This window comes from Myxocyprinus asiaticus, chromosome 29 (genome assembly GCF_019703515.2).
Source record: "Myxocyprinus asiaticus isolate MX2 ecotype Aquarium Trade chromosome 29, UBuf_Myxa_2, whole genome shotgun sequence".
Classification (NCBI taxonomy): Eukaryota; Metazoa; Chordata; class Actinopteri; order Cypriniformes; family Catostomidae; genus Myxocyprinus; species Myxocyprinus asiaticus.
The window spans coordinates 38,518,624-38,647,930 of record NC_059372.1 but is presented as its reverse complement, the minus strand read 5'-3'; the positions used below and the strand labels follow the sequence as shown (position 1 = coordinate 38,647,930).

Sequence of the window (129,307 nt, the reverse complement as noted above, 5' to 3'; positions counted from 1 at the left end):
CTGCTGCTTTAGGGGGGTGTACGCTATTCCCAAAAATAGTACAGAGCAAATGGCGTAACTGAAGATACCTAAAAAACTGAGATCTGGGGATCCCAAAATATTGAACCAGATTTTCAAAGGATCTCATCACACCGCTCTCATAAAGATCACCAAGTGAATTAACCCCCCTCGCAATCCACTCTGACGAACAAAAAGGGGACTTATTAATGCATAGTTTGGGGTTTAGACATAGGCTTGAGGCAACATTTAGATAAATATCTGAATTAAACACTCTGGACACTTTTGTCCATACTGAGTGCAAATGTGAAATAACGGGGTGTGATTTAACTTCTCTATTTAGTTTGATGGAAAGGCTTTGCAATAGCAAAATAGGGGCAAGAAGTTCATGTTCAATACAGAACCAGGGAGGGGCTCTTTCAGGTGAAAGCAACCAATGAGCCAAATGTCTGAGACCAAATGCATAATAATAAAACAAAATCTTGGGTAGGCCTAGCCCACCTTTGTCAATTGGCCTATGTAACTTATTGAAATGTAGTCTGGGGCGCTTACCACTCCAAATGAAAGACTTTGCTTTGCTCTCAAATTGCTTGAAATAAGAGAGGGAGACATCTACCAGGAGAGACTGTAGCAAGTAGTTACATTTTGTAATACAGTTCAGTTTAATAACATTAACCTTCCCAATCATTGATAAGTGTAATGAAGCCCACCTGTCTACATCGCTCAAAAACCGTTTTATTAAAGGGTCAAAATTAACTCTGACTAAATCAGACAAATTTGTTGGGAATGAAATGCCCAAATACTTAATGCCCTGTTTGGGCCACCGGAAGGTGCCTGGCTGGAAGGCCGTTACTGGACAGTACATTGTCTAAGCCAAAGCTTTGGATTTAGACCAGTTGACTTTGTATCCTGAGAATTTGGAAAAGGAATGAATAATTCTGTGGAGGCAAGGCATAGATTTAGTAGGTTCAGAGACAAATAATAATATATCTTCTGCGTAAAGCAGACGCTTATGCGCCATGCCTCCCGCCGTCACCCCTGGAAAATCATCCTCCTTTCTTATCATGGCTGTTAATGGTTCCAGGGCAACACAGAACAATAATGGGGAAAGAGGGCAACCCTGATGGGTGCCCCTATCCAGAGTAAAATAATCTGAAATTAATCCATTTATTTGTACTGCCGCTACAGGGTGTCTATAAAGTAACTTGATCCAACCAATAAACGTATTCCCGAACCCATATATTTCCAAAATCTTAAAAAGATAATCCCATTCTACCATATCAAATGCCTTTTCAGCATCAAGTGAGATGGCAGCGACCGGAGTCTGATCATTCGCCACTGACCACATGATATTGATGAAACGCCTAATATTATCAGAAGAGCTACGACCCCGAATAAACCCACCTGATCTATATGTATAAGACATGTCATAACTTTACTTAATCAGTTAGCCAAAATTTTAGCCAAAATTTTTACATCTAGCTGGATCAGGGAAATTGGATGGTAACTTTTACACTCGTTTGGATCTTTGTCTTTTTTAAGAATCAGACTGATCCGGGCTTGTGTCATGGTTGGCGGAAGCTTTCCATTCTTTAATGATTCAGTATAAACTTCTAACAAAAGTGAAGCCAGTTCTGTAGCATAGGATCTAAAAAATTCAGCAGCAAAACCATCTGGCCCCGGAGCCTTGCCTGTAGGTAAGGAGTTAATTACCTCGTGAAGTTCCTCCAAGGTTATCTCAGAATCAAGAGAGTTTTTTTGCTCATTCGTCAGTTTAGGGAGTTCTGATGGTTCCACAAAGTTTCTAATATCTTCATCAGTAGACGAAGATGTGGAACTATAGAGATCAAGATAGAATTCTTAAAAGACATTATTAATATCAATGGACGAGGTAAATATTTCATCACCAGCGGATTTCACTGAGGGAATGGAAGAAAAAGATTCTCTCTGCTTTCTATATCTAGCCACAAGCTTCCCTGCTTTGTCCTCTGACTCAAAGTATGACTGTCTTGCCCTGAACAACCAAAACTCCACTTTCCACGACAAAATAGTATTATATCTATATTGCAATCGGGTCAATTCTCTGAGACCATTAGACGACATTCGGCGCTTCAGCTCTGCCTCGGCACTTTCCTTCCAACTCCACGAGTTCTCGTGCTTTGGATTTTTTGGTGAATGAGGCATACAGTATGATCTGACCACAAAGAACCACCTTAAGTGCCTCCCAAGCCATGCCCACAGAAGATACTGAGGACCAGTTGGTCTCCATATAAACATTGATTTCAGTCTTTAACATTTGTTGGAAATCAGTATTTTGCAAAAGGGATACATTAAAGCGGCAACTATATGATTTCTTTTTCTCTGTATATGCCAACATCTCTAAACTCACCAAGGCATGATCTGAGACTAAAATGTTTCCAATTGAGCAATCCACAACAGATGAAATGAGGGACTTAGATATAAAAAAATAAAAAATAAAAAAAATAAAAACTATTCTAGAGTAAATCTTATGAACTGGTGAAAAAAAATGTATAATCCCTACTAGATGGGTTCAAAAGTTGCCAGATATCTGGAAGACCAAGATTTTTACAGATCCTGTGAAGCATCAGTGTTGCTCTAGGGGGCTTACGCACTTTTGCTTCACTATGATCAAGGACTGAGTCCATCAAAAGATTAAAGTCTCCTCCCAATATTATGTCATGAGAGATGCCAGCAGCTTGCAACATCCCATCAAGATCTATAAAAAAGCCCTGATCATCAACGATAGGTGTGTAAATATTAGCCAAAATCAACCTTTGCCCCTGAATTTCTCCTAAAACAACAATGACTCTTCCTAGTTTATCTTTAATCTGTTTGAGACATTTGAATTGTAGATGCTTATTTATCATTGTAATGATTCCTCTGCTCTTACTTGAACCAGCACTAAAGAAAACATGTCCACCCCATATCTTACCAAATTTTTCAGCTTCCTGCGGGGAAAGATGTGTTTCTTGAAGAAACACAATATCATATTTCTTATGTTAAAGAAAAGAAATAACCTTCCTTCTTTTTATAGGGTGCCCCAACCCATTCACATTCCATGTGGAGAGAGACAACTTCATATTAACATTTGACATATTGATATAATAAAAAATAAAAAAATGTGTGTGTCATAAACAAGATTACACAGACCACATTCCCCATTAATGCAACAATCAAACCCCAAACTTACCCCCGAACAAAACAAGCAGAAAAAAGAAAAACGTGCGCATTAACCCTGCACACGACAGCACCAACCAGCGACAATCCCTCTAAACTCAAAGAGTCCATGTACACATGCGAGAACCCCCGCAACAACTTTGCCATCAGATTATTCAAGTCCGGTGTTTCTGCACAAATTTTGTGAGGCAAAATTACATAACAGAAAATTCTTTGTAAAACAGACCCCAACCAACAGGCAGAATAACAGAAAAAATATGTAGATTCATTCACAGAACTGTCTCGAAGGTGTGTTCCTCCACAAAATAAACTCCAGCTGATATAAAACTGTTCAGTTTCCTCGGGCAGACAAACAATTATTCAGTGAGCCGGCTGTTATGAGTGCAGCAGATGAGGTAATCATTCTACTAGGAGGCATAAGCACAAAGAACGAACAGATTTAACCACAACTGTCCCGAAGTAGTGTAATTCCACAAAACAAGCTCTAGCCGCTAGGCGGAGCCAGCACGAAAAACAAAACCAGCCACCCGGTTCCTCGGATGATCAAGAGCCAAACTAACTCGGAGGCCGTGAAAAAAAAAAAAAAACACTATAACTTACTTAGCCCGTCAACTTTATAAAAGACGTCCTTTATGTGAGCATGTAGATATTTTGCGGTCATCCATAGTGTCCATTCTCGGTCTGGCCGGGAACTTCAGTGTAAAAAAAAAAAAATAATCTTCCGTCAATGCAAAAGTTTCTTGGAGTCATGCCATAAAACAATCTCCAGCTGCTAGGCGGTGCCAGCGCAAAAAGAAACAAAAATGGCACCCAGCTTTCTCAGATAATAGAGTTTCCCAACCGCAAGGCAGTCCACTAATATAAGAAAAATCAAATGGCTTACTCCAATGTATTTATGAAGGAGAGTGCCTGTTTTGGACATGTAAATACTTTGTGACCATTCTTCGTTTCTATTCTCAGTTTGGCCGGGAACATCAGTGCAAAAGTGATCTTCTGTTGATGTAAGAGTTTCTTGCATTCCCTGAACCAATCGCATTTCTCTCTTGTCGAATTCGCAAGATCCGGGAACAAGAAAATATTATGGTTCCCTTTACTCCTCGCCTGGTGCATCACGAGAACTTTATCAGATGATTTCAGAAATTTGGCCAGAATCGATCGGGGCCTGTCTCCCTCAGCAGATCTTTGAGCCGGGACTCCGTGAGCTCGCTCGATTTCCAGCTTGTGGCCTGTTATGTCGAGCAGACTCGGGAAGAGCTCGTCCAGGAATTTCACCATATCTCTGCCCTCTTCATGCTCAGGAATTCCAACAATTCGTATGTTATTCCTTCGGCTCATATTTTCGAAATATTCCAGTTTTTCCTAAATTAATTCCAAATCTGTTTTGGACGCGGGCAGATTAGCAGATATTTCCCTTTCCGATGACTCAAGATAATTGATTTGTTTTTCAACTTCTGTCACTCTTGTAAACAACTCAGAGAATTTTGTTTCCATCGCTGTAATCGATCGACATATGACGTACCCCCCAGTTGTCAGAACTCAAAGTACAATCCTCACATCACGTGGTACATTCAGCACACCACTCTATGTGACCTGCAAAAGGTGATTACTCAATCAAAAAATGAACTCATATTTCAAATGTAAATAAATCCATCAATGAATAAATAATTGTCATCAAAACAAAAGGTTTTTTTTTATCATTCCTTAGACCAAGACAGTCAAAATGCAAAGACATCTTGTCAAATGACAGTGTACTCTGAAAGTGTGATTGTTACCCACTTTGTAATATTGTCCAATTGCCAACATTGTATATGTAGGCAGCTGAATAGTATTGATGTCAAAAAGTCATGGCACACACTATACTTTCAACAAAACATTTATTCAAACATTTCTCATCATTGTAAGTACACACTTTACAGCCAACCGAAAATACGTAAAGAAAGCTTGTACAGAAAAAAATATATACAACAGCTAAATTATCAGGAACTACAATGTGCAAGAAAAAATAAAATATCCTGCAAGTTCATCAACCTCATGGGTCTTCCAGTCTCTCCTCTCTGTCTGGCCACAACATTATCTACATCACACCTGATATCTTCCCTTGCAATGCAATGAGGAAAAAAATCTTTTGGCATGACGCAGCCACCCCCTACAACAATCTGCTGTGATATCCTCACAACCAGCATCCATTGCACCCAGTAAGGACAAATGGTCGTGAGGACGGTGATCATAGACCTTCCATCTCCATGCAGAAAAGAACTCCTTAATGGGATTTAGGAATGGGGAATGTGGTGGGAGAAACTCCATCAAAAAACGTGGGTTGGCCACAAACCATTCCCTGACTATTTGAATGATAGAAACTTACATTGTCCCAACTATAACATACATTGGCAAGTCAATTCTTACCAACCCCCTCTCGTTCTCAGGAACGAGATCCCTGTAAAGAGTTTCCAGGAAATTGAGGAGACGTTGTGTGTTATAGGGCCCAATGATGGGAATGTGGCTGAGTACACCATTCCCACATATGGCAGCACACATTGCAATGTTCCCTCCACGCTGGCTTGGCACATCAACAGTGGCTCGGTGACCAATAATATTATGGCCACGTCCCCTGACTGAATCCTGCCTCATCAACATACACAAAAATGTGTGGGGATTCATCAGCCTCCAGCTCCATCACTCTCTATAAAAGATAGTAAAGCAATTTAGGATATAATTTACACATCCCACATTGTGTAACATATTCTGCATATACAAATTGTACTTGTCAGTACTGAAAGACAAGGAGATTACAGTATTGTGTTTTGTACAATGATGAATTCTTACCTGTACATACTGGTACCTCAGCTCCTTCACTCTCTCACCATTCCTCTCAAAAGGTACCTTGTAGAGTTGCTTCACTGCAGTCTGATTTATCTTCAGCACTCTTATCAGTTGTGGGGAGGCTGACGGTGTTGACATTTTGAAAGATGCCATCATCTTGCGCTTTGAATATATTTTAGTCTAATAGCATTGTTTGCTACGACCATATTACAAATTTCAAGTTCTTGTTGAGCAGTGAAAACTGATCTTCTGCCACCACCAGTGTGAAGGAATATTGCAGTACAAGATTACACACCTGTTTTCTCTCCTGAATGTCTGGACTATTGACAACACCTGGACCGGCCCAGATTAGGCCGTACTCTCCGACCAGCCTCTGTCATACTTAGACCATGGTTGATGACATGGTCTATAAATCTCATTTGAGATTTCTCTGTGCCTTTGCCTTCCTCTGGCTCTTCCTCATCCTCTGTGCCCCCCTCTCCCTCTTCCTCTCCCCCTCGCCATACCACTCCTCACTCTAATGCCCCTTCATCTTGCACGAGCAGGCTCTTGCCCCTGTCTGTCTCCTGTCTGCTCCATATTCCACAGCTGTGAAATTCAGTCTTACCCTTGCAGTATAAATGTGTTTGAGAACTGATAGGTTATGAGTTTCACCTGTCAGCTAAACTGGACAGCATTTGCGTTTGTTTGCTCTAAATTGTGAGGAAATTGAATTGTTCCCCATCTAGCCTAAGTCTATCCATCTTACAACTATTACAACAATACCACATAACTATTATGTATCTAATATATGTGTGACAGTTTATTGTGATTGTTGGAACATGTGTATAGTTGCATTTGAGTGTAATATCATTCAATAGCAAATGAATGCAAACTATTTTGATCTGCAAGGCTTACTCAATGCATTTTGCGCCAAAGCAATTATAAATGACTATAGTCATGTGAACAAATGACATAATGTTCATATAGTTAGTCATATAGTTTGACGAAATTTAATAGTCATTCAATGATTGTGCCAAAGCGATTGAGAAAAACTGTAAAGCAAATTCAGTTGTAATGTAGTGCCTATTTTCTATTACATAATATTGAAGCTAACCTTCACAATACTTCATGTCTACCCTGATATTTTGACATAAAACATAAACCAATCTGCAATGGGCACACTAGCAAGATTTTTCCATACTTTAACATGCTGTACGGTCAAATAGAAGCCCTTTATGACTCGTTTACCACTTGAAGAAAACCTTTACTATTTTATTGTGTTATTTATGTGTTATTATTTATTACTATTTGTGTGTGGGATTTTGTTTGTGTGTGTGTGTGCAAAAAAGAACAAGGCATATAAATATATTCATAAAATAATAATTAAATAATGTAAAAACTTCCTGATTTAGGTAGAATAATGACCCTGATAATGGACAGAGAACATGTGAACATACAGCAGACCAAAGTTGTGCAAACAGAAGTTATAAACATTCACACAGTGGTTTGTCCGAGACCACATCATTTCCATTCCAATCCCAACTGTCTGAAGTGAGACATGATCAGTCCGTCAGAAAGTAGATTATTATTATAATTGTTGTTGTTGTAGAAAACAAAGGCAGAAAAATATTTTTTTTCTTTCTGTAACAGATGAAACACTCTTGAAATCCATCAGCAACAATCTCAGATCACATTAGTTGAGTTGTCCAATGTTTTTCTTTATGCAAAATGACCAAACAATTTTGAAACTAGTTCTGATTAAGTTCACATGTATGACAAAATGAATTACTGAGACATTTGCACTACTAGTAATCTTTATTGACTAGTTCTGTACATTAAGTATATGTGTAAGTACATGATGTAATAAACCAGCTTAGCTAGAAACAAATGCAAATATTTGACCATGTCAGGCATTAGTTCAAAGCGTTGACGTGTGATGTTTTATCGAGTTGATTGTGCCATCGTGTGGCCATTGATTGAATTGTTTACAAAATTGCAGCGATAATTTAATAATGTTACATCGTGCGCTTACAAATAAAACAATAACATCGGTGAATGAAACAGATTCAATTAAATACATAAAAATGTAACAAGTAAAATGTTGATGTTCTTCAATGCACATAACAGCCTTTTTATCCGGACACTTTTAAAGCCACGCCCTCTTTCCCAATAACTGCCAATCAAAAGATGCTGACACATGACTGTCACGGTCTGCTGTCATTTTTGGGATTTGTAGTTCCAGGCCATGGTTGGAGACATTCGCTATCATCACGTCGCCCTGTTAACGGACTACTAAACGAAACTAGCGGACTACTGGAGCGCAGGGAGAACTGAAAGCTTGACATCACGGCGGCTGGCACTTCGTGCGTCTGAAAGTACGGATTTGAACTGACGTATTATCTTTTCCACCTGGGAGCTGACAAAAGTTGACAACTTTCCAAATGCAGTCGGAATCGGGAATCGTGCCCGACTTTGAGGTCGGCGAGGAATTTCACGAAGAGCCTAAAACGTATTACGAGTTGAAGAGTCAGCCGCTACAGAACAGGTCGGTGAATTGAGCGGAGCGCGTCTCCTATTACTGCATTTGACAGCTGTGACGCGAACTGTATTTTCTGTATTGTATGCTTTTAAAAGTGTGGTATGCTCAGAAAAACTTCTTTAGACGAGTACGCTGCATTGACGCGACGCAGCAAACTAGAACGCTTCTATTATAATAAACGAAGCGGCCGCCTGCAGTGTACGCAGACGCAGTTGTGTGTCGCGTCGCGTCGCTTGCAGCGTACATGGGTGGCACAGTTAGACAACGCCTTATACAACATCATCATCAAATATTTACTCATATATGTATGTATGATCTGTTGAAAAGTTTAATAAACTTTGGTAACTATAACCATAATAACTATCATGGATATGGCATTACACATTATGGAAGTCCATTCATTAATATATGAAAATACAAGGATAAAATTAACTAATTATATGTTTCTATAATGTAATAAGCTGTTGTTGCCTGCAGAGTGTTTCATTTGAGATATTTCATAACAGACCATGTGTGAATTTGTAAGAATAGCTCATAATAAATTAAAGGGGCGTGGCCTGGATAGCTCAGCGTGTATTGACGCTGACTACCACCCCTTGAGTCGCGAGTTCGAATCCAGGACGTGCTGAGTGACTCCAGCCAGGTCTTCTAAGCAACCAAATTGGCCCGGTTGCTAGGGAGGGTAGAGTCACATGGGGTAATCTCCTCGTTGCGATTAGGGGTTCTCGCTCTCAATGGGGCACGTGGTAAGTTATGCGTGGATCGTGGAGAGTAGCATGAGCCTCCACATGCTGTGAGTCTCCGCGGCGTCATGCACAACGAGCCATGTGATAAGATGTGCGGATTGACTGTCTCAAAAGCGGAGGCAACTGAGACTTGTCCTCCGCCACCCGGATTGAGGTGAGTAACCGCGTCACCACGAGGACCTACTAAGTAGTGGAAATTGGGCATTCCAAATTGGGAGAAAAGGGGAAAAATAAATGTAAAAAAAAATTAAAGGGGCAATATTTACCCCCCTGAATTTGATTTTCAGGGGCATTTTATATAGATATGAGGGCTTTTTTTTTCTAACCATATAAAACAAAATGTCTAATCAATTTATTAATACAGATTCTCAAGATTGAGCATTTATTACCTCTTACCCTGAAAATTAAATCAACATCAACTCATCAATATTTGATGTGATATACATATATATCACTATGACTATAATAGAATATTAAGAACTATATCAGAAGTTACAAATAAAAGAAATAAATAGAGGAATTCATTGCAGGGGCATTTTTTGAACCCACATTTTGAATTCTGGGGGCATTTTTTTTCCCTTTTTGGGGCATTTTTGCCCAAAGCCCCCATAATTTCCAACCCTGCTCCCAATTATATATAATTTTCTTTTATACATTTAATAGCATGGTTAAGTTGCTATTTTGCCTTTAGGTCTATCTAAATGAACATGATATATTTATAATATACATTATAAAAATCATCATATATTACACAAAGTATATAGACTATGATTATGCTGTAGTGACGTAGTACTAAACATTGCACTGAGCAGACACACAACCACAACGGAGGGAATCCCATTACAAATTCATTTTTAATTTACTGTATATCAAACAAATGCAAAGAATCGTAAAATCATCCAAATGATTTGTAATTACTTTAATCCATCAGCACAAAGAGTGTTTTTCATGACAGAGTTGCATGAAGTTTCATTGGCAGACGGAGAGATCTTAATTTAGATGAGGCTGACAGCTCTGGCCGCCATGAGGTGAAAATTAACAACATAAATTTAGAAGCACAGCCAATACCTCAGATTCTATGGGTGGATTTTAGGGGCTATTTTGCTTTTTTTGCAGAGATATTGAGTGCAATAAATGGCATGTTGGATGCAAAATTTTACAGTGAAGTTCATTTATAATTGTTAATTTATAATTTAGCTGCTGTGTTCTAGTTTAATATTGGATTGGTCTTTTTTATGATTTTGGCTATATGTTTGTTTATGAATTTTCCATGGTTCCCTACAGTCATTTAAATCCAGTTACTGTCATCAATCAGTCAAACATTGTCGCAGTCATCTGTTGGGTAAGTTTGTTTGTGAGTGGATTAGGGTCAAGACTGTAATGTCACCCTAACGCTCCTCCATCCAAACCAGAAGTGTCATGATGCAGACTGAAGCCATACAATACACCCATAGTGATGTTCTGCTAATGTTGGTCTATTTTTAGCTTGTCTTAGTTTTAAAGATCTGATGAAATCAGTATTGGTGTTTTGTGACATTTAGTTAGATTTAGGGCATGCTATTGTGCTCCTTAAAGTTTTTACATTTTAGCAGAAAAATAATGACTGTACAGTTTAAAATGTACAGTCTTTCTTTTCTGGGAAAAGACTTATACACAAATTTTTGTCCAATTAAATGCTCTTTACAATAAGAATGTCCTTTTCCCTTAAATTGTAAATACCACCTGCCTCCTACTAGATATAGTAAGTAGCAAAGTAGTTGGTGTGTCTTTGGTTGGGCTTACGTTCATACTTTATTTCCTTTCCCAACCTTGTTGCCAAGAATGTGGCTGGAATTTATTCATTTTAAAAGTCATCACTGTCCATGGTACAAACTGTACAGGGTTAAAACAACAAATGGTCCCACTTTATATTAGGTGTCTTTGACTACCATGTACTAACATTAAAATACAGACAATTCAATACAGTGCATTTATTCTCACAAGATTCACATTTGCTGCTATTGGGGTTGAGGCACGGGTAGATTTAGTGATAGGTTTAGGAGTAGGGGTTAGGGGTGGAGGTTAGAGTTTAGGGTTGGGTTATGTGTGAGGTTAGATTTAGGGGTAGTTTTTAGGGTAGGGTTAGGTTTAGGGTAAAGATGTCGCTACATTTGCTGATTTTTCCAATGATTTTCAGGTGTTAGCCTCATTAACATAATCACCGGCCAGGTAGAGGGATGCATAGCACCAATTAGCACCTCTCGGGGGTGGGGGGTGGGTGTTAATCACTTATCCGTCGGGACTCCCTACTGAGTTAATAGTTCAAGCACTGGAAAAACATCTGTTTTGTTCTAAAAAATATCATTCTGTCACTGAAAAAAACTGACAAGATGACAAGCTGATCAGAACTTTTTTTTATCACAAACACTGGATAATGCAGAAATAACGCAAAAACAATTAATGACGGATAAAAATAACCTTGACGGACATTTTACAGTTTTGGTGCATTTTAAAATATAACCTTGTGAAAGCCAACTGAACCATGAAGAAACTGCAACATTGCAACTATTTTAGCTCCTGTTTCGAAACAATCAAGCAAGCTACAGGTCTGAAAATGCCCCAGATCACTCTATTGCAATTGCAGTTTTACTCATGTTGTTATTTTGTCAGAGAGATAGTTGCCGTCTGTCACCATTTTTTATTTTCTCCCCTTTTCTCCCCAATTTGGAATGCCCAATTCCCAATGCACTCTAAGTCCTTGTGGTGGCATAGTGACTCGCCTCAATCCGGGTGGCGGAGGATGAATCTAAGTTGCCTCCGTGTCTGAGACCGTCAATCCGTGCATCTTATCACGTGTCTTGTTGAGCGCATTACTGCGGAGATCTAGCGCGTGTGGAGGCTTCACGCTATTCTCCGCAGCATACACACACATCTCACCACGCGCCCCACCAAGAGCAAAAACCGCATTTTAGCGACCACGAGGAGGTTAACCCAATGTGACTCTACCCACCCTAGCAACCGGGCCAATTGGTTTTTTAGGAAGCCTGACTGGAGTCACTCAGCACGTCCTGGATTCAAACTTGCAACTCCAGGTGTGGTAGTCAGCGTCTTTACTTGCTGAGCCATGTGAGTAATGCATTTATACAATGGCATCTGAAACTGAAAACTATTGTGTTTGAATGATGCTGCATCCACACCACTAGTTGTCAGTGTAAGTCCAAGACGACTTAAACAATAAATTACTGAGTGGCGTGAGCACACCTTTAAATGGAAGTACATCAACACAGGAAATTATTCCACGGCATCTTTAAGGAGAATGCTTATAAGCTAACCTAGAACAATTCATTATTTATTTATTTATTGTTATTGAACAAAACTTTGATTTTTGATGTTTAGTTTTGAGATAATGTGCATTAATTTGAATGCAATCCAGTATAATCAGGGTGAGCGATATATGCCCTTGATCTGTAAGACCCCTGGCATTAATCTAGGACCCTGTTGTTGCCAGTTCTGACATGTGTCAAGATAACAGAGGGAGTTTTGTGTTCTTGATATTGATCTGGCACCAGAGCCAGAGACTGAGCAGCAGAAACAGGTGTTTGCAGTCCAGCACCATTCTGACCGGTGGAAGAACATCCATATATCCTTGATTCACTCTCTGGATCAATTCCAACACTCCTCACAACTGCTTTTGTCCCTCCTCTGTATTCCATGAAACTACCTTTTTTCATTCATGAACTATTTTTGATCGCAATAAGGTGGTCAATAGAAACTTCTCTTTGCATAAGGGCAGATATTGATGATTATTGTCTTGCGATTGTTTTACTGCAAAATAACAGATAAGGATGTGCAAGGTGGATTTATTCTTTCATAGCTTTGTCAAATACAAGGCCACTGCGGTTGGGAATTGACGCAAGACACCGGAATGGTGGAGTGTATTTTTAGGCAGTCATCAGCGCAACTCCTTAGTCAGATTTCAAGAGTTCCTGTTTTTTTTTTTTTTGTGAACCTCCCAAAATTCCCCAAAAAAGGTTTAGTCTTGAGTCTTTAAACGTGCATTCATATTAACCACATATTAATTGCTGTGCAATGTTTTTATTCACAATCCAGTTTCCCTGATAAAAAATATTTTTAAAAATGTATTTGTTGCAGTAGCATATTTCAGTATCTGACTCAGTTGTTCTCAATTGTCAGCTTTCGGGTATTATCCGGGATGCCCCATATTTTGGACGAATTCACGCCATCCCATATGTCATGCCTATTGTCAAAACGTCCCTTATTGAGTCCTGAAAAGCATGCAAATTTATATGTGAGCTGAAAGTGTCATAGAAGCACCACAAAATGCATTTTTCATGTCACAATTTAGTTTTTTATGACACTATCGGTTTAGGTTTTGGTTTAAGGTTTACAGTAGGGAGGTCAGTTGTGTTGGTTTAAATCTTGATAGAGCATTAACCTTAAAAACCTCATATGTTTGAGAAAAAATTTGACTCTCTTTTAGTGCCACTCAGTGGTGAATGATGCTGCATCCAAACCGCTAGGTTTCGGTGTAAGTCCAAGATGACACAAAGACAAAAGTTACTGAGTGCACCTTTAACATTAAACTTGAAAACCTTAGCAAGCATGAATGCATTCAAACCATGGTGACCAGATTTCTGAGTCAGTTTAAAGATATGTAAAACATTCCACAAAATACAGGAAATAGACAAGAGTTAGCTGTAGTCCAAAGGAAACCGCCAACTGGGTGTAGTAAATAAGATGGGATCCAGTGTGGGCTCCTCAGTAGTGCAACTGGAGTGCAGTTATGAAATCGATGTTGTGTCATCTGGGTTATGGGACACGGAAAACAAATGAGACTTTCTGTCAGTGCAGAAACCTGAGCTACAGCCAGTAGCATGATGTAAACAAAATCATTTTACAAAGTGTACAAACTGTTTCACAGTTCGAGTGTTGCTATATAGTATATCTTATCTGTTATTATTTTTAATTTACAGGAAATTGTTTTAGTCTGCTGTGTTGGGGAGTAACTCAAAGTAGTGACACTACTAACTTCTAACTTAACAAAATTTTCCAAATCTTGCGACAGCAACTCATCAGATTTTCCAGTAATTTGCTACTTCATGCAACAAGCAGCTGTGTAGTGAGCCGTATTGCACATGCCGCTTTACAAGATCCTCTCCTGAAATGTCTCTCTCTCTTTCTCATACATAGTGTGGAAAGAGATATGATTCATTTTGACTCAGTTTCAAAAAATTATTCACCAATGAATTTGTGTCCCTTTACAAAAGTACCTGTGTGAAATGTTTTGTCCTCTTTTGGTTAGTGAAATGTTTATATAAATTCTGATGTTCTTTTTTTCAATCCTGTTATATAAATTAATGTTATATCTTTCTGGTTTATTAGCATTTTTTTATTTATTTATTTTTTTTTATAGTAAGAAATCTTTAAAAAATTGTAAATGACCAGAGTTGGCTGGTACAAAAACATAACGTTTTTGACTTTTTTTTACAAACTATGGAACAATGTTAAGATTTTTCCTTAAACCTCCAGTTGTCTTAAGAAACTGCACCCTCCTTTTGTCCTTCAGGTCATTTTGACCCGTATTGAAAACCATTCAAAATGGATTAGTGTACAACGGCACTAAAGAGCTTGTTAATAAAACGCTTCGTTCTCCATGGTGTGAAATGGACCCTCCGCTAAGAACCTTGCTGCTGTTTATAGTGTTGCTGATGCCGTCAAGCTTTTCAACCCGCATCTTTACCTCCGCAAACACGGAGAGAAAAGCAAATGCTGTATTGAGTAAATTGAGTAAATTTCCTTAGGAATTATTAAATAAATGACACCTTAGTCAACTGTGCATTTATATCTTGTAGGCTATAAAGTTGCCAAAAAGGTTTGCAGTGTCCAGTGGAGGAGTTTGCTCCAAAAAATAAAATAAATAAATAAATAAATAAAATGCTGATGTTTGATTACAGAAGCCTTTTTTTATTTTATTTATTTATTTATTTTTTTACTTGGATTGAAAACGATGCATAGAAAATAAAACGGATAAATTATTTTAAAATGTATTTATTGATTGAGAAAATGTTTTCATTGCAATTAGAGGTTGACTGATAGTGGATTTTGCAGATACCGATAGCTAAGGTGGTTGGATTGGCCAATTATCAATAGTTTTCAAAATCGATTTGTAATAAAAACAAATTATAAATAATTAAAAAATTCTTCCTTTACTATGGTGGGCAAAGAAAAAGAGTCCAAAATGAATAAAATCCCAGATGCAGTTTTTTGTTCAACCAAAATCCCAATAATAACCAGAAAAAAATCAGATTTGGTGCATAATGTGGGACTTTTAACTATAAACAAGCCCGAAACACACCAGGGACTCTTATTTTGAAATTACAAAATTATGAAAAAAATATCGCCAAAAATCGACATAGATTTAGCAGATAACTGATAGTTCCAAAAAAGCAACTTTGGTGCAGATTAATCGGTAAAACCGATATATCAGTCTGTCTCTTATTGTAATGGACATGACAGGCTTACTATTTGGCTACCTTGGACATCATTTTAAATAAAAAAAGAAACTAATTATTTTTCAGACGTTTTTGAATCACTTTTCATCAAAAAGATTTTGGGCATATCGCCCACCCCTAGTTCTTCCCATACGGTTCAAAAACATTGGGATTTGGAATGAGATCAGGGAAACACATTAAAAGTTACTGACATACATTAGTCATTTGTATTGGATAGCCTAAATAAATATCGAATGTGTTTACTTATGTATAATAAGTGGGTCTTCTTGAAAAGGTGTTGGAGAGAAGGCTATAGCTAAAATGTGATGCCTGTATTTTGTTGATTTGAAATTCTGTTTGTTGATTGCTTGGTCTGTTTTCATATGGGCCAACTTGTACGATATCATAACATTTTGCCATCTCGTACAAATAATCACCTTGTCATGGGACTGTGTTGGTATGGTAGTTGCCAACAAAAATGATTGATTAATTATTATTATTATTATTATAACCTTTATTTTACCAGGTAAATACCTTTGAGAGACCTGGCCAAAATTGCTGCATAAAACAAATAAACAATAAAAGACAACAACATAAAACAAGGGACAATCGTTACAGGCATAGATGACACTGACCTAAATTCTAGTATAAAAAATCTTGAACATGTCTCCTAAAATCACTTAAAGGCACCATGCAATGCAGTCTCAAAGTTTGCTGAAGAGTGTTCCAAGATGAGGGAGCAGCAAAAGCGAAGGCCTTCTTTCCAAATTTTGTTTTCACTTTAGGCACCAAAGCAGGTAATAAATCTTCCTATTGTTAACTATCATGTAAATTAATTTAATGTAAATTAATACATTCTAATGCTCAATAGCAGAAGCCTGAAAATAAATGATGATGTATCAGTGAATCAATACACAGCAATACTGCAAACTAGATAAAATCTCCCTTGAGTTTCGTTTACTCTCCCAAACAGTTCCCTCCTTGTCGCCTCATTCTGGAAGTGTGTGTCAGTGTTTCCAGCATGGCTGATAAAAGTTGAGTGTTGAACGAGTGAAGAAAACGACAGACACGAGGAGTTTGAGTCATGGCGGTATCACTGCACATACAGTAGGACATAAAGGCAGTGTTAATGCACACAGTGTGGACTGTACAGCAGTCAGTTACTGGAATAAAGAAGACCTGTGGTAAATGACATAAGTGAAGAGGTAGGAGTTTAGTCTTTTTGTATATCGTGTTAAACATTTGGAGAGTCAAGATGAATATTATCCTGTTATCCCTGTTTTTAGAGATGCTAAATAGCAAACCATTTTATGACCCATTTTCATGTTTGGTTTGTTGTGCACTAAACTCTGTACATTTGAATTTAATGTTCTTTGCAAAAATGTCTCTAAGTTTTACTGTGGTGATAGACCAATATATATCATCCATTTTGTTTTGCTAATTTCAGGTTACTGCCGGATAATCATGCCAAGTTGGCCCTTTAACAGAACAGTTTTTTCTTCCATGTATCAATTCCAAAATCTACCAACAGCTTCATCAATGGATGATAAACATCCATTGAGCAGAATGAATTTCTGTGTCAGTCATTTGTAAAACCATTCTTACGCAAATTGATTTTCTAGTATTGCATTGAATTGAATGTGATAATCCACGTAAGAATGGTCTTATGAATGATTTATGCAGAAATTCATTCTGCGTGTGTTTAATGAATGAGTCCCAATGTTTATTGAATTTTCATTTAATATTGTGGAAAATATGTGTTTGTTTCATTTCAGCAATTTTGTGTACATCTCATGTACAACATGTGACAATACTCGGAAATATGGTATACCACGATTAACATGCACGGTTATGTTATAGTGAACACTTCAAAATACAGTGAAAAAAATCTAGATAACTAGAGAACCCAAACTGCACCGTAACTTCCATCCACGAGTCAAGATTCACTGAAAGTGCCAAATGCAATTGATTTTTTTGCTTTGGCGAGTTAATAAAATGTTATGGGCAGTGACCGGTAACAGATTATTAAAATTTTTTGTAAATGAAATTATGCAAAATATAGTTTCATTATTTATGGATGGTAAATGTTATTAAAACTTAATATTTTAATAGTATTTATGGAGATTGAGAATGTAAACAAAAACAACATGTATAAAATGTAGGAAAGCTTCAGACCCTTTATATCCCTAAAGTCTGGAAATATTTCTATACTAAATAATTGTCATACATAAACAAGGAGAGAGAGATGCTGGTGGAACCCAAATGCAGTACTTTAAAGATGAAGGTCGAAAACTACAAACTTAGAGATTCCACAATTTATATAAACAAAAGAGGTTAGCATCAACCATAAGAATACTAAACACCTAGCTTTGAGAACAAAAGGATGAAGATTGTTTTATGCTGCCATAAATGAGACTAGACCACTCATAACTGAACATGAAGGGTATAAATAAAAAGGTACAAATGATGGGTAGCACAAAAGAGCTGAACACAATGATGAGGGAAGACAGGTGAGGATGATAACGGGGCATCTTGGGAAATGTAGTGAAGGTGATTACAACATAATAGTATCTTATGTACCCCCCCCCCCCAAAAAAAAGGGGCAGCTCCTGATGCCCAAATTAAGAGGATGACATTGTGGAAGAGATCTCAGGCGGACGGCCGGGGCACCATGGGAAGTCTGTCAGATGGTCAAGAGACCATGGAGGAGCTGGCGGATGGTCAGCAGGCCAAGGAGGAGTGGGCAGACGATCAGGAGGCCAGGGAGGAGCATGCGGATGATCAGGAGGCCAGGGAGGTGGCCACAGGGCAGGGAAAGGGTCAGGAGGCCTGGGAGGTGGCAACAGGGTAGGGACAGTGTCTGGAGGTTTGGGAGGCGGCTCCAGGCAGTGAGAATTCTCAGGAAATGAGGACTCTTGGGGAGGAGGTGGAACCAGAAGTAGATCCGGAGGTGGATCCAGAGGCAGAGTGGGCAGAGCCGCAGGGTTTTGAGTCTCGGGAGGAAGATCCGGAGGTAGAGTGGGCGGAGCCGCAGGAGGAGCTGGAATTTGAGTTCCAGTAGGAGGAGCTGGAGGCGGAGCAGATGGAGTCTTGGAAGACTCAAAGGGCAGAGTTGTCGTGGTCAGGAGTGCTGGCAGCGAGGCCACTGGCCATGACAGGGGAATGACCTTCGTGGTCGTGAGCATGGGCAGTGACAGAGGAACGACCTCCGTGGTCGTGAGCGTGGGCAGTGATAGTGGAATGACCTCCGTGGTCGTGAGCACAGGCAGTGACAGGGGAACGACCTCCGTGGTCGTGAGCATGGGCAGTGACAGGGGAACGACCTCCGTGATCGTGAGCACGGGCAGTGACAGGGGAACGACCTCTGTGGTCATGAGCACGGGCAGTGACGGGAGTAGGAGCCCTTCTCTTCCTTTTCCGGACGGCCGTGAGCTCAGCTGTGGGAGACTCGGAGGCTCGCTTGACGAAGGAAGTCTCCAGGACCACCGAGGATTGGGGAGAAAGTGGTCTCCATTGAAGAGAGCTCAGAGACCACTGGAACCATAGAATCATTGCATGAAAGCTGGCTCTGGGACGGACGAGGCTTGTAACATTGGCTCTGGGATGGACACAACTTCAGGAACTAGCTCACTGGCCGTGACAGGCCTGGAGGATGGAGCCGTGGAAGGCCTGGAGGATGGAGCCGTGGAAGGCCTGGAGGATGGAGCCGTGGATGGCCTGGAGGATGGTGCCGTGGAAGGCTTGGAGGATGGAGCCGTGGACACCAGTATGCGACATGGGCTGTGGTGGCAGGCTCGGAAGATATTTTTCTGTATGCATGGAATATCAGGATGAACTAGTCTTGAAGACCATGTCAGTAGGCAAGTTTCATGGCCATTCCTTGCGTCACGACTCATATGTATGAGAATGTTAAGACAGAAGCTGCATCGTAAATCACACTTTTGTACGTCATTTTGTAGTTTTAAGCCCAAAGTAGTCTTTGGTTTTGACATGAATGCTTTGCGTGTGCGTATGTCGAACACAAGGCTTTCAAAGTATAATCCGTTTGACTGTGGACATGCACAGGCAGTTGGTGCATGCGTGCTATGACTGCTGTGAGATACTGGACTATTTCTCTTCAAGAGTTTAGACCCATAAAGATGTCTTAATATTCCTTCAGAATTGAGTAATAGAAATGCTGGTATCTCCAGACCTCCTCACCAGAGGTTGCGCTAGAAAAAATCTTTGAGTTGTAAAATTTCCGTCATGGTCTAATTTTATCCTTCATAATTTGGTAAGTACTACATTCATGGGAAATGTTTAGCATCCATTATAATGGCATATACAATGCATGGCAGTGTTCAGGCTTAAATAATGGCTATATTTCTTTTCCTCCCCAAGCAAGTCTGGTGAAACCAATGGGTTCTTGGGTGGAATTCTACCTGTTAATCAACCGCTGCGCTAAGACAAGATTTTAAACTTTGCCGGTTACGTGTGACTTTTAAAAGAAAGAAATGTCTGATTGGAATATTTGAAAATGCGCAAACATTACATACAAAGTTCACAGAACTTTTTCAGTGTGCTTGATATCACAGAACTCACATTTCTGAAGCTCTAATGCAAGTACTGCTCTAAAATAACTGACAATTCTGCTCTAAACGTCATGTTTGAGCTTGTATTAAATGCAAGTAAAAGAACCCACATAATGTCTTCACTGTAAACCATAGATATTCCTTTATAATAACTTTTTATTAACATTAAAAGACATTATTACATTCTATAAAGCTTAAAATATTATTAAAACTGCAGCGCTGCCTATTTCCACCATTGAAATCTGCAGCTCGAAAGAACCCAGAAGTGCGGTTTCCTGCGGTGTGACGTCAGAGTAATTTAATCTATAAATATTTTCAGGTCCTACTGTGGCGAAGGCTGGCATACTGGGGTAACAGGTGCAATACTATGGCAAAGGCGCTAGCGTGTTAGCGTTAGTATTAGCCCATGTAAACATTACAAATTACTAATATATTAACAAACCATACATTTTCGTACTCATCTATATATTCATGACATCTTTCATCAGACACAGAGTTTATACGTATAGATCCGAATGAGGAAGTCTGTTCATGTGGTCTCTAATGTGATACACTTTTTTTCTTCATGTCCATATTTGGATAATTTCTGCACTGCAGCAACCTCTAGCTTCATGGTTGAATGGATAACATACTATATTTAACAGACGACCACGGATTTCAAGATTATACGAGACACGTATCATATCGTATGCAGTAAATGTAAACATATATAAACAAAGTGACGGAGTGCCTGCTGTGTGCAGTGAGCATCAACAGTTTAACAAGATTTCATGTTTAACATGAATTTAAGTTCATTTGAAATTTTCATACATTTAACTTTTATACTTTTGATTTGCTTTTGTTTGGTTCTTTGTAAATTTGTTGAATCTCAAACCATTATGTTATTGTTATTATGTACAAGTATGCTGAGCCTTAAGTAAACTGTGCAGATATTTTCATTTTGCTTTAAAGGAATTGTGTAAGTTTGCAAAGCTTAAATTCAAATGCCTTGCTTTGGTCTACACTCTGGAAGTGTTCTGTTAATTCTCAAAACTATAATTACTAAGACTAAAACTGAAACTAAAATGAAATAGAAATGTGTTTACAAAATAAAAACTAAAACTAACAAAATCATTAATTAAACTAACTAAAACTAAACTGAAATGTATAGCAAATTTGAAAACAATATAAAATAAAAATTGATTTGAAATTGCAAAACTATAATAACATTGGTGTGTTCACACTGAAAATGCAACAAAAAGAAGAGTAATACAAATACACAGATGAACTTCTTTAACCGAAATAACAGAATGGGGAATTTTGGACTGAGTTTGGCTAAGACGCTAAAGCTAACGGCAAAACACCGCGTTTGTTTGAAACGTCACTTCCGTCAGGTGAAAAATAGCTAATGCTTCCATGTAATAAAACCCGTTAGTGTTCCATTTAAGACAGTACTACACTTTGAAAATTCATACACAAAATCGGCGAGTGCATAGTGTTTAGAGTGTCATTTGGGAAGCTAGAGATATTTTAAGCATCTCTAAATCAGTTCTTTTGAACTGTCCTTTTCAGTGAATCAGTTCAAAACTTTAGTTATTTTGTATTATTAATATTGCTGTTTATTACTATGTTTTGTTATTAATGCATATACATTAGTTGAAAATGATTAAATATCATTCTTCATTACATACCATGCTCATTTTGTGAAAAACATTCTGGAAAACATCCCTTGGTGGTTATTAACTAGATTTGTACTGTATTTTTTTTTTTTTTTAAACAATTTGACTCTACTCAGCAACAGTTGCTGTTTGGTTGAAATGATGGTTCCTTTGATTGAAAAAACAACCCACCCTTTTAAACTACTTTAAAGCAAATAAATTTAAATGTATTGAATATTGATGTATAATGAATAGAGTAAAAAAATGTCATACAGTGCACCTAATAGCAGGATTTTTTTTTCTGAAATTGTTTTGTTCCCTTGCAATAATTTTTCAGTTTCCTTGCAATAATTTGCGTTCCCTCGCAACAAGTTTTGCGTTCCCTCATAATAGTTTGCATTAACTTGCGATATGTTTCCATTCCCTCGCTATAGTTTGCATTCCCGCGCGATAAGTTTTGCGTTCCCTCGTAATAGTTTGTTCCCTCGCAATAAGTTTTGCGTTCCCTCACAATACGTTTTCCATTCCCTCACAATGGTTTTGCATTCCTTCGCAATAAATTTTGCGTTCCCGTGCAATAGATTGCATTCCCCCGCAAAACCTATTGCAAGGGAACGCAAACTATTTGCATTGTTGTCATTATATTAAAACTAAATCAGAAAAAATATCTCGCCCTGTCCTCTGAGGGGCTCCGTTATATTGCCCAGTACTAAGCATCATACCTTATAAACTTTTAAACTTTTAAAATGTACCTTTATCCTAACCATCATACGTTTACCTTACCATCATAAATAGCCAAAACACTACTTGTATGTTTAATTTTTTGTGTAATTGTTATTATAAATATACTTATAATCCATTCAATACTGAAAATTATTAATAAAAAATCATTTAAAATAATAGAAAATTGACTATTTTACCCAAAATGTGTGCTATTTATATTTATGCTCATTAGAGTACTGGGTTATTCCTGTTGTGTCACCTGTATTGAAATCAATTTTGAGTCAAGTCTTGCTGCCTATGAAGAGCATACCAAATCGGTCACTTAAAAGGCTCCATTTTAGTTAGGACGCTGCCTTAGAAGGCAGCTGCCTATGCAGGCAGGAGACAGCTCCCTAGATTTTTGAACAGACTTTGTGTGTCTGTGTGTGTGCGTGCTAAAACTGCAGACCTGTCGAGCTGTGAAAGTGTGCTAGTCTATTAAACATGCTTTGTAATAATTAACACAATGTGGTTGGCCAGTAGAGAGTAAGTGAGCAATAGAGAGAGAAAGTGTGCGGAAAGTTGGTGTCTACACCTGTCCCCCCTCCCTTCCACATTACCTGTAATGACCTCCCTCCCTGAGAGAAGGTGACTGTGAAGGTGAAACATTAGTGACAGAAACTAGTGCCCTCTAGTGTACAGTGCATTATATGTTCTGCACAAATCTACTTCATTAAAGAACTCTGAAATATGACAAGACTGCAGCTTTTTCATGTGCATTTACATGGCATTCTAAAAGATTGTTTTATTATTAGTTTGTTGATTTCATAATAGGCTACTTTCAGTCCGTATTTCAGTTTTGGCATATTGAGATCTTAGTGGTGCATCTCGCAAAAAACACATCTTGGTCACATTTCTCCCAGATTTATTTGCTTTATGCAAAATATATTTTCTTAATTCTATTATTTGATTATGGAATAAAATGTGACCTGGGTATGTTTTTGACAGGTTTCATGAGATTCACCCTTATACTCTCCGTGTAGCTGCTGTTGTATTTTTAGCTATGTGCTGTTAAACGTGTGCAGCAATGTTGTGTGTTTACCGCTCTGGGCTCATGTGTGACCGCACACTGCGTCCCTCCTCATGTACCCCCTACACGGGGATTGGCTGTGCTGCCTCCACTGCTGGCACACTCCCAGCGCTGCCGAACCAGCGTGACTCCTGGAGCTGTCCAAGGGCGTGCAGTAAACCTTCAGCACAGGAAATAAAGATGGAGGCTCTGAGTGTCCAAGTACAAAGACCCTGTGCTTTTCATTTCAACCGCTTGTGAGTATCTGTGGAGGAGTGACGCTGGACTGTGTGTGTTGAGTTTGTGTGTGTGTATGTGTGTGTATGGGGTGAGAGGGGACAGTGTGTTTGTTTGGGTGAGCAATAAATAAAAAAACCTGCCGAGACTATAAATATCCCATATGCCCGGTAACTTAAGGTTAGAATCAGTGTGAGGTGAGAGTCATACTGCCCTTGATAGCATTGCAGAATATCAGCTGACATCTGTATCACTTGAGCTTTTGTCTTATTTTGTTTTTGAGGATGACAGTTCAGCAGTTTTAAATGTAAATATTTTGTCTTTATTTGCTGTTGTCATTGGCAATTCATCAGTTGATATATACATATATATATATAAAAATATACATTTGTTATGTTTTGTGATTGAGAATTCAGCAGTTTTTAAATAGTTTTGTTCTGGTTTTTTTGTAAGAATTCAGCAGTTCTTTATGCAAATTTGTTTTGTGTTTTGTTTCGTTTTGCTTTGGGTTGTGTTTTGTTTTGTTTCATTGGATGGTTTTGTTTGGTTTTGTTTCGTTCAATGTAGCAGTTCTGAATGCAAATTTGATTTCAACAGGAGGAGTCACGTGACGCCATACGAGGAGCGGACGTGTGATCGGCGAGCTCTGCACACCTTGCTAGTTTTAATACTATTTGTGTCATAAACTGATGAGATTCGATACACCCTGATTCGTCACTGTTCTAGGAAGACAGTATGTCAAAGAAATCAAAATCATCGGGCAGTGGAGACAATAAAAGACACTTACGTGCTCGGGTTGGGACCCCTCAGCAGCAGGCCGGGGGCCCCGTACTCAGTTCGGACGGTGAACTGGGGGAGGTCCGTCGTGGGTTGATGGGTGTGTCGGCGGTGCTGACGGGGGTCATTGCAGATTTGGAGGATCTGGCTGTGGTGCGTCGATCGATTGCTTCCATGGGGGCGGGGTTCTCTGGGATGGTTGCGGGGGTTGCGGACGTTGGGGGACAGATTGGTTGTCTGGGGTCTTCGGAGAGGGAATTGGCTGCTGGCCCGCTGGCGACTGTGGGACATTTGGAGCATGTCTGTGAGGAACTGGAGGATTTGGAGAGTCGTGGTCGGTGGGGCAGCGTCCGAGTTGTTGGAGTTCCTGAGCATGGGGAAGGCCGAGATGTGGTGGGGTTCCTGGACGAGCTCTTCCCGGGTCTGCTCTGCGTGGTGGGCCTTGGGCTGGAGGTTGGGCGGGCTCACGGGATCCTGGCTCGGGGATCCGCGGAGGGGGACGGGCCCTGATCAATTCTGGCTGGGTTTCTGGGGTCGTCCGATGGGGATCTCGTGTTGCGTGGGGCAGGGAGTAGGGGAGGGCTTTCTTGGAGGAGCCGCAGCATTTTCTTGTTCCAAGACTTTGCGAATTTGACGAGAGAAACGTGAACGATTCAGGGAATGCAAGAATATCTTACATCAATGGAAGGTCGCTTTTGCTCTGATGTTTCCGGCCAAACTGAGAATAGATACTAAGGATGGCCATAGAGAATTTACATGCCCACAGAGTGAGTAAGCCATTTGGTGATTTTCATGTTGCTGCCTAGTGGATCTGACTCACTAAAAATACACTCGACTGTCAGAGGAAGCTGAGCGCCTTTTTCGTTTCGTTTTGTGCTGGTTCCACCTAGCGGCTGGAGTTTGTTTTGTGTAGTATCATTTCTTCGGGACAGCTTGTGGATGAATCTGCTCGTTTTGGGTGCTTATGCCTCCTGTTGGCTGGAGTTGGTTTTGTGCAATATTTGTACAAAACAATCTGTGGAGAGAGTTTTAAAATTTCTGTCATGGTCTGTTTTTATTCGTCATACTTGCGTTCGTTTCAGTTTTAGGGCAACATTTAGGGGGATATAGCATCTGTTATAATTGTATATACACGATAGTGGATATGTGAGATATATTTTTCAACTCCCCTAGTGAGTCTGGTGAAACCAAGGACTGTCAATCAACCACAGTGCTAAAACAAGTTTTTTAAACTTTGCTACATGTGGCTTTAAAGCGCATTTACAAGGACAAGACTTCTTCAGCATGTCTGCTATCAAAATGCAAGCAGTGACAGTGTGACATAGATGAGAAGGACATAGTCTAGATATAAAGATGAATAATACAGCTAGCCAACTCTACTGAAATAACTCTGAATTCTGCACTAAACGTCATGTTTGCGCTCCTGTCAGAAACGGCATGCATGAATTTTCCTCACTTTTTAATCATGTTCATTTTGTGCTCTTTATTATCATACAGTAACTGGCAGCAGCAACACACTGTCATTATGATTGATGTATGCAGTCATGAAATCACACAGCCTCCCTTCGACATCTGAATCTGTCAAATGTCGGACAGCATTTGTAATAATTATACATATATATATATTTATACAAGTCTTATATCGACATAACCTGAAAGGCTGCTCAGCAAGGAAGAAGCCAGTGCTCCAAAACTGCCATATAAAAGCCAGACTACGGTTTGCAAGTGCACATGGGGACAAAGATCTTACTTTTTGGAGAAATGTCCTCTGGTCTAATTAAACAAAAATTTAACTGTTTTGCCATAATGACCATCATTATGTTTGGAGGAAAAAGGGTGAGGGTTGCAAGCTGAAGAACCTCATCCCAACCGTGAAGCATGGGGGTGGCAGCATCATGTTGTGGTGGTGCTTTGCTGCAAGGAGGGACTGGTGCACTTCACAAAATAGATGGCATCATGAGAAAGGAAAATTATGTGGATATATTGAAGCAACATCTCAAGACATCAGCCATGAAGTTAAAGCTCAGTTGCAAATGGGTCTTCCAAATGGACAATGACCCCAAGCATACCTCCAAAGTTGTGGCAAAATGGCTTAAGGACAACTAAGTCAAGGTATTGTAGTGGCCATTATATTATATGTATTTGACTAAGGTGTATGTAAACTTCTGACTTCAACTGTGTGTGTATATATAAATATATATATATATATATATATATATATATATATATATATATATATATATATATATATATATATACATTTATTTTTTTTTAATCGGCAGATGAGTTTTCAGATAATGCAGCCTCTGGCCTTGCCAGTCTTCTTTTTTATTTCTAAATCGCAAGCTACAAGGAATGAAAGCAATGTCCTCCTCTGGCTTCATGTCTTATAATGATAAATAGCGCAACAATTTGTGCGATTGCTTTGGAATTCGCCAGGTCGTTAAGTTGTGTCGTGTACCACTGCATCTGTGTGATTATCAGATAAACTGACTCGTAACGTGTGCTGGGGCTCACGACCTCCCGAGTGTCAGAACTTGCACCGTGTACGCCTGGCTATAGGGGTGTGGACACACAGGACTGTACACTTATTGTTTTTCCTGACACACATGCACACATTATAGCAGAGATTGTCTACACATGCCACATACACACACACAGGAATGAAAATGGAAAATTACCCCAAGCACTGCACACACACACACACACACACACACACACACACGCACGCACACACTCATTATTTTTTTTAATGACAGCAGAAAATGTGCTTGGAGTGGCTAGTTTAACACTAGAGATCTGCTTGTCATGATAAGGACTATATCGTAGAAATGTCGTTGGGTTTGGTTTGGTGTGCAAGCTGATTTTGAAAAGTACAACTCGTAAGCAAACAGAGATATGATCAAACTTTATCTTCTAGTTTCCAGCTGAGAAAATGTTAGATTATATACTCAAGCCCTATATACAGTGGCAAGAAAAAGTATGTGAACCCTTTGGAAATAGCTGGTTTTCTGCATTAATTGGTCATAAAATGTGATCTCATCTTCATCAAAGTCACAAGTATAGACAAACACAATGTGATTAAGCTAACAATACACAAACAATTATAATCTTTCATGTCTTTATTGAACACATCCCATTTAACATTCACAGTGCTGTGGAAAAAGTATGTGAACCCTTGGATTTAATAACTGGTCGATCCTTCTTTGGCAGCAATAACCTCAAACAGGCATTTCCGGTAGCTACGGATTAGACCTGCACAATGTTCGGAAGGAATTTTGAACCATTCTTCCTTACAGAACTGCTTCAGCTCAGCCATATTCTTAGGATGTCTGGTGTGATTGACTCTCTTGAGGTCATTTCACAACATCTCTATTGGGTTAAGGTCTAGGCTCTGACTGGGACACTCCAAAAGGTGGATTTTATTTTTTTTAAGCCATTCTGTAGTGGATTTAGTTTGATGTTTAGGGTCATTGTTCTGCTGCATCACCCAACTTCTACTGAGCTTCAGCTGGTGCACAGCCACCCTGACATTATCCTGTAGGATATCTTGATATACTTGGGAATTCATTTCTCCCTAGATGGTGGCAAGCGGTCCAGGCCACGAAGCAGCAAATTAGCCCCAAATCATGATGCTCCCTCCACCGTTGGGATGATGTTTTCATGTTGGTATGCGGTGCCCTTTTTATGCCATATGTAGTGCTGCTTGTTCTTCCCAAACAATTCAGCCTTAGTTTCATCAGTCCACAAAACATTTTCCCAGTAGTGTTGTGGAGTGTCAAAGTGGTCTTTGGCAAACTTCAGGCACGCAGCAATGGACACCATGCCTGTTAAATGTTTTCCATATTGTAGACTCATGAACAGAGATGTTAACCAGTTCTAGTGATTCCTTCAAATTTTTTTTTTCTTTTTTTTTTTTTTTACCTCATTGAGCATTCTGCAGTGTGCCCTTTGAGTCATCTTGGCTGGACAGCCATGTCTAGGGAGAGTAGCCACAGTACTAAATCATCTCCATTTATAGACAATTTGTCTAACTGTGGACAGATGAATATCTAACCTCTTCGAGATAACTTTGTAACCCTTTCCATCTTTATGCAAAGCAACAATTCTTGATCGTAGGTCTTCTGAGATCTCTTTTGTGAGGCATGGTCCACGTCAGCAGATGCTTCTTGTGAATAGCAAACTCAAAATGTTTGAGTGCTTTTTATAAGTCAAAGTAGCTCTAACCCACACCTCCAATCTTGTTTCATTAATTGGATGCCAGGTTTGCCAACTCCTGACTCTTAATTATCTTTTGTTGACATCATTAGCCTGGAGGTTAACATACTTTTTACAACCTACACTGTGAATGTTTGAATTACATTTTCAGAATGTACAAGAACAAAACAATAATTTGTGTGTTATTAGTTAAAACAGATTGTGTTTGTTCATTAATGTAACAGATTAAGATCAAACCAGGTTTTAAAACAAATTTATACATAAATACAGGTAATTCCAAAGGGTTCACATATTATCTTGCCACTGTATAAACCTTATGGTTAGATACTGGTGTAGGGAACATAAACCTATTAGTGCATTATACTGTATAAGTAAATTTACTTGTGTTCTCAGATCTGTTTATTGTCATTCTTGATTACAAAAATAACAACATTAGTATTTGGACAGTTGACATGCTACTGTATATACACCATCTGAAACAATTTTACATAGCATTTTTCTAATTCATTAGTATTAGTGGTGCTTTTGTATTAGATGTGTATTATTGCTGAGGCTTAGGGTTTGGAACAAACCCCTTACTTATAAGTATTAAACGTGTCTTTGGTGCATTACTTGTCCCACACTTTTGTGCTATGGACATGAATGATACTTCAAATCATTTGGCTAATTGAGGAGAGGTGTTCTAGTACTTTTCTAAGCAATTAGACTTACAATTTTCACATGGATGATAAAATGAGCAAAGAAATACTATTGAGTTAAAATGAAGAAGAGACCTGAGCATCTAGACCAGAAAGTCAAAGAAAATTGGTGATGGCTATTTTGACTTGGGCCAGTAAGCAACCATCTAGCAACCCCCTTGGTCCAGCATGTGCCAATCATTGCTGCAGTTTGTCCAAGTTATGATTCAATAGTGCCTGACGATCCATGATCATTTTTTAAAATAAGGAACCATGATGCATCAAAGACACGCAAGTTAGCTACTGCTGACCCAGAATCAATGTCTCTGCATTTCTTCTTTCTATCCCCTCTTCTTCTTTTTCTTTCACAGTTTTTCATGTAATACACGAATTGTAACTGATAGATAAGTATAAAGATTTTAAAGACTGTAGTGAGGGTAGACGCCATATTTAATTATTTGTGAATGAAAATGAGCCTTTGAGGGATAGAAGTAAAATCTGTTTAATAAGTTGTACTAATGTGTGTCGTTCGGCTGATGAGTTATTGAAAATATATCTTTTCAAAAAAAAAAAAAACTTCTAGTGGAGAAAAATATTCCAATGTGTTGTGAAAATTAGACCTAAGACTTTAAAGTAATGTTCCGGGTTCAGTGCAAGTTATGCTCAATCGACAGCATTTATTGCATAATGTAGATTACCACAGAAAATAATTTTGACTCGCCCCTCGTTTATAAAAAAAAATAAATACAAATCAATGGAAGTGAATGGGGCCAGTCTATAAACAATAAAATATACACTGTTTTAAACGTATAGCCACAAGATGTAAACATTATTTGTGTTAACATGATTTTTAGTGATCAAATTTCTGTTCTACATGATTTTAGTGTGATAAAATTTTGTACAGGTTTAACTGCCATTTCATCGTCATGGCAACGAAGTTGTAATATCGGAAATAACTTTACACAGATAAAGTTAGTAATCGATTTTATCACATTAAAATCATGTTAACACGTATAATGTTTACGTGTTGTGTCTATACTTCTTATGGATTGGCCCCATTCACTTCCATTGTAAGTGCCTTACTGTAATTGTGTTTTTTGCCTTTATTTTAATAAATGCTGGATGTCTATCTGTACGTCTGTCCCTCACAGCTTCATTTTCATTTGTGTGACATGAAATATAGCATCTTCTCTAAATTTATGGTATTAGTTTCCTGTTTGCAGTACAAATCAACCATAAAACACACAGTAACCAATGCACAGGAATATTATTTTAGCCATGTTTTCTGAACAGTACACACTTAACGAAGAAACATGTTTAAATTCAAGATTCAATTACTACTGTTACTTCTACTTAAAGTTGTTTCAGCTTTGATGAACAATAGCCTTTTGATATTTCAGTCAGAAACCAAACTGGAAAGATGTAGACAATGAGATTACATGTGTTTAAACCACAATGCTAAGCGAATGCTGTAGACGTGCATTCGACAGGGCCAGACTGGCTAATTAGAGCGATTACTGCACAGCTGGATTGGCTGGCTGCTCGGCAGGAGACGCATCAAAAGGATCAGCCGTTGATGAAGGCCTAATCTCGACAGCTTCTGCACGAGCTGATCGGTGGTGTTTCTGGTCGGGAAAGCGCACCGTTTGGAGCTAACAGTTCCCCTATTGAATGCTGAAGAGAACTGAAAGTGGACGAGGGAACGTTGTGTAAGTTCCTCTGCATTTGGAGCTACCACAGGAGCATTCGGATCTTTGCGGTACTCTGATCGCTGGGTGGAAACGGATGGCAAAATAGTGGGAGGAAAACTCTGTGTGTGAGATAGACAATGTAAACAGCCACATGAGCTGCATGATCAAAACATCAGCTGATGTAGAGGAAGTGAAGGTCATCAAACTCATAGGTTGAATTTCTTGCATTAAATGGGTTTTAACCTTCAGATATTGTTTTTTGGCTGTGAGACTGAGATATGTTTGAATCTTAGACAGCTATACAATAATGTGTTTTTCTATTGTAACATTTATATTTTATTTTAAGTTATACTATACTATACTATATATATATATATATATATATATATATATATATAATCATATGATGTGTAGCATTATATTAGCCTGTATCATATTAAGAAATATGAATTTTTTCATAGCCTTTTGTTTGCACATTTTTTGAAGGAGATGTGGGAAAACATGCTTTTAAATGAAATGCTGAAAATGAACATCTGATAATCTGATTAATGTATTATTCGAAACTAATAATCAAAATAGATGTTGTATTGTTGTCAATTGTAGTTATGATTCATTATGTTAAATCATTGTCATGAGGGTCCAGCTCAGTTCTGTGATCAATACATACACATCAACTACTCACTGCTTATTAACTTTACAGTTGTTGGTTTGTTATAACCATATCTGTAGATAAGGCAATTAAACCATTGAAAGTATTTGTGAAAATATGTATGAATAGTGTAAATACGTGTCCACTTAAATGAACTTTGTTGGAGCCATGACTTAGCGGTCAGTGGGCATGCTTCAACATATTGATTCATGGTACGACTTGTGTCATTTGCCAGTCCAATTTCCCCCTGTTTTCTGCACACTTTTTTGTCTGGTCTACTTTACCATGAATACAAATTGTAAAATTTTCTAGGGCTGCAACTAATGATTATTTTGATAATCAATTAATCTTTGATTGTTTCTTCAATTAATCGATTAATCGGATTAATAACTACATTTCCTGTATTTTATTAAAATGTTCTTTTTTTTAAGAAACAGAAATGATAAATGGCATAAGGATTTGGTTTGGTTTACTGTACTGAACGATTCTATACTCTCACAAAACTTAGAACAAAGCTTGAAACATGAATAGTTATGTTTGATTTTTATTATTATTATTACTTTCAAGATATATGCAAAACAGTTCCTTTCTTTTACTTGTAAAACTTAAAAAGTACTGTTTTATTAAGGAGTAAAATGATTCATCAGGGTTGGAGTGGGACAAAAAAATCAGCCCAGCAGAGGGCAATTGTGACACCAGATTAGAAATATTAATAATTCTGCCCAGCTGAAAAATACATAATTATGTTACATATGCTTGTTCACTGTCACTGATTACATACATTTTAAGTATTTTTAATTAATATTGTAAGTTTTAAAACCATACTGTCACTTATTACATTTTTCTAAAGTATTATTTTCAAAAATACATTTTTAAGGGTAGTGCATGTTTATCCAGTAAAATAATATTTGCCATATTTACCGGTGAAATCAGACATTACATTTGACATTATCAGGAGGACTGTCAAATATCAGGACCCTTAGCATTATTATATATTATATTCAGTATTATATACAGTTTAATATAGTACAGTCATTTGCAAATGCAGTGCAGATTCACTCTTGTGCTGAAAAGTCTCATCCTGGCGCTCATTACATGCGGTTACATGGTGAGAAACAATCTAAAACACTTCAAAAACTGGCACATATGACCACAACCATGAAAGCTGCATGATTGATTACATTGAAACTGAAAGTGCGGTATGATATTGCACGAGTTTAATCAAAATGATGGTGCTCCATTACAATCGGTTTGATTGACGCGGGTGCGCGCGCTCATTTGCTCAGTGAAGTTTAATGGACAATCACATGTGGTAAAAACAGTTTTGCGAAATACCCACTGGACGTCTTGGGGTGTTTTTTTTTCCACTTCAATTTGTCTGCGTCATTTTTCAGATGAGTTTCGTCATGCAATACATTTTCACTGAGCTGTAAAGTGACGTCACTGACTGAGCTTCTCCGTGCTCGCCGTATAAATCCAACTCATCGATAATTAAATTCGTTGTCGATTATTTTCATTATCGATGATTATCGATTTTATCGATTAGTTGTTGCAGCCTTAACATTTTTATTTTCATTTTCAGAAGAAAATTAGATTTTTGCTGGCTATGCAGATGCTAAGGTGATCTTAGTGGTTGCTATGGCTATCAGGCAGTGTTGTGGAGTAGTAAACTAAAAGTAGCGAAGTTAACTACGTTTCAGTTGCATGACAGTAGCTCAGCTATTTTTACAATAGTGTAGCTTTTCCAGTAACAAGCTACATTTTCAAACGAGTAGCAGTGTAGCATCACAAAATGCTACATTTGTCACATTGTATTGTGAATGCAGCAGTCTGATTCCATTTAGTGAGTCAATTCTTTTGAATGGTTCATGCAAATCAATTAGTTTACATTAATGATTCACTGATTCACTTGAGCCCCACACAGCCTTAAAGGGACTTTGCTAAAAGTAATTGTTTTCCTTTTTTAAGTGAAATATTTGGTTAATTGCTGCTGGTTATCACTATATTTCGATCCAGTTTTATAAAATAGGGTGTTTCCTAGTTATATTATTGTATATTAAGGATAAATGGTACATTTATGTTCAATTGAATGTTTTCACACTATTGTCAGGTGTATTCTGTTGATTCATGTCTTTTATTTTGAAATTCTAGTTCGTGTTTCATGTCATGTGTTCCTGTTTCCCTAGTCATGTGATTTCTGTTTTCCCTCCATGTTCATGTGTCATGTTTTCATTGGTTTATTGTTTAATTATCTTGTTATCAGTTCTGTTTGTTCATTGGTTTATGTTCTCCCATGTCTTGTATTTAAGCCCTCATGTTTGCATTGTCTGTTTGTCGAGTATTGAATGTTATCGTATGTGTTTGTCAAGCCATGGCCAAGCCATGGCCAAGCCAAGCCAAGCCAAGCCAAGCCAAGCCAAGCCAAGTCAAGTCTGGTTATAGTCAAGTTTCATGTTATGATTGCTTCATGTTTGTAGTCAGGTTAATGGTTTTCACGGTCTCTAAATAAACTGCACTTGGGTTCTTCATCTTCACGTCCTTGTCATCGTCATCATTGTCAGCAGTTCCAGCTTACGTTACAACTATTTGTTTAGCCTTTATGAAAATTATCCATGGTCTTACTATAGTAATACTGTAGTAACCATGCTTTTTCGGCAGAAACCATTGTTTTTGAGACAGTTAACCATTGTTTTATTACAGTAGTACTGTAGTATCAATAATAGTAATCATGGTTTTCTATGATAGTAACCATGACTGTAGTAACAATGGTTAATTTTGTGCTTGCTATGGCTTTACTACCAATACCATGGTACCATAGTGTAATAAAACCATGGTTAATTTGGTAAGTGAATGTCACCTTAATAAAATATATTACTATCAGGTGACATTATTGAATTATTTTCTTCTTTAAATAGCAATGAAGTTAGCGACTTTTAGTTAGTAGCTTGTAGTGTAGTGAACTACGTTTTAAAAAAAGTAGCTCGACAGTAGTTTTAACTGCTTTAACCCCGTAAAGCCTGACATATGAAAGAATTGTCTGAAAATTCTAATATAATAGTAAATAAATTGTATCATATTTGATACATTAGGCTTTAAAGGTCATTATAGAGGCCCAGCAATTCAATTTTGTGTAAGACATTTTTTACTTAGTTTTTCTTAGCCTATACATGCTACAGTGGTATATCTTGGGGTATTATCAGAGGACTCCCTGGGCTTTTCAGAGATACCAAATATTTGAGAGTTTGGCCATGACAACTTCCTCTCTTTGGTCTATAAATAAGGATTGAAATGTATTACAGTTCAATTCAGCACATCAAATACAATATGAATAAAATATTCTTTTTTCAATAATGATTTTATCATATGTATTTTATGAACCAAACACTATATTGACAATTAAAAAGGGAAACTGTAAAACGTTTTTCACTGGGTCTCAGGAACTTATGGTAAGATGACATCATAATAGTTTGTAATGTAAAATAATGAGATCTTTATGAGAGAGCAGGCTGCATATATGAAAATACATAGAAATATTAGTTCATACTTTAAATATATCTTATAAAATGTATATGTCAGGATTTTCAAAGCTCTGTAATTTATATATATATATGTATATATAAATAAATTGTATCATATTTGATTAATTTCAAAGGGTTTTTAAATAAAATAATTTACAAAATTTTAATCAAGCACAAATTGCTTATATTCAGCAAATACTCATTTCAAAATATCAATAACAATATAATCATTACTGTCACTTTTACTTTATTAAAATAAGCAAAGATTTCACATAAAAAACGAGTGCATGCATTCTTTTTGGAAAAAATGTAAAAATATTTTTCCATCAAGAAATGCTCAGAAAGTCCTCCAGGTGGCTGCAGACATCTAGTACATTGCAGACAACAGGATTTTCAGTAAAATTTTTATTATGTTAATGATGCACAGGCTTTAGAAAATAGCGTATCAAATTTGATACAGGTGGCGTTGTAGGGTTAAGTTTTGAGTAGCTTTCAAAGTAGCTTTCAGTTTTAAAGTAGCTTCCCCAACATTGCTATCAGGTTGCTATGGTGTCCTGGTTGTTTGCTGTGGTGTTTCTAGCTGGTTGCCAAGATGTTCTGTGTGTTTGATACAGTAGGTGGTTGCTTACTGGCCAAAAAAGCCCACCCCCAAGTCTCGATGATATTCTGGTGTCTACGTATGGCTTGGGTCCCTCCTTCAAACAAAATCTAAGTAAAATTTTTACCTGTTTTATCATCCACCTGGCATTAATCATAAGTTTTATCTCTAAGAAAAGTAAAAGCACACATCTCCTCAACAAGCTGTATGATTTGATGTATCATTCATGTCCGTAGCACAAGCAGTGCGGAACAAGTTACAGTCCAAAGTGTAATACCTATGGCTTGAACAAACCACTAACCTTAAATATGAACAATAGTAATAATGATGCTTGCCTCTGAGTTTGTCCTAAAAGCCTCCATGTTACCAAATCAACTCTAACCCTGTGGTCATGATCATGATGCTTCCTAATGAACTATTGAGATCTCGAAATAATTCAATTACCCAGGACAAACACTTTTCCATGACAGAGCCCCACTTTCTTGCCTTGGTCAATGCTCTAGCTCTAATCTCTCTCCCTTTCCCTTTTTCTATCTATCTGTCTGACTACAGTAATCCATCTGAGCAGCAGCATGGCTCGTCTAAGCCCCCGCGGGGAATGTCGGCCATGACCTCTCGTATCCTGCTCCGGCAGCAGCTGATGCGTGAGCAGCTCCAAGAGCAGGAGCGGCGTGAGCAGCAGAGAGGGCAGAATGCAGCGTACGGCCAGCACTCCATCACCCAGAGCCCGGCCATCAACGTCAGCACGCCCACTGGCCTGCCCAGTGCCACACAGGTGCCCATGGAAGTGCTGAAGGTAACACAGCCACATCAGAAACATCTTGACAATGACAGTACTTTCTGGATTTGTTGCATGTTGTGATCATACTAGAGGTGCTTAAAGGGATGATGCTCTACTTTCCATTTCATGGCAGCATAAAAAGCTTAGAATAAGATATATATATATATATATATATAAAAGTTATATAAGGTTGATATGAAGGTTTTAAAGTTTGACCAATGGAAGGCAGGGGGATATTGGAGAGATCTGTTTAGAAAAAGTAGTTATTTTTGCAATTCCGTTTAGTGAAATAACACTCTTCAGCTTTAAGGTTAAAGGTGAATTCTAGGAACTGAATTTAAAAGTACTCACTCTTAAAAATAAAGGTGCACTTTAGGTTTAGTTAAGAACCCTCTTCGTATCCAGAACCATTTCTCTGTATGAGGTGGCTATATGGTTCTTTGTATATCAGTAAAGTTCATGTTGTTACGTTATACTGTAGGTTCCTCTGATCAGTGTATTAAAGCATCAGTATATGGATGGTTTTCAAAAGAACTGTTCTTTTGAATGTTCTTTGTTAAACTTAAAAACGTTCTCTAATGACATCACACCAGTTCTAATGCTGCGTTCCATTCAACTTGGAAAGTCGGAATTTCCAACTTCCTACTAGAAAAAGTGCAATAGAATGCCTTTTGAAGTCATATTTCAACTTGGAAACTCGTGCAGAAATCTTCAACTTCAATTTCGCCGAGATGCAGGTGCGTCTCGTCACGCAAACGTGTAGGAGATTTACAGATTTAAAGGGTGGTCACACTACATTTCTCTCTTTACTTCCATCCAGAATTCCATTTAAAGAACATGCATGTAATTACATCTGTAGTAACACAGTTAACCTTACCCCTAAACCTAACCCTACCCCAATCCTTACCCTAAACCCTAACCCAAACCCCTACTCCTAAACCTACCCATACCTCAACCTCCATAGCTTCAAATGTGATTTTTTGGAGAATTTTACAGAAAAACATGTAGTTACTCAGTAAAAACATTGTATTCTGAGTATATATTGCTAGTAATGTTAGTGCACCTAATTTAAAGTGGGACCATAAAACCTGTCTAGCAAATGTTTGCAGAGACAGGTGTGTAAAGCATGGTAAATACTCTCTTTTACAAATCGTACACCTGTACAATACATGCTAGCATTGCTGCATCGTTTGACAATTTGGTTGCTGGGAAACGTCTCGAGTGACAACTGAACAGATAAGTGAACTAAGGTAACATAACATTGCAGTATTTTTTTTTTCTTATACGTCATCGTTTGAGCATCTGGCTATGGAATGCATTTATGGTCAGAGATTGGAGATGTCAAGTCGCAATATCCCACAACCGACTTTGAATGAAACACAGCATAATTGTGACCTTCATTTTTATTGCATTTGCAAGTATGCAAATGCAGACGTGAATGGCTGGCCAATGCATTGCAAGCATGCAGTCCCTTTGTACATGCTTAACATGCGTTTTTGCGTTCCTGTGGCACAGATAGATTCTTATAAATCTGTTTGCTTTGCCTCAAAAGTTGTTGACCTTAAAAAGAAAACGGACCATAGAAGACAGTTTACATGAATGTCCTCTATAGGATTTCTTGCTGCCACACTGTCAATGCAACAGTAATAGTGTTGTGTTGCAAATTGCTGTCTGACACATTTTGGAACTCGACAACTTAATACGTACTTGTGTATATTTCGGGCCTTATAAAGTTCCAATGTTATCAATCTGTTAAACCCTTTTGGTTCTAATTGTAACATTTAGGAGGTATTTACACTTGGTCATTTTATGCCTTTTTACATATCAGATATGGTAGCTATCCGATCATGAAAACACCAAGTGTGATTGCTGCATTTAATATACTTGAGACGTATAGCAATTCAAAACCACTTCATGGAACACTAGCTGCCATATGGGGCAAAGACAGTGTTTAACAGAGATTACCTAAAATGTATAGTAACAAAATAATCATTGAAATCATTATAAGCGTTCGATCCCATTGTACTTAAAATGCTTTCTTGCTTTATTGTGGCAGTAAAACACTTCAGTAATCAAGAGTGCAGTAGAGTTATCTTCAGATGCCTTGCATCACGTATTTGCATAGAATATAAAGTTCTAGTGGTATCAAGCTGTAAAACCCTTTTGATTCTAATTAGAACCTTTTAAACTTGATCACTTTATGCCTTTTTGCATATCAAATACCTGTCCAATCAGGAAAAGACCAAGTGTGAATGCCGCATTGACACACTTGAACATTCAAACTATCTCAGGAAACACTAGTTACCATGGTCAATTTGTAGGTGAACCCTGAAGTCTAATTCGCCATGGGTTCCCTCTGGATTTCCCTATGGGTTTATATAAAAGAGTTTTTGAACTTATAAGTTAAATAAGGTCTGTGGTAGACATTACTTGATGATATGTGGACGTTTTGTTCTACATAAATATCACACTTTCATACATCAAACGTGAATTTTGAAGCGTGTGATTAAAAGAAAATGTAATCGATTACTCGTAAATTAAAATGTCAATTAAAAAAACTTGACATTTATATTTAGTTTTATTCTCAAACGTTAACAATAACGTTTTCAAAATAAGCTAACTTAAACTATGCTTTTCTTTTTGGAAAAAAAAATGAAATGAACAATAACAATAATGATAATTATTATTATTATTTTTAAATAACAGTAAAAAACATTTGCACTCACCTGGAGCTTACATAGAAACCAGTACTGACGGCATTAGTTTAATACTCATACTGAGTATAAACTCTAAGTCTACATAAAAACTATCACATTTTTATCATTTCACATGTAATTATTCAGAAAAACAAGTGGTGAAAGTTGACTTTTTATTAAATGCACTTTGCCCGTGTTCAGATATTTAACGAACACACCAGTCTGATAAGTTTCCGAGTTTCTTGTACTGCTTTGCATTTCCTTTCCATCATAAAAACAGATCTTTGTTCGTTGGTATACATGACTCCAACAAGAACTGAATACCAAAATTCAATAAGAATCAAAATATTTCTAGTATTTCCACACATTCACAGTGCCCCCCAGTGGACTTAATTGTAACTGCGAGATTTGGTGAAAGATCCAGAGGGTCTCGATTAGTCGATTACTTGTGCACATTCCTAGAACTCATAGCAAAATCGCACTGCCAGTCATTAGCATCGTTATGGAAGTGAACTCCATTTTATTAGCATAAAGCGCAGGAATATTAGATCGTATTTATATCTATTATATGTATTTATATCTAGAGACACATTTATGTGGTCAAGTATAAATGGAATGTCTTAACCCAATCCAATAGTAATTCGATTGATCATGATGCATGAAATTACTGTGTATGTGTAAATAGGCCTTTAGTTGCAATAGTGTAGAAAGGACTTTGAATTGGACTTTCTCACAGTAAAAGCACACCAATCTCACTGTGAATTCGGCGACAGCAGGTCGAAAGTTCTGCTACTGAAATCGGTCTGTGCTTACCGAAATTCAAATCACTGCCCCCAGTGGCAGAAGATAAAAGTATTGTTGAACATATGGACATGTGCAAGCTTACATTTTTTCACAGAGTGGCACCAAAAGCAAGTTGTTTTTAGTTGTAAATTATAAAATACAGTGAAGAGGAATAGATATTTTGTTAATCATATGCCGTAACCCCAACCCCAACCCTAAACCTATCCATCAGTGGAGTAAACATTTATTTTTAGAGATAAAATTCTTAGAGGGAAAATTATTTTCATGTTTTGACTGTGCTGGCATATAAATTTTTTTCTTGTGTGTTGACCGCTCACTTCAACTTGAACTTGAGTCTTTATCTTCTCAAGCATGTCTGATTATGATACTGTCTGTGCGGGAGGGGAGGGAATGGAGTGGGTATGGGACAGTGAAGTGTGTTAAAACGCATATGGGGATTATCTTTCCCAAGAGAATTCCTCTTTAATGCATGCTGTGCTTCCAGCCTCTTGGAATTAGCCATCTTTAATCCTATTTGCTTAGCTACATTCAAAATCTTTTCATAGCTTTGATTCCTCGTTAGTCTGTGGAACTAGAAACTGTTACTGATTTTCAGTGCTATTGTGCACAGACTGTGATAATTACGACAAAATCGCCTTCACCCCAAAGGACGCATGCTGCTAATTTAACTCGGTAAGAGCTGTTTTGTTAAATCTGATAAAATCTTTTTTTCAAGCAAACAGGATTTTTATGGTATCACTGTCTTTAATCGAGTCGCTGGCATGGGAGCCAAGTGCATTAATTGTAGCATCATTCTATTAACAGAATGATGGTACATACTGTATGTGCACTGATCACTTTACTATAGTGATTTTCCATGAATATGTTCTCATGCTTAGTATTTGTTTCGTTTTAAGTAATTTAGTAATTAAATATGTTTGGCAATGTTGTGATTTTAGCGCTTAACTCACTTTTACACATGTTCAGAATGTTCTAGTGCCGAAATCAAGTTCATGAACTTTCTTATGCTTGTACATTCAGTTGTTTATCCTATGATTTAAAAACTGTGTTTGTTTTACTATTTTCAAAATAATTATTAAAACTTAAATATTTTTTAAGTTACTTACAACTGTGTAAAACTAGACTTTGTAAGCCAATCTCCAAATATATGATAAATCTTAGTTTTCAGTTTCATAGTGGGTTTGTAATCTGACATTTAAACCAAATTCTTAAAATGTTGTTTTACGTATTTGTTATGTGTTATTGGCTTGTTGTAATGTTTCTCCTTTGTGCATACATTGTTGAAACACCTTAGGGATATTTACTGTATTTAATTATCTGGTATAAATTGATTTTCACACTTCAGTTTTTATCAGATTTGTGAAATGTGCTATATTTACATGTGACACTCACCTGCCAACAGAATCACATTATCCAAATACTATGTAATTATTTTTATTTTTTTCAACAAAAGAAAGAGGGTGCTTTTGATATTTTTTTTTTGCTGTGGGTCTACTATAAATTCTCTAATGCTACTGATATTTCATAAACACTGATTTCCAAAGTTCAGTCCACATTTATTGAATAACATGACAATATCGAAAGAAAAAGGAAAGGTTTCTCAAAAAGGACATACAGTTTTAAAGTATGTTGTAGAATGTTGGTGAAACCTCATGGAATCATTGTAGTCATGTTTGAAAAACACGTCTGATCTTAAGGTGCTTATATCAAAGGAAAAATATGGCATGGCATGTACTCCATAACCTTAACGTAGTATTTATGTTCAGTCAGTCATTACTTATGCTAAGCTGATGATGTGCTGGTCATTGAACCCCCTGAACGGCTGTCAACAATTAATACATGCTGCCTTCCATCATAACACACATTTCAGATATTATACAACAAACACACTAAGTTTTACTGTTTATTTGGTTTCAGCTAAGATATGTACAATTTCATCCAGTACAGTGCATTGGTATTAAAAGATACAGGGATGCCATAAGTGTATAATGTTTGAGTTATTAATTATAGGCCTAATGGAGCAATATAGACGGTTGTTAATATGTTTATAGATAACAGCTGAAGTATTCGAAAAATGGTTCCCTTTTGATTTCTTTTCATTGATAATTGAGTAGAGGAGACCGTTTTGGAGATTAATGGTTAGAATTCCTTTCTCAATTTAGTTTTTGATTTATTGATATGATCTTGAACACCAAAATTTATATTTATATACTTGTTTGTTTACATTTTAGGCACAACAACAACATATAGGCCTGTTGTCATTTTAAATATACACAGATGAACCAAAACATTATGACCACTCACAGGTGAAGCAAATAACATTGATCATCTTCTAACAAGACCACATATAAAGGTCTGGGTAGATTAGATGGTAAGTGAACAATCAGTTCTCGTAGTCAACGTGTTGAATGCAGGAGAAATGGGCAGGAGTAAAGACCTGAGCGACTTTGACAAGGGCCAGATTGTTATGGCCAGACGACTGGGTCAGAGCTTCTCTGAAATGGCAAGGCTTGTGGGGTGCTCCCGGTCAGCATGGTGAATACCCACTGACAGTGGTCCGAGGAGGGACAAACCACAAACCAGCAAAAGGGTATTAGGCACCCAAGGCTCATCGATGTCCAAACTGAGAGAAGGTCTACTGTGGCACAAGTCACAGAAAAGTTTAATGATGGTTACGGTAGGAATGTGTCACAACACATAGCCGCAGACCGGTCAGAGTGCCCATGATGACCCCTGTCCACTGAAAAAGCACCTACAATGGGCACGTGAGCATCGGAACTGAACCTTGGAGCAGTGGAAGAAGGTCGTCTGGTCTGATGAGTCCCGTTTTCTTTTACATCATGTGGATGGCCGTGTACGTGTGCGCCGTTTACCTGGGGAAGTGATGGCAACAGGATGCACTGTGGGAAGACGACAAGCCGGTGGAGGGAGTGTGATTCTCTAGGTAATATTCTGCTGGGAAACCCTGGGTCCGGCCATTCATGTGAACGTCAATTTGACACATGCCACCTACCTAAACATCTTTGCAGACCAGGTACACCTCTTCATGGGAATGGTATTCCCTGATGACCTCTTTCAGCGGGACAGTGCGCCCTGCTACACTGCACACATTGTTCGGGAATGGATTGAGAAACATGATGAAGAGTTCAAGGTGTTGCCCTGGTCTCCATATTCCCCAGATCTCAATCCGATTGAGTATCCGTGGAATGTGCTGGACCAACAAGTCCGATCCACGGCGGCTCCACTTCACATCTTACAGAACCTGAAGGATCTGCTGCTAATGTCTTGGTGCCAGATACCACAGGACTCCTTCAGGGGTCTTGTAGAGTCCATGCCTCAGCGGGTCAGCGCTGTTTTGGCAGCACGTGGATGACCAACAGCATATTAGGTAGGTGGTAATAATGTTTTGGTTGATCAGTGTATATCAGAATTAGGTAAGATTGCTCTCACGATAAATTTGACATTTATGACACATTAAATAAAAATATAAGATGAAGTTGTCAGTTCTCATACTTAAACACAAATAAATAATAATATATCTATACAGATAATCAGAAAGAAAGAAGCTTATATAGGTCAAGTATATAGTAAATGATAAGTACAACTGATTGTGATGGTTGAAACTTTTTACAAGAATGTCTTTGATCTGATCATACTGTATTTTGATACATTTAAACCTTTTGAAATGTTGCCCGTGGAAAGGTGTAGTTTTAGAAATTCCAGTTATATAAGAGGTGATGAAATCTTTTCCATTTTTTTTTTCAAAAGCAAACGATCAAAAGAAAGAAGAAGAGAAAAAAGAAAGTCCCAGAGCTTTCAGACTGGCCGTCTCTGACTAGCTTAGCTGCCCCTTTCTTAAAACTATGCAAAATTAGCTTAGGTGTACCAGGCAGAGCTGCTGGACCTTAAAAGTGAAAACATTAAGCTTAGATGAGTTTGTCTAAAGACTGATTGGCCCCTAATTAGCCAAGTGACCTTTGATCTTTTTAGGAATAAGTACAGGATCAGGTTTAGGAGGGAGACAAAGGCAGGAACAGTCTTAGCGCACACTGAACGCTAATTCAGCAAAGAATGCTTGTAATTAGGAGCGCCGATTTCTTTCCACGTCATATTTAACGGCGGGAAGAAGGAAAACAGTCTGAAGAAAAAAATAATAATGTAGGAACAAATCCAAGAGATCAGTTTCACTATTGGTTATTCACAGTGTTGGCCAAGCTACTCAAAAAAGTGTAGCAAGCTAAGCTACAAACTACTCAACAGAAAAATTAGTTAAGCTAAGCTAAAAGCTACACTTCAGAAAAAGTAGCTAGTTACACTACAAGCTACATGCCAAAAGTAGCTTGCTACAGATAAGCTACTTCATGTTTCTTCAACCGCAGATGCTCAGAGCATACTGTCAAAGACAAAGCATCTAAAAGACTTATACACATGATGTTTATCAAAGCCTATACAGTATATTACAGTTTAGTGCAATACAGTATACAAGTATACAGTATGGTGCAATATGTACTGTATGTGCACGTAAAAAAAAAAATTTAGACATGCTACTTATACAAACCCATGTGTTCAACATTTAAAGTCACTATTTTTACATTTTATTTGTGTGTGTGTGTGCGCACGCGTGCGTGTGTGTGTGTGTGTGTGAGAGAGAGAGAGAGAGAGAGAGAGAGAGAGCACTGGGCAATAATAATGTGATTTCTGATGGTATCAGATGGTAATACCATGGTACTGTGATATACAGTTACCACATTTATGTAACATTCTGTATTTACATGGTGCTTCAAGGTAATTAAAAAAATACCATGGTACTTCGCTACTTCACACAAGTGTTCTGTGTCATTCAGATTGAATCGCGAACTGATTTAGACTGCTTTCCTATCATGTGTGACCAGTTCATTTGAAAGAACTGACTCAGATGAATGATTCATTTGTGATCGGATATCTTTAGTTTTGTTTCAGAACTGGCGATAGTAAATACTGGATACAAGGCATGATGTAGTGGTGTAGCTTTTCTCAACGATACGCTGCTACCTAGTCAAAAATACAGCTTCGCTACTGAAAAGCTACTTGATTTAAAAACTAGTGAAGCTACCACCTCGCTACTCAGAAATGTAGTTAAGCTAATAGCTTCGCTATTTGTAGCGAAGCTACTGCCCATCACTTTATTCACACACAATATGCCAAAGAAAAGAAAAACAAAACAGACAAAAAAACTGTTAAACGACACAATGGCTTGTGGACTTGTCTCCTAACACCCTTTCAATGAAAGGAAGGCATAACTGTACAGCATCTAGTTCTCGCACCCATGCCGAAGCAGCTCTCATGGGGACAGACTGCCCTCACTGTGAGGACATGAGTCTCAAGACGCTCCGCTCTAGGGTTGCCCTCATTCTGATTCCGCCTCCCGCACCCTTCCGACCGCCTCCTCTGTGTTAAGTCTCGACGGACCACATGAGGAAGCATGGCAGTGCCGCGAGGTAGAGATGGAAGAACCCGAGGAGGATCTCATGCCGGCGCAAGCCCACAAGCCCCTCGATCTTCCCACGCAGCATCTTCGCCAGTGCAGTACGCATGTGACGACCTCTGGCCCTCTATGAATGAGCACGGTGTTGTCGTATTCGGCAGGTCTGACGATGATAGTGATGCCGTGTCCCTCGCAGCATCAGAGAATGGTCCATGGAGGATGTTGCTGCCCCTTCCCCCAGCGAGGGTGAGGGGCGCGCACTGGCCATTGATACAAGTTACTCCGTGTCATTTCACGGGTGGTTGAGGGGCTCAGCTTTGAGTGGCCGCCTCCTGTCAAGCCAGAAAATTCTCGTCTGAATGAATGATTCCTGCACACTGTCCGCCATCGGTCCGTGGTTCGGAAAGCAGTGTTGTTCCTCCCTGTGGTTCACATGGAGCTTACTGAGAACTGGCGCGCGCCCTACTCTGCGCATGCCCAGATCGGAGGGGCTGCCGTACTAAGGCATATTTTAGCATCTTTGTACTCTGACGCAAATAGCGCTGTCTGTCCCCAGCGGGAAGAATCCCCCTGGAAGTATAGCATTTATAGGAATCTAGAGCTCCTGCCTTTTTCTGTTATGTTTCAACTCGCCCTTCCCCGCTATTCTCACCGGGAATGAGTTTTTGTTGCAATGCTTCCTTGCAATGCTTGAATAGCGCGCGTACCTCGTAGCGACTGCTTGATACGCGCTGAAGGCTGAAAAAGCTCTTTCTTCCTCTCCAACCAAACTCACTCGCCGTGATAACAAATAATATTTGATTAGTGTCAAATATAAAGTCCCATTATGTGCACGCATGGCGGGCGCTCACGGGCATGTCTGATTGGGTGCTAAAAACGATCGAACACGGGTATTCGATCCAGTTCACTCGCAGACCACCTCGCTTCAACAGCGTTTTGTCCTCGACAGTTCCATCATGGGACATGTCTGTATTACGTGCTGAAATTCACAGTCTCGCAAATGATGCGATAGAGATTGTTCCGAGCTGCCATGCCCGCAAAGGGTTTTACAGCTGCTACCTTTTCTTTCAAAAGAAAGGCGGCGGGCTTCAGCCGATTTTAGATCTGGGACACTTGAACAGCATGCTTGCAAAATACCCATTCAAATGTTAACTCGGAAACAGATCTTATTGCACATCTGCCCACATGACTGGTTTGCATCAATAGATCTAAAGGACGCATACTTTCATATCCGAATTGTACCGCATCACAGGCTATTCATGAGATTCACGTTCGAAGGGATGACATATCAATTCAAAATCCTTCCCTTCGGATTGTCTCTGGCCCCGCGCACATTCATGAAATGTGTCGATGCAGTGCTCACCCCTTTGAAGATGAACGCCGTGCGCATTCTGAATTACCTCGACGATTGGCTATTACTGGCCTGATCACCATTTTGCAAGCTAGAGCGCCATCTATGAGACGCTCTATGCACTAAAATGCTGTGCGTTTCCAGATTGGTGCTCTTCATGCAACAAAGACCTAGTGAATTGCTCCATAACGGAGATCCTTACATTCCTTCATGAGTGGTTGGACGCAGGTCTTACTCCGTCAACGCTTAAGGTCTATGTAGCAACCATATCGGTATGTCACGCCCCAGAGGCTGGTTTTTCTATAGGCGTACATGATCTGATCACAAAGTTCCTTAGGGGAGCGAGACGCTTGAACCCCCCTTGCCCTGCTATGGTTCTAACATGGGACTTAAATCTGGTGCTGAGGGTGCTCACGAGCCCCCCGTTTGAATCATTGGAGTCTGATGAGTTGTGTGTGCTCTCTTCAAAGACTGCACTGCTGTTGGGTCTGGCCTCAGTAAAACAGGTTGGTAATATACAGGCGGTGTCGGTTGACAGTTCATGTCTGGAATTTGGTCCGGGGCTTTCAAGCCACCATCAAACCCAAAAAAAAGGCTATGTGCCTAAGGTGCTTTCCACACCCTTGAGGGCTCCGATAATGCACCTACAAGCTTTCTCTTCTCCACTGTCTAATTCGGATGAATTATTATGCCGGCATTGCACACATATGTGGAGCACACTCGCCAGTTTAGACTGTCAGATCAGCTCTTCGTTTGTTATGGAGGATGCACAAAAGGCATGTCCATCTCCAAATAAAGGCTCTCTTACTGGATTGTTGATGCGATCGCCTTCGCTTATGAGCCACAGGGCATTAGATGCCCTATTGGCATAAAGGCGCATTCAACTAGAGGCATGGCTTCCTCATGGGCTTGGACAAACGGTATATCCCTACAGGATATATGCTTTGCAGCAGGATGGTCTTCGCAGAACATGTTTGTGAGGTTTCATAACCTAAACGTGGCGTCCATCACTTCACTAGTCCTCTCTGTCTAGAGAGCTACTATTACTCCGCCCAGTGGGTGAGCCAGAGCTCCTTATTTGGGCAGGCTACCTGTTATAATTTTAATATAGCCGCTTGGGTAGGCCACTATCCAATTTCCACCCACTAGAAGTCACAAGCACTTCCAATAGAATAAAACCTCCCTCCCTACCTCTGGTTATGAAGGGGTTAATTATTCTGTGTGTATTATATGTGTGTATATAGATCCTCAGATTAAGATTAACTTTCCATCTGGTTTTCACCATGTTGGGTTATTCATTTTCAGACACACTTGAAGACATATAAGTCACCGCCCGAAGGGCCGTGACCTCATATACACATTCTTCTAAGTATTTCTACCCTGGTACATTTAGGGTATGATGCTACATAGTGAGGCGTGATGGGACTCCGTTCCCCATATCGTTCAAATGCAATGTCGAGTGAACTGAATTGATAGGGAACATCTCCAGTTACTCACCTAACCTCGGTTCCCTGAGATGAGGGAACGAGACATTGCAAAATTTGGCCGCACATCAGAGTTTTGAGGAACGAGCGACGCGTTCTTGTCCCTCAGTCAGAAATTCTGAAGAAATTATGTTTGAGCACTCGCTAATATAGGGCAAATGCACGCCTAAAGGGGTGGAGCTCAAACCTCATTGCCAATCACAAGATTGACGTTATGATACAAGGGCTTCAACTAGTTTGTGGAAAAGGGATTTTCCCCATAGTGTTCAAATGCAATGTCTTGTTCCCTTCATCTAAGGGAACTGAGGTTACTTGATTAACCGGAGACAATTTCTAAGCCAAGATGGGACTTATGATAGAAATTGTCTCCGGTTAATAACACGTCACTGTCAGTGAAGCGCTATTGTGGTGTGTGTGTCAGTGTAATGACACATAACAAAGCCCTTTTAACCTGTCTTATTGCTGGTTTATGCTGTATTAACGGTAAATGTGTTAATCGTGATTAAGAATAATTAATGCTTTAAACTTTTTTATTTAATCGCATGCGTTAACGTGTTATTTCTGACCGCTTATATGTGTTTATTTAATAAACATATGTTTATTTTATAACCGTACAAACATATTTACCTACTTATTATTATACATTTTTCATTTTCAGGCTGGTCTGTATAATTGAAATCTTTGTGAGAGCACACACACACACACACACACACACACACACACACACACACAAACACACACATGTTGGTGCGGCTATCTTTATGAGGACTCTCCATAGACATAATGATTTTTATACTGTACAAACTATAGATTCTATCCCCTAACCCTACCCCTAAACCTAACCCTCACAAAAAACTTTCTGCATTTTTACATTTTCAATAAAACATCGTTTAGTATGTTTTTTAAGTGATTTGAATTATGGGGACACTAGAAATGTCCTCATAAACCACATTTATAGCATAATACCCTTGTAATTACCAGTTTGTAACCTAAAATGTTTTCCTCGTAAACCACTTAAACCTGCCCACACACACACACACAGACATATTGTTCTTCACATTTCTACGTACAAAAAACTACAAATAACTTTTACCCATCTAAATTTCATTCATAAACTAATTTGTCATGAAAAAAGGTGTGAGACAAATTTTTACATCATTTACTGATTAACATTCACTTTCGCTACTTTTGGACACCTGCAGCATTATTTTCACAAAAAGTTTTGAAAAGACAACAGAGGATTTGTTAATAATTGTAGATCTGAACAGTTGTCCATGTAAAAAGGTTTGCATTTTAGAAGCTATCCATATGTTGATGTACATATAATTTTTAATCCAAACTTGAAATACCATGCATACACTTTATGTATGATTTCCTACAAATGCTAATGAAGCTTAACTAAAAACACCCCTAAATCAATTTTCTTAAACTATTTGGAAAAAGAAAAGAAAAAAAGATATATTACTGAAACCAATGATACTCTTGCCTTTGTCAAGTGAAACATTTTTTTATACGCAGCTGTTTGATGCAAGATGATTGTTCAATACTGTACAAGTGCACAATGTGTTTCATTCTTTAAGTCTCAGCATTGAGAAGGACATTGACAGTATTTGGCCAGGGGTGCCCGTGGAGTGTCTAAAGATAGCCACACAAGTCAAGCAAAGAGGGGACGAAAAGACAAATCTTTGTTAGTTGCCTTTTGCTTTCTTTATGTAAATGTCAACTTCTAGCCTCAGGACCCCATCGAATGTTGCTAAACTCTAGATTTGGCACTTGAGCAAGCACAAAATCTCTTATTAAATTATTATTTTTTGACTTATATTAAAGGGTCAGTTCACCCAAAAATGTTTGTCATCGTTAACTTAACTCACCCCAGTGATGTCAAAGAGAAAAAAAGAGAAGTCCTTTGAATGTGCTTTGCTTAATGCTGGCCTTGGGGCAGAATGTTTATTGCTTATGTTTAATCAAAGTCAAAGAAAACTCATGTTGTCTGGTTGAAACTTTGACTTCCTTGGTTATCTATGCCCCCCATCCCCACCCTCAGGCCATGCCCAAAATTTCTTCTCTGTCATTTCAAGAGAAAAGAGGGGAAGTCTGCCTGTATACCTACTTTTATCCTACTATATATCACAGATTGTTTCAGTAAAATATTATTGAATTAGAATAAGTGAAAGATTGCTTATTGATCTAACACATTGCATGATCTCTGTTTATGAGATAACATTAAGCATTTTTATTTTTTCACTTATAGCAAATCATTGAGTGATATTGCCACTACCTTTGGTTTGAATCTATTTTAGGTAAGCATTGGTATTATTGCTCTGTTATTATGGACCCTTTTCACACTTCCACATTCACGAAGCGGAAGTCGTATTAGTTGGGTAAACTATGGCAGCAGTCGGGAAGAATAGTAAGAATCAGTGCCACCACAGTGTTCCTTTTTTCACAAATTATTTTGTGTGTGTGTGTGTTTTCATGAATTTCCAAAAGATGCTAAACTTTGTACGAGCTCGGTGAGTAACTTTGTTATTAAACGAGGAAGCACTTTCGTCTGTGGACAGTATTTTCAAGATGAGGACTTACAGCAGTCGCTCACAGGTGAAATTGTGAAACGCTTTGAAATCTGAGCTGTACGGTATCAGTGTATGGTATCAGTGGAATGATTACACATTACAACCGACATGAGAGTGTGTGTTTGACAGGGTTAGCGGATGGAGCGGGACATGGGTCTCTCCACTCCTTCACATCTTGCGTCGCCCCCCATGAGGTATTAATTTCACCAAATACAAATCACAGATTTGTTAACTGTACCCTCTTTTTTGCATTTTTGCAACTTACGGTGACAGGGTTTGTAGATCATTCCTTTAATACATAAATATGTGCATGCTGATTTAACGCACAACCTCTTAATAATAATTTTTATCGACTTACCTTTGTATTAGTGCAGATAACTCTCAAATAACTTGTAACCTTTGTTGAGTTTAGACTTTACCATTGATGGAGGATGCGGTCAATGTCTCCTAACGAAAATGCAGGCAATTTTAAGGGCTGTGAAAACACATACACCTCGGCAGCGGACATAGTTGCATTTACCCAACTATGACGACTTCCGCTTCTCGAACGTGGATGTGTGAAATGGGTTCATTGTTCTACAAACCACTCAGACTCCCTTAGCAACCTCATAGTACTGCCCTAGCAACAACCCAGAACTAATCCTTTAACAACACCAATGCTCTACAAACCAGACCAGCTTAGCATCCTCATAGAAATACCCTAGCAACCGCCCAGAACACCTTAAAAGCCATATACCAATGCGGTATAAACATCTGGGGGGTTCCCTTCCCCTATTCACCCCAGAATCTATGCCCCTGCCTATACACTACAGACCAGATCATCTTAGCAACCTCATAGAAACTCCCTGGAAACCACTCAAAACACCTTAACAACCACATACCAAAGTGCTACAAACAGACCAGCTTAGCATCCTCATAGAAATGCCCTAGCAACTGCCCAGAACACCTTAACAACCACATACCAATGTGCTACAAACCACTCAGACTACCATGGCAACCTCAGCCAATCTAGTTAAAAATATAGTTGTGTTGATATTTTTTAAGTGTTTATTTTCTGGGTTACCCTTCTGGGTTTTGTGATACACACAGTACTTTTCTTATAAAGCAGTCAGAAGTAAATTGCAAGTGAATTTTAGTGGGTTCCCTTTTAGCAATCAGAGTTACAATTTCTGCTTGGTAGACTTACATTGAGGGGCTTTACATGCACTTCTTACACTGATTGCTTATGAAGCTGACAACGTGTAAGGTCATGTAAAGGCCTTAAACATTTTTCTAACCATTTATCTAGTCTCTTCGTGCAGTAGAGATCCTAAAAATGTCAACCTTCAAACTTCAAGGTTTTCTAGTTTTTAACATTTTATCTTTGGGTTAAACATTTGGGTTAGCTATGTGTACTTGTTGCGTTCCTCCGAGAATTGTTAGAAATCTAGGTGACAATTTAGCTGTCAAAGTTCATGCATGCGTTTCATCAGCCATTTTCACATTTATAATGGTAAAAACTAAATAATTCCAATATGTCCTGAATTAGGCAAAAGTTGTCTGAATAGGATGGAGGTGGGAGATTTTTGTTGCTGGGAGCCAGAGTCAGTCTGAAAGACTCCATTGTTTTAAGTTGACGCTGACGTCAAAGTTGCTACATAAAAGCATCAAGTCATATTTGAAATAGAACAGCACAACATCAATAGTGTTTGTTGTGTCTTGTGCTAATCGGTCAACATGCAAAACTAATCGGTTTGTCACCCTCTTTTTTGGCAGATCCAACTGCATTCTTGTTTGGTTAAGTCAGTTTACTAGATAGTTAAGAAGGTGAAGCAGAGTAGGTTGGGTTCCTTTCTCACAGTGTTCATTCAAGTGCTTTGTGTTATAAATATGCTGGAGATTGTTGAATATCATAATTATCAGGTGAGAGTTTAAGTATTTTTAATGCTCATAGTATTGTAGGTTTATTATCTCTTTATTAAATTGTTTGCTGTTGATTGACCAAAGTAATTGGAACAATTATTGTGTTTGTTAACAGCAATGTTTCCGTATTTGTACACACACATTGATGGATAATACAGAGAATTGTGCTCTGTCAAATGCAAGAAAACAAATAATAATAATTATACATTTATACATACATTATACATCTTTAATTATATATGTCAGTAACAGAGGACCTGGCAAGAAATTGTATTTAGATACATGTAAAACAATTATAATCTCTTGTGTACTGTATGTCATGGTGTAAATTGTGAGCTGATCATGACAAGTTAAATGAGTGTAAAGGTCATTTTGTTCATATGGCTCATAGGGAGGGACTCATGAAAGATGAATAATTGTGCTATGAATAGAATGGTAGTCTATTTTGGTTTTAAATTACTGTAATTATTACTACTTTGAAAAAGGAACTGTGATTACTTATTTATTGTAAGTCTTGTAATGTATAAATTGACATCTGTGTTTTACTTAGGAAGATTTCAGGTTTTCGTCCTTAATACGCTTTTGTGTGTACAACTGCTTTATTACACCACTGTTTAAGCATCTTACATAGAAACAGCCCAAGCCTCCGTTACTGGTTCGGTTATTAGAGAAAGAGAGAGATCAACTTTTTTATGATTTATGATCACGCAGATTCTTTTAACAAATTTCATCATAAAATACAATATTATGACCACATATAGCTTTAGCACCACGAATGTAGAATGTAAACAGTACAAATTACACTTAATCTTCGGCTTCTAATGTGGATAGAATGCATGCTTTTTAGCTTTGTCTTTTCTATAATGCATACAGTATAATAAACATATACAAATACAAGAGGAGACTGGAAAATATAGACAAACCATACATTGCTGTAATCATTTATTTATTTACTGCATATTCTATCAGTCAAAACAATATTATATCCTTATATACCTTATAAAGGTTATAAGGATAATATTGCAATGGCATGGTATGCGGAACTCCTTGTCACGTGGCCTGTGAAGTATGCATGAATTAATAAATTCTACCTCTAATGTCCATATTTGGCATGACAAATTATAAATTTCTCCGTTCTTACACAATTTTAATAAAAAAGTGCTTTAATACTTAATAACATAATTTGAAGAAATTATCTAAAGAAATGTTAAGTAAACAAATGAGAATCCATGAATATTTCTCTAATTGTGCACACTTTTATACCAAATGTTCTATTGGATGATGTACACTGACACCTGCAAGAGATAAATTAATGGGAGTTTACACTATTAAATAGATATGTGCGTCTTTATAATGGTTTAATTTTCATAACTGTTGTTTTGATGTTTTAATGTGTTGACATAAATTAAGAAATTACTCTTGCTGTAACATTAATATTACTCTTGCTGTTTTAAAACTGTTGCAAAATATTGAAGCTGGAGTGCACCTTTCTAAGTCGAAATCCCATTTTTTACCCATTATGATGGTTAATGTGAACATTAGCTGAAACTCCTGACTTGTATCTGCATGATTTAATGCATTGCACTGCTGACACACAATTGGCTGATTAGATAATAGCATGAATAAGTAGGTGTATATGTATTCAAACCTTCGCTGCCTTGCGGCTATACCTACTCATGGGAAAGGCTAGGGGATTCAGCCCTGACAACAAATCCCTAAGTTGGTCTGACATTGTACCAGTGTCCTTCTGGCAACACCTACGACACCGCTGGTGCCAAGTTATATTGGCATCCATCATTCCCTTGGATCCACCAGCTGGGGGGGAGGGTCTGCTGCATGGGCAACAGCTGATTCTCCATAGTAATCTGCCCAGGCTTCATACCTCCACTGGAGAGGACACTTGATCGACGTCGCAAGGCATCGGCACAACACAGGAAGTGGCAGTTACCGGTGATAAACTCATCCATTTGGCATAAGAAATGAGTGCCAGGGGTCACTTCCGATGGTGGGAGAGTTCATCGCATCTCATTGGACAGCTACCGCCAGCCCCCAGCCACTAAGGTGCTGTCCCGCCATGGCCTTCCTGCTTCACTGGGTGCATGGAGCTTAGAGAACCAACTCGACAAATAGGCCACAAGCATCACACCAGGCAAGACTCAAAAAAGAAAGAAGACTCCAGCTCTTCGATTCGCAAGCTGGAACATCAGGACCATGTGTCCTGGACTCACTGCCGACCTGCAGCAGATCAACGACGCACACAAGACTGTCATCATTGACAGGGAACTCTTCAGACTGAAAGTCGACATTGCCTACCTACAGGAGACCTGACTGACCGACAGTGGCACCATCAAGGAAGCAAGCTACACCTTCTATATGCAAGGGAAGTCCTCGGACGAACCAAGGCAGCACGGTGTCGGCTTCGCTGTGAAGAACACACTCATCGCCTTCAAGCCTCCCTCATCAGGCACCGAGAGGATCCTTGCCCTCCACCTGTCAACATCCTCTGGCCCAGCCAACATCAGCGTGTATGCCCCAACCCTCTGTTCTATCCCGGAGGAGAAAGACCAGTTGGATGAGGCCCTGGATGAAGCGATATCCAAAATCCCCAGCACAGAAGGACTTACCTTCTCTGAGACTTAATTGCTAGAGTGGGAGCTGACTGTGAGGCCTGGCCCACTCACGGCAGGGGCAAGATCAACTAAAATGTTTAGCGTCTGCTCGAGATGTGCTGCTTCCACGGTCTGTACGTGTTAAACACCTTCTTCACGTGCAAGGAGATTCACCAGATGTAATGGAGACACCTGTGCTCCCGCCACTGGCACCAGCTAGACCTTATCATCACCTGATGGGCGGAACTTGCCAGTGTCATCCTCACCCACAGTTACCACAGTGCCGACTGCAACACAGACCACTCCCTCGTGGCCAGCAAGGTGCGAGTAGCACCGAATTAACTGCCTTGGCAACATTAATGTATTAGCATCTGCTGCGCAAGAAATCCAGAGAAGACACAGCAATTCATCGGCAACTTGCAGGAAGCTCTCACTGAGGAGACACCTGAAAAAAACACATTTGACTCTAGATGGTCCCACCTCTGAGACGCTGTGTACAACTCAGCCATCACTGCCTACGGAAAGAAGGAGCATAAAAATGCAGACTGGTATGAGGCCCATTGGGAGGAAATGGAACCCATGACTGAGGTGAAGAGGAAAGCCCTCCTGGCTTACAAGCCATTGCCTAGCCTGAGTGCACTTGAGGCCCTCAGGACTGCTAGGAAAAATGCCCAGCAGACTGCCCACCACTGCACCAACACCTATTGGCTAAACCTCTGCAGTACTCTCCAGGCAGCTACTGACACTGGAGATGTAAGAGGAATGTACGAGGGCATCAAAAAGACGACAGGCCCCTCAACCATGAAGACCGCCCCCCTCAAGTCCAAGTCGGGCAGCTGCAGCGCTGGTTTGAGCACTACCTCGAGCTGTACTCAACCCAAAAACCTCGTCACACACCGCCCTGGACACCATCCCAGATCTGCCAGTCATGGAGGAGCTAGATGCCCACACCCACTCTGGAAGAGCTTAGCAAAGCCATTGACTGCCTCGCTTGTGGGAAGGCCCCTGGGAGAGATGGCATCCTGCCAGAAGTCCTGAAGAGCAGGAAACTTGCGCTGCTTCAGCCACTGCACAAACTCCTCTGCCTCTGCTGGGAACAGGGCCACAACCCCAGGACATACGAGATGCCAACATTGTTACTTTGTATAACAACAAAGGAGGCAATAATTACCGGGTCATCTCCCTCCTCAGCATCGTCGAGAAGGCATTCGCCCATGTCGCCCTGGTGTGCCTGTAGACCCTAGTCTTCCGAGTATATCCAGAGTCCCACTGTGGCTTCAGAGCTGACCGGTCATCTGTAGACATGATGTTTTCACTATGCCAGCTGCAGGAAAATTGTCGAGAGCAGTAGACGCCCCTCTACATTGCCTTCATTGATCTGATGAAGGCGTTTGGCCAGGTCAGCAGGAGCGGACTGTTCAGGCTACTGCAGAAGATTGGCTGCCCTACACAACTGATAGCCGTTGTCACCTTGTTCCACGAGAACGTGCACAGCATGGTCTGCTTTAACGGTGCAACATCGGAGGCCTTCCCAGTTGGCAGTGGAGTCAATCAAGGCTGTGTCCTCGTACCGATTCTCTTCTGTATTTTCTTCTCCATGCTCCTCCAATACGCCTTCAGGGACTGCGGTGAGGGAGTCTACATTCACACCAGGGATGGCGGCAAGCTGTTCAATATCTCCCATCTCCACGCTAAGACTAAAGTCACAGAGGTACTCATCCATGAGTTGCTATTTGCCGACAATGCTGCCTTGATGTCACATACGGAAGACGGTCTGCAGCAGCTTGCCAACCGCCACTCCCGTGCCTGCAAGGAGTTTGGACTAACCATCAGTCTGAAGAAAACCAACATCATGGCCCAGGATGTAGACCCCCCCTCAATCATCATCGTCATTGATGGGTACAACCTGGAAGTTATTGAGAACTTTACCTACCTCAGGTCCATCACCTCCAGTTCACTCTCCATCGATACAGAGGTGAATGGCAGGATCGCCAAGGCAGCAGCAGCCATGGCCAGACTGAAACAGAGGGTCTGGAACAACCCAAATCTCACAGAAAATACCAAACTTCTCATCTATTAGGCCTGCGTGCTCAGTACACTCCTCTACAGCAGCGAGACATGGACCACTTTGTGAAACATGAGAGCAAACTCAACAGCTTCCATCTGAGGTGCCTGCAGTGCATTCTACACATTCAGTGGCAGGACAAAGTACAGGACAAAGGTCATCACCCAACTGGAAGCTACACCATCATCTCCTGAAGACAGAAGGATGCCTAATACACACGTGTTCCTAATAAAGTGCTCAGTGAGTGTATATTATTCACTGTAAAAATGTTTTGTGAGGTAACCTATAAAATATACTTCACATGGTAACATCAAAATTAACTGGTTTTATTTTATTCAGTAATGTTATTTAATCTGACTAAATTTACCTGAAAAATTAGGCTACACCAACAAAAGTATATATATGTGTATATATATATATATATATATATATATATATATATATTATGGATTAGAGCAAGTAGAAATAGATAATTGAGGTAACAATTGCAGGTTACCAGTTTTGCACTGTAGGATATAATAAGGTTTTTTGGTTTCGTATGTGGAAAGTGAAAAAACTTGGTACAATAAAGATTTCAGCAAAATAAGGTTGTGTTGTTTGTGTGTTTATTTGTATGGAGTGAGCGGTGCTTATACTGCAAGTATAATGTGATGACTTTAGAAAAAAAACAAAAAAACATTAACATGAGAAAAGATATGTTTTTTGAAATGTTCTCTTTTTGCCCCTGTGCTCCTAAAATGCACTTACATTGCAGCGGAGCAAGCTTTTAAGGGACATTTCTCTGTCATCATTTACTCACCCTGATGTCATTCCAAACCCTTTAGACTTTCTTTCTTCTTTGGAACACAAAAGATGTTTTACAGTATGGATGTGGACCAGGAACAGCCGTTGTAACCATTCACTTTCATTGTATGGAAAAGGGCAGCTTTGGACATGACAGATTTTTAATTTTTGCATGTAATATCCCTTTAATCTGAAAAAAATAAAATAAAATCTTTAAATAGTAAACTTTTTAAAATCTAAAACTACACATTGTCATTAGCCATTAGTGTACCATCTATAAACCCCCTGACCCCCCCACCCCCTCTCTCTCTCTCTCTCTCTCTCTCTCTCTCTCTCTCTCTCAAGGTTCAAACTCATCTTGAAAACCCCACTAAGTATCATATCCAGCAGGCTCAGCGGCAGCAGGTGAAGGAGTATCTCTCCACCACTCTGGGAGGAAAGCTTGGATCGCAGGTGTTGAGCTTACCGTGCCCCAGCCAGACCACTGATCACAGGGGAATGCCTCCGGGGCCGGGCAACAGCGCCCCCAACAGTCCCATGGCCTTACTGACCCTAAACTCCAACTGCGAGAAAGAGGTAACAACCCTGTTTCACTACTGTATTAAGAATACTAATATATTTCCATTATATTCCGAAAAATCATCTGTAGACATCATAGTTACATCTTTAATTGCTCCAGATTTTGTCACAATTCTTTGCTGCTTTAATTTTATTATTATTGTATATTTTAAAATTAGTATAGACAAGGAATACAGAAAAAATAAGAAATATTTTGCATAAAGAATATGAAGTCTGTTTTTAGATTTATTTATTTTTTGCATTGTAGCATTATTATCATAAAAATTAAAGGGATAATTCACCCAAAATAAATATTCTCTCATCATTTACTCACCCTCATGCCATCCCAGATGTGTGACTTTCTTTCTTCAGCAGAATACAAACAAAGATTTTAGAAGTATATCTCAGCTCTGTAGGTCCATACAATGCAAGTGGATGGTGACCAGACTTTTGAAGGTCCGAAAAGCACATAAAGGCAAAATAAACGTAATCCATAACTCCAGTGGTTAAATCCTTATCTTCTGAAGCAATATGATAAGTGTGGGTGAGAAACAGATCAATATTTAAGTCCTTATGTGTATGTATAACACACCAGAAGTGAAAGTGGAGATTGATAGTAAAAAAGGACGTAAATATTGATCTGTTTCTCACCCACATCTATCATATCACTTCAGAAGATATAGATTTAACCACTGGAGTATTATGGATTACTTGTATGCTGTCTTTATCTCCTTTTTGGAACTTAAAAATTCTGGTCACCATTCACTTGCATTGTATGGACCAACAGAGATGAGATATTCTTCTAAAAATCTTTGTTTGTGTTCAGCAGAAGAAAGAAAGTCATACACATCTGGGATGGCATGAGGGTGAGATCATTTTCATTTTTGGGTGAAATATCCCAGTACATTTTCCTCCCAAATTCTCATTACTGTAATGCAAATATATTATATTATATAATAATATATATCATTTAAATTCTAAAGTATTTATACATCACTGTAGGATTTTTGTACTGCTTTTAAGTTGTTCTGATTTGAATTTTTAATAAATATTGTGTCCGGACGGGATGATTTTCATTAATGTATTACAGTAATGAGAATCTAATTTGAATCAGCATTGATAATTACAAATAAACTCAAAAGTTAAAATGTTATCTGTTACAGCAACAATTAGGAGGGAAAATGTGCTTTATTGTTACAAAAATAATGCCACAATGCAAATATCTTTATTGTCCTAAAATAGGCTTTATTTTCTTTACGCAAAAGAGTATTTCTCCCTTTTTTATTTTGTGGTAAAAATGTGGCCTGGACACGTTCTTTGTGAAATTCACTCTATAACATTACAAACAAATCTGTTGCGAATTCTTTATCATGTGTCAACATTTGTAAATGAAGTATAAATAGGCATCACTTTGTGAAGATGTTATTTTAGAGTTCATTACCTGCTAATCATAAAAACTGACTCGAGTAGAGGAGCAAAACTAACAGCCTCACTGTTTGCGGCTCTGTGAATATCTCGCTATAACAGCTGCCGTAGATTGCGTCATCGCTCACAGTGTGATAGAGAGGAGAGAGTCGTGCTGAAATAAGTGTTAATACCTGATTAAAGAGAGTCTGCTGTTGAACTGCATAGTTTTCTTAATGATTTTCATGATAAGAAGTGGGTTGATTTGAACGGTTTCTTTATTTCACCACACTAGAGCACTTTAATTCACTATACGAGGCTTATACGTAATATACTTTAACTATTAAGTGCTGTTTGACTGATTGCTTTTGATCTTTGTCAGATGGACGATGTCATTGATGACATAATTAGTTTAGAATCAAGTTACAATGAGGATCTCATTAGATTCCCCTTGGACCCTGGGCTTCAGATGTCAAACACGGTATGGATCGTTTTACTTTCTTTGCACTACTACACTTATTTTTACTCACTAGTTCAGCTCTTGTATAGTGGACCCAAAATGTTTTTGACACGTAAGCCACATGTCTTTAATCACCCGATCTTTTGGAGTATTGACTGAATAGTTCACCCCAAAAATATAATTTTTGTCAGCAGCAACTTTTAATCACACTCATGTAATGACAAACCTGTATGTTTTTTTGTTCTTTCATGAAACACAAAAGGAAGAATTTTGAAGAGTGTTCAAAAAAAAAAAAAACTGCTGTTTTCCATACAGTGGAAGTGGATGGAGACTGGAGCTTTAAAGCTCCAAAAAGGACAAAAAAGGCATTATGAAAGTGGTCCATGAGCTCATTGAGTATATCGCAAGCCTTCTAAAGCCACCTGATAGCTGTGTATGTGAAACAGACTGAAATTTACATTATATGAGCTGAAAAGCTTCCGCCGTGACTCTCAAATCTCATTTGCGCTAGCGCATATTCAAACTTGTCACCTCTCGATGCATTAGGATTGACTTTAATAATGTCAAACGACACTGCAGCTTGCGTCTCATGACAAATCATCACAAATATGCCAAGAGAAAATTTTCAGTGAATAGACTACATTTTGGTCTGTTCTGCACGAGTCATATGGACTACTTTTATGGTACTTTTATGATGCTTGTCCTTATTGGTGCTTTCATTGTATTGAAAAGATCTGCATGAATATTCTTCAAAACCTCTTTTGTGTTCCTTGGAAGAATGTTTTGCTCACATTTGCGAAAACAAATTATAATATGCAACAGCAAATTTGAACACATTTGCCGATGTGCATTAAGTGTTGTTTCCACCTATGAGGAGTGTTGCAACAAAGAACATGTAAAATTAGTCTGATGTCCTTTGCCAAATCTTGAGCGCTCGAACTTTTGCCATAGACGTGTTGTCACTGTAATTTCCCGTGTTGATCATGCTATTCAAATTAGTGGTTGATGGATATGTGTTTTTCCAGTGGTCTATTTCTTAAACCATTACTTTTTATTAGGGCTGTCGATTTAATGCGTTAATGCAGTGCGATTAATTATATAAAAAATTATGCATTAAAAAATAATTAATCATGTCCCTGGACCGTAATAAGGAATATTCCTTCCATATGAGCATTTCAAGCATGGAGTACCACCTGTTTTCTCCAGGGGGCAGTAAGTGAAACTTCAGCTGTATAGGCAACGCGCAGCTTATACAGAGAACAAACCGCACTTACTGAGAGCAGACAACACTAGATAAGAACACATTCTTGTGTACAAACACATCTTGATGGAGCGCAAATCCGAAGACAGGGATCTGAAGACGTGTTTTTCTAAGTTTCAAACTTCATTTAACTTGACAAAGAGACTTAAAAATTGTATATTTATGACGCAATGCAACCGAGATGCTCCAAAATCGCCTGTCTGACACAGGTGTACATTGACGCGTCCTTAGACAAGCCCTTATAATAAATCTCGGACTCATTGACGAATTCAATTGCAAAATGGATTGCTGTGAACTGTAGACCAATAATTGGCTTACTGTACGTTCAGTAATATAGAAATAAACAATATATTGCATTCTAAAGCCACTTTTTGTATTGGCCTTTTTAATGCTTAACTTAACTTGTGTGCCAAAATAATGTAATGCATTTTAATTATCTGTATTATTATGTTTTATTATATATATAATTATTTAATAATTATATATTGAATTATTGTTATAATAATGAAAAAATATGCTTTCTCAGCAAATATGTATGCGATTAATTGTGATTAATTCGATTAATTAATCGACATACCATTTAATTAATTCGATTAAATATTTTAATCGATTGACAGCACTACTATTTATATAAAAATTATTATAAATCGAAGTATTATTGTTTTTAATTGCATAGCAGGAAATAAGGAAATGCATACAGTATTCTGTGGCGGTGAGGGGCAAGGAAATTACGAAGGGGCTGCAGCACAATGATTTATTTTTTATTTTTTATGAGTGTTTATGGTAATAAAAATTAGGGCTGTTATCCACTAAAATGTTTAATCGTATTAATTACCTGATATGCTGATTAATTAATCCAAATAATCGCAATTAATCAAATATATAAATATTTGCTGAGAAAGCCCCTCAAATAACAATAATAAAATATATAATTATTAAATAATTATAAATTGTTATATTTACATAAATACAAATATAAAATATTTTATAAATATAATAATTCAGATAATTTAAATGCATTATATTATTGTGGCAGATGAGTAAATCATTGATTAGACAATACAAAAAGTGGTTTATAAATATGGCAATATATTGTTTATTTCCATAATATTAAACATGAGCCTATCATTGGCTTACAGTTCACAGCAACCCATTTCAAGACCCCTGCATTCGGACTTGCACTCATTCCAGCTGTGTTTAAACACAAGAACGCGTTCTCATCTTGTGTTGTTTCTAGTGTCAAGGAAGCATGAATGTGCATTCCATTCAGAGGTTATCATCCCTATGCCCTATTCTGTACGAAGGCTTTACCATCCACTGTTAGAGCTTTGGAGGGCTGAAAGTTGGGCTCAAAAATAACGTTTATTCAGAACTCATCTTTTAAGTCAATTTTATTGGAAATTCTGTTTAAAGCGATCTTACAGCATGGCTATCATGATTGTTCTCCCTTCGAAGTGCCCTTCGGAGGCTGATTTATCCCGTTCGGAATGCAGTTTGAACTTTGTTCTCTGTACAGCTGTATGCTGCTTATACAGCTGGAGTTTTGCTTACTGCCCCTGGCTGAAAACAGGTGGTACTACAAGCTTGAATTGCACCGATGGTAGGAATATTCCTTATTACGGTCCCGGGACATGATTAATTGCGTTATTTTTAACTTAACAAATTAAATCGACAGCCCTCATCAGTCGTAAATATTAAATAGTAATACATAATTTTAAAAATAACAATAAAACAATTGCAACCATACTCTATGGTGTGCTAATAAATGTTCATTTGTGCTAATAACACTGTGTCTTTAACACTTAAGAAAGTAAGTGTGCAGTCCTGTTTTAAGGACTGGATTCAAAGTGGAGTTGAATGCAATGAGACAATGTTGATATTGTGTGCACAGCATGTATCTTGTGTTTTTAGATCCCTGTCTCAGCTAACCTCATGGACATGTACAGTAACCCAGGGATACCACCTCCTGGAATCTCTGTCAGTAACTCCTGCCCTGCTAACCTGCCCAATATTAAAAGGGAATTCTCTGGTGAGTGCCATTGTGACTACATTGAGTCTAACCATGTTTGATTTGATAAAAGCTGCTTTTTTGGGCATGAAAGTTTTAATGCTGTTTTGTTTAGCAACAAAGACCCTCCAGGCCTTTTGACAATGTATTGTGGTTTACCTTTTAAAGTCAGTAGAAATTTCATGTGGAAGATGCTAAGAGTGAGAAATGTAAAGAAATATGATCATATGCCACATAGTTACTCCATCTCCAGCCATGATGCACATGATGGACAAACCCAGCTCCTGTGGCAAGTTTGAGAACTATCAAAGGCCTGAAGGGTTTCCTGTGGGTACGTGGAAATATTTCATACATTGTCTGCATGTCAGGGTCTTCTCTGAATCATAGCAATGACAATTTTGTGGGTTTCATTTGCACATTCACAAACCTATACTGGTGCATCAGATGTGCAACAATTATTATAGTTTTGTTCAGAATAGAAGACTTGCTTACTGTGTTCCGTGCAGTGTGCTTTGTTGCATACTGCAAATCTGGGCAAAACTAGTAGGTCATTCATGCATGCCTTGCATTCAGAAAATGTACTTACTGTGCACAGTATACATACTATATACAGCAGCAATAGTAAGAGTAGTATGTTAGTATGCTATTCCGAACATAACCAAAAAGAAAATTGTTGGTTACAAAGAATTGTTTAGGGAGAGCAAATATGCATACTTGCTTAACAACAACTTAACACTGACCTTTAGTGATTATACTATGAAAGACAGCTGCAATGACATTTCAGGGGTGCCAAGAGACTTTTCATGTTCTCAAATTAACAATAAAGCCATCTGTGAAATAAATGTTGTGCTGTCAACTTCTCCTCTCACCATGCTTTGTCTTTTTTTAGAGGCAGAAGTGCGCGCTTTCGCAAAGGAAAGGCAAAAAAAGGACAACCATAACTTAAGTGAGTTTTTTATGTTGATGTTGACTATCCCACCGTCAATATGGGCCCATAGTCAGTTCATTGAGCATCTGATGCATATTGCAAACAAAACTGGAAAGTCCTTTCTTTTAATCTGGCAAGCTTTATGTAATTTCTGCCAGTAAGGGCACATAAGGTTTTTATCAGTCTGCTGAAGTTATGTTTACAAGGTAATGCATTGAAACAGCAAGAATTCGTGAAATTATCACTGAATTTGACAAAGTTTGCCAGTTTAGTGCCATCAAATCTTTGAAAGATATTCATGGCCCTATTTTAAGAGCACTATCGCTAAGCGCAGTGCTATCCCATAAGCCATACATGCAAAGTCAGTGAGCATGGCCATGAAGTTATGCTTTCGTACAAGCATGCACTAAATCTAGGCGCAAGAGGATTTGGCGAAATTGCAGGTGCAAAGCGCAAATGGGCTGGGTCAAGTGCAATTTAATTCTGAGGTTCTTCTCCTGCACCATCTGCATCCTATTATATAGTCCATTCCCTGTCAAGCACCAGTGATATAAACAAGGCAGCACATTCATAAGAAGTTGGTAGTGTTAATTGACTGTATGCAATGAATTAGAAGAATAGAAATAAGGACTTATGTTCGTGCATTAACCACGTCCCTATTGAATGTCAGGCATTTCTATGACAGTGACACGCTCATTTTATACGTATGGAAAATGTGGTTCTCATCAGGATTTGGATTTACGCTCCATTAAATTATAGAGAGAATGTAAGTATTATAAATAATTTTCATCTACTGACAAAAATCATGGCTAGTATTAACAGTGATTTTATCGGAACACACTTCACTTCTACCGGTCGTTTTTGATTTTGAAAAATGAAATTAATTTATTGAAACAATTAAACCAAAAATATTTCTAAATCAAATTACACTTCAAATGAAACAAAAAATATAATCAAAATAACAAAGTGGTCAGAAAAATCATACTAAATACAAAATCTTTTCTCCAACTTCTCTCCAACTCTCCAACTTCTTGTTTGGATATGAACTTTACTCATATGCAGGAAATGAGTTTAGACTTCGCGCTGAAAACGTCTTAGCGAAATTACCTTTTTCTCATGAAAATAGCTAATTGTGCTTTGCACCACTTCATTTACATACTTGCATTACATTTCATTGTGTTATAGTCTATTTCAGATAAACCCGCCCCTTATGTAAAAACAAAACAAACTGGTTGATCGCTTTACATGTTGGTCAGACGGTCCCTTCCATGTGGGCGGTTCTTGGCAAGAATAAGCTGCAATGTGGACCAGACTTTATGCCATTTAGTCAAAGGTCTGGCTACACAAGTCTAAATATTATATGGCCCTCGAATATCATATGGATTTGTAATGTAATATTATTTTCTTCCTCTGTATCAGTTGAGAGGAGACGAAGATTCAACATCAACGATCGAATCAAAGAACTGGGAACTCTGATTCCAAAATCAAATGACCCGTAAGGACAGAAATGTTCAGTACATACTGAGCTACACGTGAACCATATGAATACATGCTATTATCACCACAGATGCTAATGCTGTTAATAGAGCTGCTGTTGTCAGCTGAGGATGGTTGTGTTATTCCTCAGGGATATGCGCTGGAACAAGGGTACTATTCTGAAGGCCTCTGTGGACTACATCAGGAAACTTCAGAGAGAGCAACAACGTGCCAAAGAGCTGGAGAACCGACAGAAGAAGCTGGAACATGCCAACCGCCACCTGATGCTTAGGATACAGGTCAGCTCAGACTTTGCCAACAATATTGCAAATAACAATCAATAAAATACCAATGTAAAGGCCTTTAATTGTAGAGACATTAAATGAGCGCACTAACTAAATGTAACATGTAAACTTTTGATTGAAGAAGTGATAGACCAATATTTTGGCCAGGCTGATTAATCAAAAGTGCCATTTGTGCCATTTTGAGATTATTGGCATTGGCTTATAACTGTACCCACTTTGCAGATTAGCAGAAGTGTAAATTTCAGGTTTCACATTTGGGAATATTGAATTGAATTTTAGGATTTTGTATACATCTCATATGCTATCTTTTTAAAATTGTACATTATCATATCATACGTATATATTTTCATAACAGTAGCCACCCTGCTTTCTACTCAGTGGCATCAGCGATTGTTGTTGAACGAAAACCCATATCAGTTGACCACTATAGAGCGCAACAGTCTGGTTCCGGAAGTAAAAATCCCTTTCATTTTCTCCATAAACTAATTTATTTTAAACAGTAACTTACAAATATTTCATAACAGACCTACAGTGAGCTCTGAGGTTGTTAATCGATGGTATATTTAATTGCTAAATTTGTGCTGAATAACTATATTACCCATGATCCTGCAGAAAAAGATCCACCAATCAGAGAATCGCAGCTAACAAAGCATGCCAAAAGAGCTCTGCAGGGACCGCCCACTTCCATTGAAGCTCTGTGAATGATGCAGTCGAGTCGGTCTCCCTACACGTTTTACGTACTTATTTGTATATATATATATGAATATTTTGAAATAAATTAGAATGTATTGTTTACACTTTTATGAAGGATTTTATGAAATCTCTTAGGGAAAAAAAAAAAGGAAAAATTCTTCCGGAACCAAGCAGCTGAAAACATGAGCAGGCACTGTTGCACTCTATACCTAGAAAAAAGTTTCATGTAATAGAAATAGTCATCATCAAATTTTTGTTTGGTATTCTTATTGGTTAATGTTAACCAATATCCAAATAGCTATGTAGACATTGTTTTAAGCTACTGAGCAAGTTTACATGCACATTCTTACACTGATTATGCTTAATAAGCTGACAATGTGTGTGGTCATGTAAATGGCTTAAATGGCTCTCCTTTATCTGGATAAGGTCATAAATGGTTTAAGCACAAACCGATTGGCACAGGTAGATTTTTGACCATTATCTTGATTTTGCGTTGCGTGTAAACACGTGCGCAAGTGTTGTGTGCATGCCTGTTTACGCGTTGATGTCAAAAGCAGAGAATAATTTTTTGGCAGTTTTTAGATTTTTGGCAGTTATCAGCATGTTGGTGTGCATGTAGACACACTGATTGTTGCAGGTAATGAAGCCTTTCTGAAATTGTGTCAATAGTAAACATTGTGTCAATGTTACATTTTGGTCTAACCCTTTAAGCAACAGGTTATGCAATGTTGTAGTCAGCCATTAACAGGAGACCTCTTCTCTCTTTTTAATGCTCCACATTAATCCAGGAGCTGGAAATGCAGGCCCGTGCCCATGGACTGGCCGTCACCTCCTCTACACTCTGCCCATCAGAGCTAGCAGCCCAGGCCATCAAACAGGAGCCGGTTCTGGGAGGCTGCACCCAGGATATGTACCCCCACGCGCACCCCTCCTGCCCAGACATGGGCCGCTCAAGCACCCTCGACCTTAACAATGGCACAGTCACCTTTAATGACGCCCATGGTCTGGGCTCTACCACTGATGCAGAGGCTTACGGTCTGGTCCCTAAGGCACACGGCACCAAATTTGACGACATCCTGATGGACGACACATTATCGGCTGTAGCAACAAACGACTCGCTGCTCACCTCCGTCTCACCTGGAGCCTCAAACGAAAGTAGCCGGAAAAATAGCGTGAGCATGGAAGAAAATGAGCATGTTTGTTAGCCCTCGTTTGGCTGGCTATTGGTTGCAGTTTTCCAATAATTCGATTGACTGCCAAATAGGAAGCACAGCTTGTTTTATCAAGTGCAAAGTAATATTATTTTTTATGTTTACACTAATTTTATTTTATTGTATTCTAACCTTATCCCAGTTTGGCGTTCCTGAAGTTTTTATCATGTTACAATAATTCAGCTGTGCATAATATCAAAATAATCAAGGTCAGTATCAGAAAAAAGATTGATTTGTGTACTTTGCATAGGTGTATTTAGAATATAACTGAATCAACTTTGGGATAATGTAAAAGTGCACTTGAATGGTCGTTTTTCTCTGGTTGTACAGTAGCGTCTTGACGCATAGTTTAGAAAAATCTCTCTCTTTTATATCCCTTGCAAAGGAATGATTTAAGCATAATACTTGCCATTTAAATTGTTTTTGGTGTTTTTCAACAAGCCAGCTGCCCAGTAAGCACATACAAATTCTTTTCTGCGAATAAATTAGTGTCACTATTCTCTCAATTCATTAAAAACTAATTGCGCCAGCTGATAGCATTGTTTATTTGCATACGCTGTTTGCGTTGTTTTTGCACTTTGGTGATTCACTAAAGCAATTATGAATACTAAAGCGGTGTTCGACTGCACCATGCATCTTAATAAATGTTGGTTATAACTAGGGCTGAAACGATAAGTCGACGTTATCGACAACATCGACAATAAAAAATTGTCAACAGAAATTTTTGTTGTCAAATAGTCGTTTGATGTCATTTAACATAACATGAGATCATATGAAACTCTAATGATGACGCGTGAGAGCAGCACTGTAGTTCGCGCCTGACTGAGGAGAGGAAGAATTACACAGCTCACAGTCCAGATGCACTCTAAACTTTCCAAACAGCTTCAGGTGATGTAGATCGCAAAGTATGAGGGAATTATAATGCAAAAATACAAAATAAGTAAATACAGAAGCACTCTCATTGTGAAATAAAGCAGAGCTTAAGCAAAGCTTGCATGTCAGTGCGTCTAAAAAGCAAACAATCTGGCGTTATATCTTTAATGCATTCTTTATTAAAGTTCAGATAATAAGGAAATAGGCCATAAACAAACTTGGGGAAAATGGCATTTCTCTGTGCGGTCAGCGCCATTCCTATGAGTCGTGTGAAGAGGGAGAGATTGAAACTGCACCCGGCTGAGGCACACTGTGGCACGGGGATGCTCGTACCTTGTGCGCGTTTGCTGCAGCTAGATTATAACGTGATGGCTTGCGACGTATTGAATCATAATATACTGTATGTGTCATGGTGTGTATCTTATTGTGAAGAAAATCGGCGATACGCAACTCTATTAAGAAGAGAGAGTTCTTTTTTGTGAGTTAAAGATGGATCGAAGTGAACATAAATGTGAGAGAGGGTAGTCTTAGCACATTATACACTGCAACAAAATATGTTTTTGATTTGTTTTTGTTTTGGCTTGTTTTCCATAAAATATATGTAAAACTCCTTTAAAACAACGTACATTTACTTCAGCAGCTATACAGCAGAAGAAAAAATTGTTATTGGAGAATTTTGAATGCAGTATTTAATATTGAAATATTTTAAATATCTAAAAATAGCCTACTTAAAACAAGATACATTTATCTGAGAAGCAGCATGCTTGCTTTTAGAGAATAGATCTTGTATATGAGTATATTTTTTCTTTTCTGCACTGGAAGAAGTATGAAGAAGTGAAGAAATACACTTATATACAAAATACACTTATTTTTAAGATACATTCTCTTAAAGCAAGTCTAAATATCTAATATGTTGCTTCTCAAGTAAATGTATCTGGTTTTAAGGATTTTTAGATCATTTAAATGGAAAACAAGACAAAAACTGTTGATTACAATAGTGAATTTTTTTACTGAATGAAACTTATAAAAAAAGAACGTTTTTTTCCCCCTTGTAATTCAGTGAATATCATTTAGAGGTATTTTTAAAAGATGATTTTGTCCTCGTTAATGTTAGTAAGCACATTTAATATAACCTTTTAAGTTGGGGCACAAGCTGAATAGTCGGTTAAGGGCTAATGATTAATTGTTGCAATAATCGACTGAATAGTCGTATAATCGTTCTAATAATCGTTAGATTCGTCGATTATCAAAATAATCGTTAGTTGCAGCCCTAGTTATAACGCTCTTTTCCACAATTTGATCATCATTTGATAAATTACATTTAAAAAAATTCAATTTACCTCCTGCTTTCCAAGGGAGGTAATACCGCGACGTTAATCGCACAAGTCAATTAGTGCAGACTTATGTGAATGAGGTGCATTTTTTTAAATTTACATGGTCAGGAGATGTGTTTTTACTGAAAATATTGACAAAGATTTAATTTAAATACGCATGATGCAGAGAGTGCCTGGTTAAAATGAATTGCAGGTGGTATGTCAATAAGGTGCAAGGTTTTGTGCTGAAATATTGCATGCTAAATTTGTGCCAATGTTTAGTGAATTCGTCCCTCAGTGTTATTTTTTTTTTTTCTGTTTTAAGGTCCACGATAATTTCATTAAGCTCCATTGATTCACACCACTGTGGGTATTTTGGAATGATGGGAATCAGGTCATTTCATGTCACTGGAATAATCTCCACAATATCCAATTTAAATTCAAATGTGCCAAGATCTGTAAGCAATATCCAGCTAGAAACCAACAGAGAATTCTCTGCAAAACTTTGACAGTTTGACAAGCATTAAGGGTGATAATAGTTTCTGAAAACAAACATAGGCAGTTGTTTTTAATGGTCTGTTTTATGGTTAGTTGCCATATCTGTCATTTAATACATTTTAAGAATTACCCACACAAAATGTCATGTAAATGAACATGATTTGTTGTGGTTACTGTATATGCAGTGCCTTTATAGTTATACACTGCTTGTAGCATATATTATGATTTCGAATATACCCAGAGGATGCATTTTAACACAATGCATCTCACAATGCAGTGCAAAGCATGAAATAATCCATATGAATGTGAACTTGCTTAGTATTTCAGACTTCAGACTCATCTCCACTGAAAAAAATTTTTTTTCAGGGGCTATGTATCTCCTAGTGTTTGAGACTGTTTAGGAAAATTAAGAAAATTAGGAGGAAGATGTAGGATTTAAAAAAAAATGTTTTGTACTGGTCAAAAACACTGGATGAACGCCTTTACCTTCAGAAACTAAACTAAAAAATAGTATGTACAAAATGTAAAACAAAATGTTTTTATATATTCTAACATTTGTTTGGGTTTTTGAAATGCTTGGTGTAAAATGACTTTGTTATAATAAGCTGTACTGTTACTGTATATTTTTACTGTTTCAAAATGCTCAGCTGTGGCGCTGATAAATGCCTTTGAGAAGTATCCGATTTGTGCCACTATAATGGCCATGTAGGTGCAACTACTGTATTATGTTTTGTTTCATAGAACTATGCAGAGGTAACTTTCAGTTCAGAAATCAACCCTTTTCTTTGAAAGAAGAAATCATTTGATAAATTACATTTGAAAAAATTCAGTTTACCACCTGCTTTCCACGGGAGGTAATAGCGCAACGTTAATTGTGCCAGTCAGTTAGTGCAGACTTATGTGAATAAGGTTAATAATAAACAAGTTATAGTGAAAGCTGAGTCATACCATAGTTAAGTGCCTTACATTACAAACCTGTTACTTAAAGGAATAGTTCACTCACAATTAAAATTCTATCAACATTTACTCACATGCTTGTTGTTAATGCAAAAACATTATGCAACGAAACTTGAAAATCATATGGTTTTTGAGTGACATTAGGCATAATGATGACATAATTTTCATTTTTGGGTGAATTATATCATAATGTGCTATCTGGTTAAAAACAGCTTAGCTTTCCTGGATTAGATGACTTCATCAGAAATGATACAGTACGTTGTCCAGCGTCATGGAATGCTAAACTAATCGTATTAGGATTCAGATCGCTGCAACCACAGGTGGAAGTCATCCAAATATGGGCAGGGAGGATCGTTCACTCTAATTACATATGGCCACCAGGAGATGGCACCAAGTACATGACAGATTTAATGATGGCTCAAATGACATAGAATGGAACTGAATGAGATCTCATTACTCATGAATTCTATCTTTAAAAGAAATTTATTTTCTTCTATTTATGTGATCTTAGATTGTGTCTTAGACAGTGGCATCAAACTGGTGTAAAATTTCTTCCCTTAAGGGAAGTAGTGGGGAACGATCTTGAAGGGTTTGACTAAAGACTTGATCTGACTTCAAATGTATTCTCGCTTAAACCTGTATTGTCTTGAAGCACTTCATGGCTTTCAAGAATAGTGTATTTACTTAAACTCCACCTACTAGCATGAAACTACTGAAAGTTGACTTTAATGTCATTTGTATGTAATGTTATACAGTGTTGACTGATAAAATGTTGCCAAATTCCAAGTGAAGTCTGAATATGCAGTAAAACTATTATTTATGTATGTTGTGCATTTATTGCACAACTGGCTGTTGCAATTGTTATTTTCTTAGCAATAATTCAGACAATCAGGTAAAGCATAAGGCTCCTATATGAATGCATGAGTATCAGTGATGTCCACTGAAAGGTGCCTTTAAAACAAGCTTCCATGGAACTTCAACCAAACATCTTTTAATGACATTAAGTTTTTTTGTATTTTTTTTGCTATAGCTAAAGATGTTTTTTGTTTTGTTATTATGTTTTTGAAGCTTAACCAAACATTATTTAAGGAAGGACTTAAAATAGCTATTAATGTGGCTTTTTGGTTGAATTTCCTTATGAAGGATTTTGTATGAATTCAGTACTGGAAGCCGACCCAACTTTTCACCTGTTGAAGTCACCTTTCACTCAAAATGTTGTTTTGAAATTGAAACTTTTAAGTAGTTGGTCACTAGTGTGGCCATTTCAAGCTTGACAAGTGTACTGGGATTGAAAGTGTTACAAACATTAAAGTTATATTTAGTGGTTTTCACAATTTCTGGCATTTTTTTAATTTTTAATTTTTATTTTTTATCAGAGATGTTTTACTCTCAAATGTTTGTTGATGTTTATTAAGAATTACAGTCAGGTGTAATATTGAAGTGGGGCAGCATTATGTTTCCTTGATGTTGTCCAAGCGCTCAGCTCTATTTTCTTCACACCATTTCTTGAATGCTCGGCAAAGGATGATCTCTTCTATGTCATTGAAGATTCCTGTAGGGGCAAATTGAGACAAAGTGCAGGAAATTTCATAGTGTCTAAAATTTGCTTTGAACACGTAATGGTGCACTGGTAACACTTTACAATAAGGTTTCATTTGTTAACGTTAGTTAACAACATTAATTAACATGAACTAACAATGAACAATACTTTCATAGCATTTATTAATCTTGGTTAATGTTAATTTCAACATATAGTTTAAAATAAAAGTTTTAAAATGTAAAGTTTTAAAATCAAAATGTTTATATATTTACAGCTTAATGTACTATGCACTATGATCTAACATGAACTAACAATGAACAATTGTAGTTTTATTAACTAATATTAACAAAGATTAATAAATGCTGTTAAAAACAGTGTTCATTGTAAGTTCTTGATACCTAATGCAGTAACTAATAATGTTAACAAATGTAACCTTATTGTAAAGCACCCTTTAAGCTCAAGAAAAATAATAACTATCAAAATATGAATAACTACAGTCTTGACCAACACAAAATAGGTATAATTTTAAAGCTTAGAAGCTCAACTTTACAATGCATGTAGGCATTATGACCAAAACTGAACAAGTGCTTTGAAATGTCCCGAAAAATCAGAAGTGTTCTTCATTATTGTAATTGGTAAAAACATTAAACTAATAAAATAGCCATGTGTCATAAGTTGTTAGAAAGCTCTCAAAAAGTAGAATACAACCAGCTTGTTTGTTTTACTGACAGACAAAAATATAGCGAGTAATAGCTATGTATATGTCTTTGACATATATGATACATGTAAACAGGTGTTGCTTACAGTATATGCAGCATTTTCGCTTATAACTTAACGAATCTTTAAAATGAGTCCACACACAATGTAATATGCATAAATCATTAGATAATCCACACGAAGCATGATGTGCTATCTGGCTAAAAACACGTTAGCCTTCCTCGATGAGAGTACTTTGTCCAGCATCATGGAATGCTAAACTAATCGTATTAGGATTCAGATCGCTGCAACCAGAGGTGGAAGTCATCCAAATATGGGCAGAGAGGATCGTTCATTACATGACACAGACTCAATTATGGCTCAAATGACACAGAATCAGCAGGTGTCTGATTGTTCTGCACCAAGCAAAGTTTCAGCACATAATGCTTCCCCCCCCCCACCCCCCCATCTGCTGTTGTGTACTGAGGGGCTGCTGTGCCGTGTTAAAACGGTATATGTTTACTGTTTCAATATTGTTACGAATGTTGCCTATATGCTTACATAAGAACAGCTTATTGCAACAGTACTTGCTAGGAGAAGAAATTATAAAGATAGTGAGTGATTTCGGGTTTGGGTCGGGTTCGGGCTTATAATCTTACGGTATCATTCGGGCCGGGTCACACGGTCTCGGGTACGGGTCCGGGTTTCATTTAAAGGCCTGTGCAGTTCTCTACCTCCCGATACACATTACAAATACAATACCGATTTAATACATGCAAATGCTGATTTAATACATTATGATGAAATTTGAAAATCTGTGGGATTGTTTCAATCTCTTTTGCACGGTTCACTTTACTTTTGCCCAGTAGGATACCTCATACAGTAGAAGCCCTGAGAAATGTGGTCAGAAATTTACAATTGTCTTGTCTTGGCATATATCAGCGCCACGGCTTAGTTTACAATTTAGATGACATGCTTCTTCAAAAATCAAACTGTAAAAAATCCTATGAATGCACATATAAAAAATATCAATACACAAATTTAAAGTAGGCCTATCAATGCAATATTTTGAGAAAAATAGTCACAATGTTGAAGTGCTATGATTGTGTCGGCACAGCCTTGTACAACAGTGGTCTTGGACATTATACTGACACCTATTGAAACAGAAATATCTTTTGGCAGGCATATTTCTTCTCATAATCTATTTACTCCTCAACTATAAATGTCCAAAAAAAAGGAATAAATAAAGTGAGCAGTATTCATTTGGTCACGTGATCTCAACATGGCGGCCTCCATAATGTGCAGTCCACCTAATTTAATCGACATTTTTGGGCAATAATACAGAGTAAAGTTCAAAAAGTGAAGATTTTTAAATCCCATTGTCTATACTACATACTTGCTTTGCCCAGTCCCATTGGTAGAGGCATTCTCAGAAGTCCACCGGAGTGCTTGAGTCGTTCAGTAAGGGATTTCTGTACCAGCTCCAGAGTGCAGTCTGAATGCCACACAGGAAGCTCAAGACTCCACATACAGACTATGATGCGTCTTTTCTCCTCCTCTGTCAGAAAACCCCTCTCATGAGCCACATAGACCATGAAAGCCATGTCTATGTTAACCGCCTCTCCATGTAGAAGTGCAGGAAGAATTTTCTGTATCAAAGAAAGAGCTTCAGAAACTCCAGTCAGAGTTAGTCAAGACTTGGAGAAAATCAGCTTTGAGAAACTATGTGCAAATGTTTAAGAAATGATCTGGGTTAAACACAAGTGAAAGTCAACGGACAGCATCTTTCACTGCTGTCAGTTACCAACAAGATATTCCATATTCCACCAATTATTCATAAATAATACTATATGTATTTATAATCTTATGATAAACAGAAAGATTTTTAAAAATCTTTTTTTTGTTATTGTCCTAACTTTGTAAACATGTAATTCTGGTTCTGATCACTCTACCTCACTTTGAAAAGTCTTATTTCATTCCACTAGATGGCAGAAAGCACTAGAATTTTTTTCTCTAACACATTGCATCACAATATACAGATCTGAAACGTAGGTGGCGCTCTAATGCATTTTAGCCCTCAAAGATGTGTTCGTCCATAGACATTTAGTCTAATTTTCAGTTCATGCACCACCCTCGTTATTTAATTGAATATCTCGGCCTCTGAGTGGACTAGAATTTCAATCTGTCATTAGAAAGCTGAGATCCTCCCCTTTGTGATGATATAAAACATTTAATCATCAATAGTCAGCATATATTTCTGATGATTTGTTTAGCATGCTTTTCCTGCTGGATGGCATATTTTGTTCTGGACATCTAAGATATAAAGCAGATATAAAGTTTTTAGCTATTTTGTGTTTATAGCAGCAGTTATCGGAGCATAAAAGAGACATTTGTATTTGATGACTTACAGAAATCACATTTCACTTTTAGGGCAACAAAAGATGCTATGTGAAGGACTTTTATTTTCATATAAACATTTCTACCCCATTACCTCTAGGGGGGTGCTGATTTTCAACGCAAATGTTGAGGCCTTATTTTGTAATTTTAAGTAACATAAATGCAGAAGTTATAAATTATATAAATTCAAATTCTAAGCTTTCAAATGATACCTCATATGCCTTATGTATACAGAAACTTTTTAAGTGTTAAACAGAGTTTAAGGGGTTTTAAGTCTTACGAACAAAATATTTTTTGAAAAATGTATCTAAATAGTAGTGTTAACGGTGAGACTACTTTATTAACTTCTGGTTGGATTAACTTCTGGTTATTACCGACTTCATTCCTGTGGTTGATTTTTCTGTGTAAACAGTCCCTTTCTGGTATACTTCCGTGAATTATGCTGAAATAACTGGGTTACTGACTTTACATGGTCATGACAGGAGTTGAAATATTGTATATTACTTTGCAAAAACAAGGTTTGGAAGTGTAATTTAACATTTATTCTGGTGCAATGACTTGCCCCATTGATTTCTGTTGAAAGTGCATTAATGTAAAAAAATATTTTTGATTTCTTGTGGTAATCGACAACAATGACACAAATGCTGGCAGTAGAGCTGAAGTTATATTAAAGGTGCACTCAGTAATTTTTTTCCTCATTTAAAAAGTTTTACCTCTAAAGAAATTAATAGTAATTTTGAAACATATGTATAAAATCATGATCACTCATGAGATGAAGAGTTCAGTCATATCAGTAACCTTATAAAAGCTCTTTTATTCTACATGGAGCAGGGGCGCTTCATGGGGGCAGCCATGTTAGAGTCACATGACCACCTGAATACTACTCGCTTAATCTTAGTAACTGTGCTGTTACTGAACACTTTCATTCATTCATTAAATTAGTCCTGGTTGACTGTGCATAGTGAATCTTTACAATGGCATCAGTAAATGAAAACTGCTGTTTGAATGATGCAAAATCCAGGCCACTAGATGTCAGTGTAAGACAGACTTCGACATACTTCAAAAAACTTCTGAGTGCACCTTTAAACACAGAAAAGTCCTAATCTTAGAACCATTTCAAGCTCTGGACTGATGATATGGCCAAAGTCCACCAGCCTGTCCAGGTCATCTTCCCACAGGTTTGGGGCAAGTTCCTCCAGCATGGTTTCTATAGCCAGTCTGGTGGACACACTGGCGGCATCTGTATGCGCTTTGGTTCCTTCTGTGGTTTGAAAACTGGTGTCCAACAAATATCTGCCCTCCTTCTCCAAAAGTTCAAACAGTCCTTTGTGTTTCATCAGCGCCATCTGTAGGAGATCATTAGCATTGGTGAAACAAGACCTAAATTAGGCAATATATTCAGATCTCTCCCTTAAACAGCACTTTTTTTTTTAAAGGACTGACATTTTTTTGCTGTCAATGACAAAATAAAAACAAAATACAAAATAGCTTACTTTATTTTATTTATTTTTTTAAGTTGATTAATGTCCATTCAAGGTAAACATTTAATCAGTATGTATGTGTGTTCCATGTGACTCGAATCAATGACTGTGACAGTACTCTATCATTTGAGCTACTGGAACTCAACTCAATTTCACCCTAATTCTTAGATGATTAACATGGATCATAAATTGTGTTTTTTACTTTACTGTTGAGGTGTTATTGACTGACCAAAAGAAAAAAAAAAAAAAGAAAAAAAAATATATATATATATATATATATATATATATATATATATATATATATATATATATATATATGTAAAGGTGAAGTCTGAATAATTTCCAAAGGCATTGAACACCTTGTAAATTAACTTGACTAATTAAATGAATAGTTCACCCAAAAAAAACAAAAAAAAAATCTGTCATAACTGAGTTGCCCTCATGTCATTCCAAACCCGCATGACTTTCTTATGCAGAACATATAAGATAATTTTTAAAGAATATTCAGAGCCACTGTGTGCAACGGACATCAACATTTTAAATGAAAAAAGACTCGTCAATGTCTGGTTGTTTCTAAACAAAAAAATAACGTATGCCTTCAGAACATTTAAAATATGATGCATGAGTCGCATGGACTACTTCCATGATCCTTTTGAGAGCAGTCTTTGTTCTAAACTCCTATTAGTTTCAGCCTTGAGACTTGAACCAAAGCAGCCTTTGTTCTATCTATCTATCTATCTATCTATCTATTTATCAGTCCCCATCTTCCCCCACAGTTTCCACAGACAGCAGCAGTACTAGGGTTAGGCTTCGGGGCTTAAGCCCCGTATGTTTTCAGTAAAGTCCTGAATGCTTTTATCATCTTGTAGTGATGTCAAAAGTACTAGTGCTTCAGTATCAGATTGATACTAAATATAAATATATTTCAATATTAAGTAGGCTAATATATAGAGATGTCATAAAATATCAATATATCAATAATTGATCGACAAATTGTATCTATATATTTTTGAAGCATCAATATATTATTTTATTTAGAAGCCTAATTTGCATGCTTTCCAACTCACTCAGTTGGCCTATGTTTAACAGTCTGGCGTAATAGCATTGGGAGACCACAAGAGGGTGATATAACATTTAATGAAGCCAGTTGTGGTCACTCACACACACACACACACACACACACACACACACACACACACACACACAGAGGATGAGCTGATGCGGTGCAGCAGATGGCAGTCCAAAGGTACAAAGGTTTTTGTACTTCTTCAAGAATGAACTGTTGTAGATGCGCAAACTGAACGATTACAAATAGTGATGTTTATTATGCAATTTCTCTGTATGTAGCATTGAACAGGTGTTTCATTCAAGCTGTCAAACCAGAAAATGACATCCTTGTAACTGAAAATACATTGTGTAGGCTCTATGAAAGATGCATGTTCACAACAGTGATTGTTAGAGTAAATAATCTTTTTCTTTTGATAATGATGAATTGTGTCTAATTTAATTGTCATCCAATAGACATGTCTGAGTTCCTTTAATTTACCCTGATGCTCACACTTTACCGAAGTTGTGTTGAGAAAGATAAAGACAACTGTGCAACGAGCAGCCTAGTTTATATATATGGAAAAACATCCCGATATATATCAATATTGGTATTCATCGGAAAAATCTTCAAAGCGTGAAAAAGGCATCAATCCCAAGCCTACTAATATACACATACAGGTGCATCTCAATAAATTAGAATGTCGTGGAAAAGTTCATTTATTTCAGTAATTCAACTCAAATTGTGAAACTCGTGTATTAAATAAATTCAATGCACACAGACTGAAGTAGTTTAAGTCTTTGGTTCTTTTAATTGTGATGATTTTGGCTCACATTTAACAAAAACCCACCAATTCACTGTCTCAAAAAATTAGAATACATCATAAGACCAATAAAAAAAAACATTTTTAGTGAATTGTTGGCCTTCTGTAAAGTATGTTCATTTACTGTATATGTACTCAATACTTGGTAGGGGCTCCTTTTGCTTTAATTACTGCCTCAATTCGGCGTGGCATGGAGGTGATCAGTTTGTGGCACTGCTGAGGTGGCATGGAAGCCCAGGTTTCTTTGACAGTGGCCTTCAGCTCATCTGCATTTTTTGGTCTCTTGTTTCTCATTTTCCTCTTGACAATACCCCATAGATTCTCTATGGGGTTCAGGTCTGGTGAGTTTGCTGGCCAGTCAAGCACACCAACACCATGGTCATTTAACCAACTTTTGGTGCTTTTGGCAGTGTGGGCAGGTGCCAAATCCTGCTGGAAAATGAAATCAGCATCTTTAAAAAGCTGGTCAGCAGAAGGAAGCATGAAGTGCTCCAGAATTTCTTGGTAAATGGGTGCAGTGACTTTGGTTTTCAAAAAACACAATGGACCAACACCAGCAGATGACATTGCACCCCAAATCATCACAGACTGTGGAAACTTAACACTGGACTTCAAGCAAATTGGGATATGAGCTTCTCCACCCTTCCTCCAGACTCTAGGACCTTGGTTTCCAAATTAAATACAAAACTTGCTCTCATCTGAAAAGAGGACTTTGGACCACTGGGCAACAGTCCAGTTCTTCTTCTCCTTAGCCCAGGTAAGATGCCTCTGATGTTGTCTGTGGTTCAGGAGTGGCTTAACAAGAGGAATACGACAACTGTAGCCAAATTCCTTGACACGTCTGTGTGTGGTGGCTCTTGATGCCTTGACCCCAGCCTCAGTCCATTCCTTGTGAAGTTCACCCAAATTCTTGAATCGATTTTGCTTGACAATCCTCATAAGGCTGCGGTTCTCTCGGTTGGTTGTGCATCTTTTTCTTCCACACTTTTTCCTTCCACTCAACTTTCTGTTAACATGCTTGGATACAGCACTCTGTGAACAGCCAGCTTCTTTGGCAATGAATGTTTGTGGCTTACCCTCCTTGTGAAGGGTGTCAATGATTGTCTTCTGGACAACTGTCAGATCAGCAGTCTTCCCCATGATTGTGTAGCCTAGTGAACCAAACTGAGAGACCATTTTGAAGGCTCAGGAAATCTTTGCAGGTGTTTTGAGTTAATTAGCTGATTGGCATGTCACCATATTCTAATTTTATGAGATAGTGAATTGGTGGGTTATTGTTAAATGTGAGCCAAAATCATCACAATTAAAAGAACCAAAGACTTAAACTACTTCAGTATGTGTGCATTGAATTTATTTAATACACGAGTTTCACAATTTGAGTTGAATTACTGAAATAAATGAACTTTTCCACGACATTCTAATTTATTGAGATGCACCTGTATGTACAATAAGTTAAAGGGATAGTTCACCCAAAAATGAAAATTCTCTCATTATTTACTCACCCTCATGCCATCCCAGATGTGTATGACTTTCTTTATTAGCTGAACACAAATTAAGATTTTTATAAGAATACATCAGCTCTGTAGGTCCTCACAATGCAAGTGAATGGGTGCCAAAGTTTGGACGCTCCAAAAAGCAAATAAAGGCAGCATAAAAGTAATCCATTTCAGCTTAAAAATTTTGGAATCCATTCACTTGCATTGTATGGACCAACAGAACTGATATATTCTTCTAAAAATCTTCATTTGCATACTGCTCAAGAAAGAAACTCATACACATCTGGGATGGCATAAGGGTGAGTAAATGATGAGAGAATTGTAATTTTTGGGTGAACTTTTCCTATAATGATACTAGACTTTCTAAAGTATAATACCAAATACAAACGCAATCATGCACTGTCATGTTTGTGGCTGCTTTTCAGGCACTCATGCGTACTGTATGTGTATGCATACAAGAAGGGCGCTCACAACTCACGATAGAGGCTGTGTGTGAATGGTCAAAACATCTGTCTTGGTCAGTTTTTGGTTCATCCAGATGCAGTGTGTAACAAATATTTAAATATACAACCCTGAAAACAAAGAATAATGCAGTATATACAGAATTTACAAACTTAAAGTTACAAGCACTGGGTAGCACTGTCGACTCACAGCAAGAAGGTCCCCGGTTTGAGTCCCGGCTCACCCAGGGCATTTCTGTGTGGAGTTTCCATGTTCTCCCCATGTTCGTGTGGGTTTCCTCTGGGTGCTCCAGTTTCTCCCACAGTCCAAAAACATGCAGGTTAAGTGAACTGGAGTCTCTAAATTGCCCATAGGTGTGATTGAGAGTGTGAATGTCTGCGTGTGTTAGCCTTGTGATGGGCTGGCCACCTGTCTAGGGTGATTCCCTGCCTTCAGCCCGAGACAGCTGGGATAGGCTCCAGCACTACCCATGACCCTACATAGGACAAGCGGCTATTGAAGATGGATGGATGGATCAACACTAATTTCATAATCACCTATTTTTGCCTATTTACAGGCTGCTATATTCTAAACTAACTTAAAACATCTGACGAATCAATAATAGGCTTCTAAACTGTCAATTGTCCAGAATGTGTGTCGAAGTACGGAATGCAAAATGGTGGCAAAAATGACAAAAATGATGTTTTTTTAAACCACATTTTTAAGTATAGTGTTAAAAGCATGCAACTTCTGATCTTTGAACGTTAAAATAAGGGTTAGGGTTAATGGCAGAAAGAAAAGTTTGTGGAAGTTTTTAGTTTTAGTTTAGTAATATTTTAAAAGATATACTATATAAACGACACTCCACAGATGTAACATTTTTTACATTAATTTTAAAGTGTGTTATACTCCAATATTTCATCAAAGGATGGACCCATATGTATTCACAAAGGTCTGGGTGGAATGGAATTTTGGTAAAATACAAGATATTTTCACGGTGTAAAAATGAACAACATGCATAAAATGGTTGCTGATATGCAAGAACGAATATGACAGAAATGGCAAGCACTAACAATTAGCTGTATTTAGAAAAATGAATAAAACCTGTCATTCACTACAGAAAACGTATTCTCCTCCGCCATGTTGAAAGTTTACGTCTCCTCGAAATTGGGAAACTTTTTAGTCATAATTACGACTTGAGGGGTCTTTCATGTGCAACTTCTGAGTGGGAAACTCGCAATTATGATAATTCCGATAGCATTTGAAGGCAGCATAAGCCCTGAATATCCATTGACCCTAGAACCGAGAACAAGAATGCACTCTTCCCCTACACCAGCTCAGTGCTTATGTCTGTGTTCTCAAAAGCATTGATGATGCCTGTGCAGGGCACTTCGAAGGGGGCACAATCCATGCTGTAGGGCCGTTCCAAACTGAATTTACAAGACAAATTACTTAAAATTATCACTTCTGAGTCACCATTATCACCTGACAGCCCTCTGAAGCTCTTGCAGTAGAGGGTGATTGTCTTCGAAGGGAAATGTACAGTTTGGCTAAGTGTTCTTAGTGTATTGTGATTCAAAACATTGATATATTGTGAGTACATTATGACAGAACTTTCATTTCTGGGTGAACTATACTTTTAAATTTAATAAAAAATATTGTAGAATAGCATTTTTCCTTGAAGTCATACTTACAACTTGTGCAGTGTTGGCAATCATTTTTGTGGTGGAGATGAAGTGTACTATATTTATTTTGAGAAACTGACTAATATTGTACTCTCATCCATGCAGTAGGTATACCTTCAACATCTCGGCCATTCCATTAGAAATATGGCGGCGTGGTAGAGTCCACAGGAAAGTTTTGTCCAGGAACGTTGCCACTGGTGGTATGTACGACCCTAGCTTATTTTTACAGTTTGCAAAATTAACTCCGTTCTTTGCCCCTACACTGGCATCAATGTATGCCAACAAAGTGGTAGGGATGCGAATGTACGGAGTGCGTCTCCGATAGAGCGATGCCGCCAGACCCACGATGTCCAAGCATACGCCGCCACCAATAGCGATGATGGGCTCTGTTCGGCGGTCAATACCGAACTTATGGACCTCCTCCAAGATTCTTGTCACAAATATCATGGACTTGTTCTCCTCTGTTGTGGGCAAGGGTAGGATCTTGTACATCACCTTTTGTGCTTCAAAGTATGCTGCAACCTGTGAGCCGTAAAGATTGTTAACAGTCTCGTCGATTACAATGAATCGCTTCATCATTTTATCGTTGTTCTTAAGGGTGTAAAGCTCTGTAGGGTTGGAGATATGGCCAAACAGTAAGGTGTTATTGCTTGCATCCAGTAGCCTCTCACATTGAATGACTCGGTAAGTGAAGACAATAGGGCTGACCACTGTCCAGGAAACTCCATGTTCTGTGGAAGACTCATAACTGTGGGGCAAAATTATATATCACCATACATATCAATACCAAATACACAAAAAGTGTTTTTTGGACATGATACCAAAGGTAAAACCATTTTCTCTGGACATGGTAATGCATGGTATTATTTTAAGTGAATTAGAGTACCTTGTAAATACCATGGTATATAAAGAACACAACAAAACATTTACCAACTAAAATTATTATGAATAATTATTAACAAAAAGGCTCATGACCTCATGAGTCAATAGACCGTAGTATTTTGGATTTGCCCACAAACTGTAAGACTGTAACTGTAGCTATATGCGGTGCATAGAACCGCCCCTTGAACAAGACAACACAATAAAACCACGCTGACATACACAGGTCAACACAGTTTGTAATTTCAGAAGTTATTTTATACAATTCATTAGATTTGCTGTTTGGTCAAAACAATGCTTTTATATTTTCTATGTTACCTTTCACAGTTTACTGTTTTGTGAATTGTTCTGTTTCATAATTGTTTTAAGATTTAAATATTGTGGAAAATCCATTAAAGGCCTATAATACATTTATTTACCCTATAAAGCCTGACATATAAAATAGTCAGAAATTTCTCATCTGTTTTTTGAACCTATAAACAAATAAAAAATAAAAAACATATATGTTTTTTTTTGTTTTTTTTTTTTTTTGGTATCATATTTTATACACCAGGCTTTAAAGGTCATTGTCCTCTGTTGTGTAGGAAAAATTTAGTCTATTAACAAAGTTTAGATCAACACGAATGCTCGCACGGATGACCTGTTTATTTTCTCTGTGCCATACACTCTCACAACGCATGCATACACTCCCCAACAAGGCAAACCAGGTTACAGCATTAAACATGAGTATATAACATTCCCCCCCCCCCAAAAGAACTTAAAGAACGTGCATGAGCTAAACCTAAAAGTTACAGAAATGCTAAAAAACGTATACATGAAAGTCTGTAATAAAATCCTTCAGATATGCAGGATGAGCCCTTGCCCGGACTGGTCGACCCCCAAGTGCCACAGGCTGCGGCACCTCTTGGCTATCTTGGTTATCGTCAAGTGGTGGGTGAAGAGGTTGAGACCCAAAAGCTGGCGGAGGTGGTTGCAGGTTAGGTGCTGGTTGTTGTAGGGGCTGTCTGAGAGGGGAACCTTGATGTGCCCTGCATAGCCATGGCCGTACTAGCTCAAGGAGGGGAGGGGCTGTGGTCTGAGCAGTTCCTCCAATGGGTTCTGTTGCCCGTGGGCATCTGGTTGAGTCAAGAGGAATCTGTTCTTTCTGCAGGAAAGTATACCAGTCTTCGGACCTGAACGCAGTCCAGTACTGGGATATTAGTGTCCTTGACCTTGTGCCTCTTGTTAAAATTGTCCTTCATTCGCCCTTGGTTTCTGCAGCTTTGGCTGCTGCCTGGGTGCTCCCTGCTGCTGGTGATGGTGAGTCCTGTGTCCTGATTCTGTCCAGTGGCAAGTCCATCTCCCGTCCGAGCATGAGCAACGCAGGAGAGGCCTGGGTTGTGGTGTGCTTGCTAGCCCTGTAGTGCATCAAAGATTGAATGAGTGCCATTTGAAATGAGTACCCCTGGACCAGATGCGCTCAAATGCCAAATTCTTAAGGCTCTGACTGAACCTCTCCACTCCACCATTTGCCTGGGGGTGATAGAGTGCATCAAGGATATGCTTAATTCCGCTATTGCTAAGGAAGGTGGAGAAGTCTACAGAGGTGAACGTCATGGTTACTGGTGTAACCTCCGTTCCCTGATGGAGGGAACGAGACGTTGGTGTCGATGTAGTGACACTAGGGGTCACTCTTGGGAGCCCGAGACACCTCTGGTCTTTGATAAAAGGCCAATGAAAATTGGCGAGTGGTATTTGCATGCCACTCCCCCGAACATACGGGTATAAAAGGAGCTGGTATGCAACCACTCATTCAGGTTTTACGCTGAGGAGCCGATATAAGGTCCAGTCATTTCAGCGGGTAGTTCAGCGTTGTGGCAGGAGGGACCAACGTCTCGTTCCCTCCATCAGGGAACGGAGGTTACACCAGTAACCATGACGTTCCCTATCTGTCAATTACTCGACGTTGGTGTCGATGTAGTGACACTAGGGGTCCCTATACAAAACGCCACAAGGCTGAACTGTGTTACGTGAACTGGCGGTGTGTGGTGGGCAGACCTGCTGTGTGCCGCATAGCCAGCACACCAGGTCGACACGTAACCTCCCAACACAGTTATGAGTGTCGAACGGCCCTTTTTGGGGACAAGTCGACTACCCAGAGATAGAGACAGGCTTAACGCAGTCGTGGCCTCTTTCCCCTTCTCTTTTTCCACTCCCTAAAAAAGAAGGGGGATTATCTGACTGGGCCGCCAGGTCTAGTTGGGGGGTGTCCCTCCCAAGGGGAGGACACCGCGGAGACCACACCTCGCCCCAAGAGAGGGGGGGATATTTAAGTAGAAGAATACATCACATGGTCTTTCCAACAATGTGGAGAGCCTTCAAGGTAGATCCTGCCCAATGGGGGAGGAGTTACTACAACATGGAGAGTGAGGGGCTCTGCCCATGGAAGATGCAGTTTGCCAATAGGGAAACGAACTAGTGGAAGATATAGATCACATGGGGTTAGCCTTACAGGGAACCGCCACATGCGGAGCACCTACCCCAGAACCGGGCTCTTAGTTAGCGCGTGTACTGGGCCGGCAGCGAGTCTCTCCAAAAACTCGACTGCCACAGGGCTCGGAGGAAGTCAACCAGGAAACAACTTTTGTGAACACTACTGGGAATTAACAGCGCACGTCTTCAGCTCAAAAGGAGGTGGAAGGCGCTATGTGCAAGCGATACACCCGGCCGGCTATCCCGGGCTTATCCGCTTGTGTTGCGTGCCACTACCTGGGAAACCGGTTCCACCCGGAGGTTGTAGAACCTTGCAAAGGTGTTGGGTGTTGCCCAGCCCGCTGCTCTGCAAATGTCTGTTAGAGAGGCACCTCTGGCCAGGGCCCAAGAAGCCGCTACACCACGGGTAGAATGGGCTTGTAGCCCTACCGGGGGTGGCATGTTTTGGGCGAGACATGCCATAGTTATGGTGTCAGCACCGACTGGGTGCGCTCGTTCGTAAGGTGCGCCGTCAAGGAGACTGAGTCCAACTCCAAACCGAGAAAAGAGATGCTCTGAACTGGGAGGAGCTTGCTCTTTTCCCAGCTGACCCAAAGCCCTAGTCGGCTGAGGTGTGAGAGCACCAGGTCCCTGTGTGCGCATAATACATCTTGAGAGTGAGCTAAGATTAGCCAGTTGTTGAGATAGTTGAGAATGTGAATGCCCACCTCCCTTAACGGGGCAAGGGCAGCCTCTGCGATCTTTGTAAAGAAGCGAGGAGACAGGGACAGGCCGAAAGGGAGGACTTTGTACTGATACGCCTGACCCTCGAACGCGAACCGCAGGAAGGGTCTGTGTCGAGGAAGGATCGAGACGTGAAAGTACGCATCCTTCAGGTCTACCGCCGCGAACCAATCTTGATGCCGGACGCTCGCTAGAATGCGTCTTTGCATCAGCATCTTGAACGGGAGTCTGTGTAAGGCCCGGTTCAGTACTCGCAGGTCCAAGATTGGCCGCAACCCACTGCCTTTTTCCGGTACAATGAAGTAGGGACTGTAAAACCCCTTCTTCATCTCGGCTGGAGGGACAGGTTCTATCGCGTCCTTCCGTAGGAGGGTAGCGATCTCCATGCAAGGTAGCAGCGTTTCCGTCTTTCACCAAGGTGAAGTGGACACCGCTGCACCTGGGCGGATGCCTGGTGAAGTGAATCGCGCAGCCGAGTCGGACGGTCCGGACCAGCCCTCGTGACGGACTGGAAAGCGCAAGCCATGTGTCCAAGTTCCGCGCAAGGGGGACCAAAGGGACAACGTCATCGGATGTACCGGCAGGTGGGGCCTCGCGGCGGGGCGGAGCTCGAGGTGCCACACCACATCGTGGCCGTGCTGAGTCCGAGGACATCGAAGCACTTACCTGGCTCCTTGTGACCACCCCTGGAACAGCCTGGGATGGGGGAGGAAGAGGCCTGTCCTCGTGACCCGTGGAGACTGTCACATCGGGGGCGGATTTGTGCCACAGCTGGGCGCTCAGGGCGGGAGACCGCCGCTGGAGTGCCAACCTGCCAAATGGAGTGGTGGACGGTGGTCGTGATGCCAGCCGTACACACCGGATATGTGACCCAGGGAACAAGGAAACCACTCTTGCTGAGCTCTTGAGTACTGCAGCCACTTGGGCATGCAGCGCAATTAAATGCAAAAGGTAACAAAAAGATGAAGATCTGCTTTCCAGCTCCAGAGCAGCGGGTTTCGTTGTCCCTGGGTCACCCGTCTCAAGGGTGCTTTGAAGCCTTTCACGGGTTCTGGGTGGCCGCGAGACAGGTGGCGTCTGCTTCCTGCGGTGGGCTCCACGCCGGGGCCAGGCCGAAGGGGCAGGCTGCGGCGGAGCCGGTGCAGTCACCGCAGGGGGACGCCCTTGGCGATGAGTAGATGGGGTGCGGAATTTTGAGCTGCGCCGGGGCAGGATAAGCCGGCTAGCATCCATCTACTGCTCTACCATCGAGAACTGCTGGGCAAAGTCCTCGACGGTGTCGCCGAATAGGCCCGCCTGGGAAATGGGGGCAGCAAGGAATCGTGTCCTGTCGGCCTCACCCATATCGACCAGGTTGAGCCAAAGGTGGCGCTCCTGGACCACTAGTGTGGCCATCGTCCGCCCGAGAGACCGCGCCATGACCTCCGTTGCTCGGAGAGTGAGGTCGGTCGCCGAGCTCGGTTCCTGCATCAATCCCGGGGTGGAACTACCCTCGTGCAGTTCCTTTAGCGCCTTGGTGGATTTGCAGGAGAGCCATGGTGTGCAGGGCGGAGGCGGCTTGTCCAGCGGCACCGTAGGCTTTGACCGTCAGAGACGACGTAAACCTACAGGCCTTGGACGGGGGCTTTGGGCACCCGCGCCAGGTGGCGGTGCTCTGCGGGCATAGGTGCACCACGAGCGCCTTTATCCACCGGGGGATTGCCGAATAACCCTTGGCCGCCCCACCATCGAGGGTAGTGAGAGCGGGGAAGCTGAAAAGATCGGGACCGGGCAGTAAAAAGTGCCTCCCGCGACCTTGTCAGCTCTTCATGCACTTCCGGGAAGAAAGGAACGGGGCGGGGTGTGGCTTTGAGCAGCGCCGCGAGCCCAGGAACCAATCACCGAGCCACGAGGGTTCAGGGAAGAGCGGTGAAATCCACTCTAACCGCCGCTTGCGGCTGTCCGGTAAGGCATGTTGTCATCTCCGCATCAGCCTGTGACTGGGCGATCGACCCCGAAGGGAGGAGCCCAGCTGAGGCTTCCGACTTGACGAGCCCACTCTCCGATGCTGCGCTCGAGAGCTCATCACTTTCGCAGGCTCCGAATAAGAGGTCGAACTCGCCGTGAGATGAGCCGGCAGACTCACCCGGAAGCCCGATCGGGGCAGACGAGCGTGCTGGGGAATGGGAGGTCCGCGGGGGGATACCCGGCGGAGGCGGTCCCATTGGGGTCCCCAAATCGCCCCCAGTGCTAGCCGCGCTGGCCTCAAACCCGTGGGTAAAAGGACCGAGGCGGGAGCCTCTGGGGTGGCTCGCTTTCTTACGAAGGCGAGCCGCGACCACAACGTTGCCATGGACATATTCTCGCAATGAGAACGTGACCATCCACGAACGCTGTCTCCGCGTGAGCAGTGCCCAGACACGAAAGACAGTGATCGTGACCGTTAGAAGGCGAGAGATAACGAGCACAACCAGGAATAACACACAATCGGAAAAGCATCTTTAAAAAGACGCATCTTTAAAAAGACGTTCCGTGTGTGCGCTCTTTTAGAGAAATATATACTCTTTTAGAGGGGAAAATGCTCTTTCAGAAAATATACTCTCTAGTTTTTCTGCCGAAGCGCCCAGGGGCATTCTCTGCAGTGCACCAGTGCAGAGGAGGGAGAAGCCGCTGAAATGCGCCGTCAGATCCAGCAGGTGAATGAACAGTAGTATTCAGCTCAGCGAGCATGACCGTTCGGCTCCGAAGAGAAAATCTGAATGAGTGGTTGCATACCAGCTCCTTTTATACCCGTATGTTCGGGGGAGTGGCATGCAAATACCACTCGCCAATTTTCATTGGCCTTTTATCAAAGACCAGAGGTGTCTCGGGCTCCCAAGAGTGACCCCTAGTGTCACTACATCAACACCAACGTCGAGTGAGTGACAGATAGGGAACTGGGGCCCGTTGTCAGTGGTAATGCCCAGAGGCATGCCCCAGCGAGCAAAAAGATCATCCAGTATTTTTGTGATGTCTTGTGTTGTGACAGTCCCAGCTGGAACTATCTCAGGCCATATAGAATAGAGGTCGTAGATGACCACTAGAAAGCGCTGATGGTGAGGAACTCCGTGGCTGTGAATTTGGGCCAGGTTCGGGTTTAAAAATTCAGGTCGGGTTAGTGTTTGTATGAATATGAGTATGAAAATAAACAGGCTTACCAAACTTGTTTCGTGCACACGCTCTCACTCACAGACACGCGCGAACTGACAAGTTATGGGTCGTTCACCCCAAATGTGTTTTTGCGCATGTCTGTTCTGTTTCCCCATTGTTTTCCAATGTAAACACATACTGGATGAATGTCTTTGACATTTACACTGCGTCTCGCTTTTTCTTCAGTGTCTCGTGCAGGACAGGCATATTTGAAACACCATATCAAGTTAAAAAAACGCATGTTGAGACACCTGCGCTCTGTTTCATTCTTTGTGCTGCATCTATATTGTTTTTAGCGCAGTTGTCACAAAGATTCAACAATCTGAAGTCCTCTAATATGTATAGGAGATCAGCGACCACATTGTCTCTCCCTGGTTTGAATTTGAGCTCATAATCGTACTGCCACAGGCGCTTGCCCCATCTGTGCAGGTACAGGGGTTTGTGCCCTGAGCCGGTGGCTGACAGGAGCATGGTCAGAGCCTGATGGTCCATGCAGAGGGTGAAACGCCATCCATAGAGGTAGAGATACCATCTCTCAGAGGCCAAGACTCAGGCGGGAGCTTCACGTTCACCCACAGAATAGCGCTGTTCTGTGGCGTTCAGAGCCCTGGAGGCGAATGCTATGGGTCTTTCCACACCATCCTGCTCTTGTGACAGGACCGCTCCCGCTGTCTGTGCTGAGGCATCACAGGTGACAATAGTCGGACTGTCTGGATCAAAGTGGCCGAGGACAGGTGGAGTAGTTAGCTGAGACTTCAACGTTCAGACAGCCTCGAAGCACACTGCAATCCAGTTCCACGGCTCCTCTTTCTTTAGTAACTGGCAAAGAGGTGCCGTGGTCTGGGAGTGCTGGGGCAGAAAACAAAGGTAGTAGGCTATCATGCCCAAGAACGAGGCCACCTGGGAGGCTGAGGTGGGTTCCGAGATTTGGTGGATAGCCTCAATGTGTGACTGAAGAGGGTCGATGCCCGTGGATGTGAGACGAAACTCCACAAAATCAATAGCTGAGGCTGCAAATGTGCATTTCTCTCCATTTAGTGTAAGGTTGTTCTTCATGAGAGCCCTGGCCACCATGTGGAGACACTCATCAGGGTCTGGGCATCTAAGGTATGGACTACTATGTCAAACAGGAAAATTGCAACCCCCGGAATACCAGTCAAGATGGTGACCATCATTTTTTCAAAGCAGCTGGGGGCAGAGCTAAGGCCAAATGGCATGCGGGTGTCCTAAACACTCCAGTATGTGTGACAAACGTTGTGAGGTCTCTACTGGAGGGGTGGAGTGGCACCTGCAGGAAGCCTTGTCCAGATTTGTGAAGACCGTCGATCCGTAGACCACCTTGTTCACAGAGCACAAGTCTACACAACTTTTTCTTGGTGATTACCAGATTAGAAATTCAGGGGGATGCATTGACTGGCTCAATGACCCCCATGTTTAGCAGTGTTTGGAGCTCAGTACTGACATCATCCCTTAGGGTGAGGGGAATCCTGTGCAGAGGCTGTATGACCGGTGATACCTCAGGGTCCACCAGAGGCCTGTGAGCAAAAGCTGTGAGGCAGCCCGGTTCATCAAACAGAACCCTTCACTGTTGCCAGGAGGAGGTATTATGGTGGATGTCAGAGCCCTTGTCATCCCATAGTGTGAACCCCAGGCCTATGAAAAGATCAAGGCCCAGGAGGTTGGCTCTCCGCTTGGTTATGTAGAAAGGAAATGATGGCAGGTGTTTAGATCCATAGTGCACTGGGACCCATAGAACACCTACCACAGTAATTTTGGCAGTGTCGTAGCTGCAGAGAGACGTGGAGGGCTGTTGCAATGGCAGCTGTGAGAAAAATTTGTGATAAGTGCTGGCACTGAGCTGGGATGCAGTGGCACACGTATCCATTAAGAGTGGAAGACTCACCTCACCTAACAGCACAGTACATGTCCTGAATGCAACCTGACCAACTGATACGTGTCTGATCTCAGTGTAGTCATTATAGGCAGAAGGGGGTCTTTTCTGTGAGGTTTGGGTAGTAGGGGCTGACCGGCACACTTTTGCAAAGTGTTTTTTTTAAACAGTTCCTGCATTTCTGTCCTCGTGCTGGACATTGTTGTGATCTTGAATTGTGTGAACTCAAACTGCGCCAGCTCCCCTCTGTCTGTGCTAGTTGCACTGGAAAGCTTGCCTCCTCATATTCGCTTAAGCCTGTGGGGGAGTGGCTGTGGCCCATGTGACAGGACGGAGATGCTTGTGTACAATAAGTGGTGATCCAGAGCTGAAATTTGATATTTTTAATGTTATGATTTGTGCTTGTTGCGGCTTGTCAGGGGAGTTGAGTGACACCGGGCGGCAATGTTCTTTGCGCATCCAGATGCGCACTCTACATGCTCTGCTGCTGTGCAGCTCGCATTCATTTCAAGTTACATCGCAAAGCAAGATGCAAACAGATGTGTCCCCCTACTCATTATGTACATCCATTGACGTACAGATGCACTCTTCTTTTATTTAAATGAAAAGTATTTTTAGGGCAAATTAGAACTTCTCACTGGAACTTCTTGTACTGGAAGCGAATACTTTACCATGAGACCAATCAGTACTTCTGGAAAAAAAATTCTTATCCATTTATTTATCCAGTGACTAATAAAATCCCAGTACTTACAGTGTTAGATGTACAGATCAAGTTATCAAATTGATTATGTGAAACAGTAAAAATCATGGAAAACACACATCTTGTCACGTTTTTGTCTCTTGGTGAGCTTTTAAAATTAATTTAAAATTAAATTAATTTATTTTCTATGGAAATGCATGACATTACAATTTAGCACATCAAATCAAATAAAAATAAAATATTTTCTTTTCAAAAAACAATTATCATGTTTTTTATGCATCAAACACTATGGATCTGTTCAAAAACCTACTGAGCTTCCTCCAGAGGCAGCATTTTTAAGACATCATAGGCGCATTCCCAACGTGAATGCTGTTGTACCTACGTTTTAGCGTAAATGCTAAAACGTAGGTATATTAAGTATGCTGCCTCATAAGATACCTCATTTTGGACAAATTTTAAGGTAGCTTCATATGTATACTTCCCCATGTAGGAGATCCCAGAATGCACCATGATGAGCTCGGCCAAAGTCTTTCAAGCAAGTCAGTCCACTGTCGGTCATGTTTGGAACACTCCCGGGAAGCTATTTTCAGTCATGAAAGAGTAGTTCCTATCTACTTGAATGGGGAAAGACCAAAATCTCCAAAACGGTTGGTCAAGATTATGATCAAAGAACATATTTCAAATCAGCAGTAAAATCTGATGAAATTGGTGTCATAAATTATGCTTCTTTACCTCAGATTTCAGTAAAAACCAAAATGTTCCCAGCTTGTATAGCTAATGTGCATGCAAGTTCTCAAGTTGATTGACAGGCGATGTCTGTATCTAAGAGGTGATTGGCTCTTTTACCTGTAAGGCAGGAGCCGCTGACTTTTGGCTGCCGTTGGGCATTCCAATTTCTCATTAATTTTAATAGAAGTGGCCTGTCTCTGCTAAATTCTCTCTGGCTTGGCGGAAAAATAAATCTAAGATGGCGGATGAAGCAAGAGAAATTTGGAATATAAATTTACTTTCTAATACTTTTCTAATACATTCAATACTGAAAAGTATAGATAAAAATGTTTTGTTTGTTTTTCATTTAAAAAAAGCTAAATTGTAATTTATTAATTATTTTGCTAGGCCTCAGGAGGTTAAATATGACATCATAATAGCTTGTAATGTAAAATAATTAGATCTTTATAATGACACTAGGCTACATATATAAAAATACATATAAATATCAGTTCACACTTTATATCATAAAAATTATGTCAGCATTTTCAAAGCTCATGTTGGTAATGTAAGGTAACTTGGTGACTGAGATATATACTGTACCTTAAAAGCCTGTTGTATCATATTTGATACACGCAATTCAGCGTAATGTAAAAGCACAAGCTGCTTCAATTTAGCAAATACTCATTTTGAAATATCAGTGTAACAGTATAAGGATGGGCAAGGAGGCGGCGGGAACCGGCTGAACAGTAAAAATAAACTCAACTTAAAACCAACATAAACAAACATGCAGCGTGGCTGCGTGCATCTCTCTCGAACTGGCGCCTCCGCCTCATCTTTATCCCCCTCCCGGCTGATTATCCCGATTCAGGGCCAGCAGTGTGTCTTCATGGCCCAGCCCGGCCCTCCTCCTCGTCACACTCCTCCATCACCCGACTCAGATCGGGGAAACCCCCGGCATGACGCACTTCCCTCCCCTTCCTGGCGGATGCCAGCTCACTCCTCCCCCGACAGACGGCAGTGAGTCCTCTGGCGCCTGGTGGATGGAACCGCTCCTCCCCTTCTTCGGTGGATGGCTGTGGCTCCTCCGGCTCTCAGCAGCCGGCAGTGACCCCTCTCTCCCCAGGCAGATGGCCACGGCTGCTCCTTTGGTGGACGGAATCAGCGAGGACTCCGCGACAGCGCATCCCATCTTCCTGGGTTTCGTTACCACTGTGACAGTATGAGAATGGGCAAGGAGGAGGCTGAAACCGGCTGAACAATAAACATAAAGTTTTAATGTCAAACTCAACTTAAAACCAATATAAACAAACAAGCAGCAGGGCTGCGTGCGTCTCTCTCTTTCGAACTGGTGCCTCCGGCTCATCTTTATCCCCCTCCCGGCTGATTAACCCAATTCAGGTCTGGCCGTGTGTCTTTACGGCCCAGCCCCGCCCTCCTCCTCATCACAGTCAGTAATAATATAAACATTATTGTTATTTTTACTTAATCAAAATCGGCAAAGATTTCACAGCAAAAAGATGTTTGCATCACAATACGAAGGTTCCCACTCTGACAACTTACATATAGTCAGAGACTGTTTAGCCTAAGAAGCACCACTTGTACTAAAATTAATGGGAGAAATTGAAACGCCCAATATGGCAAATGTAGAAAAGGTAGTCCCACCTTACAGGTAAAATAGCCAATCATCTTTATGCCTTTATATAACTACTGTAGATACAGACATCCCCTGTCAATCAACCCGAGAACTTGCATGCACATTAGCTGGACCAGCCTGAAAAATTGTGGGGGTTTTTTGTGCTTTATCTGAACTAGAGAGAAGCGCAATTTATGATACCATTGTTGTCAAATTTTACTACTGATTTAAAATATGTTCTTAAATCATAATCTTGACCAACCGTTTTGCAGATTTTTGTCTTTCCCTATTCAAGTAAATAGGAGCTGTACTTGTGTGCCACATTTATTCACAGAAAATAGCTGTCCGGGAGCTTTTCCAAGATGGCTGCCCAGTGGACTGACTTGCCTTGAAAGTGACTTTGATATAGTGTGACAACATTTCCCGCTATTGGTTCAACATGTGTTAAATGAACTGTATACGTTTTCCACCATCCTGGACAAGAGTGGAATGTTCAGTAGCTTTTCTTGTGTTCAAGACTTTGAGTTATGTGCCTATACAGATAATTATTAATTCTTAAAATAAACATATCCTGATAAATATTCACTGGAGTAAAAGTGTGACAACTAGCCCCGGTATCTCCTATATCATAGTACCATGGTATAAGCTTTTCTCCAAAGCAAAGACCTTGAAAAAGGCAGTGAGACCAAAACATCTGCAAATCTGCATTTTGAAGATAAGCTGTGCAGTAAATTTAAGGTGGGCATATACTTCAACTACTCTCCTAAGAAGCTTTCCCCCACCCACCCAAAACAAACATACGCACATGCCGTAAACTTGACCTCATGGTTTCATGCTGTAAGGTCGATTCTTAAAATAGAAAAGCATTTCAACATGAAGCAAACTCTTCACAAAAGATGTAATTACAACTTTAACTTTGAAAAAACAAAACAAAGATAAACTTCACATTGTAAGTAGTGCTAATGTATTTCTTTTAATTTTTAACATTGATAATAATATAATCACAATAATAATTAAAAAAAATTATAATTTTCAAATAATTAGTTGAGACATACAATAAACCATCAGTAAGTATGGAGTGATAAGTTAGTTTATGGTAATTTTAATGAGTACATACTCACAGTTTGGCATCTGACAGCTGTCCCTCCACATCTACACAATCTGCAGTCTGACTCCTCCATGTGCAATCTGACTGCACTAATCTGAATTTAGTCACATGATCACTGATTCCGTCACTGATTTCTTCGGTGTGAGACATGATTAAGTTCAAATGTAAAAGTTGTTTACTTGTCTACTTGCTTTGTGTTTGAGAGTATCTAAAGACCCTGCTGAGATGTCAGAGGAGGGTGGAACTGTAGGGAAACTATAAATAGGTCTGTTACCAAGAATATACATTAATAGATTTGTATGGGTAAACAATGGAAATATATGTGTTGAATGGGTTTTCACTGTGTAAAGGGATATAGGGATGTGTTTCAAATGCCAAACAAGTCTGCACCATTGTGAAAAATCTTGAGAAGTTTTAGTTTATTTCTTACTAAACCTCATCATTACCTGACAGTGTAATTTTTCGTGCAATTTTATCCTCAATGTAAAAAAAGAAAGTAATGAAGTAGAAAAGGCTACTGGAACAATAGTCTCTTTTGGCTATCAAGTCCACTTTGCAGATTATTCTGGACAATAAATGTAATAAGTAATGATTATGCAGCTTGATCACATGTACTTGTATGTATTCTTACGTAAAGTGTGGTTCTAGTGTAATGGTAGCCAGCTGGTATGTGATAGCTGTGCAGTGTGTAAACCTCACTCTCCTGGCCTTAAGAGATGCACTAGCAACCAAGACTTAGCAGGCATGGCTTTTACAACCTCCTTGCTAGCACGTCCGACTCCCATGCCAGGGGTCGCCAGTTTGAATCCTGCTCGGAGCAGCTCAAATAGGACCGGTGACACTAGCACACATAGAGTACTGTGCAAGTGTTAGCCACATAATATGTTTATTTATAGGGGCCTGGGTAGCTCAGTGAGCAAAGACACTGACAACCACCCCTGGAGTTCGTAAGTTCGAATTCAACCAAATTGGCCTGATTGCTAGGGAGGGTAGAGTCACATGCGGTAACCTCCTTGTGGTCGCTATAATGTGGTTCACTCTCAGTGGGGCATGTGGTGAGTTGTGCGTGGATGCCGCGGTAGATGGCGTGAAGCCTCCGCATACGCTATGTCCCTACGGTAACACGCACAACAAGCCATGTGATAAGATGTGCGGGTTGACGTCTCAGATGCAGAGGCAACTGAGATTTGTCCTCCGCCACCCGGATTGAGGCAAGTCACTATGCCACCATGAGGACTTAGAGTGCACTGGGAATTGGGCATTCCAAATTGAGGAGAAGATGGTTATTTATATCTTCAGCTTTAGTGTGTCAATAGGAAATATACATTTTAGACTCCTAAACATTCCTTTTTACAAATATAATAGAACAGAAAAGAAGAACAGGGAACCCTGCAACAGATGGCATGACCCCAACAGAGCCCCCCACTGAACATCGAGTCAGTCTGGGATTACATGAAGTGATGGAAGAAACAGAGACATCCTAAATAGATAGAAGAACTGTGGCAAATTCTCCAAGATGCTTGGAACATCCTATCTGCCAACAACCATGAAAAACTGTGTCCAGATGTACCTTTGATAATTGGTGCTGTTTTGAAGGCAAAGGTGTTCACACCAAATATTGATTTAGCTTGTTTTATGCTTACTGCACCTTGTATGACATTAAATGATATATGAAAACTATTTATGGCATTAGTTTTGAAGACATCCATACTATGAAACAGTTTTCACAAGTCCCTAAAACTTTTGCACAGTACTGTACATTTATGTTTGCATAGACAGTGAAATATTTACGTAAATGTTTTCTTTTTTATTTACAGTTTTTACTGATTTTATTCAGTTTCTATCCAACTGAATAGGCACATTCCATTTACACTTGGCCACATCAATGTGTCTCCGCCAAACGGAAATAAATCTGATCTTCAATTTCCACACTATATGCAAATAAAATGCAAATAAAAAAAGAGCTCACTTCCATGATTATGCTATCGCCACCTTCCTGACCGTCCAAAACAACCTGCATGACCCTAAAAACACACCAAATACTCATAATAATATTTACACCTTTTTACCACCTAGACACACACCTGTCTATATAAGGTCTCACAGCTGAAAATGCATATCAGAGCAAAAACCAAGCCATGAGGTCAAAGGAACTGCTTGCAGAGCTCAGAGACAGGACTGTGTCGAGGCACAGATCTGGAGAAGGCTACAAAAAAATTTCGGCTGCATTGAAGGTTCCCAAGAGCACAGTGGCCTCCATAATTCTTAAATGGAAGAAGTTTGGAACAGCAGGGACTCTTCCTAGAACTGGCCGCCCGGTCAAACTGAGCAGCCGGGGGAGAAGGGCCTTGGTGAGAGGGGCGACCAAGAACCCGATGGTCACTCTGGTTAAGCTCCAGAGATCATGTGTGGAGATGGGAGAAACTTGCATAAGCACAACCATCACTGCAACACTCCACCGATCTGGGCTTTATGGCAGAGTGGCCAGATGGAAGCCTCTCCTCAGTTCAAGACTTGCAAAAAAGCACCTAAAGGACTCTCAGACTATGAGAAACAAGATACTCTGGTCTGATGAAATGAAGATTGAACTGTTTGGCCTCAATTCCAAGCGTCATGTCAGGAGGACACCAGGCATTGCTCATCACCTGCGCAATACCATCCCAACAGTGAAGCATGGTGGTGGTAGCATCATGCTGTGGGGGTGTTTTTCAGTGGCATGGGCTGGGGGACTGGTCAGGTGTGAAGGAAAGTCTTGTCTTCATACATTGTTCAATCTGTGTAATTTTGTACATCTTATTGAACATTTATATAGAAAAAAATCAACAGTTTTAGCACAATGTGTGGACTTTTCAGACGGTCCCTTACCCATCGTAGGCAACATTTTCAACTTATATCAATGTTAAATTAGCGATCTGGAACGATTTCACCGTGAGGCCATCTGAGCAACTTAAATACAGGACAAATCACATCCCATTTTGAGTCAATACGGGATGCATCATTTCATCTTTAAATACAGGATGATCCATTTTACAGGACGGGTGGCAACCCTAATGATGTGTCCCAGTGCGCCAGCAGAGTAACAGCAGCTGGTGTGTATTACAATCATGTAATTTATTCTTTGTATACAGTAATACAGGGGTTCTCAAAATTAAGTCAGGCCCCCAGAGAAGCTCAACATAAAATACAGATGTCAACTTTCAAAACCCTGCTATAATAAAATATGTGACAGGGTGAAAAGCAGAAGCAATTTTATAGTTGTGTCACACGGCTGAGGATACTCGCCCATGGGGAGCAAGTGCCAAACAGATGTTTTAACAGGATGTCACTCACTGATTCGACAACTTGTTCTTCCATTTCAAAAGTAAGGTCTTTGTCTGTGCAAATGAATGGATCTCGAACCCACAAAAAGGAACTGTAGTCCTCCGAGAAATAGGAGCAGAACTGCTATTTCAGTGCATTTAGTGTTCTAATATTGCAGGTGTGACAGGAGAGATATCTACTAGGAGAGATATCTACTGACCCGCTTACTTCCTTGGTGAAATTGTAAAAGCATGAGAACATGTCGACCAGGGTCAGAAATGAACTTTTTCATTAGGGGGATAATAATTGCTATATAATAATGAAATTGGGCTGGATTGTGTCACAAAATAAATCAACAAACAAACAAACAAACAAACAAACAAACAAACAAAAGTGGGAAACAGTTCTGCTTGTGGATACTTTCTTGCTACTAAGTGCATCAATTATATTCCAAATGTATTTTCACAAATGCAGCAAACTTTGGCATATCCAGTGATTAGCTCTTCCTCAGCAGTGCTCATTGTAGCAGCCAGATAACAGCTTCATTTCTCTTGCCAGTTTCATGTGCAATGTGTGTCACGGTCAGTGAATGTGGTCAGTATGTGGCCCATGGGCAATCTAATGGACTACTGGACCCATAACATTTGACATTTACCTATGAAGTGGGCCACCACTTCAGGGTTTGTCCCTGCTTAAGGCCCAAGGTAGTTGGGACAGGCTCCAGCAATTCTGCAACCCTACAAGGTAGAAGCGGGTATAGAAAATGGAAGAATGTTTTTATGAAATGCTAACACAGCTGTCCTCCAGAGGGCGCCATATGCTTATTTTCTAACTTTTAACAAATAATTTGTTTATAAATCTACCTGAACATTATAATTTTGATTATCCATTTTACAGATTAAACAAATAACTGATAATATGTTTTAAACTAATATAGGAATGCTTTTATTACAGTATTAACATGTTATCTGCTGCTGAACATGTGTAGACATGCAAATTAACCATTTTCTTTACATGCTTTTGATGCGTAGATCTTCATAGACTGGAGTAAATACCTCATTAAATCCAATGCTTTCTCAGTCCATTCACCAATAAAGGTTTACATTTCTTCTTGTTTGTTCGATTTGCACTGTAACATTTGATAAACTCAGTCTTACATGTTTCCACCTGTAGTATCTCTGCTGGTTCCCTTATAATGAATGTGATTAAGAGGTGAAGTGTGTAACTTTTTCAGTGGTAGAATACTTTCTTCTATCCCAGCTTAACATGCATAGACAACGATAAGAAAACCATATGTGGTCTGTAAAGCTATCAAAAATGGATGGTGATGGACTCTGTTTGTTAATAACATTTTCTAGACCAATGTCATGAGATTGGGTGGGAATATCTGTTTGATGAATAATGGAAGATAAGGGAGTGTTTGAGAAACCTGTCCTTATTCCTGAAAACAGTTTTGCAATTCTGTTTGATGCCGCTAGTGGTGCAGAATTTACACACTTCAGCTTCTCCAGAAAAAGACTCGATCTGTGTTTGAGGAATCAATGGAGAATCTACATCTCCATCCTGAATCGCAACCTGCAATCTCCAGACAGTTCACAGGGCAGTTAGCGGTAGCAGACCTCTGATATCTCCATAGCCAGCTCCAGTAACTCACTGGTCTCCTGACAAGAGCTCATGAGTCCACAGTCAAAGTCCATGTTGCAGCTGCAGAAGTCTTTTCCTTTCGACTGCTCACTGGTTGCACTAAAATACTTATAAGAGGGGAAGCAATGGATAAGCACCCTCTCACAAGTATCAGGCAACATGGCGATGACCTCATAGAACCGGCAGTAGAGACATGCCAGCAGGATAGTGGCACAGTCGTCTAGATAGAGAGAATGAAATGAACAAATTCAGCATAACAGGAGACAATTTGTGGACAAAAAGAATTTGAGACAGCTTAAAACATCCAAACAGCATACAATAAATATTTTAGAGACATTGTATTAACAAACCAAATTTTTATTGTTATTGAGCGTGCAAAACTTGCCTCCATGACGCTACAGTGTTCTGGGTGGTGGCTTGGGTACTGCTATGGACCTTATTCACAGTAGCTTTTGACGGGAATGGAAACGAGAATGTGAGGAAAAGTGTTTTGGATCGCTGTGCTGACGAAACATTGAAAAAAAAAAAAAAACGTATTCCCAAAATTTTATAGTAAAAAAAAAAAAAAAAAAAAAAAAAAAAACGGGTTGTGGAAAATTAGATGTGATCTAGGAGCTTTATACAGTGCATGCCACTGAAGAGACAGTCAGTCTATCCCTCAAAGCCTCGTTTTCATATCCGGCAAAAAAAAAAATTGGAGCTACCGTTAATCAGGTCTATGCAGTTACTAAGTGGTTTTTATTGTGTTGCTATGTGCCTGCTAGGGTGTTCTGGGTGGTTGCTACAGTGTTGTGGTGGGAACTTATCATCCCAGGTCAAAAAAGCCAAACCCCAAGTCTGTATTCTGTCCCTAGATGGGGCTCAGGTCCCTCCTAAAGGTGCCACTTTACTTCTAGCAAAATCAAAGAAAGAATGGATTAAAACGTAAATACTTTGCTGTGGTTTGAAGCAGTCTGTCAGCACAAATTTCAGGAAGACTAAGTACTCGCTGTTAAAACCTTCTTACTGCCACTGGTCCAAAAATGTATGATGTGATCGGTGGGTGACCCAGTGCTCCACCTACAACTACATACTGTATTTTTCCAGATAACAACATGAACTCACGGGAGTGCAGAATTTCTACAACCTCTCATATGGAAACCTTTATCAAGACAGTGTAATTTGTCTTTTTAGATTAGTCTACAATAAGAATCAAATCTACTCAAATGCTCCCTTACAAAAAATCTACTCCTGGCAAACTAGCCACAGACTTGCCACAAATTTGCCACTCATTATTTTCACTTGCAAATGAGCTTGTGATTTGATGCAAATATTTGCCAGAAGTTTGCAGCGAATCAAAAGCTCATTTGCATGTGAAAATAACGAACGGCAAATTTGCTGCAAGTTTGCGGCTAGTTTAGATTTTTTGTAAGGGTAGTGTTGAAACTGCCATGAACTGCCTTGAACTCTCAGTTTCTGGAAGAGCTTTTAAGTGCCCATTCACCCTGATGTTTGATATGCTGCTACATTATGTGCCTTTATCTGGAGCCTGTAAGCCATTCACATTTCTCCCCAAAGTGAGTCTCACTGATATGCCTCTAATTTATTTTTTGTAAGTAATGTCTTTAAAAAACAAGAATAAAAAAAAAAAACTTTTTCACAATCTTACAAGGAGTCCTTTCACAAAATAAATAATAAAATAAAATAACAGAGGGTAAGTGGTGCATATTATGGTCAAGTACAGTAGCATGTTAGCATTAGCATTATCAGCACCATAAATGCAGAATGTAAACATAACAAATTACACATTTATCTTCTGCATATATCTTGCACAAAATTCACCACTGATTATTTTCACATGCAAATGAGCTTTGTCTCAAACTTACGGCAAATTGTTCATTGTTGCAAAAGGTGTGCTACAGGTTCACCACTACCGGTGAAGAGTTGAAAACTTCTGGCAAACATTTGCGGCAAATCACAAGCTCATTTGATGTGAAAATAATGAGTGGCAAATTTGTGGCAAGTTTGCGGCTAGTTTGCCAGAACTCTTGATTTTTTTTACTTTAGATTGACTTTTTTGACTCATGTCACATTGGTTAAAGTTTTACAAGTAGTCTGTTGATGAGACAGCGTGCATATTACATTAAGCCTTACTAAAATGCTCCTCCTGGGGGTGTTTAAATGTTCTCAAACTGTATCACACCACTTGTCAGCTGTTTCAACTTTTTTTTCTAGCTCTGAGCTAAGTGTAAAGATGAAACTTGTTGTGAATGTCTTAATAGAATAGTTCACTCAAAAATGAACATTCTCTCATTATTCACTTACCCTGATGCCATCCCAGATGTGTATGTCTGTCATTCTTCAGTAGAATACAAATGAAGATATTTTGAAGAAGATAGAGCTCTGTCAGTTCCTTATAATAGAAGAACACGGGTGCCAGCATTTTGACGGTCCAAACGTCATATTTAAGCAGCAACAAAATCCATATGACTCCAGTCGATCAATGATTGTCTTTTGAAGCAAATCGATAATTAAAACATTATTATTTTTTTTTTAAAGCAATTCCTGCCAGCAGCTGACGCGAAGCGTGATGTAAGCGCGTCGGCGAGTTCACGTGAGAATTCCAAAGTGGTGCTTATCTACAACAGAAGAACAAACGTCACACGAGAGTTTGGCCATTTCAAACAGCATCAGAGCCCTGGATGGAAGCACCAATTTAAAGTGAAAAACATTTTAATTATCGACTTGTTTCTTACATAAACCTATCAATTCGCTTCAGAAGACATTCATTGATCGACTGGAGTCGTGTGGATTACTTTTATGCTGCCTAAATATGACTTTTGGACTGTCAAAGTGCTGGCACCTGTGTACTTTCATTATAAGGACCTGACAGAGCTCTCTCTTCTTCTAAAAATCTTCATTTGTGTTCTGCTGAAGAAAGACAGTCATACACATCTGGGATGGCATCAAGATAAGCGAATAATTAGATAATTTAAATTTTTGGTGAACTATTCCTTTGAGCTTTTTCTTGCTTGTTTTATCGTCCAGCAGTCAAAAATTTGTTCAAAATTAATAACACACCTTGTTTTAACAAGTCACACAATTTGAGGTATCATTTATTGTGACGAGGAGGAGGGCGTGGCCGGGCCGTGAGGGTGCACGCTAAGTCAATTAATCAGCAGGAGAGAGAGATAAAGGGGAGCCGGAGATGCCAGATCGAGAGAGAGAGAGAGACACATGCGACCGCTGTGTGCGCGTGTGTGGACAGGTTTAGGTGGTATACTAGGACTTTCTTTTAGGTTACAAACTGGTAATTACAAGGGTATTATGCTATAAATGTGGTTTATGAGGACATTTCTAGTGTCCCCATAATTCAAATCACTTAAAAAACATACTAAACAATGTTTTATTGAAAATGTAAAAATGTAGAAAGTTTTCTGTGAGGGTTAGGTTTAGGGGTAGGGTTAGGGGATAGAATCTCATACAGCTCATACAGTATAAAAATCATTATGTCTATGGAGAGTCCTCATAATGATAGCTGCACCAACATGCGTGTGTGTGTGTGTGTGTGTGTGTGTGTGTGTGTGTGTGTGTGTGGTTTATGTTGACTGTTCTGCTGGTTTCTGCCTCCTCCTTGTCTATCCTTACCTGTTACATTTCATGTTTGTAATTTTAGGCACAAACGGTGAAGGGTGTTACATGCTGAACTTTAAAATGGTCAGTGTTTGGTTTAAATTGCTAGCCCTAAATATAAATAAAATCATAGTGACAATAGGAATTGTGATGCTTGCCTTAGCAAACACTCATCATTTATTTGACTGAATAACTACTATAACTTTTTGGTTAACTAAAAACAAAGACATCAGAGTGATGTTATCACATGCTAAAGCTAAAACCATTAAGTACCATAATATTTACATCATGCTCCATTGTAATGCCATGTTACTTTTTGTTTGTGGCTGCTTTAATAGTGGAAACTTTCAGATGATGAACAGTGCACACCACTCACTTTTCATTATCTGAACACTTTTTCTCACATAACAAATACATTTTTAAGTGCAGGTCATAAACTGTTCTTAACTGCACTATTTACACTGAACATCCCACAGAGAGAAATAGAGGAGTAGGTGAATAGTTGGAAATGCCCACACCACAAATGCTTCAGCCTTTCATTGGCACAAGTCCACCACACCTCAGAATTATGATAATCTATGACTAATGTGCGGCCACTTTAGAGATTCCATGTGCTAAAATTCTGTATAGAAATTAATTAGTGGTTTAGTAAGGAAATCATCACTATTTCTATTGCTCATTTTTAGGATTATAGAACCCACAAAACCCTAGCAACCAACTAGAAAACCTTAGTAACCACGCAGAACACCCTTAGCATTGTGGTGGCATTGTGAGTTTTGCATGGGTAAGCAGCACTCACATTTTCTTCACAAAATGTAATTATCTAGTTATATTACACCTGTTTGCAGGGTTGTTTCAGAGTTATGAGCAGAAATGGAGCACATAATAGGGCATCGGAAGCCATTAACACAATATTTGTATTCCCCTGGTGAATTAACCTAATAGTTGGGGAAACAAAGCGGCCCAAATATAGTTTCACTACCGGATGAGCATAGAACAGTGAGAGAATATATATTTTTTAATATATCTCCAATAACATGTCCATGATTATCTATAATGCATGAGGCTTTTATGCATGCTGTCACTCAGGGAATGTCTTTCAAGCGTTTTGATGTAAGTGCTCATAAAAGTGCACTTCACTCTTTTTATGAGAGCTGAAAGAACATCAAATTAACATGTTTACAAGTGTGTCTGAGACAGCACTGAGAGAGCGTGTGATACCTGGGTGTTAAAACAGAAATTAAAATTAAAATACTTAAAACGACAACAGATTTTGTAAGTCTTACTAAACCATAGTTTTGCATCTATTTAATCTCTCTCTATACAGTATATTAAATTAATTTAATTAAAAAAATAGTTCACAGTTAAAAATTTGTTAGGTTTTAAATGACAATACAACAGATATGCTACTGTTCAAACTTTTGCACCACACAAATGCACTTCGTTCCATGCTTAATGATGGCAGAAAAAGCACCTGTCATAGGTTATGGCTACACCTTCTCATAAATAATTATCTCTGCATGATATATATATATATATATAGACATTCACTCATTACAGGTTTCAAAGCTTGATAAAAAAAAAAAAATAAAAAAAAAAGAGTCAAATCCCTATTCCTAATTTCCTAAATAACAACAATTCTTTTAAAATTAAAAATACATGCATGTTCTCTTTGTCTTCCATCTTGTGTTGCAGAGACCACATACACACTAAGGCCGTTTACACACTAGGGAAAGCTCAGACAGAGTGTTTGACGCATGGAACTGTGAAAGGTCCGTTTAAAAGGCGTGCACCACAGAGATATGAGGCAGTCATGGATAGAGATGGCTATTTCAAATATATCTTTTTGAAAATATCCCAGTAAACATTGAAACTCTTCTCCAGGTTCTCTCTCCACAATTACTATCTTTTTAGCCTGACAGAGAAAGATAATAGAGGACAGGGAATTAATACACCGCATGTTTGAGCTTGTCCGCCATATTTTTCAGTTTCACAGCGCAGCTAGTTCCATCTCTCCGAGATTCTCATCAGTCAACGGATGCCTGCACCAGAGTGCGTTGCAGCAAAAGTTGAAATGTTCTCAACTTTTGGTCGCATGATGGAGCTTCACTATCGGAAACCCTTGCATTTTCCCTGTCAGTCCTTCTGATGCACCATTCCCTTTGAAATCAATGTATCCACAGCATTCTCTGGCGCAGCGTTAACTCTAATGTGAAAAGCCCTAGGTATACTTCCATTCTGATGCGAATGCAAAGCATCTGCGTACAGTCGAACGTGAGCCGGTCAAATTATATTCCATATTATACTGTGCGCGCATACACAGGTGGTTGGCGCTGGACTTTCTCTTTAGGAGTTTGACTTTATAGTCCTTCAGACTCGAGTTATACAAATGCAGGTATCTCCAGACCTCCTCACACACGTTCTCTTGACTAAAACATCCACTGTTGTTGTTTTTACCTTCATCTCCTGATGTTTAGCAGCGATTACAATTTTTTCTAGTTCTTCTTTGTGATAGCAATGGCTCAAATGTAAGTTTTGCCTACTTGTGGACCCACAAATTAGTACAAATATCTCCAGTGCATTCTGCGCATTCAAAGGCGCGCGGTTAGAAAAATCGAGCTTTGCGTGTTCAGTGTTCATGCACTCTGCTGATGATGAGATTTGCGTCACACGTCCTGTACGCGGACACTCAGCATTTGCGTCTGAGCGAAGCATACTTTGGGCTTAATACATTTTTGTTTGAAAATGGATCTTTTTCTCTACGTTTTGGTCTTCTGTCCACACTGAGACAGTGGTTTTTAACAGCGAAAACTGAGCTTTTTGAAAACTCTCTCCCAAGTAAATACATTTGAAAACACTGTATTCGCACTGTAGTGTGGACATGGAAAATGGATATATCTAAAAACGATGACCTATTTGTTGTCATGTGACACAGTCATGTGATCCATTCAACCCAAAACAATCAAGATCACGGGCCATGTTGTAGTGGCATTGTTGTACCTGCTATTCAATTTGATAGTGTTGTTAAAGAAAAATGTTACTTTGTACAACCTTCACATTGCTTTCCTTCAAAGGTGATGGGAAGTTTACTTGGAATTGCTGTCCGGCGACGGAACACAAGGACAAATGCATTTTAAAACGTACACGGAACAGCGATTTTTCGCATGCACAGTAAGGGGATTTAAGAGTTTTTATACATTTCAGTGAGGATGAGCAACTTTTGGAAAATGCTTGAAAATGCCAGAGTGGATGGAGAGCGAATCGAAAACGAAAACGCCATTTTCAAATGTATCTGGATTAATGTGGACGTAGCCAGATTGTTAGTTTTTCATGACCCTTTAGGCACCTTTGTTTTACTAAGCGACTGACAAATGGCGAATTTCTGTTTGACTTTCTGTTTGCTAAAGTTTAATGAAAAGAGAGTTAATGTTTAGATTTGCATCAAAACATGCAATAAGTCATTCAAAACTAATATTAAAGTAATCAGATTAGATTACCTAAAAAGAGTTTAATCTGAAATATTATGTTACTGATTACAATTTGAGTTGTGTAATTTGTAATCAGTACCAGATTACATTTCAGGAGTAATCTACCCAATACTGTTGGTTAAATGAACTTGCAAAAACAGCTGAGAAAAGTAAGTTAGTCGTGTGAAAGATCTTAATATATATATTATAGGCTTTTTCAGCTAAATTTAAAAAGTGAAACATTTATGAAGCACAAAATAATTCTTGAAAAAGAAAAAATGGAAACAGTAATTAAAAAAAAAAATCAAACCATTATTTTGGCCAACAAATATTGCAATTAATAAATTCTATAAATATATGAAATTTTAAACACTGGTGACAACTTGCCCCAATAAAAATATAACAACTGCCCTGACATAAAAAAACACGCTTGTCCTGAAAACATAGTTCAACCTTTCTGTTAAAACCTCTCTTAAATATAGAGTTGGCACTTGCCTGAATGTGCCAGCGAGTTTTTATTGTGTTTGCTTGTTTACCCAAAAGCTAATAAAAAATATGGTGGTACTGGAATTTTAGTTGGGAGAATAGAATTCACGAAAAATATTCTTAGGTGTTTGAAACCAACATCCTCTGCTAGAGAAAATACACATTTGTGTAATTGGACTTTTGACTCAAAACATTTTAGTTAGTGAAATATGTGACAGTCATGTGAAAACAAGCCCATCTCCCCTTTCATAATATTGGTATAATATACTGGTATATTACTGATATTATTAGTTTATTTATTGGGATTTGCAATTTGCTGAACATGCTATAAGATATTTTTGCTATAAATGAACTGTTGAATTAACTGTCACATTAAATGTTTATTTAAAGTCTCAAGAAAAGTCTTACAAATCATATTAAGCTACATATTAACCAACAATTAAGCCACAGTTGTTTTAACACATGATACATCATTATTATGCAGAATATGGTTAATAGTTTGGGCTAACAGATTTCCTAACAAGACACTGGCATGATACACTAACAAAGCTTAAATACAAGATTAATGAAGTTGTACCTGCAGTGTCAGGCTGATGGGACTCAAAGGAGGTGAAGGTGCTGCTCTCCACGCTTGGCTTCTCATGCGAGCAGAGAGACGCATTGGATCCTGCCCGTTCAATGTTCCCTGCGGACACTGAAGAGACCGACTCGGCTCCGGGGTCCACATCTTTCTCCGAGATGGTGCTCAGCCTTCTCACTTCACTAACCACAACTTTACTCATTCTGTATCCAGGAACAACGGCAATGTAAACCTAAGCATGCATTTGAAATGAGAACAAATATTATCCTCTACCAAGCAGGATGTTCTGAAACAGGGATGCTCTGCAGAACATTTTGTGGAAAAACAGGCAACTATACCTTGTCTCCTGAGACTATTATCCCTAAGAAAAATGAGCTAAATACTTTAGTCTTATCCGAGCTTCACGTGTTAGTGTCAACCAGTAGTTTGGCTGTAGTGTCCAGATTATTCCCAAAACAAGATCAAATTTTCAATGCAGAAGCATCTGCAAAGCATAAAGTGCAACCACAGTGATGCATTAGAGTATGTGAAATTATAGTGTTATGAATGGTGTATCTTTAGGCTCGCATGAATAACCTGTGCAAAATCAATTATTAAAGACAGCATCCACATGTAATATGAGAAAATAATAAGACCCTGGAGAGATTCCAGTGAGATAGCAGTTTAGTCAGTGAAATGGATATAATGAGGGTTTCTGTTGCTGCATAATTTCAGGGGCGGTTCTTGACTTGAACAAGACCTTAAGTGGGGGAAGTTTTTTTATTTCGTATGCATCCTTACCTCTAGCTTTAACTCCTTATTTTCCACAGATAATGACAGAGGCCCTTAAAGGATGGGGGTTTGCGTTCCCTCACAAAAGTCCAGTCATATCAGTAACCTTATAAAAGCTGTTTTATTCTACATGGAGAGGGTCCACACATGGAGGCTGCCATGTTTGAATCACATGACCAGCCAAATACCACTTGCTTAATCTCAGTAACCATCTTGTTATTTGACATTTTCACTCAATGATTAAAGTAATCATGGCTGACTGTGAATACTACATTTCTACAACATCTGAAACTGAAAACTATTGATTTTTAATGATGCTGCATCCAAGCCACTGTCAGTGTAAGTCCAAGATGACACAAAGACAAAAGTTACTGAGTGCTCCTTTTAAAAAAAACATAGGAAACAATTTCCAAGCAGAAATTGCTAGCAAATTTAACAGACCATATTTTTAATTAAAGGCTACACACAATTCTTTGAAGCTTTAATTAGAATTTCTCAAGTAAAGTTTACTTTGTAATACTCTGTTTCAAGTAAATTTTACGCACTCTTTGTTTGAATATTTTACTTAAGCAATGTAGCTTATAGAAGCCATGCTTTTAAAAGTATACTAATATTTCAATGCTTTTTTAACATATTTAGTCATGTACTGTACCTCATGACACACAGAGCCTTCCTCAAGGTAGCCAAATGCATGCTATTGTACAGTATGTAGTCTATTAAACAACGTCACCTTACTTTAATGGCGATAGAAACAAGATCTCAACTCTTGGTGCACAAAACATGATGACAATAGCAATCAACAGTTTTTTCTTTATGTGATCATGAACAGGTAATTTTGAGTAGAAAATGAACTTCAGGCTGCACAAAACAAGAATTTCCTAAACGTAACAACAAAATTGACATAGAGTGACGCATAGAGTGTAAACAACTTTTTGTGTTATTAAATTATTCAAGACAGATGCATTCTGGGAACACCAGCTAAGAAAAGTACAATTTACTTATTTCATTTACCTGTGCAATTTACTCAAATTAGCAAATAAATATGACAAGGTTTTATACTTTAGGATGATGATTATGCATTGTAAAGATAAATAATCATAAATAATATTTACTTATAAGCTTGAGCATTCATTTTTACATGTTTGAATTGAGAACAAGTACTGAATTTAAGTTCATGCTTAAACTAACATATTCAGTGTAGAAAGGACTTAATCTTTTCTGCTATATTAACATATTTTTTTTCAGTGTTACTGCAGTTCAGTCATGCCAACTCTCGTAAAGATTTAGCATGTGAATGTGGGTATGACATGTTGATAGGATACTGGTCTTGGCGGACTAGATCTGCTATGCTGCTGCAGAGCAAGTATGGAGACTTGCTACTGCTAGAAAAACACATACATACTGAGTTAGCATGTGGACATGCTGCTGCTGCACAATGAGACAAAACGCAAGACATGTTGCATTGAGCATATGTGTTACATGCTGCTGCACAAATAGATATAAACAGTCCCTGTGTAGCAGATCCAGGCAAGTGGAAGGTGGGGTGGAGGTGGATTTCAGATAAAAACTCTCAGCGCTCTGCAGAGAAACCAGTTTAACTGCAAAATTGAACCATTTAAATAAAACACAAGAAGAGAGATGCAAGATGATTGGCTACCCGATACAAGTCAGAGAACCAATCAGCTTACGCCATGCGAGCCGATTGGCTTAAAGGGGTGTTGGGCCTCATGTGCTCAGATAGGAGACAAAGGCAGGCCTACACACAGTCATAAAGCTTGACTGAGGCATAGAGGAACACTTAAAGCCTGATAACACAACAATGGCACCAAAATCAAACAAAGGGAGTCCAAACAGACAACAGATCCCATCAAGCCTTGCACACTTTACACCTAGGTGTGAAATACTGAAGGATCGAACACTCAACTCCTATTGGATGAAATAAATGGTTATAAAATGGTCTTGGGCCAGGGCCTGGCTGAATGCCAACACTGTGACTGCGAAGGGCAACCGAGCCCAGAATCCTTACTTACCACCACTCTGCTGCTCCCATCAAATCATCATTACTATGATGAGAATACCTGCACAGACCTCCCAAGGTTCTACGTGGATGGCTGTTCATTCTGCCATGAAAGTCAGACTTGGGCAGGAGCCAGTATTGTTTGGTTCAACCACAACGTCGAAGAAACCAAACAACTACTGACTGGGCAGCAAGACAAGCCAGTACGCGGAGATTGCAGCAGTGCTCATTATACTCCAGCAAGCCACCAAGTTGACTGTTGAGCAACTGACGATCTATTCTGACTCAAACTATGCTCGTCATAGTTTAATCTCTCACTTTCCAACATGGAAGGAGAATGGCATGAGGAACGTGTGAAACAAGGAAGTCAAGCACTCAGAACTCTTTCTGGTTTGCGACTGACTTGTGACTGACTTGGAAATGACAGTGTACTGGAAAAAGGTCAAAAGTCATTCCCAAACCTCCGGTCCTGACAAAAACAGTAATGATGAAGCCGACCACCTAGCCAAGCTAGGCGCAGAACTGGGCACAGCCCGGGAGTTCCAAGACAAGTGGTTTCCAATTACCCAAAAATGTGCGGTAAACGCAATCACCCGTCGGCAGCAAAAAGAAAGGCGAGAAGAACCGCAGACCTGCCCACAGACTCAGTACCTGGGATGGAGACCTAGCGATGCAGATTTGATCGCCATGCAGGAGCAAGACCCGGCCATCCAAACCGTCCAGCAGTGGGTAGCAAACCCTGCAACACAAGGGGCCTCTCAAACCCCATCCTGTGAGTCGGAGGAGCCACATGCTCCCCTTCGCGACCAGCCACGTCTTAAACTGGAGAAAGGTTTGTTGGTCTTCAGAGAGTGATAGTCAATGGTGAGACTAATTTTATTCAAAAATCAAGAAGCTAAAGGAAACAATCTAAATTAATTCATAATATTTTTAAGCACATCCCATTTATGTTCACATTCCAGACTTTAATTATTAATTTTAAATGTTACTTTCTCCATTTGGTATATTTCCGAAATCGTTTCTCTCCATCTTTGAAATTGTGGGTGTTCTAAGCCATTTTTTTGTAATCTGTTTCAAAGCTGCTATTCTGATTACCCTAAACATGCTTTGTTCAGATTTTTGTTTTTTTTTTTCCTTAAGGACAATGGCATTTTACCCAAAATAAGCTTTTCTGGATGTATTTCTATTGTGCAGTTATATATTAAATTAACCTGTCTGATCACTCACAATAATTTGCCAGTTTAGAGCACTCATAGAATTTGACTGTGGAGAAAAAAAGGCTCATTACAATTTCTCCAACAATCCCCTTTGCCTATGCTATTGTACAGGTGCATCTCAATAAATTAGAATGTCGTGGAAAAGTTCATTTATTTCAGTAATTCAACTCAAATTGTGAAACTCGTGTATTAAATAAATTCAATGCACACAGACTGAAGTAGTTTAAGTCTTTGGTTCTTTTAATTGTGACGATTTTGGCTCACATTTAACAAAAACCCACCAATTCACTATCTCAAAAAATTAGAATACATCATAAGACCAATAAAAAAAAAACATTTTTAGTGAATTGTTGGCCTTCTGGAAAGTATGTTCATTTACTGTATATGTACTCAATACTTGGTAGGGGCTCCTTTTGCTTTAATTACTGCCTCAATTCGGCGTGGCATGGAGGTGATCAGTTTGTGGCACTGCTGAGGTGGTATGGAAGCCCAGGTTTCTTTGACAGTGGCCTTCAGCTCATCTGCATTTTTTGGTCTCTTGTTTCACATTTTCCTCTTGACAATACCCCATAGATTCTCTATGGGGTTCAGGTCTGGTGAGTTTGCTGGCCAGTCAAGCACACCAACACCATGGTCATTTAACCAACTTTTGGTGCTTTTGGCAGTGTGGGCAGGTGCCAAATCCTGCTGGAAAATGAAATCAGCATCTTTAAAAAGCTGGTCAGCAGAAGGAAGCATGAAGTGCTCCAAAATTTCTTGGTAAACGGGTGCAGTGACTTTGGTTTTCAAAAAACACAATGGACCAACACCAGCAGATGACATTGCACCCCAAATCATCACAGACTGTGGAAACTTAACACTGGACTTCAAGCAACTTGGGCTATGAGCTTCTCCACCCTTCCTCCAGACTCTAGGACCTTGGTTTCCAAATGAAATACAAAACTTGCTCTCATCTGAAGAGGACTTTGGAACACTGGGCAACAGTCCAGTTCTTCTTCTCCTTAGCCCAGGTAAGATGCCTCTGACGTTGTCTGTGGTTCAGGAGTGACTTAACAAGAGGAATACAACAACTGTAGCCAAATTCCTTGACATGTCTGTGTGTGGTGGCTCTTGATGCCTTGACCCCAGCCTCAGTCCATTCCTTGTGAAGTTCACCCAAATTCTTGAATCGATTTTGCTTGACAATCATAAGGCTGCGGTTCTCTTGGTTGGTTGTGCATCTTTTTCTTCCACACTTTTTCCTTCTACTCAACTTTCTGTTAACATGCTTGGATACAGCACTCTGTGAACAGCCAGCTTCTTTGGCAATGAATGTTTGTGGCTTACCCTCCTTGTGAAGGGTGTCAGTGATTGTCTTCTGGACAACTGTCAGATCAGCAGTCTTCCCCATGATTGTGTAGCCTAGTGAACCAAACTGAGAGACCATTTTGAAGGCTCAGGAAACCTTTGCAGGTGTTTTGAGTTGATTAGCTGATTGGCATGTCACCATATTCTAATTTTTTGAGATAGTGAATTGGTGGGTTTTTGTTAAATGTGAGCCAAAATCATCACAATTAAAAGAACCAAAGACTTAAACTACTTCAGTCTGTGTGCACTGAATTTATTTAATACACGAGTTTCACAATTTGAGTTGAATTACCGAAATAAATGAACTTTTCCAAGACATTCTTATTTATTTAGATGCACCTGTATTTACTTTGAATAACAGGTGTATCTTCCAAGCATATTCCCTCCAAACACTGGATTGAGTAGTATGAAATGTATTATATGATATTTCTTCCAGTCTTTTGCTGATAATTTGTATTTATAATTCATCCTCCCACCTACATATAATTTTATTCAAAGTGTCCTGTATATATATCTCTTACAACTGCATTCTTTAAAATTCCTAAAATTTTTATTGGATTAGTTGTATTGTATGTATCAATTATATAATTTATTAATGGATGCATTTCCTTTTTTATTTCTTTTAATTTAACTTCTGTTAATAAATATCTTCTTACCTGAAAATAATTACAAAATTGTGAATTTTGGAGCTCATAATTTTTTGCTAGGTTTGAAAAGGTATCCATTCCTTTATCAGTGAACAATTGGTGATATATTTTCAGACCTCTATCTGCCCTAAACTTAAATGTATTATCTAATCTATTTGGCATGAAATCAGGATCTTTAGCAATTTCTTGTAAATTAACTATATCTCTCTTAATTTTACTATTTTTCTTTTTTTTTCTAACAAAATTATAAAAGTACTGTTAATACAAATATTATCTAATAATTTAAATTTGTTGCTTTAACAGGGATATACTAATAGGTTCCCCCATTTGATACATTTCCATCTTCCTCCATTTCACTTTAGATTCTTCAATTTAGGTTGAATTTGGGCAGCTTAATAATAATGTATTACATTTGGGAATTCTAGTCTTCCGAGCCTTTTTGACAAGAATTTTAAGACTAATTCTAGGTTCCCTATTATCCCATGTATATTTGCTAAGTAGTTTATTCCATTGTCTAAAACACTTTTTGATATACTACTAACTGGTAGATTTTGAAAATGGAAAATAAACTTAGGGAGAGTATTCATCTTTATACTCTCTATTCATTTTGTAATCAATAGTAGCCTATATTTAGTTGTAATAGTTTTGAATGATATATAGATATACAAGCTTTTATACTTTAAATAAATTTAAGCTTTTAAAATTATTAAGCCTGTGTTGTTGTGGGCCTATATGAATTCACTTACAATATACCAGCTGTTTGATATATATATATATATATATATATATATATATATATATATATATATATATATATCACATTAAGAATTTGTTTGCAGCAGTCCTCTTGAACTCTCGTAGCAGCCGCTGTTTCTTCTTGTTGTGTAAATGTCTTTAATTGCTTCATCATTTTAAAGTTATCCCTTGTAAGGTGTAAATCATGTGTTTTAAGTCTTCCTGATTTCATGCTGAACTCTTGGGCAGTGTAAATGAATTTTAAATTTAAATTTTTAAATATTTTTAAAACAATGTCTTGTGCACAGTTTAAATGAATTTAAATTCTTATTTTCAAAATCATCAGCTTTCAGCAGAGAGGTAAATCCCGCTGAGTCTCTCAAGAATTGAATCGCGTTCTCTCACAGGATTGGTTGTGCATTGCAAATGTCACTCATTCGTGTGCAGGAGGGCATAATCTAATTTTAAAGTCAGTATCGAAGCCTGAGTTGACAGAGAAAGTTGATGAGCTGCATCATGATACCAATTAAGCCTTGAATTTGTCAACCTGAAACCAATCCTGAAACCCTGAGTTCGTTCAGCAACCTTCATGGTACAGGCCTCAGGTTAGCTGTGTAGTGTAAGTTGCTATGGCGATGAACACTGCTAAAAGCCGACCAACTTTCATGGTGCCTAAAACCTGGGTATGAGGCAAACTAAACTAAAACTTAACTTGGCTAGCCACCCAAACCGGCTTCATGGTACAGGCCTCTGCTCTCTTGACTTGAACTGCGCACCAGTGGGTGGGGCCAAGGGTGCGATGACACATGTTGTGGGATGTGTAAATACAAATGAGCAATGTTTTGTGACATCACAAACAGACGGATTTCAAAACGAGACGTTTCAGCAGGGTGGCAACTATAAATTATCTTTTTAGACTGCTATAAGTTCTGTACTATTACTGTGGTTTTACTACAAATAACTTGGATAAAAATTGTTACTGAAGTAAAACCATGGTGAATGTGGTGGTTACTATGGTTTTAACACATATACCATGTTCAGATATGGTTACTATAGTAAAACCATGGTTAATTTCCGTAAGGGATGGATAAAGCTTGAGGATCCCAAAACAATTGCGAGAGAACGCAAAACTATTTCCGAAAATAAATTCCTCCCCAAGGGAAACAGTATTTTTTATTTCAAAAGACAATAGAAACCTGCGAGAGATCTTGTGCACACAAAAAGACATTCTGAAATATCTCAAATATTATATGCAAGCTTTTTGTGCCAAAACCTATTGTTTTACATTAGTTTTAGAATGCTGAATCAAGCATGTTACAATGTAAAAATGACAACAAAAAAAGACAAAATATAATAAATGGTCAGAAAATACATATTTCTTTCTTTATTTTTTTTAAACTCCAAACACAATTCATTCAAAACAGTACTGAATCAAACATTTTATTATCAGCTTGTTTTTCTGTCTCTGTCAATAAGGCATGTTGAGGACATTTTACAAATGTGCAGATAAAGAACAAATGCCCTTATTAAAACATCAAAACCAGCAGACTTCAGATCCTTATCATCGTGAGTGATTCATAATTTTCCAAAAGCATTTACAAGCATCTGAATTTTCAGTAGATAAAAAAGTTAATAAGATTTCTAACAACTTGGTGAAAGTCATAATGCATGAGTGAAAAGAAAATATTCTGCATAATTGCATTTGAAAAACTATAATTGACCTCATTTCAGTTTTCATGGCATCACAGAGCCAAAATGAGACACTTATTTTTGAAACAGCTACATCATATTCAGCAGCTTGATCGAAACACTTGAGCTGAAATATCAGAATTTTCAGCTCCTCCAAACATATATACACATTTTACACCACTTTTTGGTGTAAATATTACAGGCATATGCTTTTGTGTCTTTGTGACTGGGTGAATGAAGCACTTTAAGAACCACCCAACAGAGAAATGGAGACTGAAACATGTAAACACATGAAATCTTTGGAATTACAAAGTAAACTCATCAAAATCACAAATCAATTAGAGAATTAGTGGAGTGAATTTGCATAGGACATAATCAACCAAACCTACAAAATATTTTACAGGACTGCTATAACATAAACCAGACACAAAATCATCACAAAAAATGGCATTTTAAAGTGCACTTTGACATTCACAATCCTTTCAATAATTGTCTGTCCCTTTAGAGATTCTAGATTAATGCCATAGCATGTTTGAGAAGCTCTTAAAATGGCAAAGACCATGAGCGGAGAGCAAAAAGCCCCATTGTTTACAGTAGTAGTGACCACACCAACAATATCTGCACTGCAGGAACTATTTGAGCAATATGGCATATTTTAGTTGCACTTTTCAACATGTTCAATATCTCAGTACTAATATCAGAATTCAGCACACAAAGATCTCCCTTTTGAGGCAAACAAACCCCAAGGTGCTGCTGTTAAGAATCCAACCACCCAACTAAACTTCAGTTTCACCACTCTGACAGAAGTGTGGTTTTGACCACACTATTCCTGAGGGCTGGTGGATGTTGGCACCACAGTCGATGTAGCGGTAGGCTTCCAGAGTGTTCTGTGCTGTCCGCACCATGTAGGAGGTTTTCACTGAGGTCCTGGGGAACATGGGAAAGGCGGTTAGGATCATTTCATGAAGAGGAACGCTCAGTCACTGCCAAATACACTCTTTAACCCTTTAAGCTCTGACGGAGTTTTAAAAGATATCCTGTTTCAGTGGCATACCCAAAATTAACGGCTTGTAACAAACAAACAAAAATAAAACAAAAAAAAGAACAAAGAGGGTCAAGTGCTTGGTATCATTTTAAAGAAAACTTTTTAAATGTTTTAATGATATAGAGTATGATAATTTATGAGACTCTCAGCCTAAGAAACGACTGAAAAAAAATCACACAAAAAAATGAGCCAAAGATGAACTTATTTTTCTCCTACTTTTCTGATTTTACATAATATATCTCAGGGTGTAAATAAGGTGGCTCAGAAAAACTGCTTTTGTTTTGTTTCCAATCATGTCATCCGAGTAAATTTGGTGTTGATACAACAATGCAAAAGTTATAGTACTACGTAATTTCTGCTGAAGTGATCTGATCCAGAAAGCTAAATGTTTTTAGCCAGATAATGCATTATGTTCTGTGTGCACACTGTGCTTCATGTGGATTTTCTAATGATCTATGCATCGGATTAAGTTGTGTGCGGGCTCATTTTAATGGAAATCCCCTACTCTTAGTAATGCTACGTGGTATTTTCTGTGATATTTTTACTGTTTATTTTTCATGAAGTTATAAGTGAAAGTGCGGCTTATAAGCAACACCTGTTTACATGTAACGTATGTCAAAGACATATACTTTTAGCTATTACTTACTATATTTCTGTCTGTGAGTAAAAAAAAATAAAAATAAATAGGATGGTTGTATTATATTCTTTGAGAGCTTTCCAACGACATGTGACTCATGGTGCAAAATTTGTAATAAATGATCAAAACAAAACACTTGATTAGTTTTGGTCATAATGCATACATGCATGGTAAAGAACAGCTTCTAAGCTTTAAAACAATATCTATTTTGTGTTGGTCAAGAATGCACTTATTAATACTTTGATCTTTTTTTTTCTCGGCAGGCCCAAGGGTTAATGGGTCAATGACGTGACACTTTTCTTTCCTGAATCTATCAAGTTATTCAAAAATACATTTAAATTTTGCACAAAACAATTACTTAAATAAACATCTACTATGATGGGTATGTTGTCAATTTTTGAGTACAAAGTCATTTTTATATCCGGAAAACATTGATCTTTTTTATATACATATATTTTCTTAAACTTAATGTCTAAGTGGTGTAACCGTCCAACAGTAAAAATAAATAAATAAATAAAAGTCTCATTAAAAGCTGAAAAACTAAACCAAAAGAACTGTTGGCATAAATAGTTTGGAATAATCTGTTTATTATTTCTTACTAATATTTTAAAACAATTGTTTCACTGTTTATTTCTTTTTTTTTTTTATTATTTGAAAAACTTTGTCAACAAATCAAAGTCAAGTGTTCTAAACAACATATAAGTAGCCATTCTGTTGTCATGTGACAAGAAAACTATAAAACAGAGAAGATTCCTTAATACCCTCTTGACTTTACAGTTTTAAACAAAATCTGATATTTTGACATTTTTATCAAAGGCACATTTATTTCAGGTCAAAAGGAGCAACTCTAAGACAACTTGATATTCATGACTCAAAAATGTGAGATCGTTAAAAAAAAAAAAAAAAAAAATAATAATAATAATACTAATAATATTTTGTTTTGTTTTTTTCCCATGAAAATAACTTGTTCTATTTTCCACTAAAATTAATAATACAGTTGTTAACAAATACTCAAGTAAATAAAGTAAGAAAATAAATAAATAAAAGGAAAATAAATATTCCCGTAGAAAATGCAATAAATGCTTTACAAAAATATCTGAAACAAACATGGACAAAAATATTACATTTCTACGATGCGTTTTAAATAGATTTTTAAAAGATGTTTTTTGACATAGGGTAACCTTATTTGTTAATGGCACTTTTTTCTTGCCATTTGTTGTTTCATTACAAATGACCAACTGCTAAACTTCTCATGTTTCACTTTAACTGTTTAGCACATTAACTTTTTTCTTAGAACAACAGGAAGAGACAATAAAGGAAGTGAAAATACAGCAATGAGAGGCGATCAACAGAGGAAACTTACTGCATGAAAACCACTATGTTGTGGACCTTGATGCTTGCCATAGTGCAGAAAGCACTGAAAAACAAGCCACACACATCAAATAACAGATTAAAAATATACAGTGGCCCCAAAATGTATCTGGACACTTAAGCCACACTTATAACTGTATGAATGTCATTGCGCTAGACAAAATAACAAACCAAGTGGCATTTATGTTAAAGAAAGACAGCACAAGCGTTAAAAAATTAAAGCAAAACATTACACACACACACACACACACACAAGTTATGTTAGGTTTGTTCAAAATAAAGTCAAAATGTGTCTGGACATGTTCAAGCCAAGGAATTTTGGACCATTCTTCCTTGCAGAACTGCTTCAGCTCAGCCATATTCTTAGGATGTCTGGTGTGACTGACTCTCTTGAGGTCATTTCACAACATCTCTATTGGGTTAAGGTCTAGGCTCTGACTGGGCCACTCCAAAAGGTGGATTTTCTTTTTTTTTTAAGCCATTCTGTAGTGGATTTACTTCGATGTTTAGGGTCATTGTCCTGCTGCATCACCCAACGTCTACTAAACTTCCTGTAGGATATCTTGATAAACTTGACAATTAATTTTTCCCTCAATGATGGCAAGCGGTCCAGGACTCAAAGCAGCCCCAAATCATGATGCTCCCTCCACCATACTTCACCGTTGGATGATGTTTTCATGTTGGCATGCGGTGTCCTTTTTACCCCATACATAGTGCTATTTGTTCTTCCCAAACAATTCAACCTTAGTTTCATCAGTCCACAAAACATTTTCCCAGTAGCATTGTGGAGTGTCAAAGTGGTCTTTGACAAACTTCAGGCACGCAGCAATGCTTTTGCTGGAAAGCAGCTGCTTCCTTCGTGGTGTCCTGCCATGGACACCATGCTTTAATGTTTTCCGTATAGTAGACTCATGAACAGAAATGTTAACTAGTTCCAATGATTCTTTCAAGTCTTTAGTGGTCACTCTAGTTTAGTTTTTTTTTACTTCACTGAGCATTCTGCAGAGTGCCCTTTGGGTCACCTTAGCTGGACGGCCAATTCCGATGAGAGTAGCCACAGTACTAAATCATCTCCATTTATAGACAATTTGTCTAACTGTGGACAGATGAATATCTAAGCTAATCGACATAACTTTGTAACCCTTTCCATCTTTATGCAAAGCAGCAATTCTTGATCGTAGGTTTTCTGAGATCTCTTTTGTGAGGCATGGTCCACGTCAGCAGATGCTTCTTGTTAATAGCAAACTCAAAATGTTTGAGTGCTTTTTATAAGTCAAAGTAGCTCTAACCCACACCTCTAATCTTGTTTCATTAGCTGGATGCCAGTTTTGCCAACTCCTGACTCTTACTAGGTTTTGTTGCCGTCATTAGCCTAGAGATTCAATTTCATTTTCCACAGCACTGTGAATGTTAAATGGGATGTGTTCAATAAATACATGAAAGATTATAATTGTTTGTGCTGTTAGCTTAATCACGTTGTGTTTGTCTATACTTGTGACTTTGAAAATCACTTTTACCAATTACTGCAGAAAACCAGCTAATTCCAAAGTGTCTACAAACTTTTTCTTGCCACTGTAAATATTTTAAGTAAATTCAACGTATTCTCATTTAATGTCTGCATAACTAGAAAACATTTATTAGATATACACAAATATATCAGTTTATTCAACTTTATTTACTTAAAAAGGTATATGTCACATGAATAAGATTTAACAACTAATAGCATGTATCAATTTAACTTTAATATCATGTTTTTCTACCTAATTTAATTGGCTCTAAAGAACATAATGAATGAGGTCAGTCATAAAACAATTAATTCTCAGAAGAAGAGCAGATAAAGCTGCACTTCAGCTATGCACATTCATATGCGCAAGGAGAAGTTACATGGATTGAACAGGATCCAACTTCACCAAAGGTAACATTAAATCACCCTAATGGTGACTTTTCACAAAACAACTAATTACAGTAAAACAACATCAATAACAGTAAAACGAGCTAAAATCTCAATGAATTCTTAAGAACAACTAATTAAATGCCCCAATATGTTCCTTTTGACCAAACAAACGTGCTTAAATTATTCAATGCAAGGGCTGATGGGTATTCCCCACAACCTCAGATCTGTGAGTTAATAGTACTTAAAATCTTACTTTTATGGATTTTTAAGCCAAAGAAGTTCAAGAACTAAGTTCACCTTAAAATGAATATTTTGTGTTGTACACATTAATGTAAATTAAGTTCGGTTAAAATTTTTATAAATAAGTATGCTTCTTAGTAGAAGCTAATCATTTTCTTACATTATGGTTGTCAAATAATAGTTTTTTTTCAGTGTAGTTACTCTGCTATGACACCTTTGTGAACTAGAGGGGAACTGACTTCATACATCCAAAAAGAGCAACACCAGTTTGCCATTGCAAAAAAATAAAATAAAGGCTCAAAAATGAAGTTTGTTTAGAGAAAAGCTTTAGCATCATTTGTTAGCAAATTGCTACATGGTTTAATATTTTCTGATTCATTGACATTCAGACATTTCCAAATGGCTTAAGTGACCAAATACTCAAGAGATTTGTGCAATGGCCAGACAACACCAGGCTAACTAATTTGTTATAATGATATAATTTACATGACAAGAATCTTCTTCTACCAATGAGAGCAGAATGTTACTCACTAAACGTAAGAGAGGCTTCCACCAATTTCCATACTGACAGTGAAGTTGACCTGCATTTGAAACATGTTATATGTCAATGTGCAAAAACAGTGCAACCACTATCAAATAAACAAAATGGCTTGTTTATTTATGCCACTTAATGAGAATGCAGTGTACTGACTGGTGGTTGAATCCTGGGCTGCTCATACCTGTCTCTGGCTGAGTGGCTGGATGTGGATGACATTGTCAAGCTGCTGAGATCCAATGACCGTCTTCATATAGAGCACCTGACAGCTCACGCTTTCCAGCCACATCGTGAAGAAATTGAAGTTGGTGAAGTTCAATGAGCTCTGTAAAATCACATTACAAACCATTCATAACACCTGTGTTTCACATATTGGTTTGGAATGGGTGCAGCTTTGGCACATTATAATCTTTATGTAGTTACAATTGGTTACAATAATTAAGACTTATGTCAAATCATTAAATGTACTGTAAATATGACCAAAACCAGTTTTTTTTTTTTTTTTTTTTTAATTCTGCTTTAAAGTCAAAGTGAAACAGCCTTTATAACACATTTAACATTCATAATATGATATATTTCTGAGTGAAACTAAAAATTCATCAGGTGCAGCACAGAACTTAGCACAGAAAGATTTTATCTTTCGGGAATTGAACTGTTCTTGAAGGATAGGGCTGTTTGGACCTGACTGCAAACCCGTAAGTAACTAATTCCATTCATTAATGTTTTATGTCATGACTGTTTGATAGTTTATGGTGCTTCTGTGCTTGAGTGAACAGTTTGATACATTTGGATGCAATGAGTTTAAAATATGGCTGTATTTGAGGGGCTGCACGATGTTAGCCAATCATAACATTGGGTGTTAACATCAAGTTTAAAGGAGATGCTGAGGCCAAAGTAGAGCATTTACAGTAAGACTGTTTAGGTGCAATAAAACTAACATTACAAATGGACTTCAGAGACAATAATACAATTAAATATATACACTGGCAGCCAAAAGTTTGGAATAATTTACTGATTTTGCTGTTTCAGAAGGAAATTGGTACTTCATCAAAGTGGCATTCAACTGATCACAATGTATATTCAGGACATTACTGATGTAAAAATCAGCACCATCACTATTTGAAAAAAGTCATTTTTGATCAAATCTAGACAGGCCCCATTTCCAGCAGCCATCACTCCAACACCTTTTCCTTGAGTAATCATATTAACTTGCTAATTTGGTTCTAGAAAATCACTTGTCATTATATCAAACACAGTTGAAAGCTATTTGGTTCATTAAATGAAGCTTAACATTGTCTTTGTGTTTGTTTTTGAGTTGCCACAGAATGCAATAGACTGGCATGTCTTAAGGTCAATATTAGGCAAAAAAAAAAAAAGACAAAAAGAAACCGATTTCTCTAGAAACTCATCAGTCAATCACTGTAAGGCTATACAATGCTTGAAATTGCCAAAAAATAAATAAATGAAGATTTCATACAAAGGTGTACACAACAGTCTTCAAAGACAAAGGACAACTGTTCTAACAAGGACAGAAAGAGATGTAGAAGACCAGATGTACAACTAAACAAGAGGATAAGTACATCAGAGTCTCTAGTTTGAGAAATAGACACCTCACATGTCCTCAGCTGACAGCTTCATTGAATTCTACCCGCTCAACACCAGTTTCATGTACAACAGTAAAGAGAAGACTCAGGGGTGCAGGACTTATGGGAAGAATTGCAAAGAAAAAGCCACTTTTGAAACAGAAAAACAAAAAGAAAAGGTTAGAGTGGGCAAAAAAACACAGACATTGGACAACAGATAATTGGAAAAGAGTGTTATGGATCTTAACCCCATTGAGATTTTGTGGGATCAGCTAGACTGTAAGGAGAAGTGCCCGACAAGACAGCCACAGCTATGACAAGTGCTACAGGAAGTGTGGGGTGAAATGTCACCCGAGTATCTGGACAAACTGACAGCTGGAATGCCAAGGATCTGCAAAGCTGTCATTGCTGCACTTGGAGGATTTTTGATGAGAACTCTTTGAAGTAGTTTAAGAAGTTCTGAACATTTATTTCAAATTGTAATAGTGATTTTTCACGTTATTAGTGTCCTGAGTATACATTTTGATCAGTTGAATGCCACTTTGCTGAATAAAAGTACCAATTTCTTTCCATAAAATTCAAAATATGTATGTTATTCCAAACTTTTGGCCACCAGTGTATATATAAGAGTACGTCATGAACCCTTTAACATTATATAACCCATTGTAAAACAGTCACAGAGACATTATGGAAATCACCGTCATGTTGATGATCACTTTGCTGTTGTTGCGGTCAAAATGCACAGTCACAGAGCGAATGCCATCGTCAACAACCAGCACAGGTCGAGGAAACATGAAGAAAGCCACCAATGAGAATGCCAGCAGACACAGAATCACTGACAGCACCACATACAACTTCCTGCCAAGAGAAGAATTGCACAATCATCAATCCATTTCTGTCTGTTAAAGCATGATGTCCACAAATGAAGCAGCATAGGACAGCATTTTTAGCAACATGACGAAAAGTTGTGTATAGCTTAAACTTCTGGTTTTCTGTGATGTTTTGAATTTGAACAATGTTGTTGTGCGAAATCTGCTGATGTATATATCAAAAGTTAAAAATGCAAATTGAGTGACTTGTGACCAATCAAAATGTTTTACACGATAGCTTTTGCCATAATTTACCAGCAGAAGTGTTTTATATTTGTATATACTTATAGTTTGCCGTAATAGATATAATATATATATATACAGTTTGCATACCCTTGAAGAATTGGTAATATATGTACCATTTTTAAAGAAAACATGAGTGAGAAGGCAAAACACATTTCTTTTATTTCTTATGTGATTCATATTCAACTGTAGGTTATAACAGAATGGCACAATCATAAAACAAAACATGGCAACAATGAAAAAAATGAAATTACCCCTGTTAAAAAGTCTGCATACCCTTAGTCCTTAATACTGTGTATTGCCCCCTTTAGCATCAATGACAGCGTGCAGTCTTTTGTAATAGTTGTCTATGAGGCCCCAAATTCTTGCAGGTGGTATAGCTGCCCATTCGTCTTGGCAAAATGCCTCCAGGTCTTGCAACGTCTTTGGTCGTCTTGCATGAACCACACGTTTGAGATCTCCCCAGAGTGGCTCGATGATATTAAGGTCAGGAAACTGTGATGGCCACTCCAGAACCTTCACCTTTTTCTGCTCTTTTCCATCTTTATAAAGTTCCATTACCTTGTTACGCAGGTCTTTTGACAGTTCTTTTCTGCTCCCCATGGCTCAGTATCTAGCCTGCTCAGTGCATCCACGTGAGAGCTAACAAACTCATTGACTATTTATACACAGACACTAATTGCAATTTAAAAAGCCACAGGTGTGGGAAATTAACCTTTAATTGCCATTTAAACCTGTGTGTGTCACCGTGTGTGTCTGTAACAAGGCCAAACATTCAAGGGTATGTAAACTTTTGATCAGGGCCATTTGGGTGATTTCTGTTATCATTATGATGTAAAAAGGAGCCAAACAACTATGTGATGATAAATGGCTTCATATGATCACTATCCTTAAATAAAAGACTTTAATTTTTGCATGATCAGTCATATTTTCAAAATCAATGCCAAAATTTCACAATTTTTGGCAGGATATGCAAACTTTTGAGCACAACTGTGTGTATATATATATATATGTGTGTGTGTGTGTGTGTGTGTATGTATATCTGATTGACCTGATTGGACCAGCAGAAACACTTATTGTTTAGCCCTGCATCTGAATGTAAACATGTCTTCAGCAGGCTTTATTTGGCAGATTTTGTACAGGTTATTGAACTGTATAAACCCATCTGTGAACACTGTGTGTGAAAACATACGTTCTCCTGGGCTGTAACCTTTGATCACTATAGGGGATCAGAGCAACCAACTCATTCACTTGTCCTACAAGAAAAAAAAAAAAAAAAACTTTTTTTCAATATGAAAGGCAGATAACATGCAGAATCACACTAAAATGCATGGTCATCTCAAGATCTCATGACCTCAATCAATGGGAAAGGTTGTCTGGTAATTTACACTTTATTACACAATAGATGGACATGATCGTTCTGTAGAAATCTTTCAGAATTAACATAAAATTTGACAAAAAATATATACATAATGGTAGTATTTTTTACTACCTTTAATTTATGCTGATTTAACTTTAAAAAATGACATATTACAGTAATGAGAATCTAATGAGAATCATCACTGAGAATAATGAGAATTACAAAAAACTCAAAGTAAAATTGTATTGATGTATTACAGTAATGAGAATTTGGGGGACATTTTGTGTTTTATTGTAATGAAAATAATGTCACAATGCAAAAAATAAATAATAATTTGGGGGCTGAAATGTGACCCAGACATTAGATTCACCCCTTTAAGACTTAAAGGGATAGTTCACCCAAACATTAAAATTTACTCACACTCATGTTGTTCCAAACTGTATGACTTTCTTTATAAAGAAGAAGAATGTGAAAGAGAAGATTTATACTAAACACTGATCTGTTTCTCACCCACACTTATTTCACTTCTGAAGATATAGATTTAATCACTGGAGA

At 38.7% G+C, this 129,307-nt stretch overlaps 4 protein-coding genes across 7 annotated transcripts in view; 1 reads left to right on the top strand and 3 right to left on the bottom strand.

Moving 5' to 3' along the window:
* Nucleotides 1-8,292: 8,292 nt before the first annotated feature.
* LOC127420039 (microphthalmia-associated transcription factor-like) lies at nucleotides 8,293-73,908 on the top strand. Of its 3 annotated transcripts, none has more exons than XM_051661976.1 (10): nucleotides 8,294-8,542; nucleotides 36,670-36,913; nucleotides 58,975-59,205; nucleotides 60,974-61,072; nucleotides 64,224-64,341; nucleotides 64,559-64,651; nucleotides 65,210-65,266; nucleotides 66,668-66,743; nucleotides 66,876-67,023; nucleotides 68,511-73,908. In XM_051661976.1, the coding sequence occupies exons 1-10, from the start codon at nucleotides 8,439-8,441 to the stop codon at nucleotides 68,925-68,927; spliced, it is 1,587 nt and encodes a 528-aa protein (XP_051517936.1). In that variant the 5' UTR covers nucleotides 8,294-8,438; the 3' UTR covers nucleotides 68,928-73,908. The 3 variants fall into 3 exon arrangements, with proteins under 3 accessions (XP_051517938.1, XP_051517936.1, XP_051517937.1); XM_051661977.1 differs by lacking the exon at nucleotides 8,294-8,542 and adding an exon at nucleotides 23,918-24,009; XM_051661978.1 differs by lacking the exon at nucleotides 64,559-64,651 and having other exon boundaries at nucleotides 8,293-8,542.
* A 70-nt stretch (nucleotides 73,909-73,978) lies between these two features.
* Nucleotides 73,979-97,671, bottom strand: LOC127420041 (2-epi-5-epi-valiolone synthase). Of its 2 annotated transcripts, none has more exons than XM_051661983.1 (5): nucleotides 97,477-97,671; nucleotides 84,293-84,926; nucleotides 78,320-78,553; nucleotides 76,207-76,459; nucleotides 73,979-74,126 (listed from the first exon to the last, which is right to left on the bottom strand). In XM_051661983.1, exons 1-5 carry the CDS (start codon nucleotides 97,611-97,613, stop codon nucleotides 74,026-74,028), a joined length of 1,359 nt encoding a protein of 452 aa, XP_051517943.1. In that variant the 5' UTR covers nucleotides 97,614-97,671; the 3' UTR covers nucleotides 73,979-74,025. The 2 variants fall into 2 exon arrangements, with proteins under 2 accessions (XP_051517943.1, XP_051517945.1); XM_051661985.1 differs by having other exon boundaries at nucleotides 97,473-97,639.
* Nucleotides 97,672-102,367: 4,696 nt separating this feature from the next.
* LOC127419655 (myoD family inhibitor domain-containing protein 2-like) lies at nucleotides 102,368-110,754 on the bottom strand. The gene is made up of 2 exons (XM_051661224.1): nucleotides 110,550-110,754; nucleotides 102,368-102,627 (listed from the first exon to the last, which is right to left on the bottom strand). Exons 1-2 carry the CDS (start codon nucleotides 110,752-110,754, stop codon nucleotides 102,368-102,370), a joined length of 465 nt encoding a protein of 154 aa, XP_051517184.1.
* A 7,886-nt stretch (nucleotides 110,755-118,640) lies between these two features.
* Nucleotides 118,641-129,307, bottom strand: part of LOC127420045 (transmembrane protein 106C-like) — a 13,330-nt gene continuing 2,663 nt past the window's right edge. Inside the window, exons 3-8 of the mRNA XM_051661989.1 lie at nucleotides 128,585-128,648; nucleotides 126,979-127,138; nucleotides 124,882-125,022; nucleotides 124,694-124,743; nucleotides 122,021-122,074; nucleotides 118,641-119,902 (exon numbers count right to left, since the gene is read on the bottom strand). Of these exons, the coding sequence (XP_051517949.1) occupies nucleotides 119,752-119,902; nucleotides 122,021-122,074; nucleotides 124,694-124,743; nucleotides 124,882-125,022; nucleotides 126,979-127,138; nucleotides 128,585-128,648 (620 nt within the window). The 3' untranslated portion in view covers nucleotides 118,641-119,751. The remainder of the gene's footprint in view (nucleotides 119,903-122,020; nucleotides 122,075-124,693; nucleotides 124,744-124,881; nucleotides 125,023-126,978; nucleotides 127,139-128,584; nucleotides 128,649-129,307) is intronic.

Coding starts and splice junctions, on each gene's coding strand:
- LOC127420039 (XM_051661976.1), top strand. CDS start 8,439: ATGCAGTCGGAATCGGGAATCGTGCCCGACTTTGAGGTCGGCGAGGAA. Junction 59,206..60,973: donor ACTCCAACTGCGAGAAAGAG/GTAACAACCCTG, acceptor GATCTTTGTCAG/ATGGACGATGTCATTGATGA. Junction 66,744..66,875: donor ATTCCAAAATCAAATGACCC/GTAAGGACAGAA, acceptor GTTATTCCTCAG/GGATATGCGCTGGAACAAGG.
- LOC127420041 (XM_051661983.1), bottom strand. CDS start 97,613: ATGTCTCACACCGAAGAAATCAGTGACGGAATCAGTGATCATGTGACT. Junction 84,927..97,476: donor CAGCTGTCAGATGCCAAACT/GTGAGTATGTAC, acceptor TTTGCCCCACAG/TTATGAGTCTTCCACAGAAC. Junction 76,460..78,319: donor TCAGTCCAGAGCTTGAAATG/GTTCTAAGATTA, acceptor TCTTTGATACAG/AAAATTCTTCCTGCACTTCT.
- LOC127419655 (XM_051661224.1), bottom strand. CDS start 110,754: ATGAGTAAAGTTGTGGTTAGTGAAGTGAGAAGGCTGAGCACCATCTCG. Junction 102,628..110,549: donor CCATCAGCCTGACACTGCAG/GTACAACTTCAT, acceptor CTCTCTATCTAG/ACGACTGTGCCACTATCCTG.